This window comes from Salvelinus namaycush, chromosome 8, assembly GCF_016432855.1.
Source record: "Salvelinus namaycush isolate Seneca chromosome 8, SaNama_1.0, whole genome shotgun sequence".
NCBI lineage: Eukaryota > Metazoa > Chordata > Actinopteri > Salmoniformes > Salmonidae > Salvelinus > Salvelinus namaycush.
This window is the reverse complement of record NC_052314.1, coordinates 57,108,298-57,252,476: the sequence shown is the minus strand read 5'-3', so window position 1 is coordinate 57,252,476 and position 144,179 is coordinate 57,108,298. Positions and strand designations below refer to the sequence as shown.

The 144,179-nt window shown below is 44.0% G+C and overlaps 6 protein-coding genes across 10 annotated transcripts; 4 read left to right on the top strand and 2 right to left on the bottom strand.

The window, feature by feature from the left end:
• Nucleotides 1–9,678: 9,678 nt before the first annotated feature.
• Nucleotides 9,679–23,698, top strand: LOC120051983 (lectin-like). The gene is made up of 5 exons (XM_038998860.1): nt 9,679–9,754; nt 10,735–10,886; nt 21,391–21,531; nt 23,252–23,366; nt 23,625–23,698. Exons 1-5 carry the CDS (start codon nt 9,679–9,681, stop codon nt 23,696–23,698), a joined length of 558 nt encoding a protein of 185 aa, XP_038854788.1.
• An 858-nt stretch (nt 23,699–24,556) lies between these two features.
• On the bottom strand, nt 24,557–36,934 carry LOC120052214 (P2X purinoceptor 3-like). The gene is made up of 12 exons (XM_038999038.1): nt 36,813–36,934; nt 36,208–36,343; nt 35,687–35,758; nt 35,313–35,382; nt 35,003–35,096; nt 34,852–34,929; nt 34,329–34,470; nt 32,425–32,561; nt 25,867–25,960; nt 25,466–25,531; nt 25,088–25,165; nt 24,557–24,679 (listed from the first exon to the last, which is right to left on the bottom strand). Exons 1-12 carry the CDS (start codon nt 36,932–36,934, stop codon nt 24,557–24,559), a joined length of 1,212 nt encoding a protein of 403 aa, XP_038854966.1.
• A 13,905-nt stretch (nt 36,935–50,839) lies between these two features.
• LOC120052888 (FACT complex subunit SSRP1-like) lies at nt 50,840–73,555 on the bottom strand. Of its 5 annotated transcripts, none has more exons than XM_039000085.1 (19): nt 73,482–73,555; nt 69,939–70,022; nt 69,464–69,709; nt 68,997–69,102; nt 68,704–68,906; nt 67,684–67,784; nt 65,397–65,526; nt 65,117–65,220; nt 64,358–64,486; nt 63,780–63,897; nt 63,519–63,622; nt 63,270–63,342; nt 62,614–62,746; nt 61,740–61,785; nt 61,392–61,509; nt 61,014–61,181; nt 60,642–60,739; nt 51,459–51,639; nt 50,840–51,318 (listed from the first exon to the last, which is right to left on the bottom strand). In XM_039000085.1, exons 2-19 carry the CDS (start codon nt 69,990–69,992, stop codon nt 51,253–51,255), a joined length of 2,178 nt encoding a protein of 725 aa, XP_038856013.1. In that variant the 5' UTR covers nt 69,993–70,022; nt 73,482–73,555; the 3' UTR covers nt 50,840–51,252. The 5 variants fall into 5 exon arrangements, with proteins under 5 accessions (XP_038856013.1, XP_038856016.1, XP_038856017.1 ...); XM_039000088.1 differs by having other exon boundaries at nt 61,014–61,178; XM_039000089.1 differs by having other exon boundaries at nt 69,524–69,709.
• A 2,300-nt stretch (nt 73,556–75,855) lies between these two features.
• On the top strand, nt 75,856–94,793 carry LOC120052887 (sarcoplasmic/endoplasmic reticulum calcium ATPase 2-like). Its single transcript, XM_039000084.1, has 23 exons — nt 75,856–76,236; nt 77,010–77,129; nt 77,492–77,509; nt 77,593–77,675; nt 77,926–78,030; nt 78,165–78,303; nt 83,174–83,340; nt 84,150–84,305; nt 84,435–84,576; nt 85,052–85,218; nt 85,386–85,474; nt 86,270–86,372; nt 86,818–86,949; nt 87,077–87,202; nt 87,400–87,621; nt 87,811–87,922; nt 88,399–88,640; nt 88,891–89,111; nt 89,532–89,734; nt 89,984–90,069; nt 90,164–90,297; nt 90,732–90,849; nt 92,119–94,793. The coding sequence occupies exons 2-23, from the start codon at nt 77,012–77,014 to the stop codon at nt 92,425–92,427; spliced, it is 3,192 nt and encodes a 1,063-aa protein (XP_038856012.1). The 5' UTR covers nt 75,856–76,236; nt 77,010–77,011; the 3' UTR covers nt 92,428–94,793.
• Nucleotides 94,794–95,417: 624 nt separating this feature from the next.
• LOC120052885 (large neutral amino acids transporter small subunit 3-like) lies at nt 95,418–130,355 on the top strand. Its single transcript, XM_039000083.1, has 15 exons — nt 95,418–95,571; nt 104,934–105,094; nt 105,532–105,715; nt 106,002–106,057; nt 106,205–106,281; nt 118,287–118,379; nt 118,588–118,721; nt 118,982–119,136; nt 119,443–119,589; nt 119,924–119,959; nt 120,155–120,266; nt 120,844–120,973; nt 126,201–126,274; nt 126,616–126,739; nt 127,020–130,355. Exons 2-15 carry the CDS (start codon nt 104,941–104,943, stop codon nt 127,221–127,223), a joined length of 1,680 nt encoding a protein of 559 aa, XP_038856011.1. The 5' UTR covers nt 95,418–95,571; nt 104,934–104,940; the 3' UTR covers nt 127,224–130,355.
• A 6,410-nt stretch (nt 130,356–136,765) lies between these two features.
• Nucleotides 136,766–139,069, top strand: LOC120052884 (GTPase IMAP family member 7-like). Its single transcript, XM_039000082.1, has 2 exons — nt 136,766–136,876; nt 137,697–139,069. The coding sequence occupies exons 1-2, from the start codon at nt 136,867–136,869 to the stop codon at nt 138,536–138,538; spliced, it is 852 nt and encodes a 283-aa protein (XP_038856010.1). The 5' UTR covers nt 136,766–136,866; the 3' UTR covers nt 138,539–139,069.
• The last annotated feature ends 5,110 nt before the right edge of the window (nt 139,070–144,179 follow it).

The window sequence follows — 144,179 nt, the reverse complement described above, 5'->3', positions numbered from 1 at the left end:
TATCTTTACTCTTACTCAAGTATGACAATTTAGTAGTTTTTCCACCACTGCCTGCACCCTACCTCTAGGTCCTACCTGCACCCTACCTCTAGGTCCTAGCCACTACCTTTTTAGTGTTTACAGTTTTTGTCACGTTCTGACCATAGTTCTTTTGTGTTTTCTTTGTTTTAGTGTTGGTCAGGACGTGAGCTGAGTGGGCATTCTATGTTGTGTGTCTAGTTTTCCTATTTCTGTGTTTGGCCTGATATGGTTCTCAATCAGAGGCAGGTGTTTTGGGTTGTCTCTGATTGGGAACCATATTTAGGTAGCCTGTTTTGTGTTGGGTTTTGTGGGTGGTTGTCTTCTGTCTTTGTGTCGATGCACCAGATAGGACTGTTTCGGTTTTTCACATTTATTGTTTTGTAGTTTGTAGTGTTCACGTTTTTGTCATTATTAAAACATGATAAACACTAACCACGCTGCGCTTTGGTCCGATCCCTGCTACACCTCCTCTTCAGACGAAGAGGAGGAAATCTGCCGTTACAGAACCACCCACCAACCAAGGACCAAGCAGCGTGGTAAAGGACAGCAGCAGCAGCGGCAAAAGACACAGGATTCATGGACTTGAGAAGAGATTCTGGACGGTAAAGGACCCTGGACTCAGCCAGGGAAATATCGCCGTCCCAGGGCAGAGTTGGAGGCAGCGAAGGCAGAGAGGCGCTGGTATGAGGAAGCAGCATGGTGGCGCGGTTGGAAGCCCGAGAGTCAGCCCCAAAAATGTATTGGGGGGGGGCACACGGGGAGTGTGGCTAAGCCAGGTAGGAGACCTGAGCCAACTCCCCGTGCTTACCGTGGAGAGCGAGAGTACGGGCAGACACCGTGTTATGCGGAAGAGCGCACGGTGTCTCCTGTACGTGTGCATAGCCCGGTGCGGTACAGCCCAGCTCCTCGTATCGGCCGGGCTAGGTTGGGCATCGAGCCAGGTGCCATGAAGCCGGCTCAACGCATCTGGTCTCCAGTGCGTCTCCTCGGGCCGGCGTACATGGCACCAGCCTTACGCATGGTGTCCCCGGTTAGCCAGCACAGCCCAGTGCGGGCTATTCCACCTCGCCGCACTGGCCTGGCTACGGGGAGCATTCAACCAGGTAAGGTTGGGCAGGCTCGGTGCTCAAGAGCTCCTGTGCGCCTTCACGTTCCGGTCTATCCGGTGCCACCTCCTCGCACCAGCCCAGTACCACCAGTGCCACCACCATGCACCAGGCTTCCTGTGCGTCTTCAGAGCCCTGTACGTACTGTTCCTTCTCCCCGCACTCGCCCTGAGGTGCGTGCCCTCAGCCCGGTACCACCAGTGCCGGTACCACGCACCAGGCTTATACTGCGCCTCGAGAGTCCAGTCTGCCCTGTTCCTGCTCCCCGCACTCGCCCAGTGGTGCGTGTCTCCAGTCCGGTACCCCTCAGTCCCCCTCACCCCTCAGTCCTGAGCTACCCCTCAGCCCTGAGCTACCCCTCAGTCCTGAGCTACCCCTCAGTCATGAGCTACCTCTCAGTCATGAGCTACCTCTCAGTCATGAGCTACCCCTCAGTCAGGAGCTACCCCTCAGTCCTGAGCTACCCCTCAGTCCTGAGCTGCCCCTCAGTCCGGAGCTGCCCCTCAGTCCGGAGCTGCTTCTTCAGTCCAGAAGTGTCCCTCAGTCCTGTGGGCCCATTTAGTAGGGTTCCCAGGCCAGGGTCGGCGGCGAGGGTCGCCTCTCAAAGGAGGACACTAAAGCGGACAAAGACTATGGTGGAGTGGGGTCCACGTCCTGCGCCAGTTGCCCACCCACACCCTCCCCTATAGGTTCAGGTTTGCGGCCGGAGTCCGCACCTTGGGGTGGGGTGGGGGGGTACTGTCACGTTCTGACCATAGTTCTTTTGTGTTTTCTTTGTTTTCGTGTGGTCAGGACGTGAGCTGAGTGGGCGTTCTATGTTGTGTGTCTAGTTTTCCTATTTCTGTGTTTGGCCTGATATGGTTCTCAATCAGAGGCAGGTGTTTTGGGTTGTCTCTGATTGGGAACCATATTTAGGTAGCCTGTTTTGTGTTGGGTTTTGTGGGTGGTTGTCTTCTGTCTTTGTGTCGATGCACCAGATAGGACTGTTTCGGTTTTTCACATTTATTGTTTTGTAGTTTGTAGTATTCACGTTTTTGTCATTATTAAAACATGATAAACACTAACCACGCTGCGCTTTGGTCCGATCCCTGCTACACCTCCTCTTCGTCTGAAGAGAAATCTGCCGTTACAGTTTTAGGTGTGTAAGCAATAACACTGCAGTTGCAAACAGTAATGAAATAAGCAGACATATCTTTGATCAAATGATTCTCTTGCTATATTGAGTGTCTTACCAACACTTTTAATCACAAATACATTATTTCTCTAACTATGAATGAGATTCTGTAAGATCTGAATAAATTTATTAATTTAAGCATAAGTATATTGTGTTGTATGGTAAAATGATAGAGGGCCATAAGAAGTGAGAGATCTGACTACTATGAGGTGTTGGGGAGTTTTAACACTTTTCAGTAGCCAGCCTCTGAGACAGCTTTCATTTAACTGTAGTTCATTGTGCTAGCAAGTAAGCATTTCACTGTACTTGTGCATGTGACAATAAATACACCTTTATGTGCAGATATTGATATAATAACCATCATATCGAAGTAAACTTGGATTCAGGTGATATGTTGTGTGGTCCTCCCACTATGACTCGGGAAAACATGCGGTTTATTAGGTTACAGATTAAATAAATGATGAGGAACTTTACATGGTGGGGAAAGTGCACAGTGATGAGCTTGATCCTGGTTTGACAAAACAAAATAATCTCGTTCTTTTTGTCCATAATAATCTCATAATGAATGCTAAACCAGCACTGTATCTGTATCTAACAGTTGGCTAGAGAGCACGTGCCAAAACCAGAGTGGGCACATCCGTTATATAGCCTAATGCAAGAAATGTTTTGACAAACCCGTCAGTAGAGTTGAAAATGCGATGGAAACCCATTTAACTAGTATTTTCTTTCGGTACATGGGAATTTAACCACAAGTTATTTTTATGTGAACTATGTCATCACGCACAGCTTTTTATCCACAACAAGTCCATTTAAAGGAAACATCTCTGGTGGGAAAATGCTCAAATTGTTTTTATGCAGATTTTAGAATTTTTGAACAGATGAAAATCTGTCACCAATTGGATGGAAACCTAGCTATTGGCAGAGACCACTTCAAACCTACAAAGATTTCAAAATGGATCTCTCACTCTTCTCTCTCACTCAGACCACTGAAAGCAGCAGAAAGCCAGATTCAAGTCCCAAGCCACCTCTGTCCAAGTTCATGACAGCCCTGAGAGACAAAACCAAGAGGAAGTAACCCATAGCTCCTTCTACTAGCCCCTACCTGCACCCTACCTATAGGTACTACCTGCACCCTACCTCTAGGCCCTACCTGCACCCTACCTATAGGTCCTACCTGCACCCTACCTCTAGGCCCTACCTGCACCCTACCTCTAGATCCTACCTGCACCCTACCTCTAGGCCCTACCTGCACCCTACCTCTAGGTCCTACCTGCACCCTACCTTTATGCCCTACCTGCACCCTACCTCTTGGCCCTACCTTCACCCTACCTCTAGGCCCTACCTGCACCCTACCTATAGGTCCTACCTGCACCCTACCTCTTTGCCCTACCTGCACCCTACCTCTAGGCCCTACCTGCACACTACCTATAGGTCCTACCTGCACCCTACCTATAGGTCCTACCAGCACCCTACCTCTAGAACCTACCTGCACACTACCTCTAGCCCCTACCTGCACCCTACCTCTAGGCCCTACCTGCACCCTACCTCTAGCCCCTACCTGCACCCTACCTCTAGCCCCTACCTGCACCCTACCTCTATCCCCTACCTGCACCCTACCTCTAGGCCCTACCTGCACCCTACCTCTTGGCCCTACCTATACCCTACCTCTATCCCCTACCTGCACCCTACCTCTATCCCCTAACTGCACCCTACCTCTAGCCCCTACCTGCACCCTACCTCTAGATCCTACCTGCACCCTACCTCTAGGCCCTACCTGCACCCTACCTCTAGGCCTACCTGCACCCTACCTCTAGCCCCTACCTGCACCCTACCTCTATCCCCTACCTGCACACTACCTCTATCCCCTACCTGCACCCTACCTCTAGCCCCTACCTGCACCCTACCTCTAGGCCCTACCTGCACCCTACCTCTAGGCCCTACCTGCACCCTACCTATAGGTCCTACCTGCACACTACCTCTAGGCCCTACCTGCACACTACCTCTAGACCCTACCTGCACCTTACCTCTATCCCCTACCTGCACCCTACCTCTAGGCCCTACCTGCACCCTACCTCTTGGCCCTACCTGCACCCTACCTCTATCCCCTACCTGCACCCTACCTCTAGCCCCTACCTGCACCCTACCTCTAGCCCCTACCTGCACCCTACCTCTAGCCCCTACCTGCACCCTACCTCTAGGCCCTACCTGCACCCTACCTCTAGGCCCTACCTGCACCCTACCTCTAGCCCCTACCTGCACCCTACCTCTAGGCCCTACCTGCACCCTACCTCTAGCCCCTACCTGCACCCTACCTCTAGGCCTACCTGCACCCAGTGGTGTAAAAATACTTTAAAGTACTACATAAGTAGTTTTTTGGGGTATCTGTATAGTCATGGCCAAACATTTTGAGAATGACACAAATATTAATTTCCACAAAGTTCACTGCTTCAGTGTCTTTAGATATTTTTTTCAGATGTTACTATGGAATACTGAAGTATAATTACAAGCATTTCATAAGTGTCAAAGGCTTTTATTGACAATTATATGAAGTTGATGCAAAGAGTCAATATTTGCAGTGTTGACCCTTCTTTTTCAAGACCTCTGCAATCCGCCCTGGCATGCTGTCAATTAACTTCTGGGCCACATCCTGACTGATGGCAGCCCATTCTTGCGTAATCAATGCTTGGAGTTTGTCAGAATTTGTAGGTTTTTGTTTGTCCACCTGCCTCTTGAGGATTGACCACAAGTTCTCAATGGGATTAAGGTCTGGGGAGTTTCCTGGCCATGGACCCAAAATATCGATGTTTTGTTCCCCGAGCCACTTAGTTATCACTTTTGCCGTATGGCAAGGTGCTCCATTGTGCTGGAAAAGGCATTGTTCGTCACCAAACTGTTCCTGGATGGTTTGGAGAAATTGCTCTCGAGGGATGTGTTGGTACCATTCTTTTTTCATGGCTGTGTTCTTAGGAAAAATTGTGAGTGAGCCCACTCCCTTGGCTGAGAAGCAACCCCACACATGAATGGTCTCAGGATACTTTACTGTTGGCATGACACAGGACTGATGGTAGCGCTCACCTTGTCTTCTCAGAACAAGCTTTTTTCCGGATGCCCCAAACAATTGGAAAGGGGATTCATCAGAGAAAATTACTTTACCCCAGTCCTCAGCAGTCCAATCCCTGTACCTTTTGCAGAATATCAGTCTGTCCCTGATGTTTTTCCTGGAGAGAAGTGGCTTCTTTGCTGCCCTTCTTGACACCAGGCCATCCTCCAGAAGTCTTCGCCTCACTGTGCATGCAGATGCACTCACACCTGCCTGATGCAATTCCTGAGCAAGCTCTGTACTGGTGGTGCCCTGATCCCGCAGCTGAATCAACTTTAGGAGACGGCCCTGGCGCTTGCTGGACTTTCTTGGGCACCCTGAAGCTTTCTTCACAACAATTGAACCGCTCTCCTTGAAGTTCTTGATGATCCGATAAATGGTTGATTTAGGTGCAATCTTACTGGCAGCAATATCCTTGCCTGTGAAGCCCTTTTGTGCAAAGCAATGATGACAGCACGTGTTTCCTTGCAGGTAACCATGGCTGACAGAGGAAGAACAATGATTCTAAGCACCACCCTCCTTTTGAAGGTTCCAGTCTGTTATTCGAACTCAATCAGCATGACAGAGTGATCTCCAGCCTTGTCCTCGTCAACACTCACATCTGTGTTAACGAGAGAATTACTGACATGATGTCAGCTGGTCCTTTTGTGGCAGGGCTGAAATGCAGTGGCAATATTTTTAGAGATTCAGTTCATTTGCATGGCAAAGAGGGACTTTGCAATTAATTGCAATTCATCTGATCACTCTTCATAACTTTCTAGAGTATATGCAAATTGACATCATTTAAACTGAGGCAGCAGTCTTTGTGAAAATTAATATTCGTGTCATTCTCAAAAATTTTGGCCACAACTGTATTTTACTTTACTATTTATATTTTTGCCAACTTTTACTTTTACTTCACTACATTCCTAAAGAAAATAATGTACTTTTTACTCCATACATTTTCCCTGACACCCAAAAGTACTTGTTACATTTTGACAGGAAAATGGTCCAATTCACACACTTATCAAGAGAACATCCCTGGTCATCCCTACTGCCTCTGATCTGGCAGACTCACTAAACACAACTGCTTTGTTTGTAAATGATGTCTGAGTGTTAGAGTGTGTCCCTGGCTATCTGTCAATAAAAATACAAATATAATTGTGCTGTCTGGTTTGCTTAATACTGTAACGGGGTGAGTGACTGGTTGCCGGGAAGTCAGGCGCAGGAGAACAGAGATGAGTGATAACAGGATAATTTTAATATACACCCTCGCCCAAAGGCACAGGCGAGGCAGCACAACGCACAAACACGGTAACATGAATCGGATTCAACAAAACAAACACATCTAGGTTATAAACAAACCTAGCGCAAGCCAGCCTGTAGCGTAACACCCTACACAAAGAACAATTCCACACACAGACATGGGGGAAACAGAGGGTAATATACATTAGTCTGATGAGGGAATGTGAACCAGGTGTGCGGGAAAACAAGACAAAACAAATGGAAAATGAAAGGTGGAGAGGCGATGGCTAGAAGACCGGTGACGTCGACTGCTGAACGCCGCCCGAACAAGGAGAGGGACCGACTTCGGCGGAAGTCGTGACAAATTTACTTTTGATTCTTAAGTACATTTTAGCAATTCCATTTACTTTTGATACTTAAGTTTATTTAAAACCAAATACTTTTAGACTTTCACTCAAGTAGTATTTTACCGGGTGACTTTCACTTTTACTTGAGTAATATTCTATTAAAACCTGTTTGGGATAGGGGGCAGTATTTTCACATCCGGATGAAAAGCGTGCCCAAAGTAAACTGCCTGCTACTTAGGCCCAGAAGCTTGGATATGCATATATATGTAGATTTGGATAGAAAACACTCTAAGGTTTCTAAAACTGTTCAAATAATGTCTGTGAGTATAACATAACTTATTTGGCAGGCGAAACCCTGAGGATAAACCATCCAGGAATTTTATTTTGAGTTCACTGTGTTTTCAATTGGATTTCTATGGGAACCTAGATTTCTGTGGCACTTGGTTGCAGTTCCTATTGCTTCCACTAGATGTCAACAGTCTTTAGAAATTGGTTGATGTTTTTCTTTAGAGAAATTAATAAGTACGGCTATTCAGAACGAGGGTCCAGCCTAGTGTACTCTTTTGTTTGGGCGTGCGACCTGAAGCTCGCTCCACTTTCATTTTAGCCGCAATTGAACACAGTGTATTAAGTCTTAAATTTGATCGATTATTTACATTTTAAAATGCCTAAAGTTGGATTAGGAAAGATGTTTGAAATGTTTGGACCAAGATTACAGGTAACTTATTAGATAAATGGTAGTCATGTTGGAAGAGTTGGAACCGGTGTTTTTCTGAATCAAACGCGCCAAATAAATGGACATTTTGGGGATATAACGACGGAATTAATCGAACAAAAGGACCATTTGTGATGTTTATGGGACATATTGGAGTGCCAACATAAGAAGATCTTCAAAGGTAAGGCATGAATTATATAGTTATTTCTGAGTTTTGTGTCGCGCCTGGCGGGTTGAATTATGATTGTCATGTGTTTGATTGATGGGGGGCTGTCCTCAGATAATAGCATGGTTTGCTTTTGCCGTAAAGCCTTTTTGAAATCTGACACGGTGGCTGGATTAACAAGAAGTTAAACTGTATTTTGGTGTATTGCACTTGTGATTGTATGAAAGTTAAATATTTCTAATAATTTATTTTGAATTTCGCGCTCTGCAATTTCACCGGATGTTGTCGAAACGTTCCGCTAGCGGAACCCCTAGCCATAAAATTAAGGTATCTTTACTCTTACTCAAGTATGACAATTTAGTAGTTTTTCCACCACTGCCTGCACCCTACCTCTAGGTCCTACCTGCACCCTACCTCTAGGTCCTAGCCACTACCTTTTTAGTGTTTACAGTTTTAGGTGTGTAAGCGATAACACTGCAGTTGCAAACAGTAATGAAATAAGCAGACATATCTTTGATCAAATGATTCTCTTGCTATATTGAGTGTCTTACCAACACTTTTAATCACAAATACATTATTTCTCTAACTATGAATGAGATTCTGTAAGATCTGAATAAATGGATTCATTTAAGCACCCGTATATTGTGTTGTATGGTAAAATGATAGAGGGCCATAAGAAGTGAGAGATCTGACTACTATGAGGTGTTGGGGAGTTTTAACACTTTTCAGTAGCCAGCCTCTGAGACAGCTTTCATTTAAATGTAGTTCATTGTGCTAGCAAGTAAGCATTTCACTGTACTTGTGCATGTGACAATAAAACATGAAACTTGCTGGTGTCACCACACAACAACAGAATGTTAACAGGAAGTCTGCGTCCTGAATGGCACCGTAGTCCCTATATAGGGCTCTACTATGGACCAGAACCCACAGGAATAGGGTGCCATTTAGGACGCAGAAGTAGAGGGGTGGGGAGGGTATTTTGAGGACACAAAACATTTATGACAAACTGTACAAAAAAATATGCCACAATTCATTAATCAATCAATGAATCCATCCATCCATCAGTTTATCAAACAATTTATTAGACCTCGATAATGATGATAATGATAAAGACTTTATGGTATCTGTAAGGACGGGGTGAGAATTACAGGGAGGAGGTGAGATTACATTTGCTATAAAAAGAAGGGAGTACCAAATGAGAGAGAGAGAGTGGGAGAGAGAAAGAGGGAGAAGCAACCTAGTCCACATTCTGGTAAGGTTATTTTTCAGATTACATTGTGCAAATGTTTCTTTTATTTGTTTTGCATTCATTGTTTTAAAGGACCTATACGTATTATTGTTGCATTGTAATTTCAGAAAATGTCTTTAATACATCTACAGTAATAGTGGAATGATAGTGTTTCACAATATTTATTTATTGGGGCACACAAAATGGCATTCTAATGGTGCATCCTTCTTACTGGGCAACAAACGACAGACTCTTGTTGTCAAATTGACCGGGGCAAGCAAATCTTTTGTTGTCAAATGGGACTGCTGATTGTTCCAGAGGCTGTGACACTTACAATCGGTTAGCGCTCGGTGCCACTCAAATTAACAATCTGTCAGGGCTCGGTACTTATAAATCGCCAGCCACAGTCAATTTGAGAACAAGAGATTTGTTTTAATGTCATTCATAGCATAGTGCTATAGACTATGCTCTCAGCTAATTTACCTGGTGAAATAAAGGTTAATACAATTTATTTATTTATAAATAAATTTATTTAAAGGAAACTGTTACTGATTGAGTTGTTTGTTTTTAGGAAACGCAGAATCAGAGGAAGCCAAGATGAAGTTTGTCAGCCTGATTGTGATGATGTCACTACTTGGGACAAAAATGGCTTTGACATTCCACAGAAGGACTGGTAAGAGAGTTGCATTGATTACAGTATGTGTTTTGATCAGGGGCACAATTTTGATTTTAGAAGCGGGGAGACATTACTTGAAATTTTTTATTATTATATATATTTTTTAATCCAGTCAGATAAACAGTCCAAACAGCCAACCCGACAGCTCTGAGGCGTCCGCATGGTCCTAAAGCAAACCGTTGCCTCATTTTGTATCACATTCCAATTATAAAACTGGGGGACAAAAATGCAGTCCCCCCGTCCCCAGTGAAAGTTGCACCCCTGGTTTTGATGATAGTGCTGAAAGTTTTATTTACATTTTTCATGATGATTATCGACCACACATTCTAAAAAATAATCTGTTTTAAAGCTGAAAATGTGCTTTCCTCTTTCATGTCCAAATGAAAATGAGATGCATTCTTTACACAAACGTAGTCACTTAAAGTATTTTCTTTTGCAGTAGATGTTATTGGTTATTAGCAGTCATAGACTGAATTGCACACCCATTTGCAATGATAGATTATGATCACATGTCAAAACCCTAAACTAACACTAACAATACTGTTAATATAATACAATGTTAAAATATGCAATATATACTAAACAATAATAGTACAATGACAATATTGGGGCGGCAGGTAGCCTAGTGGTTAGAGAGTTGGGCCAGTAACCGAAAGGTTGCTAGAACGCATGCCTGAGCTGACAAGGTGAAAATCTGTTGATCTGCCCCTGAACAAGGCAGTTAACCACACTGTTCCAAGGCCGTCATTGTAAATGAGAATTTGTTCTTAACTGATTTGCCTGGTTAAATAAGAGGTCTTAGGTAGGCATTTCTTAGGCCCCTGGGCTATATGGTGTGCGTATTGATCAGTTTAGTGAATTATGGAATGGGGGAGTTCTGTTAGCGGCCTGTGAGTGCCATATTAATGTTCAGCTTGTGGCTGTTTTCTAAGTATATAAGGCCCCAGGAGAGTAGTTATTCCATCATTGTCCCCTAGGTGGCGATGATGCTCCAGTGTATCTCCAGGAGGAGACTGCAGCGTGTGACATGCCCAGAGCCTGTGACCTGAAGAATTATGAAGACTGGTACAGGCTGGGCTCCTACTGCATCAAGTACTACAAGGATGCACTCAACTTCACCGAAGCGGAGGTAAACAACATTCTATATGACAGGAGAACGACATTATAACATGATCAAAGGATGTTATTGCTCTACCTGGAGTCAGTCAGCCTGTCCATTCCAATACAATGGCAATACAGTGAAGTGAAGGTTAAATCCAATGTCTTAATTAGAGGTGTCTTCTAATGTATTCATCTTACTCCCACTGGCGGGCTTACCATTAGGCAGAAGAGGCAATTGCCTCAGGCCTCACATCATTTGTAGGACGTCATTGTAAATAAGAATTTGTTCTTAACTGACCTGCCTAGTTAAATAGAGGTTAAATAAAATAAAAATCAAGAAGCCTCATGACCTGGGCATAATTAAAATTAAAATATATAAATATTTCTCCGCTGAGGCCCCCCCCCATGCTTTGTTTGAGGCATAATAAATAAAAAAGTAAATAAAATAAATCCCCATCAAAATGTGTCTGAACTAGAGATTTCTGTGTTTTTGCATGGCCTTTGACTCAATCCACCTCCTCCGCTGATGTCGTTCTTCTGCACCGGCGGTGGAAGGTGGCTGAGGTAAAGCTACAGGAGACATCTCGAAAATCGGTCTTCGATTAAAAATGTCTGTAGCGTCCTAACGGTTTGAAAAATGTATATGACCCCTTATTGGAAACATAAAACAGTCACGAACACGATGGTGTTTCGGTTGCTCTACTGTACGTCCCGCCCACAAGTGTCACGGGACTCGGTAAACGGTAACACGGTAAAAATGATTAGCATTTTTTCCTTAGCTTTCTTAGTTCTATATCTCTCAGATCTTCCTTTTAATTTAATGTTGACTATCCGTTTTTCCATGTATGAATGTGTTATTCAATGCATTTCTATTGGCTAATAGCAGTAAGGCCAAATGCAATGTTTCATCAAATTATAACAGCCCTAAATTATACCTACAGGGGTCCTAAAATTCTAAATCAAATATCTAAATTATCCTTGGTATGACCATCTTAAAACAATTCCATATGTTAGTTTTGTAGTAATCTCGCGTTGTCATACGTCCAAATCACGTCGCTGTCACGACCTCCAGGGTAACAAAAAAACAGTAACTGTAATCTGTTACGTTACCAGCTAAAATATTGTAATCAGATTACAGATACTTTTGAAAAACTAGATGATTACTTCTAGGATTACTTTTTAAATTCAGAAAGGATGTTTGTGGGAAAAAAATGGACATTCAAATCAGCATTGAAAAAAGTTTACGTTTGTTTCCGCCTGAGCGAGTCTGACCACAAGTCAGAGACCCCTATGACGACACACCAAATGCGTTTGATGGATTGCGGGGAAAAGAGCAGGAATAGGCTTTTATAGGCTACTGTCCAAGCTATGTCTTCCAATGGTGTGACTGCTGTTTACACCCAAAGATGATCCAACTGGAATAAATGCTCGGAGGTAAGAAAGACAACTGCACTCTATACTCCTCTATGAACTGATTGTCTCTGTATACCTGTCGCAAGACCCACTGGTTGATGCTTATTCATAAACCCCTCTTAGGCCTCACTCCCCAGGGACGCCTGGTTCTCGACGAGGCCTTTTGACTCGAAGGGGATACAATACACATTTCTTCAGTAAAACGATAGGTGCTGCTGATAATACTGCCATCGTCGTCGAGGCAGAGGACATCTATGTGTAGCCCATTTCAGATGCTGGTATGACATGTCATACATGGGCTATTCTAGCAAGACAGTGGCGCTGTTTCGTTTGCTTGGATGCGTTCTCCGGTGAGATAGTTTCAGCCACTTGCGAATTGAAGGAAAGTTGGCGGGTGCACAGCTCAGATGCTGGAATTATTTTGGATAAACGTGCGAAGGTAACCTTCTTTTTGAAGTGATTTGTTTAACAATTGTAAGAAATTGTAATAGATACTGGTAACTTGTTTTACAACTTCTCAACACAAGCTATACTTGGCACAACATGCACCCATCCCCACTATACCCCCACTACTTTGTACCCTTATAAATAACCGCAGACACACACACACACTCCCCTCCCCCATGAATAGGGCCCTGTGAAAACAAACGCACATGCAGGATGCTTTTGGATGAGACTAAGACAAAGAACTGTGTGAAGAACCAATGGAACGTCGACATCCGGCCCGGACAGGACTACCCACGACCCAGATCGACCAATAGGAAGGCCAGACTACAAGATCAACCTACTTTGCTTGTTGCCTATATAATCTGTATGAACTGGTTAGAGCGCTCTCTTTTCCGACGATTCCATACGAATCAGACAGAAGGGGCCGTGCTGCACGATTTACTAAGATATTTTTACATGTGATTAAACGGCCTTATTATACAAATATCCACCTCGTCCTATGTCTCCACTTGATCTCCTGTCTCCAGTAAACGTTTTATCAACAAAACTTGGTAAGCAGAGGATGGTTTAGACACCTTTGAATTCGGTCCATAGAAAGTTGATCAGACAGGAGACGTGTTGGAGAAAGATTCCAGAAGGAAAGGTGACCTGTCCGAAGGAGATATCGCGATTCAACTCACCCAGGAAACTGATCAAAGAGCTCGAAACTATAAGGTAAGCAGAAGCCTGTTTAATCAAAATCTGTATATTGTATTATAGCCAATATCTAAATTGTGATCAGGAGTACTGGGGTGAGTGTGAATTGTTGTTAAATTTATGTGGAATTGTTTAGAATCTAAGGCATTGTGTAAAGATATCTAAGTATTAATAGGTCAAAGACTTGTTCACATAGTCTGGCACTAGTCGATATGTTGATCGACTAGATGTACAGTGAGGAATAAGCTTTATAAGGATTCATATAGACGGGCCATAGGTGAGAGTTGACCACCTAGGGGTTACCGTGAGGAGTCCACAAAATAAAAATAAAAAAGGGGATTCATATAGTCGGGCCATAGCTGACAGTCGACCAACTAGGGGTTACCGTGAAGAATCCATAATTAAAAGATGAGATCCAGATAGTCGGGCAATAGTTGGATTGGCAATCAACTAGGTGTTACCGTGAGGACCCATAAAAAAAATAAAAAATAAAAATACGATTCATACAGTCGGGCAATAGATTGATCAGCTAGGTGTTACCGTGAAGAATCTAATGTGATATTGTATGTTCAAGTTGTGTTGGCGCAATGTGGGTGATTGAACGTTCCACGAGACCGATTGCTACTAATTAGCCATATGCTAAGTTGAGGCTGTGTTCAAAGTGACCGCCGAGTCAAAATGTGTGGGCTGCTGTGAAGCAGCTATTTTGTGCTGATAAGTTGACTTGATTTTTTCCCTCTCGTGCTGCTGGGTTTGCCTTAAGGACTAGAAATCATTTGATAATTATTCTAGAAGCGCTAGGATACACTAATATATTGTCCCAAAAGGACACGTTTGAAATACTTTGGGAAAGTATTTAATTAATTAGTTGAATATTGTAATAATAATATTTTTTGAGAAAAATGAGTCCTAGAATTAATTAAATAATTATTTTAGAAGCGCTAGAATATACTAGTATATTGTCCCAAAAGGATATTTCTGAAATGTTTTGGCAAAGTATTTAATTAATCGAAAAAGTTAAAATTAATCGAAAAAGTAAAAATTAATAATAACTTTTGAATAAAAGTTCCTAAAATTGCCATTCCAATTATTATAGAAGCGCTTGAATTCACTAATATATTGTTCCAAAAGGATATTGCCGAAATACTTTGGCAAAGTATTTAATTAATCAAAAAAGTGAAAACCAATAATAACTTTTTGGAAATAGTTCCTAAAATCTATATTCCAATTATTTTAGGAGCGCTTGAATATACTAATATATGGTTCCAAAAGGATATAGCTGAAATATTGTTGGAAAACGGGAAAAAAAATAAAAATAGAATAGATCCAGATATAGCTTAATTACAAAATGGCCACGACCACCGTCCCCAAACACAAATTCAATGAATACTTAGATCAGAGAATGAAGGACAGAGCAGGGGGGAAAATACAATATAAAGCCATAAAAAAAGTATGGGAAGAAGTGAGGCTAAAATGGACGCAGGCAGGTTACCTTAGTGGGGCGGCCCCATCAAAAGGGCAACTCCTCACTATGGAGAAAGAATTAGAGGAAGTAGTGAAGGAAGGGATAGAAAGTGAAGTTGAAAGGAATAAGAACCACTTATTCACAAAGGAAGGTACAAAACATAGGGAGAAAGCAGAGGCAGAACTAAAAATAGGCATGTGGGCAATTGAAGAAATCAGAAGAGCACTCCCTTACAGGAAACCTGACATGATGGGGGTGGTCACTGGAGCCCTAACTGACACCAAAGAGGGCATGTCCAACAATAATGATGCCCCACCTACCACCACAGCAGCCCCATCGGCCCCAACCCATCTCAGGGGCACTGTGGGGTTAATGGCACTTCCCCAGGCTCAGTTCAACTCCCATGTGCATCACCACATCACCCAATACAACAAGGATAAGGGAGGGGCGGAAACACAAGTCCAGTCCCTACAGGTACAACTTTTGAAACTGCAACTGAAAGAGGCTCAGAAGGGGGAGAAACCCAAGAAACAGATGGTGGCTGAAGACCAACAAGAAATCTCACAAATTATTGAAAAAACTGTTTCCCGAATGATACAGCAACAACAACTACCCATCTTCACCCAGCAGGGACCACCTATACACCCACCCCAGGAGCAGCCATTCCAACTGCCGTATGCCTACCCGCTTCAGCCATACCCTTCGTCGGAACCACCACTACAACCCTACTACCCACTACCACAATCAAACTATTCACCCACATGGGGACAGCCCCAGAGGTACTCTGGATCTTATGGAAGCTGTCATAATTGTAAACAAGCTGGGCACATGGTGCGACAGTGTCCGCACCCAATAACCCCGGCCCAAAGCCAGTTTCTGGCCAATAGGGGACGAGGATACGCCCCTAGACCAAGAGGGGGAGTCAGGCCAATGATGTATCAACCACGTGCGGCCCTTCAACCCGCATACAACCACCCGAATCTAGACCCAAATCAGCAATCACCTCCCCCTTTCCAGGGCATGTCTGACGAATATGCCCCATGGCCCTGAAGCTGGCCACCACTAACCTACACTCATCATTGACCTGGACTACTGAAGCATCAAAGGCTTTTGCACTCTTGAAAACAGATCTCTAAGTGGCAGCAGCCTTAACAGCACCTGACTAAAAAAAAAACTAGTTCCATCTGGATGTTTCTGAAAGGGAAGGATTTACATCATCCATCCTTTTCCAGAACTAAGAGGGGGAGAGTAGAGTGTTGATGTATCACTCCTCCAAACTGGACCACATTGAACTAGGACAAACCACATGCTCCAGGTATGTGGCTGCAGTGGCAAAAGCTATTGGAAAAAACAGCTCATCTGGTAATGTGCCATCCATTGGAAATCCACACCCACCATGGAGTTGCAGCATATCTGATGTGCAAAGAATTCACGTTCAGCACTGTTTAAAAAAATAAATAATAATAATAATAATAATCAAAAAATCAAAAATAACCTTTTGGTAATGGTAGACAGGTTTTCCAAATGGGTCGAGGCAATACCAACAGCACGTGAGGATGCCAGGTCAGTCATTAAGTGGCTGCAGACTGAACTCATACCAAGGTATGGAGTTCCAAGGCAAATCCGATCCGACAAACGGGTCCCATTTCAGTAACCAACACCTGAGACAGGTGGAGGAAAGATTGGGTATTGTGCACAAGTTTGGGTTAGTGTACAGGCCACAATCTCAAAAGCCTCGTGAAACGCGCCAATCAAATGTATGTGTAGGTTTGAAGTTGATTTGGGTTGAAGCCCTGCCCCTGGCATTGATGGCCATGAGAGCCTCGCCAGGTGCAGGCACCCATCTCTCTCCTCATGAGATAATGACTGGTAGAGTCATGCTTGGTCCACCAAGGGAGGGAGGTCATATGCCCGCCCTTGATGTACAACAAATTGTAATGTCTGATAATTGACGGAACTTTCTGCAGCTCTCTCCACACAGATTCACAAGGTCCAAGAACGGGAGCTGACGGGAGATCCGCCACCACTGAAGGTAAAAAATTGGTGACTGGGTGGGGTTAAAGTCCACAAGAGAAAGTGGCTAGAACCCAGGTGGACTGGACCGTACGAAGTGAGGGAGGTTACTTCACACTCAGTCCAGGTCAAAGGTAAATCAGGCGCACCTTGGCACCACCTCACACATTGCACTCCAGCCCCAATCCCTTCTAGAACACTGACAGAAGTCAGAGCTGATTTAAACAGCTTAAATTCGATTCCAAATGAAGACATTCCTGACTCAGGTGATGCGGCATCAAACTCCGCCTCCCCTGAAAAAGGAACCTCGCCCAGTTAGAGGGACATTTCTCCCTCCCTGGGCAAGGCTAGGGATATCTGGCCCCTTATTTGTGATATTCCTACTGATATTTGGGGTGTCCCTGGGCACTTTCACATGGTTAATAGAATAACTATAACCGGATCCCCATGGATGTATGTCACGGACACTCTAGTCTAACTAGGTAATAACAGATTAAAAAAATCAAAAAATCAAAAATTAGAAAACAATAGTTAAAATAAGAAACTAATATGGCTCAAATTGAGAAGGTTGAATAAGAGCGGGTGGAGAGCTGTGCAGAGAATGGACAGAAGATGGCAGTATTGCAGCACTCAACGGTCTCCCAGCCGACGGGGAGCCTGGTTGAATGCTGGTGACATAATTTTGTTTTTTGGAGTAAACATTAAGGTTAAGGGTTTCCGTGTTCCCAGAGATAAGATATCTTAAAGGAGTACACTTATATATATATTAGGAGGATTATTTTCTGAGTTTTATTTAGACAAGGGATTTTTTAAGATAAAGGGTTCTTTTAGTATGTCTAGATATAGTATGGAACACGAATGTAAGGAGGTGATGTAACCTTTTGACCTATCTTCATTGCATTTTCATGTGGTTTGATCACCCACGGGGAAATGTAGTGAGGATAATGAAATTGTGGTCATTTGGAATACTAATTTTGAGGTAAATTGATTATAATAGAGTTTATAACTCTTGACCATAATTGCAATTAACCTCAGAGGAGTCAGGTTTCTGTTTTTAAACATTGGCTATGACGGTTTTGAATGGGCTGTTATTCCTTTTGCTAATCTTACCTAAGTCATTATTAAGAGTAGGTAAGGTTGATACCTGGCCAGAGCCAGGTATCAAACGGGAGAGGGGTACATTGTGGTCTAGGATAGGATTGGGGCCTATTGGAAAATAAACGAATTAAAAATTAAAAATTACAAATTACTAGCTAACAAATGGGTATAGAAGTTAAATATATAATCAGATAGAACAAATGAGAAACTGTTTGTTAGCCAAACCTGTATGTCCAGGATTCTATGCGTTGCAGGTGAATTAAAGGAGAAGGTGAATCACTCGACCTGGGGGCATATCGCACTTGGAGGGTGAGACACACTGACACTGCCGAATGATCACAGAGTTAAGGAGAAGAACCGTTGCTAATACAGCTCGGGGATCAACTCCTTAATGAAGAATCCCTGACCCCGACCTCTCAACACTGTGTACGTTCATAGAAGTGAAAGTGTTGTTTGATCTCTGGCTGATGATGTGTTCTCTGGGAGAGGGTGGGGTTTTTCAGGACTGCTTGTAGTCCTGAGCTGTCTGATTAGGATACGATGGGGATGTTACCATCACAGTGCTGCCAGAACCACCACCAGTTCCAACGGACCAGGGTTCAGCCGGCCTCCTCCACCACTTCAAGACCAAGTCCCACACCACCACCTAAGCTCTCCAATCCGGTACAGGTAATAAATATAAAAGACATCTCAGATAGTGAACAATTGGGGACTGAAACTGGTTATGAGGAAAGGGAGAATATGTGGTTGGCCTACAAAACACTTAATAGAAAGGACTGTGTCGTATGTGGACATGCCAGACCTATTCTGGCTGCTCACCCATTTGCCCTAAGTAATGGGGAAGGTTGGATGTGTATATCGGAAAGTTTAAGTCAAATTCAACCCTGTGTAAAACTCTTGAGTTTTGTGTTCCCAGAAGTCCCTCCCCAGAAGGTACCGTGGGGAGTTAAGGCATATGGGGGATATTACAGCTGTATCACTGGTACAGGTAGGGGTATAGACTATGGGAGGCTCCCTACTACTACCTGCATCACTAATGCCACTATTAACTAGAGGTGTTGCTGATGTATGGTGGATGTGTGGACCTGCCAGGCGGTTGACCCCATTTTGAAAGGAAATTGTCGTTGCACATGTGTTTTGGCCAGTCTGATACCACCATTGCCTATTATTGAGGTTATAGCTAACCAACTTCTGGGAGCTGCACATGACACAGAGACTCGGTACCAACTCAGGAGACGGCAGAACCGTGACGCTCCTTGGTCCGAGGGTACAGATAACATGCACACCAACCTGTTGGGGTCCCAATAGGGGTCCCCCACGAATACCAGACATCAAACAGGAATGATGGCCTGTGGCATTTATTGCCCATTTTTGGCCCAGCTATTGTTGATGCTAAGCAGAATGCCTGGATCAATTATATCTACTATAATCAACAATGATTTGTTAACTACACCCACACAGTACTTACGGGGATGGCTGAACGATTGGATGCTACCTCTCAAACCAGTAGACAAAATAGACTAGAACTGGACATGATTCTGGCCAACCAGGGAGGTGTATGTAAAATGATTGGAGAACAGTGTTGCACGTTTGATCCTAACAATACTAGTCCGGATGGGAGCATTTCAAAAGCTCTGAGTGGGTTGGCAAGGTTATCAGTGGAGATGAAGGGTCTTGCAGGTGTGGAGGAGAGTGGACTGTTCTCTGGCTGGGTGGTTGGTTTGGTAAGTACACTACAATGATGGTTACTGGATTTCTGACTCTAGTTGTTGTTTTTCTTATGCTCATGTGCTGTGCTGCCTGTATCATACCTTGTTTGAAGAAGTCTGTTACAGATGTGGCAAGGAGGCTGATACGGAATCAAGCTTTCGCAGGAGAGTGGGCCTGACAGAGGAGGACCCTTGGTTTGCTGTAGTGGAGGTTGTCGAATGAATAAAAAGTGATGTTTGTCCTCCCTGTTGTGAAGGTTTGAAGTTCCCGGGTGGCGACGAGCCCACCTGGTACAGGTTGTATAGAGGGATGGACCTGAGGGTTTAACATTTTCTCGTTTTTTGGTTAATAATGTGGGATTTTGGACTCAACAAGGCTTTGAGGCGGTCCATGGACAATTGGCAGCTACATCCCTGATGGCATTTCAAAATAGAATCACGGTTGATATGTTATTGGCAGAACGGGGGGGGGTCTGTGCCATGTTTGGTGAACAGTGTTGTACTTTCATTCCCAACAACACAGCTACGGATGGGAGTCTGACTGTAGCATTGGAGGGACTTCGTACCCTTAATGGCATTCTTGTACTTTGTGGATGCTGTTGCATTCCATGTGCGCGGACGCTTGCTAGCCGTGTTATCACTGCCGCCATAGACCCTAATCAGGAAAGGGCCCAAATGTTCCCATTGCTTGATGATGGGGAAGCTGGACTTGTCTATCTATTTGAGGACTAAGAAACTTTTATGTCACGTCTCTTGTGAGACGTGAAGAGGGGGAATCAAAAATTTGTCTTCTGACAAATTTTATCCCATAGCTTTGTCTTTTTTACTTTTATGTCACGTCTCGTGAGACGTGAAGAGGGGGAATCAAAAATTTGTCTTCTGACAAATTTTAACTAGTTTATTCACGTCTATAAGACGTGAAGAGGGGGATTTGTAAGAAATTGTAATAGATACTGGTAACTTGTTTTACAACTTCTCAACACAAGCTATACTTGGCACAACATGCACCCATCCCCACTATACCCCCACTACTTTGTACCCTTATAAATAACCGCAGACACACACACACACTCCCCTCCCCCATGAATAGGGCCCTGTGAAAACAAACGCACATGCAGGATGCTTTTGGATGAGACTAAGACAAAGAACTGTGTGAAGAACCAATGGAACGTCGACATCCGGCCCGGACAGGACTACCCACGACCCAGATCGACCAATAGGAAGGCCAGACTACAAGATCAACCTACTTTGCTTGTTGCCTATATAATCTGTATGAACTGGTTAGAGCGCTCTCTTTTCCGACGATTCCATACGAATCAGACAGAAGGGGCCGTGCTGCACGATTTACTAAGATATTTTTACATGTGATTAAACGGCCTTATTATACAAATATCCACCTCGTCCTATGTCTCCACTTGATCTCCTGTCTCCAGTAAACGTTTTATCAACACAATCAGATAAAACATCATGACTGGTTGTGTTCATGGCACATTAAAAGGTAATGCATTTTTATAGTTAATGACCCATGAAAAGAAAATGGTGCATGCGCATAAGAGTGGCCTCTGCCTTGGGCTCCAAATCACTACGTCAGCACCTGCTTACTCGCTCTCTCTCTCCTTCCTCCCACTCTCTCACTAATTCACTCTTTCTCTTCCCACCACCTTTCTCCTCTTCTCTCTCATCCCTCTCAGACACAGTGCAGGTCTGCTGCCCCCGGTGGCCACCTGGTGTCGGTGCATAACAGTCAAGCCAACGCCAACCTGCTTTGCGTGGTGATGAAGAACAACGCCAAAAGCCCTCGCATCTGGCTGGGAGGCTTCGAACTCTTCCAGGTAGGAGAGGAAGAGTGATGGATGGAAGGAGTGATTAAAACAGGGCGGATAGTGGGTGGAGGGAGGTAAATTCATGTGGGAGGAAAGAGTGACATGTTCGGTAGAAGGGGAAAGAGAGAAGCTTTGCAGCACAACATTTAACATTGAACATATGATTGTCGTAATATCTACATTTTACAGTATTCAGACCACTTGACTTTTTACACATTTTGTTACGTTACAGCAGTATTCAAAAGTGGATTCAATTGTTTTTCCCCCCTCATCAATCTACACACTACCCCATAATGACAAAAACAGGTTTTTAGACATTTTTGCAAAAAAAACGGAAATATGACATTTACATAAGTATTCAAACCCTTTATTTAGCACTTTGTTGAAGCACCTTTGGCAGCGATTACAGCCTCAAGTCTTCTTGAGTATGATGCTACAAGCTTGGCACACCTGTATTTGAGGAGTTTCTCCCATTCTTCTCTGGAGATCCTCTCAGGCTCTGTCAGGTTGGATGGGGAGCGTCGCTGTACAGCTATTTTCAGGTCTCTCCAAAGATGTTCGATCGAGTTCAAGTGCGGGCTCTGGGTGGGCCACTCAAGGACATTCAGAGACTGGTTTTCATCAAGGATCTCTCTGTACTTTGCTCCGTTCATATTTCCCTCGATCCTGACTAGTCTCCCAGTCCCTGCTGCTGAAAAACATCCCCACAGCATGATGCTGCCACCACCATGCTTCACCGTAAGGATGGTATTGGCCAGGTGATGAGTGGTGCCTGGTTTCCTCCAGATGTGACACTTTGCATTCAGGTCAAAGAGTTCAATCTTGGTTTCATCAGACCAGATAATCTTGTTTCTCTGGGAGTCCTTTAGGTGCCTTTTGGCAAACTCCAAGCGGGCAGTCATGTGCCTTTTACTAAGGAGTTGCTTCCGTCTGGCCACTCTACCATAAAGGTGCTGCAGAGATGGTTGTCCTTCTGGAATGTTCTCCCATCTCCACAGAGGAACTCTGGAGCTCTGTCAGAGTGACCATCAGGTTCTTGGTCACCTCCCTGACCAAGGCCCTTCTCCCCAGATTGCTCAGGTTGGCCGGGCGGACAGCTCTAGGAAGAGACTTGGTGTTTCCAAACTTCTTCCATTTAAGAATGTTGGAGGCCACTGTGTTCTTGTGGAACTTCAATGTTGCATACACTTTTTGGTACCCTTCACCAGATCTGTGCCTCGACACAATCCTGTCTCGGAGCTCTATGGACAATTCCTTCGACCTCATGTGGGAATTTATATAGATAGGTGTGTGCCTTTCCAAATCATGTCCAATCAATTGGTTTTACCACAGGTGGACTCCAATCAAGTTGTAGAAGCGTCTCAAGGATGATCAATGTAAACAGGATGCACCAGAGCTCAATTTCGAGTCTCCTAGGAAAGGGTCTGAATATTTATGTAAATAAGGTATTTCTGTTAAGGTTTTTATTTTTAATACATTTGCAAAAATGTACAAAAAACTGTTTTCGCTTTGTCATTATGGGGTAGTGTGTGTAGATTTATGAGGAAAATGTTTTTATTTAATCCATTTTAGAATAAGGCTGTAACGTAACAAAAAATTGAAAAAGTGAAGGAGTCTGAATACTTTCCAAATGCACTGTACATTTTTTTTTTTAAATCACCACCGGTCTTTCTATCACTCCCCTCTCTCTTGCTCTATCCACCTTTCTCTCTCTCCCTCCTTCTCTCAGTCTGGTAAGTTTGTGTGGACTGACGGCTCCAGCTGGAACTTTGAGGCGTGGACCCCCGGGGAGCCCATCTCCCGCTGGACGAGCCGCGAGGACTGTGTGGAGATGAACTGGAGCAGTAAGAGATGGATGGAGGGATGGAGGGAGGAGTGATGGGAAGGAGAGAGGGATGGATGGATGGTTTTTACTTGCAATGGCTGTGATATGTGTTTGTTTTCACCTACTTTAGTTGAATGCACTGGCTAACAGCTAAAATTGTAAAAACGTGAAAGAAACATTTCTTGGAAGGTGGTGGGAAGAGATGGTATTTTGAACTCACATTTGAACTGTCTCTCTGTCTCTCTGTCTCTCTGTATATGTGTTCTCTATCTCCAAGGAATTGGGAAATGGAACGACCACACGTGTTTCACCAAGAAGAGCTACGTGTGCTCCTTCAAGAACAGAGTTTGAGGACGAATATCCACGCTCACATACTTAGTATGAAGCAGCAAAATATTGGGCATGCTTTCTCAGTGGTATGTTAGTATAGACTGTGTATCTGTCTGTGTAACACCAACCCAGTCCCCTGCTCCTCTCTCTTGGGTTGTGATGGAAATGACACCCTATTCCCTATCGAGTGCACTACTTTTGACCAGAGCCCCATAGGTTCCCTGGTCAAAGTAGTGCACTATAAAGGATAGGGTGTCATTTTGGACTCAACCCTGCTCCTTTCCCCAACCATCCCAACCCACAGATCTCCCACAGTGAAACCAAACCACATAGAGATGTGCCTGCTTTTAGCAAACTGAAAAATGCATTAAAAAAAATATATAAGTAAAGAGTGTTAAGCAAGTAAACAACTAGAGTTTTTGTTTGTCTGTTCCTAGCAGGATTTGAGTTTCTGGCAGAATCAAACCAGAATCAAAATTTAAGTCACATACTTTTATTTAAGTAGTGGGTAGACTTTAATACTTTGTAGAGGTAGGAGTTCAAATACAATAGTCCATGCAAAGTTAAGGATTACACATACAACCTCCACTATGAAAATATTACAGGTAAATTACAGGTTCATGTGAAATATTAGGAATATTACAATGCTATATATACATGCATTCTCTATCCGGGGTGAAGTCTCCCCTAAGTACAGATCTAGGATCAGCTTCCCTATCCCCAATCCTAACCATAACCTTTAGTGGGGAAAATGTTAAACTGATCCAAGATTAGGGTCTATGGGCAATATCACCCTAAACCTACATTTGCAGCCAAACTTCCCAAATTGCCACCACCCACCCCTTTCCCCCTCAAACACTCCATTCCATTGGCTGTCTGTTAGCCGTATTGCCCAATGGAAAAGGCCCCTGAGTCGTTTGACTGCTTCTCTACTCCAATGAACTCCCTACTCCGATACAGCCCATTGCTGGATAAGGAGTTCTTGATCTGCGTGTCTGATACCTAATGGAGTAATGGTAGATTGGGGGGGAGAGAGGAAATTACTTTATTTAATTGTATACACTTGAAGAACATCAGGAGCACATTAGTCAGGCGACTCCTATTTTCCACTTAAGTAAACTTTTCAGTTCGTCTCTAGTTGATATCAATGCAGGATTTAAGTGGAAATTAGGATTTGACCCCAAGTTTCAACTATTCCTCTGGGCCGTATGTATCAACTTCTCAGAGTAGGCTTACTGATTTAGAATCAGTTTTGCCTTTTAGATCACAATGAATAAGATCATGGAACTGATCCTAGATCAGCACTCCTACTCTGAGATGCGGCCTCAGGCCTGCAAAGGCTGACACTGGTTATTAAGAGAAATATCTATATCACAGTAAGCAGGGTTGGCGCCTCGCCTCAAACGTTACCTCCTCAAACTTCTTGGCCTTGTATTGCTCTGCTCCCTTCAGGAAGTTCAAGAGTATAATGTCACAAAGCACGGTGCCCTGCGACCAATCCAAGGCAGAGAAAGAAAACAAGGTTGTAGAATAGAATGGAATTGAAGAAAAGAGGAGAAAAGAAAAGAAGAGAATAACTATTTTCCACAGAAATAACTTCAGTTGGGGAGACAGAGACACACATGGCACAAAGACATTTTCAAACTAGCCTATAGAGACTTGTGTGGATAATATTATCACAAAGTTAAGAGACTGAAGGTGGAACAGATATGTTTTCATTTAAAACTAGCCTACTGACGGTGTGGATACTTTGTGGATAGAAAGTAGCAACTGAAAAGAAGGGCTCACCACTCCAACTGACGTAAAGGCAGCTACCATGTTGATCAGAGTTGGGATCATGTTAAACTTCCCTGCCTGTAAGAAACAAGGCAAGTACTTTACAGAAGTAAACACACGCACACAACCAACCACACGCACGCACGCACGCACGCACACACACACACACACACACACAAGCAGACATACATCAGACCCCCCTCGTCCTCATCTAAATAACGCATACATGTAGAACAGTCATGGACCCACATAGGCAATTAGACTCATGCAAACCACAGACATACATGTTCTCACACAGACACACGTGTGCTCACACACACACATATACATACACATATGAACACACACTTCCTCCTACCCTCTAATCATCCCCCATCACACAGAAACACACAAACAGCATTACAAACACTCACATTTCCATTGACCAGCACATCAAACCTGATGGCATAGGCCTTGAGCAGAGTACGGTAATCTGTCCCGTTGTCCATCTTGTAGTACTTAGCATACCTATCAGCACAACATGGACAGAGAGTAAGGACATGGGCAATGCACATGGCTTGTACCAGGGGGACATGCCTCTACTCAAGGTCAAGGGCTCACCATAGAGATACACAGTGGTGGAAAAAGTACCCAATTGTCATACTTGAGTAACAGTAAAGATACCTTGATAGAAAATGACTAAAGTAAAAGTGAAAGTCACCCAGTAAAATCCTACTTGAGTAAAAGTATAAAAGTATTTGGTTTTAAATATACTCAAGTATCAAAAGTAAAAGTATAAATCATTTCAAATTCCTTATATTTAAGCAAACCAGACGGCACCATTTTCTTGTTTTTTGAATTTATGGATACCCAGGGGGACGCTCCAACACTCAGACATAATTTACAAACGAAGCATGTGTTTAGTGAGTCTGCCTGTCATGTTTTGTCTTTGATCATCATGTCTTGTCCCTGTGCTTCCCTCTGCTGGTCTTATTAGGTTCTTTCCCTCTTTCTATCCCTCTCTCTCCCCCTCCCTCTCTCCCTCTCTCGCTCTCTCTCTCTATCGTTCCGTTCCTGCTCCCAGCTGTTTCTCATTCTCCTAACGACCTCATTTACTCTTTCACACCTGTCCCCTATTTTGCCCTCTGATTAGAGTCCCTATTTCTTCCTCTGTTTTCCGCTTCTGTCCTTGTCGGATTCTTGTTTGATGTTTGCTGTTCTGTGTCCTTGTTCCGCCCTGTCGTGTTTTTGCCTTCTTCAGATGCTGCGTGTGAGCAGGTGTCTATGTCAGCTACGGCCTGTGCCTTCCTGAAGCGACCTGCAGTCTGTGGTCGCGTCTCCAGTCGTTCCTCTCTACTGACGAGAGGATTTCAGTTTCCTGTTTTGGATTTACCTTTGATAATATCCAGGAGAATCATTGTTTGTTTAATACTGGAATAAAGACTCTGTTTCTATTACGTCGCTTTTGGGTCCTCATTCACCAGCATAACAGAAGAATCCGACCAAGATGGACCCAGCGACTATGGATTCTCTCAACACTGCCGTCGAGTTCCAGGGAGCAATGCTCGGCAGACACGAGCAGGAATTGTTTGCTGCTCGTCATGCCGTTGAGACCCTGGCCGCTCAGGTTTCCGATCTCTCTGGACAGTTTCAGAGTCTTCGTCTCGTGCCACCAGCTACTTCCTGGTCTTCCGAGTCTCCGGAACCTAGGGTTAATAACCCACCATGTTACTCTGGGCAGCCCACTGAGTGTCGCTCCTTTCTCACCCAGTGTGATATTGTGTTCTCTCTCCAGCCCAACACGTACTCAAGAGAGAGAGCTCGGATCACTTACGTCATATCACTCCTTACTGGTCGGGCTCGGGAGTGGGGCACAGCTATCTGGGAGGCAAGGGCTGAGTGTTCTAACGATTATCAGAACTTTAAAGAGGAGATGATACGGGTTTTTGATCGTTCAGTTTTTGGGAAGGAGGCTTCCAGGGCCCTGGCTTCCCTATGTCAAGGTGATCGATCCATAACGGATTACTCTATAGAGTTTCGCACTCTTGCTGCCTCCAGTGACTGGAACGAGCCGGCGTTGCTCGCTCGTTTTCTGGAGGGACTTCACGCTGAGGTTAAGGATGAGATTCTCTCCCGGGAGGTTCCTTCCAGCGTGGACTCTTTGATTGCACTCGCCATCCGCATAGAACGACGGATAGATCTTCGTCACCGAGCTCGTGGAAGAGAGCTCGCGTTAACGGTGCTTCCCCTCTCCGCATCTCAACCATCTCCTCCCACCGGCTCAGAGACTGAGCCCATGCAGCTGGGAGGTATTCGCATCTCGACTAAGGAGAGGGAACGGAGAATCACCAACCGCCTTTGCCTCTATTGCGGTTCTGCTGGACATTTTGTCATGTCATGTCCAGTAAAAGCCAGAGCTCATCAGTAAGCGGAGGGCTACTGGTGAGCGCTACTACTCAAGTCTCTCCATCAAGATCCTGTACTACCTTGTCGGTCCATCTACGCTGGACCGGTTCGGCTGCTTCCTGCAGTGCTTTGATAGACTCTGGGGCTGAGGGTTGTTTTATGGACGAAGCATGGGCTCGGAAACATGACATTCCTCTCAGACAGTTAGGGAAGCCCACGCCCATGTTCGCCTTAGATGGTAGTCTTCTCCCCAGTATCAGATGTGAGACACTACCTTTAACCCTCACAGTATCTGGTAACCACAGTGAGACCATTTCCTTTTTGATTTTTCGTTCACCTTTTACACCTGTTGTTTTGGGTCATCCCTGGCTAGTATGTCATAATCCTTCTATTAATTGGTCTAGTAATTCTATCCTATCCTGGAACGTTTCTTGTCATGTGAAGTGTTTAATGTCTGCTATCCCTCCTGTTTCTTCTGTCCCCTCTACTCAGGAGGAACCTGGTGATTTGACAGGAGTGCCGGAGGAATATCATGATCTACGCACGGTCTTCAGTCGGTCCAGAGCCAACTCTCTTCCTCCTCACCGGTCGTATGATTGTTGTATTGATCTCCTTCCGGGGACCACTCCCCCTCGGGGTAGACTATACTCTCTGTCGGCTCCCGAACGTAAGGCTCTCGAGGATTATCTGTCTGTTTCTCTCGACGCCGGTACCGTGGTGCCTTCTTCCTCTCCCGCCGGAGCGGGGTTTTTCTTTGTTAAGAAGAAGGACGGTACTCTGCGCCCCTGCGTGGATTATCGAGGGCTGAATGACATAACGGTTAAGAATCGTTATCCGCTTCCCCTTATGTCGTCAGCCTTCGAGATTCTGCAGGGAGCCAGGTGCTTTACTAAGTTGGACCTTCGTAACGCTTACCATCTCGTACGCATCAGAGAGGGGGACGAGTGGAAAACGGCGTTTAACACTCCGTTAGGGCATTTTGAATACCGGGTTCTGCCGTTCGGTCTCGCTAATGCTCCAGCTGTCTTTCAGGCATTAGTTAATGATGTACTGAGAGACATGCTGAACATCTTTGTTTTCGTTTACCTTGACGATATCCTGATTTTTTCACCGTCACTCGAGATTCATGTTCAGCACGTTCGACGTGTACTCCAGCGCCTTTTAGAGAATTGTCTCTACGTGAAGGCTGAGAAGTGCGCCTTTCATGTCTCCTCTGTCACATTTCTCGGTTCTGTTATTTCCGCTGAAGGCATTCAGATGGATCCCGCTAAGGTCCAGGCTGTCAGCGATTGGCCCGTTCCTAAGTCACGTGTCGAGTTGCAGCGCTTTCTCGGTTTCGCTAATTTCTATCGGCGTTTCATTCGTAATTTCGGTCAAGTGGCTGCCCCTCTCACAGCTCTGACTTCTGTCAAGACTTGCTTTAAGTGGTCCGGTTCCGCCCAGGGAGCTTTTGATCTCCTCAAGAAGCGTTTTACATCCGCCCCTATCCTTGTTACTCCTGACGTCACTAAACAATTCATTGTAGAGGTTGACGCTTCAGAGGTGGGCGTGGGAGCCATTCTGTCCCAGCGCTTCCATTCTGACGATAAGGTCCATCCTTGCGCTTACTTTTCTCATCGCCTGTCGCCATCGGAACGCAACTATGATGTGGGTAACCGCGAACTGCTCGCCATCCGCTTAGCCATAGGCGAATGGCGACAGTGGTTGGAGGGGGCGACCGTCCCTTTTGTCGTTTGGACTGACCATAAGAACCTTGAGTACATCCGTTCTGCCAAACGACTTAATGCACGTCAAGCTCGTTGGGCGTTGTTTTTCGCTCGTTTCGAGTTCGTGATTTCCTATCGCCCGGGAAATAAGAACACCAAGCCTGATGCCTTATCTCGTCTCTTTAGTTCTTCTGTGGCTTCTACCGACCCCGAGGGGATTCTCCCTGAAGGGCGTGTTGTCGGGTTGACTGTCTGGGGAATTGAGAGACAGGTAAAGCAAGCACTCACTCACACTGCGTCGCCGCGCGCTTGTCCTAGTAACCTTCTGTTCGTTCCTGTCTCTACTCGTCTGGCTGTTCTTCAGTGGGCTCATTCTGCCAAGTTAGCTGGCCACCCCGGCGTTCGGGGTACGCTTGCTTCTATTCGCCAGCGGTTTTGGTGGCCTACTCAGGAGCGGGACACGCGCCGTTTCGTGGCTGCTTGTTCGGACTGCGCGCAGACTAAGTCAGGTAACTCTCCTCCTGCCGGTCGTCTCAGACCGCTTCCCATTCCTTCTCGACCATGGTCTCACATCGCCTTAGACTTTATTACCGGTCTGCCTTCGTCTGCGGGGAAGACAGTGATTCTTACGGTTATCGATAGGTTCTCTAAGGCGGCACATTTCATTCCCCTCGCTAAGCTTCCTTCCGCTAAGGAGACGGCACAAATCATCATTGAGAATGTGTTCAGAATTCATGGCCTCCCGTTAGACGCCGTTTCAGACAGAGGCCCGCAATTCACGTCACAGTTTTGGAGGGAGTTCTGTCGTTTGATTGGTGCTTCCGTCAGTCTCTCTTCCGGGTTTCATCCCCAGTCTAACGGTCAAGCAGAAAGGGCCAATCAGTCGATTGGTCGCATATTACGCAGCCTTTCGTTTCGAAACCCTGCGTCTTGGGCAGAACAGCTCCCCTGGGCTGAGTACGCTCACAACTCGCTTCCTTCGTCTGCTACCGGGCTATCTCCGTTTCAGAGTAGTCTTGGGTACCAGCCTCCTCTGTTCTCGTCCCAGCTCGCCGAGTCCAGCGTTCCCTCCGCTCAGGCTTTTGTCCAACGTTGTGAGCGCACCTGGAGGAGGGTCAGGTCTGCACTTTGCCGTTACAGGGCGCAGACTGTGAGAGCCGCCAATAAACGTAGGATTAAGAGTCCTAGGTATTGTCGCGGTCAGAGAGTGTGGCTTTCCACTCGTAACCTTCCCCTTACGACAGCTTCTCGCAAGTTGACTCCGCGGTTCATTGGTCCGTTCCGTGTCTCTCAGGTCGTCAATCCTGTCGCTGTGCGACTGCTTCTTCCGCGACATCTTCGTCGCGTCCACCCTGTCTTCCATGTCTCCTGTGTCAAGCCTTTTCTTCGCGCCCCCGTTCGTCTTCCCTCCCCCCCCCCCGTCCTTGTCGAGGGCGCACCTATTTACAAGGTACGGAGGATCATGGACATGCGTTCTCGGGGACGTGGTCACCAGTACTTAGTGGATTGGGAGGGTTACGGTCCTGAGGAGAGGAGTTGGGTTCCATCTCGGGACGTGCTGGACCGTTCGTTGATTGATGATTTCCTTCGTTGCCGCCAGGGTTCCTCCTCGAGTGCGCCAGGAGGCGCTCGGTGAGTGGGGGGGTACTGTCATGTTTTGTCTTTGATCATCATGTCTTGTCCCTGTGCTTCCCTCTGCTGGTCTTATTAGGTTCTTTCCCTCTTTCTATCCCTCTCTCTCCCCCTCCCTCTCTCCCTCTCTCGCTCTCTCTCTCTATCGTTCCGTTCCTGCTCCCAGCTGTTTCTCATTCTCCTAACGACCTCATTTACTCTTTCACACCTGTCCCCTATTTTGCCCTCTGATTAGAGTCCCTATTTCTTCCTCTGTTTTCCGCTTCTGTCCTTGTCGGATTCTTGTTTGATGTTTGCTGTTCTGTGTCCTTGTTCCGCCCTGTCGTGTTTTTGCCTTCTTCAGATGCTGCGTGTGAGCAGGTGTCTATGTCAGCTACGGCCTGTGCCTTCCTGAAGCGACCTGCAGTCTGTGGTCGCGTCTCCAGTCGTTCCTCTCTACTGACGAGAGGATTTCAGTTTCCTGTTTTGGATTTACCTTTGATAATATCCAGGAGAATCATTGTTTGTTTAATACTGGAATAAAGACTCTGTTTCTATTACGTCGCTTTTGGGTCCTCATTCACCAGCATAACACTGCCAGATCAGAGGCAGTAGGGATGACCAGGGATGTTCTCTTGATAAGTGTGTGAATTAGACCATTTTCCTGTCCTGCTAAGCATTCAAAATGCAATGAGTACTTTTGGTTGTCAGGGAAAATGTATGGAGTAAAAAGTACATAATTTTCTTTGGGAATGTACAGTGTAGTGCATTAAAAGTAAAAGTAGTCAAAAATAGGTAAGTAAAGTACAGATACCCCCAAAAACTTCTTAAGTAGTACTTAAAGGGGTATCAGAAAAATGTATCATCATGGATAAGGAACTATGAAAATAGTTCAAATAAACCCTATTCAATCTATAAAATCGTTTGTCACAGAAATAGATGATTTGCAGTTTGACACAGATAAGATGGAGGTCATTAACACTAAATCCATTAATAGGGATATTTTAGGTGTGTCACCTAATTATTCTTTTTTTTATACAACAAAAAGGTTGACAATCACAACCCAATTTGAAGAAGAAAACAATGCTCTGATCATTTACTAATCGCTCCCAACCCATAGGAATCCCCACCCATTTGACTACTTTAAAATGGTGGAAGTCCTCAAGTGTCCATGCAAAAAACGGATTAAATCCATCTAGAGATCTTTATGCATCTCTATGGGGCTCACTCTCTAAAGGCCAGAGGTTAGAGGTCAGAGGTCATGGCTACCTGAAGTTGTACCCGGGGGAGACGCTGTTCTTCTCCGACATGGCGTCCAGCCGGGTGAAGGAATAGGAGGGGTTACACTCATCCTCTGACTTGTCTAGGTCACACATCCAGCCGATCTTTATACCTATCACCCCTCCCTGTAGGAAGTGGTTGACATACATTTAAAAAAATCTCTTTGCTACTTTGTGAGAGTGGGAAAGAGACAGCCTAAAGGGGAAGGAGTGAATATAGCCGAAGGGGAGGAAAAAGGGTGAAAGAGAGCATAATATGTGAGTATATAAAAGACTAGTATGGATGGAAAGAACTGTGGATAGAAATGACAGGAGGCTGCTAATAATGGTCGGAACGGAGCAACTGAAATGGAATCAAACACCTGGAAACGTGTTTGATGTATTTGATACCATTACACTCATTCTGCAACAGTTATTAACACCAGCCTGTTCTCCCCAATTAAGGTGCCACCAACCTCCTATGATAGAAATATGACAAGTAAATATACCAGTATGAATAAACTTAGCAAAAAAAGAAACAGCCCTTTTTCAGGACCCTGTCTTTCAAAGACAATTAGTAAAAATCCAAATAACTTCACAGATCTTCATTGTAAAGGGTTTAAACACTGTTTCCCATGCTTGTTCAATGAAACATAACAATTAATGAACATGCACCTGTGGAACGGTTGTTAAGACACAAACAGCTTACAGACGATAGGCAATTAAGGTCACAGTTATGAAAACTTAGGACACTAAAAAGGCCTTTCTACTGACTCTGAAAAACACCAAAATAAGATGCCCAGGGTCCCTGGGAGGCATGAGGACTGCAGATGTGGTCAGGGCAATAAATTGCAATGTCTGTACTGTGAGACAGGGAGACAGGGAGACAGGACAGACAGCTGATCGTCCTCGCAGTGGCAGACCACGTGTAACAACACCTGCACAGGATTGGTACATCCGAACATCACACCTGCGGGACAGGTACAGGATGGCAACAAAAACTGCCCAAGTTACACCAGGAACGCACAATCCCTCCATCAGTGCTCAGACTGTCCACAATAGGCTGAGAGAGGCTGGACTGAGGGCTTGTAGGCCTGTTGTAAGGCAGGTCCTCACCAGACATCACCGGCAACAACGTCACCTATGGGTACAAACCCACCGTCGATGGACCAGACAGGACTGGCAAAAAGTGCTCTCCACTGACGAGTCGCGGTTTTGTCTCACTAGGGGTGATGGTCGGATTCGCGTTTATCGTCGAAGGAATGAACGTTACACCGAGGCCTGTACTGTAGGCCTGGTGCGGGATCGATTAGGAGGTGAAGAGTCTGTCATGGTCTGGGGCGGTGTGTCACAGCATCATCGGACTGAGCTTGTTGTCATTGCAGGCAATCTCAACGCTGTGCCACCAGCCATACTGCTCGTTCTGTGCGTGATTTCCTGCAAGACAGGAATGTCAGTGTTCTGCCATGACCAGCGAAAAGCCCAGATCTCAATCCCATTGAGCACGTCTGGGACCTGTTGGATCGGAGGGTGAGGGCTAGGGCCATTCCCCCCAGAAATTCCCAGGAACTTGCAGGTGCCTTGGTGGAAGAGTGGGGTAACATCTCACAGCAAGAACTGGCAAATCGGGTGAAGTCCATGAGGAGGAGATGCACTGCAGTCCTTAATGCAGCTGGTGGCCACACCAGATATTGACTGTTATTTTTGATTTTGACCCCCCCTTTGTTCAGGGACACATTATTCAATTTCTGTTAGTCACATGTCTATGGAACTTATTCAGTTCATGTCTCAGTTGTTGAATCTTGTTGTGTTCATACACATATTTACACATGTTAAGTTTGCTGAAAATAAAGGCAGTTGAAAGTGAGAGGATGTTGTTGCTGAGTTTTTATACCTGGGAGTGAACCACCGTACCTTCTGTGCCAGCGTGGTGAAGTTCTGGTGTGCATAGCGGATGACGTCTCCCACCCTGAAGATGGGGCAGTAGGTGTTGTTCTCATGGTCAAAGTTACACGCCTTGATGTACTGAGGGGTGATAGTGGGCAGGAAGTTACCCCTGAGACACACACACACACACACACACACACACACACACACACACACACACACACACACACACACACACACACACACACACACACGAGAGAGAGGAGACCAGTTAGAGTTACATTATCGTTATTGTCGTCATCACCAATGTCATCGTCATTGTCATCAGCATCTTCATCAACATTGCAATTATCAACATCATTATCGCCATCATCATCATCATCATCAACATCATTAACATGATCATTATTACCATCATCAACATCATTATCTTCATCATCAACATCATTATCTTCATCATCAACAACATCATCATCAACAACATCATCAACAACATCATTATCATCATCATCAACAACATCATTATCATCAACATCATAATCATCCTCACTTGGTGAAGTTGAAGAGGGGGAAACGAATGCTGTTCTTGATGAAGATGGTGAAGTTCTCCACCTCCATCATAGGATGCCTGAGGGAAGGTCAGAAAGAGAATCATGTTCCTTCCTCAACACACACACACACGCACGCACACGGTTACCCACGTCTTGATGTAATCGATCTCCGCCTGGCACCAGCCTCTGATCTCACAGGTGTTAAGGGTGTCGCTGAAACGTACACACCTGCCCGTCGGAAGACCTGAGGAAGAGCGCGAGGGAAAAGAGAGAGGAAGAAAGAGAGAGGATATATGACACAGAAAAGGGGAGGATGGATAGGGACAATAAATGACAAAGACCAAACCATTATTTTGGGAGAAACTGTTTGGCAAATTCTGTAACATCTTCTATCTTCTTCAGGAAATACAATAAGAAAAGGAAGAGAAAAAGTTGATCAGAAAAAGTGGAGAAACCTCACCATTTCCCCCAGGCTTGTTGAGGAACTTAGTGCAGTTGTTGTCGTGCGTACACTTGTATTTCATCTCACTCTGTGTATCACACATAGTACAGAGTTAGAGTAACATTCAGAGGCAGACAGATGGACGGACGGACGGAGGGAGGGAGACAGACGGACGGACGGACGGACGGAGACAGACAGACAGACAGACAGACAGACAGACAGACAGACAGACAGACAGACAGACAGACAGACAGACAGACAGACAGACAGACAGAGAGAGACACAGAGAGAGACACAGAGAGAGACACAGAGAGAGAGATAGAGCATGTGGGGGGGGGGGGGGGGGGGGGGGTACAGAGGGCCAATGGGAGAGTAAGTGTGAGGGGTCTCACTTCGGGACAGTATCCCTGCACCTGGTTCTCTGTGATGATGAGTTTGGTGATGATGCAGAACACAGAAGCCCCCTGTCAGACCACACACACACACACAAAAAAAAAAACTAATTTTCATTGACCAGCACATCAGACCTGATGTCATAATCCACACATACCTCAGTATCAATATTTGGTATCCATTTTTAAGTATTAAGTATTAAGTGACGTTCACAGGGCTTTTAACAAATCCATTACCCACAAAGTGCTTACAACAACCCAGATATAAACAAAGATTGAGCAAGCAGGGGAGACAGAGGCTATACAACAACTATACATGGCTCCTTAGGCTGTCTATCAATGCCAATTGCCAACATTAACATAAGGAATCCAAATATCTCAGACCATAGTTTGTGTGTGTGTGTGTCGCCTGTCGGTGTGTGTGTCCTGTGTGTGTGTGTGCGTGCTTTGGTACCTACGTGTGCACATGTGTGTGTGTCTGTATGCATGCGTACATATGTTTGCGTGTGTTCGTGTGTTACCTGAGAGGGGGTGACGTACTCAGCTACGTCCATGACTCGGTTGTTGTACAGTCCAAAGCCTTTGACTTTGGTCATGACAGACGACTCTATAGCTGTGTCTCTGATCTGGTACGCCTTCTCATACACAAACACCCACCTGAGAGAGGTGCAGGAGAGGAGAGGAAGAAGGAGATAGAAGAAGAGAGGGGGGGTTGGAGAGAGAGGGGTTGAGATAACATAATGGGAAAATCATTCAATCCCATTTTCCCGTCTCTTCCTGTCACGTATGGAGTACTAATGAATGATCTATGAGTCTTTAAAGACTAGCCTTTTGTTGGGCTAAAAGAGATCCTAATGAACAAACAATAGATTTATAAGATTCAGCTCCATAAGCGCAAGACTTTGAAAAGATGTTTGATTGAAAAGACGTTGAAAAGATGTTGAAAAGACGTTAAAAAGACATCTGTTTGGTTTAAAGTCTTTCTTATGAGAAATGTGCATCTGACTGGAACTGTGTGGAGACCTTTTTCCTGTTTCTCCAATGAAAAGACGTTGAAAAGACGTCTTTCAACCAATTTCTCTCACTGGAATATCCAAAATGTGAGTGATAGAGCGATACTACTGACCCGATGAAGTAGGTGATGATGAGGAGCTGTACGACACGGTTGATGATCCCGATGGTCCAGCTCTTCACCACCACCGACTTGGTGGTCTCGTAGGTGAAGAAGTCCGTGATACACGTCCACATCCTGACGTTGAGGCAACCTGGGACACCCAATAAATCCAACTTGTGTCTGTCGGTGACCCAAAGTCACAGCCAACAATCCACAGAATGCCTCTTCAGAGAGTATGTGTGACTTAGCTACCCCCCCAAAAAACTAAAGGCAAACCCCAAGATGTGTTGGTTTCCCTACATACTAAAACACAGTTATTTGTTCCAAAAAAGCAATCTGATCATTGTCTTTACTTCTTTCAAAAAGGTTCAAGTAACAGACCTTAATGTCACTGCTGAAATAGTGAAATGGTAAACATCCTTACTCTCTCCCTCGCCATCTCCATCTCTCTCTCCAGCTCTCTCTCTCTCTCTCTCTCTCTTTCTCCAGCTCGATCTCTCTCCCTCCTCCTTTCTCCATCTCTCTCTTTACCACCCTCTCTCCATCTCCCTCTTTACCCCCCTATCTCCATCTCTCTATTTACCCCCTCTCTCTTTCTCTCTCTGCTTTTTGTCTTTCCTCCACTTATCAGATTGACTCTCTCGCCAATGTCTCTCAACCCCTCTATCTTTCTTTCTCCTCTTCTGCTTCCCCTAATACACACACCCACACCCCCCACACTGTCACGCCCTGGCCTTAGTATTCTTTGTTTTCTTTATTATTTTAGTTAGGTCAGGGTGTGACATGGGTATTTATGTGGGTTTTTGTGTGTCCAGGGTGATTGTATGGTTTAGGGGGTTTATTTAGAGTAGTTGGGTTTATGTTTAGGATAGTTGTCTAGCTGTGTCTATGTTGGGTGTAGTTGTCTAGGAAAGTCTATGGTTGCCTGAATGGGTTCCCAATTAGAGACAGCTGGTTTCTGTTGTCTCTGATTGGGAGCCATATTTAGGGTAGCCATAGGCTTTAGTTTGTGGTGGGGAATTGTCTATGTTGAACGTTTGTAGCCTGTATGTGTGCACTACGTTTATTAGCTTCACGGTCGTTTATTGTTTTGGTAGTTTGTAAGTGTTTTGTTTCGTTTTGCCTTCTTCCATATTAAAAGAAGATGGCTTATTTTCCACATGCTGCGTCTTGGTCCGTCTCTCCTCCACACGATCGTGACAGAATTCCCCACCAACATCGGATCAAGCAGCGTGTACAACAACACCGGGACTCATGGACATGGGAGGACGAGCTGGATGGAAAAGGACCATGGGCTCAACCAGGAGAATATCGCCGCCCCAAAGCTGAGCTGGAGGCAGCGAAAGCAGAGAGGCGTCGATTTGAGGAGCAAGCAAGGAAACAGAAGGTGGAGAGGCATCTGGACTACACTACGTGGGAGGAGATCGACAGATGGGCGATCGACCCAAGGAGAGTGCCGGAGCCCGCCTGGGATTCAATGGAGCAATGTGCGGAGGGATACCGGAGAATGGAGGCAGCAAGGAGACGTGGCTGGAAGCCTGAAAAGCCCGTGAGTACTACCCAAAAATTTCTTGGGGGGGGGCTAAGAGGTAGTGGGCCAAGGGCAGGTAGGAGACCTGCGCCCACTTCCCAGGCTAACCGTGGAGAGCGGGAGTACGGGCAGACACCGTGTTACGCAGTAGAGCGCACGGTGTCTCCTGTACGAGTGCATAGCCCAGTGCGGGTTATTCCACCTCCCCGCACTGGTAGGGCTAGATTGGGCATTGAGCCAGGTGTCATGAGGCCGGCTCAACGCGTCTGGTCTCCAGTGCGTCTCCTCGGGCCGGCTTACATGGCACCAGCCTTACGCATGGTGTCCCCGGTTCGCCTACATAGCCCGGTGCGGGTTATTCCACCTCCCCGCACTGGTCGGGCGACGGGGAGCATTCAACCAGGTAAGGTTGGGCAGGCTCGGTGCTCAAGGGAGCCAGTACGCTTGCACGGTCCGGTATTTCCGGCACTACCTCCCCGCCCCAGCCCAGTACCACCAGTGCCTACACCACGCACCAGGCTTCCAGTGCGTTTCCAGAGCCCTGTTCCTCCTCCACGCACTCTCCCTATGGTGCGTGTCTCCAGCCCAGTGCCTCCAGTTCCGGCACCACGCACTAAGCCACCTGTGCGTCTCCTGAGTCCTGTACACAATGTTATTTCTCCCCGCACTCGTCCTGAGGTGCGTGCCATCAGTCCGGTACCACGCACCAGGCATATAGTGCGCTTTGAGAACTCAGTGTGCCCTGTTGTTGTTCCCCGCACTAGCCTGAAGGTGCGTGTCCTTAGCCCGGTACCTCCAGTTCCGGCACCACGCACCAGGCCTACAGTGCGTCTCAGCTGGCCAGAGTCTGCCGTCTGCCCAACGGCGCATGAACTGTCCGTCTGCCAAGCGCCGCATGAACTGCCCGTCTGCCATGAGCCTACAGAGCCTTCCGCCAGACAGGAGCAGCCAAAGCCTTCCGCCAGACAGGATCAGTCTGAGCCATCTGTCTCCGCAGCGCCATCTGAGCCATCCGTCTCCGCAGCGCCATCTGAGCCATCCGTCTCCGCAGCGCCATCTGAGCCATTCGTCTCCTCAGCGCCATCTGAGCCATCCGTCTCCCCAGCGCCATCTGAGCCATCCGTCTCCCCAGCGCCGTCTGAGCCATCCGTCTCCCCAGCGCCGTCTGAGCCATCCGTCTGTCCCGAGCCATTAGAGCCGCCCGTCTGTCCCGAGCCGTCAGAGCCGTTAGTCAGTCAGGAGCCGCTAGAGCCATTTGTCAGTCAGGATCTGCCAGAGCCGCCAACCAGACAGGATCTGCCAGAGCCGCCAACCAGACAGGATCTGCCAGGGCCGCCAACCAGACAGGATCTGCCAGGGCCGCCAACCAGACAGGATCTGCCAGAGCCGCCAACCAGACAGGATCTGCCAGAGCCGTCAGCCAGCCATGAGCGTCCTGAGCCGTCAGCCAGCCATGAGCGTCCTGAGCCGTCAGCCAGCCATGAGCGTCCTGAGCCGTCAGCCAGCCATGAGCGTCCAGAGCCGTCAGCCAGCCATGAGCGTCCAGAGCCGTCAGCCAGTCATGAGCTGTCCCTCAGCCCAGAGCGGCTATTTCTCCAGAACTGCCCCTCAGTCCAGAGCTGTCTCTCTGTCCGGAGCTGCCTTTCAGTCCGGAGTTGCCCCTCTATCCTGAGCTACCTCTCTATCCTGAGCTATCCCTCTGTCCTGAGCTATCCCTCTGTCCTGAGCTATCCCTCTGTCCTGAGCTATTCCTCTATCCCGGTGCTGCCCCTTGTGTCGATGTTACCCAAAAGATTAAGTGGGGGTAATATGAGGGTGGTCATTTGTAGGGGGAGATATAAGCTGGGATTGACTATGGTGGGGTGGGGACCTCGCCCTGAGCCTGAGCCACCACCGTGGTAAGATGCCCACCCAGACCCTCCCCTAGACTTTGTGCTGGTGCGCCCGGAGTTCGCACCTTAAGGGGGGGGCTATGTCACGCCCTGGCCTTAGTATTCTTTGTTTTCTTTATTATTTTAGTTAGGTCAGGGTGTGACATGGGTATTTATGTGGGTTTTTGTGTGTCCAGGGTGATTGTATGGTTTAGGGGGTTTATTTAGAGTAGTTGGGTTTATGTTTAGGATAGTTGTCTAGCTGTGTCTATGTTGGGTGTAGTTGTCTAGGAAAGTCTATGGTTGCCTGAATGGGTTCCCAATTAGAGACAGCTGGTTTCTGTTGTCTCTGATTGGGAGCCATATTTAGGGTAGCCATAGGCTTTAGTTTGTGGTGGGGAATTGTCTATGTTGAACGTTTGTAGCCTGTATGTGTGCACTACGTTTATTAGCTTCACGGTCGTTTATTGTTTTGGTAGTTTGTAAGTGTTTTGTTTCGTTTTGCCTTCTTCCATATTAAAAGAAGATGGCTTATTTTCCACATGCTGCGTCTTGGTCCGTCTCTCCTCCACACGATCGTGACAGAATTCCCCACCAACATCGGATCAAGCAGCGTGTACAACAACACCGGGACTCATGGACATGGGAGGACGAGCTGGATGGAAAAGGACCATGGGCTCAACCAGGAGAATATCGCCGCCCCAAAGCTGAGCTGGAGGCAGCGAAAGCAGAGAGGCGTCGATTTGAGGAGCAAGCAAGGAAACAGAAGGTGGAGAGGCATCTGGACTACACTACGTGGGAGGAGATCGACAGATGGGCGATCGACCCAAGGAGAGTGCCGGAGCCCGCCTGGGATTCAATGGAGCAATGTGCGGAGGGATACCGGAGAATGGAGGCAGCAAGGAGACGTGGCTGGAAGCCTGAAAAGCCCGTGAGTACTACCCAAAAATTTCTTGGGGGGGGGCTAAGAGGTAGTGGGCCAAGGGCAGGTAGGAGACCTGCGCCCACTTCCCAGGCTAACCGTGGAGAGCGGGAGTACGGGCAGACACCGTGTTACGCAGTAGAGCGCACGGTATCTCCTGTACGAGTGCATAGCCCAGTGCGGGTTATTCCACCTCCCCGCACTGGTAGGGCTAGATTGGGCATTGAGCCAGGTGTCATGAGGCCGGCTCAACGCGTCTGGTCTCCAGTGCGTCTCCTCGGGCCGGCTTACATGGCACCAGCCTTACGCATGGTGTCCCCGGTTCGCCTACATAGCCCGGTGCGGGTTATTCCACCTCCCCGCACTGGTCGGGCGACGGGGAGCATTCAACCAGGTAAGGTTGGGCAGGCTCGGTGCTCAAGGGAGCCAGTACGCTTGCACGGTCCGGTATTTCCGGCACTACCTCCCCGCCCCAGCCCAGTACCACCAGTGCCTACACCACGCACCAGGCTTCCAGTGCGTTTCCAGAGCCCTGTTCCTCCTCCACGCACTCTCCCTATGGTGCGTGTCTCCAGCCCAGTGCCTCCAGTTCCGGCACCACGCACTAAGCCACCTGTGCGTCTCCTGAGTCCTGTACACAATGTTATTTCTCCCCGCACTCGTCCTGAGGTGCGTGCCATCAGTCCGGTACCACGCACCAGGCATATAGTGCGCTTTGAGAACTCAGTGTGCCCTGTTGTTGTTCCCCGCACTAGCCTGAAGGTGCGTGTCCTTAGCCCGGTACCTCCAGTTCCGGCACCACGCACCAGGCCTACAGTGCGTCTCAGCTGGCCAGAGTCTGCCGTCTGCCCAACGGCGCATGAACTGTCCGTCTGCCAAGCGCCGCATGAACTGCCCGTCTGCCATGAGCCTACAGAGCCTTCCGCCAGACAGGAGCAGCCAAAGCCTTCCGCCAGACAGGATCAGTCTGAGCCATCCGTCTCCGCAGCGCCATCTGAGCCATCCGTCTCCGCAGCGCCATCTGAGCCATCCGTCTCCCCAGCGCCATCTGAGCCATCCGTCTCCCCAGCGCCGTCTGAGCCATCCGTCTCCCCAGCGCCGTCTGAGCCATCCGTCTGTCCCGAGCCATTAGAGCCGCCCGTCTGTCCCGAGCCGTCAGAGCCGTTAGTCAGTCAGGAGCCGCTAGAGCCATTTGTCAGTCAGGATCTGCCAGAGCCGCCAACCAGACAGGATCTGCCAGAGCCGCCAACCAGACAGGATCTGCCAGGGCCGCCAACCAGACAGGATCTGCCAGGGCCGCCAACCAGACAGGATCTGCCAGAGCCGCCAACCAGACAGGATCTGCCAGAGCCGTCAGCCAGCCATGAGCGTCCTGAGCCGTCAGCCAGCCATGAGCGTCCTGAGCCGTCAGCCAGCCATGAGCGTCCTGAGCCGTCAGCCAGCCATGAGCGTCCAGAGCCGTCAGCCAGCCATGAGCGTCCAGAGCCGTCAGCCAGTCATGAGCTGTCCCTCAGCCCAGAGCGGCTATTTCTCCAGAACTGCCCCTCAGTCCAGAGCTGTCTCTCTGTCCGGAGCTGCCTTTCAGTCCGGAGTTGCCCCTCTATCCTGAGCTACCTCTCTATCCTGAGCTATCCCTCTGTCCTGAGCTATCCCTCTGTCCTGAGCTATCCCTCTGTCCTGAGCTATTCCTCTATCCCGGTGCTGCCCCTTGTGTCGATGTTACCCAAAAGATTAAGTGGGGGTAATATGAGGGTGGTCATTTGTAGGGGGAGATATAAGCTGGGATTGACTATGGTGGGGTGGGGACCTCGCCCTGAGCCTGAGCCACCACCGTGGTAAGATGCCCACCCAGACCCTCCCCTAGACTTTGTGCTGGTGCGCCCGGAGTTCGCACCTTAAGGGGGGGGCTATGTCACGCCCTGGCCTTAGTATTCTTTGTTTTCTTTATTATTTTAGTTAGGTCAGGGTGTGACATGGGTATTTATGTGGGTTTTTGTGTGTCCAGGGTGATTGTATGGTTTAGGGGGTTTATTTAGAGTAGTTGGGTTTATGTTTAGGATAGTTGTCTAGCTGTGTCTATGTTGGGTGTAGTTGTCTAGGAAAGTCTATGGTTGCCTGAATGGGTTCCCAATTAGAGACAGCTGGTTTCTGTTGTCTCTGATTGGGAGCCATATTTAGGGTAGCCATAGGCTTTAGTTTGTGGTGGGGAATTGTCTATGTTGAACGTTTGTAGCCTGTATGTGTGCACTACGTTTATTAGCTTCACGGTCGTTTATTGTTTTGGTAGTTTGTAAGTGTTTTGTTTCGTTTTGCCTTCTTCCATATTAAAAGAAGATGGCTTATTTTCCACATGCTGCGTCTTGGTCCGTCTCTCCTCCACACGATCGTGACACACACACACACACATACACACTATTTGCCATCCATTACACCCCAAATCACATCAGATGAATGACATTTGACTTAAATCTAACGGAAGTTATCTATATCTAAGTATGGACATCTGCATTGAGCTGGTCACACAGAGATCCTTTTAAATTACTACATTCTATAAGTCATTTTATGGTCATTTATGACAAATGACCAGGGGGAATATTGGATCCTGATTGGCCAAGAAGGAGGAAGTGGTCAGACCCCCCCCCCCCCCCGTCACTCAACCTCTCCAATCTACAAAGCAGGGACACTTAGATTTTTTATTATTATTGACTAAATCCACTAACTCAATCTGTGATTACCCCTTACTGGAGGGAGGGAGGGAAGGAGAGAGATGGAGGGAGAGAGGAACAATGAGGGAGGAAGCGATTGAGGGAGGGGTGGGGGAATAGGTTTGACAGAGAGTTAGTACACACACACACACACATACACTTAAACACATACACACACTGGAACACACAGTAAAAGATGGAGAAAAATACTTGAGAGTTAAGGAGGAGGATATTCATTTCCTGAGTGATGCCAGTCAGTCTGTCAGCATCCCCAGTAAAAGTACAAAGTAAAATACAATCCCATTACAATCAATGACAGACCTAACGCACGCACACGCACACACTAACATTTAAAGAGCAGTAACCTTGATTGTTAATTTCCTCATCTGTTGTCTTTGACCTTTGACCTGAGGTCTAGAAGTCCATGACCATAGCTAGTGCATGCTACTGCATGTATGTTATATAGATCCATTTTTATATAAATCGATTTTACCCGATGTTTCAACTGTGCCTGCATCCAAAATGGCACCCTATTCCCTATATAAGGCCCTACTTTTGACCAGGGTCCATAGGTCAAAAGCAGTGCACTATGAAGGGAATAGGGTGCCATTTGGAATGCAAACCTGGTCTTTTACCATGCTCATCGAAAGATGAACATATAACCTAACGTACGGCTCCACCACTTTTCAGCCTTTATTTTCATTATATCTAGCACAATACCAGTGTCTACATATCTGAAAACGTTTTGTAAAAAAAATGTAAAGTTAAAAAGTTCTACATCATCAAAGGTTGAACTATTTAGTGATTTTCAAACGCTATGACATTCGTGGTGATGTGGGGAGTAAGAAAATACCCTCTCTCTGGCTAGAAACTCGTTGCAGGTTTTGGAAATGACCGTTTTTCTTCATTTTAATCCTATCCTGTGATGTCACAGAGAAGCATTTTCTAGAACCTTTCATCTTATCTTTTTTAACCACGCTCTGTTTTCACGTATGGAGACACTGGTTTGGTGCTGGAGATAGTGAATAAGGTTGAAAAGTTGCTGTCACACCCTGATCTGTTTCACCTGTCCTTGCGATTGTCTCCACCCCCTCCAGGTGTCGCTTGTTTACCCCAGTGTATTTATCACTGTGTTTCCTGTCTCTCTGTGCCAGTTTGTCTTGTATGTCCAAGTCAACGAGTGTGTTTTTCCTGTGCTCCTGCCTTTTCTATTCTCTTATTGCTAGTCCTCCCGGGTTTGACCCTTGCCTGTTTCTGGACTCTGTACCTGCCTGCCTGACCATTCTGCTTGCCTTGACCTCGAGCCTGCCTGCCACTCTGTACCTATTGGACTCTGAACTGGTTTTGACCTTTTGCCTGTCCACGACCATTCTCTTGCCTAACCATTTTTGGATCAATAAACATCTAAGACTCTGCCTTCTGTGTCTGCATCTGGGTCTCGCCTTGTGCCCTGGTAGTTGCCTTTTAATAATGAATTGGATATTTATAGTGCTTTTCCATAGACTGAAAGACAGTAGACTAGAGATTAAGGCAGTATCTCTGGATTTGAGATATGTGTTTGTATACAGTATAATAATGCAATTTAATTGTATAGCGCTTTTCATTCCGGAGTTGTCTCAAAGGTCTACGGAGGGGAAAATATAATATATATTTATATTCAATATAACAACATAAATTTAGAATTAAGGCAGGTAAAATAGCAATAGTGGGCTAGGTGCTAAGTATCGTCAGCGTATCAGTGGAAGTTGTTGTTATAATCTCTGAGGATTTGGCTGAGAGGGAGCATGTCAATTAAAAACAGGAGAAGCCCCAGCACTGACACCTGTGGGACGCCACATGTGACTGCAGACTCCTCTGAATCTGAGTTTCTCCCATTCTCTGTAGATCCTCTCAAGATCTGTCAGGTTGGATGGGGAGCATCACTGCCCAGCTGTTTTCAGGTCTCTCCAGAGATGTTCGATTGGGTTCAATTCCGGACTCTGGTTGGGCCACTCAAGGATATTCAGAGACTTGTCCCGAAGCCACTGCGTTGTCTTGGCTGTGTGCTTAGGGTCGTTGTCCTGTTGGAAGCTGAACCTTCACCCCAGTCTCAGGTCCTGATCACTGGAGCAACTTTTTATAAAGGTTTTCATTCATCTTTCCCTCAATCCTGACTAGTCTCCCAGTCCCTGCCACTGAAAAACATCCCCACAGCATGATGCTGCCACCACCATTCTTCACCATACACATGGTGCACTGTTTTTTTCCAGACTTGACAATTGGCATTCAGGCCAAAGAGTTCAATCTTGGTTTCATCAGGCCAGAGAATCTTGTTTCTCATGGTCTGAGAGTCCTTTAGGTACCTTTTGGCAAACTCCAAGCGGGCTGTCATGTGCCTTTTACTGAAGAGTGGCTTCCATTTGGCCACTACCACAAAGGCCTGATTGGTGGAGTGCTGCAGAGATGGTTGTCCTTCTGGAAGGTTCTCCCATCTCCACAGAGGAACTCTGGAGCTCTTTCAGAGTGACCATCGGGTTCTTGGTCACCTCCCTGACCAAGGCCCTTCTTCCCCGATAGCTCAGTTTGGCCCGGGTGTCCAGCTCTAGGAAGGGTCTTGGTTGTTCCAACTTCTTCCATTTAAGACTGGTGGAAGTCACTGTGTTCTTGGGGACCTTCAATGCTGCAGACATTTGTGGGTACCCAGCTCCACCAACACCCTTGCAAACATCCAAGAGCACTCGACGTCATTTCCAGTCACAACTTGTAGACTTGTTGTTTACGTGCTGCTGTGCGGTTTGTTGCTAACCTCACTCTGCTACCTACCAACTTTACGGTTTTTACTTTTTAATTACCGTTGACTATTTTTATTTTTTCCCTCGCTCAACTTTTTTCATTCAACTTTTTCATCCCGGACGCTTTATCTGGACGCGGTTCGTCAGGACCTCCACCAGCCGAAGCTAAGTAGTAACATTAACATTATGCCTTCTAATTGCAGTCGCTGTAATCATAATATACAGGAGAACGATCGCCTGTATATGGCGAGGATAGATGTGCTGCAAGCCCAGCTTCAGACGCAATCGTTAGGCAAGGGTAATTTAAGTGTAGGAAAGGATGAAACAGCGTCTGTGCCACCAGTAAGTACAGATAGCAGTAAAAATTCCCTCGCACAGTCCGGACAATTTTCTCATGACTTCTGGAAGGAAATGCTGTAGGAATGCTCAACCAGTGTCGCTCATTCAGCCGACAGAAACTTTGAACCGGTTCTCCCCATTGAGCAACGAGTCGAAGTCAGAGGCCGAGCCTTCTCTGGTCTCTCCTCCTCCCGTTACGGGGTCTGAGATGCCGAAGCCTCCCACCATTAGCTCTGACAAATTGAAAACCCTAGTCATTGACGACTCTATTACCCGCAGTATTAGACGTAAGACGAATCATCCAGCGATAATACACTGTTTAACAGGGGGCAGGGCTACCGGCGTTAAGGCTAATCTGAAGATGGTGCTGGCTAAGGCTAAAACTGGCGAGTGTAGAGAGTATTGGCACAGATAGATGAGAACATCTTTGGTATAGGGATATTGTTATCCACGTCGGCACCAATCATGTTAGGATGAAACAGTATATATACTATATATACAATATACTTCAGTTAGTGCTAAACACGGCTGCTAGAATCTTGACTAGAACCCCAAAATGTTATCATATTACCCCAGTGCTAGCCTCTCTACACTGGCTTCCTGTTAAGGCTAGGGCTGATTTGAAGGTTTTACTGCTAAACTACAAAGCATTACATGGGCTTGCTCCTACCTATCTTTCCGATTTGGTCCTGCCGTACATACCTACACGTACGCTACGGTCACAAGACGCAAGCCTTCTTACTGTCCCTAGAATTTCTAAGCAAACAGCTGGAGGCAGGGCCTTCTCCTATAGAGCTCCATTTTTATGGAATGGTTTGCCTATCCATGTGAGAGACGCAGACTCAGTCTCGACCATTACATCCTTACTGAAGACTCATCTCTTCAGTAGGTCCTATGATTGAGTGTAGTCAGGTCCTCGGGTTTGTGCCATGTGTGAGATCTTCGTGGGCTATACTCAGCTTTGTATCAGGATAGTAAGTTGGTGGTTGAAGCCATCCCTCTAGTGGTGTGGGGGCTGTGCTTTGGCAAAGTGAGTGAGGTTATATACTGCCTGTTTGGCCCTGTCCGGGGGTATCGTCAGACACAGTGTCTCCCTACCCCTCCTGTCTCAGCCTCCAGTATTCATGCTGCAGTAGTTTATGTGTCGGGGGGCTAGGGCCAGTCTGTTATATCTGGAGTATTTCTCCTGTCTTATCTGGTGTCCTGTGTGAATTTAAGTATGCTCTTTCTAACTCTCTCTCTCTCTATTTATTTATTTATTTATTTCTTTCTTTCTTTCTCTCAAAGGACCTCAGGACTACCTTGCTGTCCCCAGTCCACCTGGTCGTGCTGGTGCTCCAGTTTCAACTGTTCTGCCTGCGGCTATGGAACCCTGACCTGTTCACCGGACGTGCTACCTTGTCCCAGACCTGCTGTTTTCAACTCTCTAGAGACAGCAAGAGCGGTAGAGATACTCTGAATGATCAGCTATGAAAAGCCAACTGGCATTTACTCCTGAGGTGCTGACTTGTTGCACCCTCTACAACCACTGTGATTGTTATTATTTGACCCTGCTGGTCATCTTTGAACATTTGAACATCTTGGCCATGTTCTGTTATAATCTCCACCCGGCACAGCCAGAAGAGGACTGGCCACCCCTCATAGCCTGGATTCTCTCTAGGCTTCTTCCTAGGTTCCGGACTTTCTACGGAGTTTTTCCTAGCCACCGTGCTTCTACAGCTGCATTGCTTGCTGTTTGGGGTTTTTGGCTGGGTTTCTGTACAGCACTTTGTGACATCAGCTGATGTAAGAAGGGCTTTATAAACACATTTGATTGATTGGTACCCTTCCCCAGATCTGTGCCTCGACACAATCCTGTCTCGGCGCTCAGCCTGTCTCATGGCTTGGTTTTTGGTCTGACATGCACTGTCAACCATGGGACCTTATATAGACAGGTTTGTGCCTTTCCAAATCATGTCCAATCAATTGAATTTACCACAGGTGGACTCCAATCAAGTTGTAGAAACATCTCAAGGATGATCAATGGAATTTCGAGGCTCATAGCAAAGGTTCTGAATACTTATGTAAATAAGGTATTTATAATTTGTATTTATAATACACTTGCAAAGATTTCTAAAAACCTGTTTTCACCGTCATTATGGGGTATTGTGTGTAGATTGATGAGGGTTTAAAAAAAATATATATACGTAACAAAAAGTGGAAAAAGTCAAGGGGTATGAATACTTTCCGAATGCACTGTATTTCTTTGTTTTGAAAGTTATATATCTTGAAAACTTGATTGCTGACATGTAAAACATTTTGGCACTATATCAACAAATGCCAACATATTGTTTTGGGGTGTTTTTTCTTTACATTTCCTCAGGTTGAGGTGGCCTAGTCATTAAGAGTGTTGGGCCAGTAACTGAAAGGCCACTGGTTCAAATCCCTGAGCTGACTAGGGGAACAATCTCTCGATGTGCCATTGAGCAAAGCACTTAACCCTAATTTCTCCTGTAAGTCGCTTTGGATAAGAGCGTCTGCTAAACAACTAAAATGTTAAGGAATTCAATGGGCCTTTTTGGGCGTTAAAGCGGTCAGAGATAGTGTCCTAGTCCAAATTACAAGCACTGTACGACGGATTGTAAGTTTTTATGGCATGACCCTGTTAAGTGTACAGTACACCATAACCCTCTGGGCTAAGAGAGAGACAGATGCTAAGTCCCAAATTACACACTATAGGCCCTGGTCAAAAGTAGTGCACTATATAAGGAATAGGGCGCCATTTGGGACGCGCACAGAGAGTTATATTTGTCATAATGATGATTGTGGCGCCGTTAGAGAATACAGATACTAGGAAGTTCTTTCCAACTTGTTATTAGATTTCCTTAGAAATTGGAGAACGAGAGAGAGGGGGAGAAAAAGAAAGACAGCTGGGGGAGAGACTGAGAGAAAGAGATGGAGAGAGAAAGGAAATTGACTTAATAGATGATAAATAAAACTCATCCACACCTTCAATTAGATTACCTAGTAAGTGGTCTGAGAGGAAGGAGAGAGAGAGGGCTGGAGAGGACAGACAGAAGACGGAGGAGAAGGGGATGGAGAACAGACAATGATAAGGGGAGAGAGAAACAACAAAAAAGAACAAAGGACATGATGGAAAGGGCGGCAGATAGCCTAGCGGTTAGAACGTTGGACCAGTAACTGAAAGGTTGGTTCGAATACCCGAGCTGACAAGGTGAAAAATCTGTCGATGTGCAAGGCACGACACAAATTTTCTCCAGGGGCGCTGTACTACGGCTGACCCTGTAAAACAACACATTTCACTGCACCTATCCGGTGTATGTGACAATAAAAAATATATCTACTGTTTAAAGGTATATCAATCCAGGGCTAGTATGTAGAGAGAAGAGGGTAAGTGTTGTGGTAGATAAACAATGTAGCTGTCATATACAGAAGATGTTGTGGTTGGAGAGAGGGGTGTGCAGAGAAACTGAGAGAGGGGGAACAAAAGGGAGTGTGAGAGAGAGAAAGAACAAGAAAATAGATGTTGTGCTTGGCTGAGGAGAGGGGAGAGAGAATTGATATCCTTTAGAGCGCTTGTCATCAGTATCAGACTACGCACAGACACATAAAAGACAGGCCTCCTCCATCCATCCCTCTCTCCGGTCCTCCCCGTCATTCTCACTGCTCATAGTTGACCACACCATGGTATATTGAAACCACAGCCCCCCTCCTTCCTCTAATTCAGTCCAACACAACACATCCTTCTAAACCACGTGGAATAACCATAGAATGTTTATTGTGCTTCGCTAATAGCAAATGGTTGTTTATGTGTTTGTGTTTATGAACATGTGTAACGTTATATGAAAGACAGCATTTACGCCAGTCAGCACCAAAACACTCAAGACATGGAAAAGAGCATTTACTTATAATATTTAATTTAGTAATATTCTGGAAAACTACATTTCACAGCAGGCAAGGGTTTTTACCTGAGTTGTTCACAGCCTAAACCAACAGACAGTGTCATGCATGTGTAGCTGGGAAATGTAGTCATGACACTGGTCAGGTTATGGGATTTCTGCACTGGGCTAAAATCAGTATTTCGCTTCCTGAGATGAGGGGGATAGTTTTACAATTCCCGGACAGAATATTTTTGAATACATCGGTATGAATTATCTTCATACTTGATTCCTGTGCTTTAAAATAGAATAGAATGAGCGTATGAGAGAGAGGAACGGAGGGCGGTAGAGAGTTCACAACCCCTCTCCACACTTTTCCCTCTTTTCCCTCTCCATGTTTTTCCCTCTCTTTCTCTCTCTCCTCTCAGGCGCGCCTCAGTCTGATCCTGAGTCGGAACTGGGTGGGGTCGAGGCCACCTCCTCCTCTTTTTCATCTGAACCCTGAGAGAGAGATGGGGAGAGAGAGGGTAAAAGAAGAGGCGTGAACATGATTAAACAAAACAATTGTCTGAAATGTCATACTTGTAGCAAAATGTTTTATATGTGAAGTACATTGTGTGTGTGTGCATATGTGTCCTCACCTTGCGTTTGCGTTTGCCCTTGCCTCTGTCTGACTCTGAGGAGCTCTCTTCGCTGGAGATAAACTCCCTGCTCTTAAAGCTGTCGTTTCCTGTCGTCCTCTCCCTCTCTCGCTCCCTCCCTCCACCAGACGCCCCCTTCTTATTCTTCTCATCACTCTTCCCTCCCTTCTTTTTCCTCTCCCTGAACACATGAAAAAGAGGAAGTGATAGATTAAAGACATGCTAAATAAGTAAACACTCAGACAAAAATACTTCAAATATGATGCACCTTTTGCTGTTATGTTCAGCAAAACTCTTGATAAAACTCATGATAATCTATGATACTGTAAGGACCGACGCTGGAGACGAGAAGTAAGTACAGGGAGTGAACATTTAATGAAGCACGGACAGGAACAGAATACGGACAGCGTCTGGACAGGGGAAAACAAAACGACAATAATGCTGACGCGGGCAACAAACTGGGGAGCAGACAGATATAGAGGGGCAATCAACAAAGTAAAGGAGTCCAGGTGAGTCCAATGAGCGCTGATGCGTGTAATGATGGTGACAGGTGTACGTAATGACGGGAGCCCTCGAGCGCCAGAGAGGGGAAGCGGGAGCAGACGTGACAGAAACCTAGTCCTGGATCAAAAAGCATGCTCAATGGAGAATCTCAATTAGAAATTATTTCTAGTCTAGCAGTATGCTTAATCTGGGTCTGGGAAACCACCCCACGTTATATATACTGCAAATTATATACAAGTAGTGCATCAATTGTATCTACACTCTAAGAAAAAAAGGTTCTGGATAGAGCCAAAAAGGGTTCTAGTGCTTGCTTCATATTCATAGGTTGCACCTCCGTCACTCGGTGGTGCCATAGTGGTGCCCTAAAGTGGTGATAAGCCCAGTCATTCTGGACAGAGGCTAACTACTGTTGGGTTTGAATTACATTACAGCGCCTGGAAATACAATTACATTGCTAAAGTAGTCAAATATTTAGTAGGAAACAACTTTGCCAGCATTATCATGTCGTCAAATTTACTTTAGACAGATTGCAATGTTGTCATTAGCTGGCAAAGTTTGTCAAAAATAGCTAGCAATGCTAACATTAGCGAGCTCAAATCCGATGGCCTCTCCTCAATCTTAGCCAGCTAGCTAGCTGCATCTAAAGTCAATCTGGTGACATCGAAATGATGACAAAAGTTTTTCCTACTAATTATTTGTCTCCTTTTGAATGCCATTGTATTTCTAAGCCACTGTAATGCACTGAATGCTCAGTCGGGCATCAGTCCAAAATGAACGTTCAAAACAATATTGTGACGAAACATGCAATCCATGAATATGGTACCCGTAAAGGTTCAATATAAAACCCTTTGTAGGGTTCTTTGATCAGAACCCAAGGGCTTCTTCTCACTGAACCAAAATTGGTTCCATATAGAACCCTCGGGTTTCCTACAGGATTCTATATGGAACCAACTTTGGTTCTATATTGAATCTTCATCAATCAAATGGATTTATAAAGCCATTTTTTCATCAGCCAATGTTACAAAGCGCTATACAGAAACCCAGCTTAAAACCCCAAACAGCAAGAAATGCAGATGTATTTGTATTTATTATGGAGCCCCATCAGCTGCTGCCAAAGCAGCAGCTACTCTTCCTGGGGTCCAGCAAAATTAAGGCAGTTTAGACAGACAGCTCGGTGCATTCAACATGTCAATACCTCTCATAAATAAAAGTAGTGATGAAGTCAATGTCTCCTCCACTTATAGCCAGGAGAGATTGACATGCATTTTATTAATATTAGCTCTCTGTGTACATCCAAGGGCCAGCCGTGCGGCAATGTTCTGAGCCAATTGCAATTTTCCTAGGTCCTTTTTTGTGGCACTTGACCACACGACTGAACAGTAGTCAAGGTGCGACAAAACTAGGGCCTGTAGGACCTTCCTTGTTGATAGTGTTGTTAAGAAGGCAGAACACCGCATTATTATAGACAGACTTCTCCCCATCTTAGGTACTACTGCATCAATATCTTTTGACCATGACAGTTTACAATCTAGGGTTACTCCAAGCAGTTTAGTCATCTCAACTTGCTCAATTTCCACATTATTTATTACAAGATTTATTGAGGTTTAGGGTTTAGTGAGTGTTTTGTTCCAAATACAATGCTTTTAGTTTTAGAAATATTTAGGGCTAACTTATTCCTTGCCACCCACTCTGAAACTAACTGCAGCTCTTTGTTGAGTGTTGCAGTCATTTCAGTCGCTGTAATAGCTGACATGTATAGCGTTGAGTCATCCGCATACATAGACACTCTGGCTTTACTCAAAGTCAGTGGCATGTCGTTAGTAAAAATTGAAAAAAGCAAGGGGCCTAAACAGCTACCCTGGGGAATTCCTGATTCTAACTGGATTATATTTGAGAGGCTTCCATTAAAGAACATCCTCTGTGTTCTGTTAGACAAGTAACTCTTTATCCACATTATAGCAGGGGGTGTGAAGACATAACACATATGTTTTTCCAGCAGCAGACTATGATCGATATTGTCAAAAGCTGCACTGAAGTCTAACAAGACAGCCCCCACAATAATTTTATCATCAATTTCTCTCAGCCAATCATCAGTCATTTGTGTAAGTGTTATGGTTGTTGAGTGTCCTTCCCTATAAGCATTCTGAAATTCTGTTGTCAATTTGTTTACTGTGAAATAGCATTGTATCTGGTCAAACACATTTTTTTCCAGAAGTTTACTAAGGGTTGGTAACAGGCTGATTGGTCGGCTATTTGAGCCAGTAAAGGGGCTTTACTATTATTGGGTAGCGGAATGACTTTAGCTTCCCTCCAGGCCTGAGGGCACGCGCTCTCTAGTAGGCTTAAATTGAAGATGTGGCAAATAGGAGTGGCAATATCGTCTGCTAATATCCTCAGTAATTTTCCATCCAGATTGTCAGACCCTGGTGGCTAGACAACAATCATTTTTTCACCTCTTCCATACTGGCTTCACGGAATTCAAAAGTACAATTCTTGTCTTTCATAATTTGGTTCGATATACTTGGATGTGTAGTGCCTGCCTTTGTTGTTGGCATGTCATCCCTAAGTTTGCCTATCTTGCCAATGAAAAAGTCATTAAAGTAGTTTGCAATATCAGTGGGCTTTGTGATGAATGAGCCATCTGATTCAATGAATGATGGAGCGTTGGCTTTTCCCCCAAAATTTCATATAAGGTGCCCCAAAGCTTTTTACTATCATTCTTTATATAATTTTTCTTTGTTTCATAGTGTAGTTTATTTTTCTTTCGTTTAGTCACATGATTTCTTACTTTGCAGTACGTTTGCCAATTAGTTGGGTTGCCAGACTTTAATTGCCATACCTTTTGTCTCATCCCTCTCAACCATACAATTTTTCAATTCCTCATCAATCTAAGGGGATTTAACAGTTTTTACAGTCATTTTCTTAATGGATGCGTGCTTATTAGTAACTGGAATAAGTATTTTCATAAATGCGTCAAGTGCAGCGTCTGGTTGCTCCTCATTACACACCACAGACCAGTAAATATTCTTTACATCATCAACATATGAATCACTACAAAATGTCTTGTATGACCTCTTATACACTATATTAGGCCCAGCCTTTGGAACTTTGGTTTTCCTAGATATGGCTATTATATTGTGATCACTACATCCTATGTGTTTGGATACTGCTTTAAAGCAAATATCTGCAGCATTTGTAAAGATGTGATCAATACATGTTGATGATTTAATTCCTGTGCTGTTTGTAACTACCCTGGCAGGTTGACTTGCAACCTGGTTACAGTTTGATGTTTTTTCCTGAGTGGGCAGCTTGATGATAGCCAGTCAATATTTAAATCACCCAGAAAATATACGTCTCTGTTGATATCACATACATTATCAAGCATTTCACACATATTATCCAGATACTGACTGTTAGCACTTGGTGGTCTATAGCAGCTTCCCACAATAATGGGCTTTAGGTGAGGTAGACGAACCTGTAGCCATATTACCTCAACAGTATTTAACATTAGATCATCTCTAAGCTTTACAGGAATGTAGTTCTGAATATATACTGCAACACCACCTCCGTTGGCATTTCTGTCTTTTCGGTAGATGTGATAACCATGTGTTGCTACCACTGTATCATCAAAGGTATTATCTAAGTGTGTTCCAGAGATAGTCAGAATGTCACGGCTGTCGTCTTCCTCCTCGTCTGAGGAGGAGAAGTTTGCAGGATCGGAAGACCAATACGCAGCGTGGTAAGTGTTCGTCATTTTAATGGAAAAACTGAACACTACAAAATAACAAAGAAACAACCGTGAAGCTAAATACCAATTGTGCTGACACAAACACTACACATAGACAATCACCCACAACCCACAATGACAAAACAGGCTACCTAAATATGGTTCCCAATCAGAGACAACAACTAACACCTGCCTCTGATTGAGAACCATATCAGGCCAAACACAGAAACAGACAAACAACATAGAATGCCCACTCAGATCACACCCTGACCAAACAAAATATGTAAACATACAAAGCAAACTATGGTCAGGGCGTGACACAGAATATGAATGCCATCTGTTACAAGCAAGTTATTGACTTCATGGACCTTGTTTCTTAGGCTACATATGTTAATATGGTCTATTTTTAGCACTTTTATGGGTTGCTTGATTGTTTTTAATGCTTTACTGGGAAGCTTATCAGAGGTAGACTTACTCATGTTATTTACATTGGAGCTGATAGTGCAGGGTGAGCTGCATGAAGTGGTCTTCCTACTATTGTACACCGCCTCAGTGCTAACAGTGTAACTCTGGTTTATAGGCTCATGATTACTGCTTACAATAGCTGTAGGATAAACAGATGTATTCGGTGCAATTAGGGGTACATCAATTAAATTACAATGCCCCTAAAATCATGTACATTTGACGCAGCATTATGACGACTTATTGTCACAATGTTAGGGATTAACTGAGCTGGTCTTGGATCATTTACCAGTCATTGTTTCAACGCAGCCTTGAAATGCGTGGACAGAGTCCAGGAGCCAAGATGATTTGGATGGACTCCGTCATTCCTGTAGAGTATCTTCTGTTTCCAGAAGGTGTCAAAGTTATCAATAAAAGTGACTCCAGCAGAGCTACAGTAGTCTTTTAACCAGATGTGTAATGCCAGCAGTCTGCTGAATCTTTCACACCCGCGGCCCAACGATGGTATTGGACCTGAAATTATTTTAATGCTAAAATCAGTTCTTTAAAATCCATTTTCAAATGTTCCAAGCTAGCCCTCCTGATGTCGTTTGACCCCACATGGACTACGACAGTGTCAGCTCCCGCCATCTGTGGTAGAACAGTTGGAAGCAGCCTTGTTATGTTCTGTACTCGTGCTCCTGGGTAGCACAGGGTTTTTGCCTTGGGAACCGAGATGTTTCCCACCATAGAGCTGCCTATGATGACAGCTGGCGATGTCGAATGGGCCGGTCTCTCAGGCAGCCTCACAGTCTGATCCGAGGATCTGAACACGAGGTAGAAGCCACTGGAGAGGGAGACAGAACAGAGGACGAAGACGCAGCTACCTCCGGATAGGATCTTGATTGGGAACCCACCCAGGACGAAGGCGCCGGAACCTCTGGATCCAGGGCGGCAAATCTGTTTTTGGTCTGTGTCAGTTCCGGGCTCAACATCTCATGGAGACCCCCATTGCCAGAGGACACCTTCTTCGACTTCCAAGGCGAGTGACGTAACTCCATGGCTGGTTGGTTGGGTCGAGAACAGTTCCGTTCTCTAGGAAAGGGGGAGACCCCTTCGGGGATGTAACCCTGCCAAGCACCGGCCAGTCAGCTGTGGAGAGCCGCAACATGGCGGCGAAACTACCACCAGACCAGAGCGGCGTCCGGCTACTGGGGTGGAAGAAAAATAAAAAGTAGTTGGGCGTGGGTTCCCCAGTAGCTTATGTAGGCTTGCTACTTGCTTGCTAAGAGTAGCTGCTTTGCTCCTGTAGTCCTCCGCAAGCAGTTGCTACATTGAAAGTCAGCGTGGTCCACATTGTCCCGGAACAAAGCAAAGTAAACACAGTTCCTGCGTTAGATAGCGGCCTCCATTTGAGACCGCTGAGCCAGCTAGGCTAGCTGGGCTTTCTCGTCTCTCCCCCTATACGGAATCTGGCAGGATACCGGGATAGATAGTGGCGCTCACAGCAATTTAGCCCAACAGAGCCGCAGGATTCAAAATAAAATAAAAGTAAAAACACTGTCAACTTTTAAACCGAGGTCTATAGTTCAGGTTTCGGTGTACATGTAGAAGCCATGTACAGTGCATTCGGAAAGTATTCAGACCCATTCACTTTTTCCACATTTTGTTACGTTACAGCCTTATTGTCACGCCCTGGCCTTAGTATTCTTTGTTTTCTTTATGTTTTTTAGTTAGGTCAGGGTGTGACATGGGGAATGTATGTGTTTTGTAGTGTCTATGGGGTGTTGTATGTGTATGGGGCAAAGTAGAGTATAGTTGTCTAGTTATGTCTATGGCTGCCTAGATTGGTTCTCAATCAGAGACAGCTGTCATTCATTGTCTCTGATTGGGAGCCATATTTAAGGCAGCCATAGGCAGTAGGCTTTTGTGGGGTGTTGTCTATGTCTATGTTCTATGTTGCAGTTGTGCACTTAGTTCTGTTTAGCTTCACGATCGTTTGTTTTGTTCATTTTGTAAGTGGTTGTTTTTTCCCTTCATTAAAGAAGATGTATTTTTCACACGCTGCGCCTTGGTCCTCTCTCTCTCACGAAGACGATCGTGACACTTATTCTAAAATGGACTAAATAGTTTTCCCCCCTCATCAGTCTACACACAAAACCCCATAATGACAAAGCAAAAACAGGTTTTTAGAAAATGTTGCAAATGTATAATTTTTTAAAAACTGAAATATTACATTTACATAAGTATTCAGACCCTTTACTCAGTACTTTGTTGAAGCACCTTTGGCAGTGATTACAGCCTCGAGTCTTCTTGGGTATGACGCTACAAGCTTGGCACACCTGTATTTGGGGAGTTTCTCCATTCTTCTCTGCAGATCCTCTCAAGCTCTGTCAGGTTGGATGGCTGTCAGGTTGGACAGCTAGGTTGGACAGCTATTTTCAGGTCTCTCCAGAGATGTTCGATCGGGTACAAGGACATTCAGAGACTTGTCCTGAAGCCACTCCTGCATTGTCTTGGCTGTGTGCTTAAGGTCGTTGTCCTGTTGGAAGGTGAACCTTCGCCCCAGTCTGAGGTCCTGAGCACTGGAGCAGGTTTTCATCAAGGATCTCCCTGTAATTTGCTTCGTTCATCTTTCCCTTGATCCTGACTAGTTTCCCAGTCCCTGCCGCTGAAAAACATCCCCACAGCATGATGCTGCCACCACCATGCTTCACCGTAGGGATGGTGCCAGGTTTCCTCCAGACATGACGCTTGGCATTCAGGCGAAAGAGTTCAATCTTGGTTTCGTCAGACCAGAGAATCTTGTTTCTCATGGTCTGAGGGTCTTTTCGGTGCCTTTTGGTAAACTCCAAGCTGGCTGCCTTTTTTTTAGCCTACAACGTAACAAAATGTGGAAAAAGTGAAGGGGGTCTGAATACTTTCCGAATGCACTGTATGAAGCAAGCATAGAACCCTTTTTGATTCTATCCAGAACCTTTTTTTGTAAGAGCGTAGTATGTACAGTCGGAAGTTTACATACACTTAGGTTGGAGTCATTAAAACTCGTTTTTCAACCACTCCACAAATTTCTTGATAACAAATGATAGTTTTGGCAAGTCATGACACAATTAATTTTTCCAACAATTGTTTACAGACAGATTATTTCACTTATAACTCACTGTATCACAATTCCAGTGGGTCAGAAGTTTACATACACTAAGTTGACTGTGCCTTTAAACAGCTTGGAAAATTCCAGAAAATGATGTCATGGCTTTAGAAGCTTCTGATAGGCTAATTGACATAATTTGAGTCAATTGGAGGTGTACCTGTGGATTTATTTCAAGGCCGACCGTCAAACTCAATGCCTCTTTGCTTGACATCATTGGAATATATAGAGAAATCAGCCAAAATCAGCCAAAAATCAAGAAGGAGACGCGTTCTGTCTCCTAGAGATGAACGTACTTTGGTGCGAAAAGTGCAAATCAATCCCAGAACAACAGCAAAAGACCTTGTGAAGATGCTGGAGGACACAGGTACAAAAGTATCTATATCTACAGTAAAACGAGTCCTATATCGACATAACCTGAAAGGCCGCTCAGCAAGGAAGAAGCCACTGCTCCAAAACCGCCATAAAAAAGCCAGACTACGGTTTGCAACTACACATGGGGACAAAGATCGTACTTTTTGGAGAAATGTCCTCTGGTCTGATGAAACAAAATTAGAACTGTTTGGCCATAATGACCAACATTATGTTTGGAGGAAAAAGGGGGACGCTTGCAAGCCGAAGAACACCATCCCAAACGTGAAGCACGGGGGTGGCAGCATCATGTTGTGGGGGTGCTTTGCTGCAGGAGGGACTGGTGCACTTCACAAAATAGATGGCATCATGAGAAGGGAAATTATGTGGATATATTGAAGCAACATCTCAAGACATCAGTCAGGAAGTTAAAGCTTGGTTGCAAATGGGTCTTCCAAATGGACAATGACCCCAAGCATACTTCCAAAGTTGTGGCAAAATGGCTTAAGGACAACAAAGTCAATATATTGGAGTGGCCGACACAACGCCCTGACCTCAATCCTATAGAAAATGTGTGGGCAGAACTGAAAAAGCGTGTGCGAGCAAGGAGGCCTACAAACCTGACTCAGTTACAGCAGCTCTGTCAGGAGGAATGGGCCAAAATTCACCCAACTTATTGTGGGAAGGTTGTGGAAGGCTACCCTAAACATTTGACCCAAGTTAAACAATTTAAAGGCAGTGATACCAAATACTAACTGAGTTTATGTAAACTTCTGACCCACTGGGAATGTGATGAAAGAAATAAAAGCTGAAATAATCATTCTCTCTACTATTATTCTGACATTTCACATTCTTAAAATAAAGTGGTGATCCTAACTGACCTAAAACAGGGAATATTTACTAGGATTAAATGTCAGGAATTGTGAAAAACTGAGTTTAAATGTATTTGGCTAAGGTGTATGTAAACTTCCGACTTCAACTGTAGGTGTTTAACAGGGACATGATACTGTACTTTTTGGAGGGGGCAGAGGATCCTCCTCCACTCTCTCTGTACTCCCTCATCGCTACCTCATAGTCCTTCTTCGCCTCCTCCGCTTTCCCATCCCACTCCTGACAGACAGAGAGAGAAGGGTAGAGGGAGAGTGAAAGAAAGAGAAAGAGAGAGAGAGAGAGAGAGAGATGGGAATGGGGCGGAGAAAAAGAAAGACAGAGATAGTCAATAAGTCAACAAGATGTATTTTACAATGTACTACATTTTCACACACTAATGAAAGGGAGAGCAAAAGAAAGACAAGAGGGAAGGATGAGAGGAGGACAATTGCAGTACTGGTATCTCTCTCTCTCTCTCTCCCTCCCTCTCCCTCTCCCCCTCCCTCTCTCACACCACTTTTTGCTCCTTCCCCAGTTCCCTCCACATCTCCCCGGCCCTCTTGGAGATCTCTGTGATGGATATCCCAGGGTGCTCTGCTTTGATGCTCTCGCGGCTCGCGTTCAGCCACAGGAAATAGGCGCTCATCGGCCTCTTGGGGGCGCCACTGTCCTTCGGCTTCTTCTAGGGAGAGAGAGTAAAGGAGGGAGAGGGGAGAAAAGTGGGAGGGAGAGAGGAAGGGAAGAGGGAGAAAAACAGAGATGAAGGTAGAGAAAGAGAGGAAAGTGGAAAAATAAGGAGAGAGGTTGAGAGATAAAAAGGAAGGGAGGGTTCATTTCAGATGAGGTACTTAGTTTTACCTCTCCTCCCTCTCTCTTCTCCCCCCTCCTTTACCTTGCGTGGTTTCCTCTCCTTCACTACTTTGGCCTTCTTGGCTGGTCTCTTCTTCTTCTCTCTGTCACTGTCTCCCCCCTCTGCACTGCTGTCACTGGCTGATGCCTTACTGTCATACCTGAGAGAGAAGGAAAAAGAAAGAGAGAGAGAGACAGGGAGGGGGAGAGAGAGAGTGTGAAGGGGGAGAGAAAGAGAAAGTGTGAGAGTGAAAGAAAGGAGGCGAGAGAGAGAGAGAGAGGGAGTGAGAGAGAGGGAGGCAGGATGAGAAGAGAGAAGGGAATGTGAAAGAGATTGACTGATAAAAAGCGGTAAAGATAAGGGAGTGATGGATTGAAAACTAATACGTACTCTTCCGCTATGTCATCTTCCTCCTCTCCAGGGTCAAAAGACTCATCTGGAAGACAAGAGAAAGAACTGTGATTGGCCCTGACCTGTCACTCACCGCTCTCACCCTCTGAACTAATTGACTGACATCGGTTCAATTATTTGAGTTCCATTTCTTTCTGTTTTTTTCTGTGATCCCAATGTGCAGTTACTCTAGAGATAAATCAGGTCAAGCCCGAACTGTGTGATGTAGTAAAGAGTTGTAGTTTCCAACAGGCCAATATTCTACACTGTTTAGTGCAGTAAACATGGTAATTAACTATAATGACCATGATCCATTGCGCGCCTACTTGTCCGGTCAGGGCAGACACAGAATAATGCGTTATCGAGAGGGGTAGAGAGCAGTTGCTTGGCGAGGTATTTAAAAAAATACATAATATAAGTGATTGATAATGGGTTTTAAAAGTATGGTGGAAAAAGTATGGCTTATTTACATTGAAGAACTACTCAAATATGTCAGACCGCAAAGGCAGCAGCTCTATAGAGATGAGATGATGACTTGGAATGAAATAATAAACTAATCAAATAAAACAAATGTAATATACACAACAACTGAAATATTTTATTAAAGTGAAGTAATGTGAATAAATGATGGTTAATAAGTGATCAGCAGTAATGAACAGTCACTACCATCATGGGACTTTTATTCATTGTTTTATTCTGTGTTGTTACAGCATTCAACCCACATAATGCATATGTTTAAAAAAAATATCTAAACCAAAATCAAAAACCGTGATTATTTTTTAATAATCAAACTGAAACAACCTAAATAATCGCTCAGCAATACCTGTCACTCACTGTTCTCATCCTCTGATTGGCCAAGCCTCCTGTCACTCACCGCTCTCTCCATCGGAGTCATCGCTGTCATTGGCCTCCTCTCTGATCTTGCCCTCCTCTTTCATCCTCTCCAGGTAGGCATCGTGCTGGTCCTCGTCTGAGTCCTCCAACATGTCATCTTTACCCTTTAAACCCTGACAGGACGAAAACACACCGTAGTATTATAGTAAATACACAGTAGTATCATAGTAAATACACAGTAGTATCATAGTAAATACATAGTAGTACTGTAGTAATACACAGCAATATCATTAATTGTAAAACGCAGACAACCCATGTAAAGATGCTAACTAACTCTGGGGAATATACATATACACAGTGAACAAAATGTAAAATGCTGACTCACTTACCAAGTTAGGTGTTAATTTGCTACATCATCAGTAATAACACACACAGATTTAGACTCCTCCCTCCCACCTCAATTCCATAAGAGACAGGCAATGCAATTAATACCCCCAATCCTGATCATATCATTCTTCCAAATCACACACCATGCAGTTTAAAACCAAACCACCACCTCTGTACAGGACCAACCTTTTTCTACCGGACCACAACACAGAGAGACAGAGAGGACAGGTCAGTGGATGAAGGGATGAAAGCACATCTAATGAAAGAGTGAAATAGTGTAGTTTACAGGTGAACAGGTGAGATGTTTACCTCTTTGAATCCTCTGTTCTTGATGCTGAGCTTCTTGGCGGTCACAAAGTCAAAAAGCTTCCCATACTCCTCTCTGACGGAGAGATAAAACGAGCGAGAGAGAGATAGAGATAGAGAGAGAGGATGAAGTGAAAGGTGAGAGACATGACAAAGGTGTGTGCATGTATGTGTGTGTGAGTGTTTGTGTGAGAGTTTAGTGTGTGTGTGTGTGTGTGTGTGTGTGTGTGTGTGTGTGTGTGTATCCGTCACCTCTCAATGCTGCTGAAGGTGAACTGGGTGCCCTGCTTGGTTTCGATCTCAAAGTCGAAGGAGCGCGTGGTGGTGGTGCCTCTGGCGAAGTTCACACACGACACCTGGATGGATGGATGGATGAAGAAGAAGGAGGGGGAGTAGAAGAAGTAGAAGATGACTTTATCGTCCAATGTAGGCCTACGCATGAAGGAATGAAAGAACCTCCAAAAAAAGGGATACTTGAATGTCTCATAAGGAAAACTAAAAGGCATACAGCACCTCCTCGAAGCGCAGGTGTACGGGGGGCTTGTGTATGTAGACGAAACCCCTCTCCAGAGGGTAGAGCAGGCCTGACGACGCTTTGTAGGAACACGTTATACACTGGGTGCCCGAGTGACTGGAGGGGAGAGAGGTAGAGAGTTTTAAGAGAAAGTTCTATTTCAGAGTGTAATGAGAGTGTGATGGAGACGAAGCAGACCAATATAAACGTTGGCTGTGTGCAGCAGGTGGCTGTCCTATCGGCTCTGACCACAGAACTTACGTCCCTTACGTACGTCATGTTCCGTTCGTTTCCAGCTGATTTTACATGTGGATTCGGCACAGTTTGTCGACTACTGCGCGCAGCTGACATTCATGTTGTTTCGTCTTGTCTTAGAGGGGTGTGTATGAACGTGTGTTTACTCCTGGAAGTTTCTGTGTGTGTGTGTGCGTATGCATGTGCATGCATGCATACGTGTGTGTGTGTGTGTGTGTGTGTGTGTGTGTGTGTGTGTGTGTGTGTGTGTGTGTGTGTGTGTGTGTGTGTGTGTGTGTGTGTGTGTGTGTGTGTGTAAACGTGTGTGTGTGAGAGTGTTTACCCCAGGAAGTTTCCTGGCACGGTGATCTTCCTGTTGACCAGAGCCTTCATCACCCTGCCGACCATCTCGTAGAGAGAACCTGACATGTTCTTACTGAGCTTCCCCCCATAACGCTTCTCCACCTCCTCCCTAGAGAGAGGAGAGAGGAGAGAGGAGAGAGGAGAGAGGAGAGAGCGAGAGGAAGACAAACAATAGAAATAAATGAAACAAAAGGCATGAAATATGAACCTCGTTATCTAATCTGATCAATATCTTTTAACATTTACCATTCCTTCTCGTACACTTACAAATCAAATCAAATCCAATGTTATTTGTCACATGTGCCGGACACAGCAGGTGTAGACCTTACCGTGAAATGCTTACTTACAAGCCCTTAACCAACAATGCAGTTTTAAGAAAATAGAGTTAAGAAAATATTTACTAAATAAACTCAAGTAAAAAAAAAAAAAGACATAAAAAAAGAAACACAATAAAATAACGGTAATGAGGCTATATACAGGGGGTACCGGTATAGCATCTCTCTCTCTCTTCCTCTCTCATACTCTTATATTTCTATCTCCCCAATGTCTCTCATTCCCTCCGTTAACAGTCTCTCTCTCTCTCTCTCTCTCTCTCTCTCTCTCTCTCTCTCTCTCTCTCTCTCTCTCTCTCTCTCTCTCTCTCTCTCTCTCTCTCTCTCTCTCTCTCTCTCTCTCTCTCTCTCTCTCTCTCTCTCTCTCTCTCTCTCTCTCTCTCTCTCTCATTCTCTCTCTCTCTCACTCTGTCATGTTGAGGGAGAGGCTGAGGTCCTCCTCCTTGGAGAAGAGCAGGATGAGGAAGTGGTAACGTGTCTGCCCCTGTTTAATGGGCGGGTCTAGACTGATCTACAGAGAGAGAGAGGGAGGGGCGGAGTGAGGGAGAGACAGATAGAGAGAAAGCGAGAGAGAGAGAGAGAGAGAGAGGGAAGGTGAGAGGGAGACAGACAAACATTTGTATACAAATTGTATGCAATCTGGAGGTTTTTACGTATGATGACTATTCAAACACCAGTAGTACTCACCATGAAGAACATCTGTCTCTGGTCCTTGTGTGGTAGCAGGAAGAGACGTAGCACAGTGGTGTAGGGGATCTTGTAGTCAAATGTCTTACCATGGAGGTGGAGGAAGCTAGGGTAGATACGGATATCATACCTGAGAAAGAGTGAGTGTGTGTGAGAGAGAGAGAGAGAGAGAGAGAGAGAGAGAGGGGGGTGACAGTGCAAGAGGTTTATATTTCAAATCAAATGTTATTTGTCACATGCTCTGAATACAACAGGTATAGAGACCTTACTGTGAAATGCTTACTGACAAGCCCTTAACCAACAATGCAGTTCAAGAAATGTGTTAAGAAAATATTTACTAAATAAACTAATGTAAAAATAGAAACATTTAAATAAAAAGTAACACAATAAAAATAACAATAACAAGGCTATATACAGGGGGTACCGGTACAGAGTCAATGTGCAGGGGTGCAGGTTGGTCGAGTTATTTAGTACATGTAGGTAGGACGCTTGTCTGAACGCTTGTCTGTACGCTTGTCTGGGCAAAAAGTAGATTAGGTATAGAAAAGGGGTGGCAGAGTTTGGCGTAGGTGTCTACACAGCCAACCCTATGGCAGAGAATCATATCTCCTTTCCAGCACTTTCTGACCTGACCGTCAGCTTCTACTTATCCCCAGTTACATGTTCAGCTGTTTAATAAAGTCACAAATGAAAGGGATACATCTTGATACCGTCACCCCCAGCTGAAGGTGTAGTTTGGCATGGATAAGGATTGTGTGTGCCTACCTGCCCTTGCATACAGTACAGTGTGTGTGTGTGTATATGTGTGTAAAGGTGTGTATGTACAGTTGAAGTCGGAAGTTTACATACACTTAGGTTGGAGTCATTAAAACTCGTTTTTCAACCACTCCACAAATTTCTTGTTAACAAACTATAGTTTTGGCAACTCGGTTAGGACATTTGTGCATGACACAAGTAATTATTCCAATAATTGTTTACAGACAGATTATTTCACTTATAATTCACTGTATCACAATTCCAGTGGGTCAGAAGTTTACATACACTAAGTTGACTGTGCCTTTAAACAGCTTGAAAAATTCCAGAAAATTATGTCATGGCTTTAGAAGCTTCTGATAGGCTAATTGACATCTTTTGAGTCAATTGGAGGTGTACCTGTGGATGTATTTCAAGGCCTATCTTCAAACTCAGTGCCTCTTTGCTTGACATCATGGGAAAATCAAAAGAAATCAGCCAAGACCTCAGAAAACAAATTGTAGACCTCCACAAGTCTGGTTCATCCTTGGGAGCAATTTCCAAACGCCTGAAGGTACCACGTTCATCTGTACAATCAATAGTACGCAAGTATAAACACCATGGGACCACGCAGCCGTCATACCGCTTAGGAAGGAGACGCGTTCTGTCTCCTAGCGATGAACGTACTTTGGTGCGAAAAGTGCAAATCAATCCCAGAACAACAGCAAAGGACCTTGTGAAGATGCTGGAGGAAACGTGGGCTTAAGGACAACAAAGTCAAGGTATTGGAGTGGACATCACAAAGCCCTGACCTCAATCCTATAGAAAATTTGTGGGCAGAACTGAAAAAGCGTGTGCGAGCAAGAAGGCCTACAAACCTGACTCCGTTACACCAGCTCTGTCAGGAGGAATGGGCCAAAGTTCACCCAACTTATTGTGGGAAGCTTGTGGAAGGCTACCCGAAACATTTGACCCAAGTTAAACAATTTAAAGGCAATGCTACCAAATACTAATTGAGGGTATGTAAACTTCTGACCCACTGGGAATGTGATGAAAGAAATAAAAGCTGAAATAAATAATTATCTCTACTATTATTCTGACATTTCACATTCTTAAAATAAAGTGGTGATCCTAACTGACCTAAACAGGGAATTTTTACTAGGATTAAATGTCAGGAATTGTGAAACACTGAGTTTAAATGTATTTGGCTAAGGTGTATGTAAACTTCCGACTTCAACTATATATATGTGTAAAGGTGTGTGTGTGTATATGTATGCAAAGGTGTGTGTGTGTATATGTGTGTAAAGATGTGTGTGTATATGTGTATAAAGCTGTGTGTGTGTAAAGGTGTGTATGTATATGTGTGTAAAGGTGTGTGTATATGTGTGTAAAGATGTGTATGTATATGTGTGTAAAGGTGTGTGTGTGTGTGTAAAGGTGTGTGTGTATATGTGTGTGTTTAAAGGTATGTATGTATGTAAAGGTGTGTGTGTATATGTGTGTGTGTGTGTAATGTTCAGTGTGTATATGTGTGTAAAGGTGTGTGCATATGTACCTGCCCCTGGGCGTGAGACACTGTAGCTCTTTGAAGATACACACAGCATCTCCTGTAGCCTGGATCACATCTGCCTTGGACAGAACACTGTCTCTAAACACCTGAGAGGAGGACAAAACATGTTACATTCCATACAATATCAACATTTCATTTATTAATTTGAGGCATTGGCAGAGACTTTTGTTCAAATCTCCTGTAGATACTCATGTATTTCAGTTTTAACATGTAGAACTTTTATCCCAATAAAGTTGCACTTGACGGTTGGTGGCAGTTCAGTTGCACTGCCAGTCCAAGCCGTTTGAGTGTCTCACTACTCAGACAGAGATGTCTAGTCACTGAGTCCTGACACTGAAGTTTGTTGTGGGGAAGAGTTTGCTCTGCAGGACTGAAAAGGCCAAAACATCTATAATACAAGCTGACTTCGGTCGTCAGTTGGACAATGTTTCCTCCGACACATTGGTGCGGCTGGCTTCCGGGTTAAGCGAGCATTGTGTACAAAAAGCAGTGTGGCTTGGCAGATCATTTTTCGGAGGACGCTTGTCTCTCGACCTTCACCTCTCCCGAGTTTGTTGCGGAGTTGCAGCGATGAGACAAGATCGCAACTACCAATTAGATATCACGAAAAAGGGGAGAAAAAAAACAACAACAAAAAAACATCCATAAAACTGGAGGCTATGAGAGGCTATGCATTATCCTGACGACTTCATGTAAATATTCTGTCAATATCAGATGCTTCGTTCTGTTGTTGTGTTTTACATTTTAATATGTGATCTTGTCTGTATGTACTTTGACTGCTGCAAAATGAATTGCCTCTTAAGGACATTAACGTTTTCTGAATCTGATTCTGAATACGGGACTAATATGGAAGACTATAGCAGACGTTGACGAATGCTGCCATCACGTTTGTTCTGACCTCTGCTGCTAAAATGTTTCATTCAAACTTGAAGAATATTTCAGTGAGTGTGGGTTTTTCCTTTCTACAAGTCTATACCAGACACACACTCACACACAGCCTCCCACCTCCACGGGTTCTGGCCCCTCTTCCGTGGTGGCAGTGTCCCCGGGCGGGACGTAGAAGCGGACCTCCATCAGCGACACCTCTGCCTCATCGTTCTGGTGGAACTCCAGTGTCACCTCGTTCTTCCCCGTGGCGCACTGGGACACGCTGGCCAGGGGGATCTCAAACGCTGGGCTGTCGTTCACCTCGAATGACAGGAGAGGGCCTGGGGACAGAAACTAGACTGTGTTGGAGCTAAAATGTTACAACCAAAATTACCTCTGAAAACATGAATATGTGGTAGTTTTGTCCTAACCAGAGAATTTGGTGGTGCCCCAGTTCCAACCCTTCACACACAATTCCTTCTCTGACAGCTCCACTTTGTAGTGGGCTTTGAAGTACTCAGAGATTTTCTCAAAGTCCTGGAGAGAGAGGGTAGAGAGGAGAGGGGTGGAAAGAGAGAGAAGACAATGTTTATTTTCCATGCTGACTTTTCTGTTTCAAATGATTCTATTCTACACTCCTCTCTGATCTCGTTCCTACTCCAAACTCACTCTTTACTCTCTTTTCATTCCCATTCTTCCCTCTTTCCACCTCTCCATCTGTTTCCTCCCCTTTCTCCTTTTTTCTCTCTTCCATCATCCATACCCCCCTCCCCTTCATCCTTCCCTCCATCTCTCTGTCTCCCCTCAACGATATCTCCATCTCTCTCCTCTCTCCTCCTACCCTCCTTCACCTCCCTCCCTCCTATTTTCCTCTCCTCCACCCCTTTCCTCTCCTCACCTCTCCTCTACCCTCATCTCTCCCCTCATCCCTCTCTCTTCCTCCCATCCCTCTCGTCACCGTGTCTCTGAAGCCGTCATATTTGTAGATGTGCCCGGTGCTGGTGGTCAGCTTGATGCCCTGTCCCAGACACACACGTCTCCACTGGGCCTGAGACAGCTCCGCAGCTGGGATGCTGTCCACCTTCCCTGTCTTACTGCTCTTATACACCACACTCTGTCTACCGAACCGCAGGCGGCCGTCATTCTGGGGAAAACACAGTAAATAGTGTTGACATACATATACAGTATAGCAACACCTGAAGTTAACATAGACACACACTCACATTTAGAATAGTTTGCAATAGTTTTTAACTGTTGACTGCATTGTCAGATATGTGTTGCTGTGCAGAAACACACGTAGACAGCATCTCCTCGAGTCCTCTCTCTCTCTTTCGCTTACACACATACACGCACACGCATGCACACACACTCACCCATGACCCTTTGACCTCCTGGTAAATGTCACTGAACTCCAGTGTATCGCCCATGGCAGCTATTCCTCTGGTCCTCAGGAGCCACTGTTGAGTTTATTTATTTATTTATTTTTATTTTTACAGGGACAGTGCACATTAATCAACGTTTCAGTAAAAGTGCCGGTTTTAGCCAGCCGGCTAATTTTCAACCGCAGTCCCTGGGCAGGTTATTAAAAACAATTACAATATAGACAATAGCAACATAGAACAAGCAAGACATAGCAACATAGGACAAGCAAGACGTAGCATACAGACAGAGCAACATAGAACAAAAAGCAGCAAGACAAAATTCATAAAAGCAACAAAGTGTTTCCACACCTCACAAGTTACAGACAACAGACATGGAAAGCGGCAACACACAGCTAGGGACCATGTTCACAAATCTGATTGACCTTTAGCCATGTCTTCAAGCATTTTGTGAAAGTGTGATATGTGGTGCAGTTATGTGTGTCTGATGGCAGTGTATTCCAGACATGGGAAGCTCTCACAGAGAAAGCGGATTTACTAAAGGTGCTTTTCCTTAGGGGAACTATACAGTCACCTCTCATGGCAGACCTTGTGGATCTGCTGCCATATGTTTGGGTTTTCTGTTTAACAAAATACTGAGTGGAGGGGGAGCCAAGCCATTTAGGATCTTGAATACAAGACATGCATCGGTGTATTGCACAAGATTTTCCCAACTCAGGAGCTCATGCTTTCTGAGGATGTGACAGTGATGATGGCTATTGGGCTTCCTATCAAGCACTTTGAGAGCCTGTTTGTAGACAGACTGAATAGGTCTTACTGTTGTACAGCAAGCTTGGGCCCAACTAGTCAAGCAGTATGTTAAGTGGGGGAGTATCATAGATTTGAAATACAGTTTTGCTACCTCTGTAGTCAAACAATTTCGTATAAATCGGAAATTAGCTAGGTTGAATTTGGTTATTTGAATTACCTTTTTCACATGCTTTTTAAAAGAGAGGTTGGAATCAAGTATGATGCCAAGGTACTTAAAATCAGATACCACCTGGAGCTTCTCCCCTGACACACAGACATCTGGCTCAGTAGCATCTGTTGCCCTCTTTGTGAAGAACATGCAAACAGTTTTTTTCACATTGAGATGCAAACACGAGTCACTGAGCCACTTTGTAACCTGGACCATTACAGTAGTGAGTTCTTGTGCAGCTTGTTGTTTGCTCTTTCCATGCACATATATCACTGTATCAGCTGCATACATTTGAACTTCAGACCCAGTACAGACAGAAGGCAGATCATTAATGTACAGGCTGAACAGGAGGGGCCCCAGTATTGACCCTTGGGGCACGCCCACATCATAGCTAAGAGTGGGCGACAGCTCATTGCTCACTCTGACACTGAGTTCTGCCTTCAAGGTATGATTTCATCCATCTCAAGGCATCGGGGGAAAAGTTGAACTTGGACAATTTTGTGATGAGAATCTCATGGTTAACAGTATCAAAAGCCTTCCTTAGGTCCAGAAACACAGCCCCAACAACGCCCCCTTTGTCCATCTTGGACTTCACATTTTCCAGAAGAAAGCAGTTGGCCATTTCTGTGGAGTGTTTCGCTCTGAAGCCAAACTGCATGGAGTGTAATGTGAAGGGGCTGTTGTTGAGGTGGGCAATCAGTTGTTCTGCTACACACTTTTCAACAACCTTTGACACCACAGGTAGTATACTAATGGGCCTGTAGTTACTCACGTCAGCAGGGTCGCCTGATTTAAAGATGGCCGTTATTATGGCCGACTTCCATACCCTTGGAAACACCCCGAGACCAATAGATGTGTTGGTGACCTTAGTAATGGGGCCAATGAGTGACTCTTTGTAGTTTTTAAGAAAGGTAGAGTCCATCCCAAACACATATTTGGCTTTAGAGTTCTTTAGTGAGCTAATCACCTTGTCCACCTTTGACTCAGAAACCTCCCTTATGATGAAGACAGGTTGAGCATCATTTACTAGCACTGAGCCCAAGAAACCAGTGGAGGGGTTCTGTGTCAGTACCCTGACAGAGTCAATAAAGTAGGAATTGAAGGCTATTGCTATTTCGACTGCATCCTGTGTTAGATTGTTATTCACCATGATTTCTAGTCTTTTTGCAGTGTTACTATGGTCTTTCCCTGTTAACTTTTTTAGATTCTCCCAGATCAGTTTAGAATTTCCCTTTGCTTCACCAATTATGTTAATAAAAAAGTTTGCCTTGGCCTGTCTGATTTCTTTCATCACCTTATTTCTCAACATGGTAAACCTACGTCTGTCATGCTCTAATTTGGATCTTAAGGCTATTTTTAGATAATAATCTCGTTCTTTCATCAATTTCCAGATTTCTCCATTTAGCCAAGGAAGAGTGCTCTTTTGGCCAGGTTTGGATTTGATTTTCTTTAGGAAACCATTTAATGTAGTCTGGATTGTGGATAGAAAAACTTGACTATCAGCTTCCACGTCTGTATAGGACAAGAGATCATTCCAGTTAATTCCCTTAATTGCGTTTTCAAAATAGCTTAATTCACTCTTAGGTATTCTTAGTTGATCAGGCTTTCTAACAGTAGAGAGGTTAAACCTGCTCTTAGACAGCTTTCTGGCTATAAGTGTCAGATTATGATCAGATAGCCCAGTAACCATATTGAATGATTTAGTCACTCTCTCTGGTTTATTACTGAACACCAAATCAATCTGTGTTTTAGAGCAACAAGTCACCCTGGTTGGCCCTTTAACTAGCTGTGTAAGGTCAAAGGTATTAGTGATCCATTTGAGGGTTTTCCTACAACACTTGTCTTCATAATTAATGTTAAAATCTCCCATTAAGATGACCTCTTTCCCAAAATCACATTCCCTAAGCATGTTATTAAACTGATCAAAAAACACACTTTTGGTGGACTGTCCCTCTAATACCACACACAGAGAGTCTGCCTTCATTATACTAGTCCTATAGCTCAATTGATAAAGCATGGGGCTTGCAATGCCAGGACGGTGGGCACGATTTCCCGGGATCACTCCTAAATAAAGTGTATGCACAAAACTGTAATTTGCCTTAAAAAAAGCATCTGCTAAATGGCATATATAATTATTATAATATTATTACCGTATCTACCGTACTGAATTATCTATAGCATGAACTAACTACAAACTCATAGAAATATATATCTTTCTATCTCTTTATATACATTTGTAAAAAATATATATTGTTTCAATGATTTACATTTTATGTGCAGGAAGTGGCCTAAATCTTGAATTAAATACATCTAAATGATTTATATGGAAGCCTGTATGAACTGCATGTCTCAACAACTTAATACAGTAGGCCTGAAAATTATAACAACCAACCAAACTTGCTTGTTATGTGTTGCTGTCAGCTGTCAAGCAAATTGGGACTTAGACATGTAAATAACCCTTATGACATGTAAAAACTCTTACGCAATATAGTACAGCATGCTATAATGGTGCTATTATTATGTTAGTGTTTACCGATTATAGTTGATCTGTGGAATAACGTCATGTTTACATTACTAACCGTTGTGTTGTAGCTGTCAACTTGCAATGTTGTGCGTGGGGAGAAAGTCAAGTCTTTGCGTCGTGTGCATCGAAAGTGACGTAATCACGGTTTGTATGTGTTACGTTTGACGTTTTTTTTTGCGTTTCGATTGTTTTCTTCATGATAACTTACACATTGATCATCAGACCAAAACCGAAGGGGAAAGACATCGAACAGAATTGCAAACAAGTATGTTATAAAACTATATCAGTGGTTTGATAAAACGTTTTTGCACACAATGAATTGCACAAGTGCAAGAAACCTATGAAAACGCGCAGAATTGGTCATATGATAGCAATACATACGAAATGCTAACAACACTTTGCATTGGTGGCGAAATATCGCCTAAATTGCCTGTTATGCAGCTAATGTTTGCATTACGGCAGATAGCCTAGTGGTTAGAGCGTTGGACTAACAAGGCAGTTAACCCACATTGTAATGTTTTAGTGTTTCCTCTCCTGTTTCGTATTGCTTTGTGAATTGTTTTAATCCAATCCAATTGTTTTCCTTCCTGTATCTCATAGTGTTATATGATCTACAGTAGCATTCCTAATCCCACTGTACTCACACACTCTCTCTCTCTCTCATGTATCAGTCGTTTGCAGTGGTGTGAGAGAGCTGCACAGCATGGGTTAAACCCCCCTCAGGAGATCAGATATATGCTGTTTAGCGCAGACACAGACTACACACACACTATGATCAGAATAGTACACACACAACGCACAAGCAGATGCACACACACACACAAATGCATGTACATTCTTAGACAAAATGGTTCCAAAAAGGTTATTTGGCTGTCCCCATAGGATAATCCTTTTGGGTTCTAGGTAGAAGTCTTTTGGGTTCCATATAGAACCCTCTGTGGAAAGGGTTTTTACATGGAAACCAAAATAGTTCTACCTGGAACCAAAAAGGGTTCTTCAAAGGGTTCTCCTATGGGGACAGCCGAAGAACCCTTTTAGGTTCTAGATGGCACCTTTTTTTCTAAGACTGTACACACACCACACACACACAGTCAAAAACACACAAAAAACTCTCATAAACACACACACTTGATTCTGGACCATTAAAAATGTATTCCAGCCATACAGTATCATACGTAATGTTGTGCATAACAGTAATGAGAAATTATACATTTGTCATATTTTGTTGTTAAAATATTGTCTTCATACTGTTTTGTCTTTCAGCCTGTGGAGTGACTATCCATTGTGAGAAATGGAAAGAGGAGAGACAGAGAAGATAAAAGTAGAATGTCCAAAGTTCAGGTGGTTTTGCTTTTGTTCAGTTTGACTCCTAACCATCACACTACACGTTTTTATTAAAATACCCTTTTCTACCAAAATATCAGTTTTTGTTAGGTCTGTCACACACACAAACACACACCACTGCCTCTGTCACACATTGGGTACTCTTTTGAGACATTTACATAAATATTTGTATAGGTAACCTATTTCAAACTAATCAATTGAAATTGTATATGTACCAGAGTGAGGAAGAGAGAGAGAGGGACAGTCAGATGTTGCTATTACCTGCTTAGGTTGTGTAGAAAGTGACACATTCTATTTTTCTATTACTTATATGTTTTTCTCTGCATTGTTGGGAAGGGCCCGTAAGTGTTAGTCTATACCTGTTGTTTACGAAGCATGTGACAAATAAAATGTGATTTGAGTTAGAGCCTAGAATAAATGATGTAGGTTAATGTGTTGCATCAGACGAGCAATAGCCTACTGCTGTTAACGTGACGTCTAACAGAGCAGATAGGTGTGTGTGAGAGAAAGAGGGAGGGAAGGAGGAGGTGGGGTGCTGGGGAACATAATGTCTGACCACATATGTACCTTAAGCACATATGCGACCAGACAGGCCCCGTTCAAAACAACTGGGAACTCAAATCATGTCAGTCATCTTCAGGTCGGAAAGTCGGAACTCTAGTAAGAGTCCGATATTTCACGTCACTCATTAGCTGTTAGACGTATTCTGGTGACAGATGGGCGTTGGGGGGAGGAAGCTATCCGCTTTACCTTTAAATACACGTCCCGCCTATTTTGCTGGACGGACATTACTATTGGTCAGGGGGTAACGCGAATCGAGTGTCCTGCCGAACCCATTGAGTTGTTTAAAAGTCAATCATCCGAAAAACGACTGTCGCACAGCACGTCCATTGGTCAAGCGCTGAGCCAAGGGCAAGGTTGGGGTTCCGCCCTCCTGCAGCAAATCGCCGGTAGGCGGGTTTATAGAAGTTGCTGCAATGTGATTCGCTGTACAGCCATTTCAGTCTAAATCCCAGGTCTCTAATTGGCCTAACTTCGGCTCCTACGATTTCTGCGACTGAAGCACTACTGTATAATTCTGTGGCCTTGCATTAAATAAAGCGACGGCTATTTAGATAGCTAAGACATAGCGGGTGGATTAAAGCGCACGACATCGGTGCTGTAATCAAATATAAAAGTAGAGGAATACGCCTCCAACAAGCCTTAGTTGTACTTGAAGAAAAATTACTGTTATTCTATGACAATGCCTTCCTTATAATTTTTCAGGACGTAACGTTAGCTAGCTAGTGATCCAGTGGGAGAGAAATAGCCGAGCAGTTAATATAGATCGATTTCTCAATTCGTCGTAGGAATTAACGTTTTCTTTTTGTAGTTTTCTAATCCTATTTGTTTTGATATTGTGTTATGTACATAACGTTTCGGAATTAGTTGTTAGTCAACGGAATACCGGGATATTTATTGTACTGGTAAGTCTCCCTTCATTATTAGAGCGCAAACGTCCTGTACAAACAGGATTATTAGCTAGTTACCGTTTCTGAGTGCCATTTAGCTAGTTAGCAAATGTTAGCGTATTGAAGGCGTCGCAGCGGATCGGCCTAGAAGGGAACATTTACCTTCAATGCAGATATTTAAAAGCTCGTCAACGAGACTTTGTCTTTGTATATCAACAAACTTTGCTTTTATTTTATTTGTAAAATAATGTGAGTAGTTGACCTGCGTTGGATGCTGCGAAGATGATTCTTTCAAGAACATTCTGACATTGTATCTTCGAACCATCGATAAATGCATTTAGCACAATGAAACGGAGGATTCACGTTTATAGTACATTATGTGGTTGCTAAGTTTATTGCATCATGTCTTGTTGAATCCCCTAGCGAACAGGTGCTGTAAATCAACGTAATTTACATGCAACAGGTGCAATTGCTCACCTGATTCTCTAGGCTCCTTTTGTAATGTCCCCAGGCGTTATTTCGGTCTCAGACTCAACATTATCGTAGTTACAGAATCAAGTCGGTCCACATATTGTGGGAATGTTTCATTCAGTGCAGTGAGAGTATGAATTGAATGGAGAGTACGCTATTATTTTTTCTTAACATTTTAACTTAACTAGTGAAAATAAAATTATGTAAGCCTACTGATGTTGTGTATCCCCCTTCACTTTTTCTCCCCAATATCATCTCTCCCTCTCCCCCCTCTCTCCATTCCTGCCCCTCCCTTACACCATCACGTTCTCTTTCAGGGATGGACAATGCCCATACTAAGACAGTCGAGGAGGTGTTGGGGTATTTCTGTGTGAATGAGTCGACAGGCCTGGGCTGCGAACAGCTGAGGAAAAGCAAGGAGAGATGGGGCCCAAACGGTATGTCACAGTCCTAGTGCGTGACCTAAATGACACTGTTGCCTATGTAGTGCACTACTTTTGACCAGGGCCTCTTGGACTCTGGTCAAAAATAGTGAACTATGTAGGGAATAGGTGCCATTTGGGACGCAAACCTAACCCTTGACTCCTATTTCACACTTAAATAAAAAAAACGCCAGACTCTTACTCTCAAGTATTAAATTGTTTCAATGATTATTATAAAGTAATGACACCCAAGTTAGGCCTATGATTAGTAATGTGATGATGATATTGACAGTGATGTCTGATAATAGCAATGTTATTACCATGTTTATAACTCTCTCTCGCTCTCTCTCTCTCAATTTCTGAACTCCATGATGCAGAGTTACCGGCAGAAGAAGGTAAGATGTTCATTATCTCTCTCTGTTCGCTCTCTCTTTCTCTCTCCCCTGCATTTACATTCTTTCCATATCTGTGTTTCCAGGGAAGTCGCTATGGGAACTGATCCTGGAACAGTTTGAGGATCTGTTGGTTCGGATTCTTCTGCTGGCTGCCTGCATCTCCTTCGTAAGGACACACACACTAACACACACAGAAAGACAACCTAAACAAACACTATTGTAAATTCTGTAACTTTACAATAAATGGCTAAGTCTCAGCCTACCCAAAGCCATTCAGACATATTTATAGCTATTTCTATATTTTGCTCTGAGCATTCCTATTCACTCTTTATATCCTCACAATATTACCATCCCTGTCACATACTCTCTTGGCTCTTGAAAACAAGTTCCTCTTTAACCTCTCTCTTTTCTGACAGACTCTTGCCTGGTTCGAGGAAGGGGAGGGGACCATCACAGCCTTTGTGGAACCCTTCGTCATCCTCCTCATCCTCATCGCCAACGCTATCGTTGGGGTGTGGCAGGTAAAGTCACACAGTGTTTTGACATGTTGCATTAGTGTGTGTGTGTGTTCCTTCCTAAGTGTGTGTGTGTTCATGTACAAACAAGTTCATTAATGTGTGCGACGATGTGTGTTCATTCACGTGTGTTTTTCCAGGAGCGTAATGCTGAGAATGCGATTGAGGCGCTGAAGGAGTATGAGCCTGAGATGGGGAAGGTATACCGACAGGACAGGAAGAGTGTCCAGAGGGTCCGGGCTAAGGACCTCGTACCTGGGGACATAGTGGAGGTGGCAGGTAGGCAGAACAACTACAAATCACAGAGTCCATCGAGGGACCACAGTGTTCTACACTATGACTGGTAACATTGTTGAGGTACTATAGCAGGTAGGCAGACAACTACAAATCCCAGAGTCCTCTAGGGACCACAGTGTTCTACACTATAACTGATAACATTGTTGAAGTACTATAACAGTTAGGCAGAAAAATCCCACCATCCTCTAGTGTGGGCCAAGTGTTCTTTATATTAGAAGTCCTCCAATAATGGAAAGAAGAACAGCAACTCCAAAAAAACACATGTTATTGAGGTACTATAGCAGGTAAGGGAAAAAACTACAAATTCTGTAACTCCTCAAAGGTCCCTTGTGTTCTATACATTGTACCTGGGGAGTGGAGACACAGCGAAGGTGGCAGGCATGTAGGGGGAAACAAACTACAAATCCCAATTAACAAATCCCATTTAGCAAATCCCATACACAAAGTGTTGTATTATTGACTGAGTTAGTTGTTTAAACTTCCAAAAATAAGATGTTTAGTTAGCCTTGGAAATATTTGAATCTGTATGGGTTTGGTTTTTTCCCCCTCGCGGCATCATGGAAATCAAAGAAAGGTTTTATGGGAAATTAAGTTTTAATCAAGTTGCTGCCAGTTGATGTGATATTCGAAGAGGCCTACAATAACCAATATCACTGCATCTTGCTAAGCTCTGGGAATGTCGCCAGACGGGGTCAAATATTTTCTCAAGAAACTATTTACACATTTCTGACTGAAAAGGCAGTTTGCGGGTCAGTTTCAAATTTCTGTGTGACTTAGCGACAACACAGCTAGAAGGGTTAAGACCGCCCCAATTGTCGAATCCTCAAGGCGATCCGTTTCTATTCTTAGAGCTTCAAAGAAGTAACAGAGGAAATGGGGGTTGAGTGTGTTTTTTATTTGTGTGGCGATGTTTGGCTTAAAGAGCATGGGAACTTTGTGACACCAATCACAGTTTACACTGGGGGATGTGTCCCAAATTTACATTTACATTTTAGTCATTTAGCAGACGCTCTTATCCAGAGCGACTTACAGTAGAGTGCATACATTTTTATTACATTTTTTACATACTGAGACAAGGATATCCCTGCCGGCCAAACCCTCCCTAACCCGGACGACGCTATGCCAATTGTGCGTCGCCCCACGGACCTCCCGGTTGCGGCCGGCTGCGACAGAGCCTGGGCGCGAACCCAGCCCAGCCCAAATGGCACCCTATTCCCTTTTTAAAGTGCGCTAATATTGACCAGAGTTAGGGAATAGGGTGCTGTTTGGGATGCCGCCATGGAGGATTGTAAAAAAAACAACTACTGTTTGTTTATCTCATCATCACATCAATGCCTGTCTATCCCTTTGAGCCAATGATCTTGCAGGGTTTGAAATGTTTACCAATGCATTTGGTTGATTGACAGCTCATAAAAAAAAGCTTTTATGTGGAAATAAGATGATAGTCTATGTGATTTAGTTTCGCTGTTCTAAGGTATTTTGGGCTGTATTTGAACGAACTTAACACAATGGTCAATCTAAGCGCTAGCTATTTTCACAACTATAGCGCAGTTGCTGGCAAGGGCGCGAAAGGGCTGGGTTTTGATGAATAAACACATTTTGGGTGTTTTGAGGCTTGGCCCCTCACTGGCCAATCAGAACGTGCTCGATGGCTAAATATATTGTTGTGTATTTATGGTCTTTTATGTATTGCCTTGGAATCAACTCCAATTCCAATGTTAGTCCGTTATAGTTTGTTAAACAGCTTACAGAAACAAAATAACAAAATGTAGACCTGTCCCGTCTTTGCTAAATACAGTATGTTAACTTGAATCTCTTTGCAGTCCACATTGTTCTAAGTAATTGCATGTCTTCAATGTGAAAAGATATACACTGCTCAAAAAAATAAAGGGAACACTTAAACAACACAATGTAACTCCAAGTCAATCACACTTCTGTGAAATCAAACTGTCCACTTAGGAAGCAACACTGATTGACAATACATTTCACATGCTGTTGTGCAAATGGAATAGACAAAAGGTGGAAATTATAGGCAATTAGCAAGACACCCCCAAAAAAGGAGTGATTCTGCAGGTGGTGACCACAGACCACTTCTCAGTTCCTATGCTTCCTGGCTGATGTTTTGGTCACTTTTGAATGCTGGCGGTGCTCTCACTCTAGTGGTAGCATGAGACGGAGTCTACAACCCACACAAGTGGCTCAGGTAGTGCAGTTCATCCAGGATGGCACATCAATGCGAGCTGTGGCAAAAAGGTTTGCTGTGTCTGTCAGCGTAGTGTCCAGAGCATGGAGGCGCTACCAGGAGACAGGCCAGTACATCAGGAGACGTGGAGGAGGCCGTAGGATGGCAACAACCCAGCAGCAGGACCGCTACCTCCGCCTTTGTGCAAGGAGGTGCACTGCCAGAGCCCTGCAAAATGACCTCCAGCAGGCCACAAATGTGCATGTGTCAGCATATGGTCTCACAAGGGGTCTGAGGATCTCATCTGGGTACCTAATGGCAGTCAGGCTACCTCTGGCGAGCACATGGAGGGCTGTGCGGCCCCACAAAGAAATGCCACCCCACACCATGACTGACCCATCGCCAAACCGGTCATGCTGGAGGATGTTGCAGGCAGCAGAACGTTCTCCATAGCGTCTCCAGACTCTGTCACGTCTGTCACATGTGCTCATGTGCTCAGTGTGAACCTGCTTTCATCTGTGAAGAGCACAGGGCGCCAGTGGCGAATTTGCCAATCTTGGTGTTCTCTGGCAAATGCCAAACGTCCTGCACGGTGTTGGGCTGTAAGCACAACCCCCACCTGTGGACGTCGGGCCCTCATACCACCCTCATGGAGTCTGTTTCTGACCGTTTGAGCAGACACATGCACATTTGTGGCCTGCTGGAGGTCATTTTGCAGGGCGCTGGCAGTGCACCTCCTTGCACAAAGGCGGAGGTAGCGGTCCTGCTGCTGGGTTGTTGCCCTCCTACGGCCTCCTCCACGTCTCCTGATGTACTGGCCTGTCTCCTGGTAGCGCCTCCATGCTCTGGACACTACGCTGACAGACACAGCAAACCTTTTTGCCACAGCTCGCATTGATGTGCCATCCTGGATGAGCTGCACTACCTGAGCCACTTGTGTGGGTTGTAGACTCCGTCTCATGCTACCACTAGAGTGAAAGCACCGCCAGCATTCAAAAGTGACCAAAACATCAGCCAGGAAGCATAGGAACTGAGAAGTGGTTTGTGGTCACCACCTGCAGAACCACTCCTTTATTGGGGGTGTCTTGCTAATTGCATATAATTTCCACCTTTTGTCTATTCCATTTGCACAACAGCATGTGCAATTTATTGTCAATCAGTGTTGCTTCCTAAGTGGACAGTTTGATTTCACAGAAGTGTGATTGACTTGGAGTTACATTGTGTTGTTTAAGTGTTCCCTTTATTTTTTTGAGCAGTGTACATAGAATTCACACTGAAATAGGGGCTAGGTCTACTGTAAGTTGCATTATGGCTGAGCTTGGACATGCTAAATGTTGTCAATAAGCAAGATTACATTCATTATTGATAAGGCCTAAAAAGAGACTGAATAATTCTAAACAAAGCAAAACAACTTGTTTTTAAGTAGGCTATGTCTAAATACAGTAGCTGGACAACGGTCCAATATAAAGAGAAAGGGAGAATGTCCATATGTTTAATATACATATTGGAACCATCTTACAGATTGCATTCACACTTTTCCAGAAGTTGCATTGCACGCGCGCAGGACAGGACAGTGAATCGTTCTAATAAGTTTGCTTGTTTTTCGTAGAATTTTTATTAAAACCCATGTTTATTTTTTTTCAACAACAAATACACGACATGACCAAAAGTATGTGTACACCTGCTCGTCGAACATCTCATTCCAAAATCATTGGCATTAATATGGCGTTGGTCCCCCCCTTTTTGCTGCTCTAACCGCCTCCACCCGAGTTGATTTTATTTTTATAATCTTTTGGAACTTTTACCCCTTTTTCTCTCTAATTTTGTGATATCCAATTGGGTAGTTAGTCTTGTCCCATCGCTGCAACTCTCCTACGGACTTAGGAGAGGCGACGGTCAAGAGCCATGCGTTCTCCGAAACACGACCCTGCCAAGCCGCACTGCTTCTTGACACGCTGCTCGTTTAACCTGGAAACCAGCCGCACCAATGTGTCGGAGGAAACACCATACATCTGGCGACTGAAGTCATCTTGCAGGCTCCTGGCCGGCCACAAGGAGTCGCTAGAGCGTGATGGGACAAGGATATCCCGGCTGGCCAAAACCTCCCCTAACCCGGACGACGCTGGGCCAATTGTGCGCCGCCTCATGGGTTTCCTGATCACGGCCAGCTGTGACACAGCCTGGGATCCAACCCGGGGCTGTAGTGACGCCTCAAGCACAGCGATGCAGTGCCTTAGACCGCTGCGCCACTCGGGAGGCTCCGTTCTGTGAGATTGTGTGGCCTACCGCTTTGCGGCTGAGCCGTTTTTGCTCCTAGACGTTTCCACTTCACAATAACAGCATTTACAGTGGCCCGGGGCAGCTCTAGCAGAGCAGAAATTTGACAAACTGATTTGTTGGAAGGTGGCATCCTATGACTGTGCCATTTTGAAAGTCACTGAGCACTTCGGTACGGGTCAATCCACTGCCAATGTTTGTCTATAGAGATTGCATGGCAGTGTGCTGGATTTTATACACCTGTCAGCAATGGGTGAAGCTGAAATGACCGAATCCACTAATTTGAAGAGGTGTCCACATACTTCTGGCCATGTCATGTTTATCCTCAGCTATGTAAGACTTGAACTTGACTTGAAAAACCGTCACCATAACCTCCGCCCCGTTTTCCCCCAGTGGGTGATAAAGTCCCAGCAGACATCCGGCTGACCTCCATCCGCTCCACCACGCTGCGAGTGGACCAGTCCATCCTGACGGGGGAGTCAGTGTCTGTGATCAAACACACAGACCCAGTGCCTGACCCGCGAGCCGTCAACCAGGACAAGAAAAACATGCTGTTCTCTGTAAGTGTGTGTGTGGTGGAGGGTGGGTGGGTGTATTTTAGGGGGTCATTATCTGATTCAGAAATAGACCAGCACATTTGTTTGTTTGTGTGTGTGTGTGGTTTATTGATCTAATGGGAGATATGGTGTGAGAGAGGAACCAGAACACACGACTGTGTGTGTGTATGCATTGTAATGCTTTGATGTGAGTGTCGAAGGTGTGACTCAACCGTTTGTTGAATAAAACATCACTCGCATTGTTTGCACAGGACACACACACACACACACACACACACGTAATATACTGTGTGATATAATCTACTTAACAGTTCTAAAGAGTCAGGTGAACGAGCTACGAGGCCACTATTCCAGGTTAATATACTGATAGTGGAGCAATCCAACGGAGATCATCTGTATTGGTACTAGAGCTACACCATATACTGGAACTGAGACTGTTCTGTATATCACTAAGAGATACCGTATGTGTGGGATGCATGTCGTTGATCCCCACGCCACCTACATAGTCAAAAACACAATTCATGATTTCTAATATCTGCCCTATGTTTTAAACGTCTTTGACAAAATTTTGGAAATACAGTATGTATTTCTGGTTGAAAAGACGTCTTTCTGGTCTTGTGCTGAGTGGGTAATACATACATACATTATTTTCCCCTGAATCTTTTTTGATGTTATTGCCGTGTCTTTGATCTGAAATGAGCTGTGAGCACAATGCCAATGTATGCTGCTTTACAGATCAAACTCATGTTGTAGAGAGTACCAACACGGGGCTTTGTCAACCAACACAGGGCTTTGTATCATTGTTCTTCCAGGGCACAAACATTGCGGCGGGCAGGGCTATAGGTGTGGTGGTAGCTACTGGGGTGCAGACTGAGATCGGGAAGATTCGTGATGAGATGGCTGCTACAGACCCAGAGAGGACACCGCTGCAGCAGAAACTGGACCAGTTTGGGGAACAGCTGTCCAAGGTACAAGGACTTTCCTTCTCTTCCCTTTTCTCGTCTCTTGCTCTTTCTTTCCCTCATTCTTTTTATTTCATCTGTCAGCCTTATTGTGAGTGGCAGTGTTGTGATAACAGGCTCCCTCCCTCCCTCTAGGTGATCACAGTGATCTGCGTGGCAGTGTGGGGTATCAACGTAGGCCATTTCAATGACCCGGTCCACGGTGGCAGCTGGCTCAGAGGGGCCGTCTACTACTTCAAGATTGCTGTGGCACTGGCTGTAGCTGCCATCCCTGAGGGTACGTGGTGGGACCAACCACCTCTCTCATTTCCTTCTGTCTGTATCACACAAAGTAGAGCATGATTCCATTCTATTTTGAGCAATCTAAATTCCATATGAAACCAAAATTAATTATCTTTTGGGGCGGCAGGTAGCCTAGTGGTTAGAGCGTTGGGCCAGTAACCGAAAGGTTGCTGGATCAAATCCCTGAGCTGACAAGTTAAAATCTGCCGTTCTGCCCCTGAACAAGGCAGTTACCCCACTGTTCCCCGGTAGGCCGTCATTGTAAATAAGAATTTGTTCTTAACTGACTTGCCTAGTTAAATAAAACAGCTCCTCTCTGTGTCCATGTAGACTAACTCGATTAATACAGTAGATTGATCAGCCAGTGTACTTTTGTTACATGACTAGGAAGAACCATTATTGAACCATATATTTAACCGTCCCGTCACCCTATTCAATCTTGCGCCCCCCCCCCCCCCCCCCCCCTGCAGGCCTACCCGCTGTGATCACCACCTGCCTAGCTCTGGGGACCAGACGCATGGCCCGGAAGAACGCCATCGTTCGCAGTCTGCCCTCTGTGGAGACCTTGGGCTGCACCTCCGTCATCTGCTCCGATAAGACTGGCACCCTCACCACCAACCAGATGTCTGTCCACCGGGTGAGAGAGGGAGGGGGAAAATGGAGATAGGAGCTGACCTGAAAGTGGAATGGTTTGGCATGTTGATTGAAAGACTCAGCCTGATGCTGACCTAACCTTACTGATTGTGACATTGAGTGTATTTTCTAACCCTGTGTGTGTGTGTGTGTGTGTGTGTGTGTGTGTAGATATTTGTTGTGGACAGTGTGTCAGGGGAGCGATGCGCCCTGAGTGAGTTTTCGGTGACCGGATCTACTTACGCCCCGGAAGGGGAAGTGTGAGTGCCTTTAACCTTTAACCCTTAAACTGATGATTGCCACGTTCAAAACAACTGGGAACTTGGAAATATCCGACTTCAGTCTGTTCAAGAAAACTGGGAACTCAGGAACAAAACAAGCTCCGACTGGGAAAAATAGCTTTGAATGGTCGTCCGAAATGAAATTCCATGTCAAACTCGGGCATCTTTCTAGAGCTCCAACATTCCGACCTGAAGATCAGGGACATCATGATTTGACCTCGTTTTTTGGGCAGTTCCCAGTTGTCTTGAAAGCACTAGATGTCATGACGAATCACTCATCCCCAATTTTGCTATGACTGTCTGAGGGGGAAAATGAAAACTAGCTGTTATTGGCAGAGGGGTTTGGAACTCTTTCTTATTGGTGTATTAACTAATTTACTGCCTGGTGACGTCACCAAAACTCCATCCCACCAAAACAGGCTGACATTTCAGGCAGTCTTGTCAAACGGACATGATCATTTTTCATAAATTCACAGTAAAAAAAAAAAAATCCAACCTCAGTGTGGTTATATATATTTGTATATATAACACAGACAAATCACGTTTCTGACTGCACTGGACCTTTAAGATGCTGCGAAATGTTATCGGTTTAATATTTGGTTCCCTTCCTCCGCAACTTTCTTTCTCTGGTCTCGTTCTCCCCCTCTTCTGGCTTTCCACGATCCCTTACTTATTTCCCTTTCTCTCTTACCCTATCTTCCATATCCACCCTTCTGTCTCTTCCCTAATTTTCTCCCTCTATTTATTTCTCTTGTCCTTCTCTCTCTCCCCCAGGTATAAGGATGAGACGGTGGTGAAGTGTAGTCAGTATGAGGGCCTGGTGGAGATGGCCTCTATCTGTGCTCTGTGTAACGACTCCTCTCTGGACTACAACGAGGTGAGAACAGCTCCAGCCTGCTTTGCACACCATAACACACCAATTTAAATGGATCTTACTGTAGCCACTGCACTACACACGATAACACACTTAATTGTAACCTTTTATTTAACTAGGCAAGTCAGTTAAGAACAAATTCTTATTTACAATGACGGTCTACCGGTTAACTGCCTTGTTCAGGGGCAGATTGACAGATTTTTAACTTGTCAGCTCAGGGATTCGATCCAGCAACCTTTCGGTTACTGGCCCAACGCTCTAACCACTAGGCTATCTGCCGCACCAACCATAAGCACTGCACGACACACCACACCACTCCATGGACAGACACTTCTTAATTCTGGTCCTGGAGAGCTACTTTTGTTCCAGTCCAGTAGCATCTGTTTGAAATAATACATTCAAATAATGTAATTGTTGTTGACCCTTAACCTGTGGGTGTGTGTCCCAGTCTAAGGGTGTGTATGAGAAGGTAGGCGAGGCCACGGAGACGGCCCTGTGCTGTCTGGTGGAGAAGATGAACGTGTTCGACACAGACCTCAGAGGACTGTCCGCCGTCGAGAGAGCTACTGCCTGCTGCTCGGTGTGTGTGTCTAATATAAAAAAAAAAACGTGTGTGTGTACCATTGAGACGTGCTGACCTAATTTACTTCCTGGCAGAGTGATTGAATGATACATCTCCTCTCTCCCTCTATCCTTCTCTCCATCAGGTGATAAAACAGTTGATGAGGAAGGAGTTGACGTTGGAGTTCTCCCGTGACAGGAAGTCCATGTCAGTGTTCTGTTCTCCCAACAAACTCAGCCGCTCTGCCTCCGGGGCCAAGATGTTTGTCAAGGTCAGCTGTGTCTCTCTCTGTCTCTGTCTCTCACTCCTACTTATCCACTTCTCTGTCCACTTCTCTGTCCCCCCCCTTTCTCTCTCTGCTCTTTCTTGTCGTTTCTATTCCTTACGTGCTTCTTTCTTCTGAGCTCTTTCTCTTACTCTCTGTCCACCCTCTCCTCACTTTGTACCGACTTGTTTTCTCTCTCCCAGGGAGCTCCGGAGAGCGTGCTGGAGCGCTGCCGTTGGATCCGGGTGAACGGGGGCGCGCGGGTGCCCATGACGCCCGCGGGGCGGGAGCAGCTCCAGGGGACCGTCAGGGAGTGGGCCACGGGGCGGGACACCCTCCGATGCCTCGCCATGGCGACCCGGGACTCGCCCCCCGAGATACGCTCTCTCAACCTGGAGAACTCGGCCACCTTCGCTGACTACGAGGTGATTGTTAACTCATTTTATGTATCCTTTGTGTTATTATGCACTTTTATTAATCTCTGGTATTGCTTTTTGGTTGCCTATTTATCTCTTATTTTATAGCTTTTTGACTGTAAAGTGTTGCGATTTTTAAAGGCACTTCAAATACAGTTTTATTTGATTAGTGTTAAATAAACAACAATGCTCCCCCAGTCGGACCTGACCTTCGTGGGCTGCGTGGGGATGCTGGACCCCCCCAGGAAAGAAGTACTTGGTGCGGTCCGCATGTGTAGGCAGGCTGGCATCCGCGTCATCATGATCACAGGTAAGACACGCCTTGCCCTCACTCCCTCTGTTTGTTGTTGTGATACATGCTCGTTGGAGACCCAAGACACATTATCCAAGGGGATTCAACAAAGTTAACTGAACAGAATTTCTAGCCTCACACTCATCTACCTTTAAAATTATATTATAATGTGAAAGGCTTGGACGATGCCAGTATCGCAATTTTTTTTTCAATGGCAAAAATGAAAACACGATGCAGACAACTCTTTTGTCCTTTAAAAAACTGCTGTATTTCAAATATTGTGTGCTTTAGCTTGGAAAATTAAATAAATGTGACATTAGAGCTTTTTTTCCTCAAGAAGTTAAATCCACTTTGTGTTTTGTTTACTTGCCACGATACTAACGAGTATCCTGATACTGGTGTCGGCCCGGCCCTAATAACGTGATTTCAAACCGTTTTGCCTGCTGGGTGTCATCTCTCCATCTAACCTCTTACTTCACGCCCCCCCCCCCCAGGTGACAACAAGGGCACGGCCATGTCCATCTGTCGTCGTGTGGGCATCATCACGGAGGAGGAGGAGGAGGCGGGCAGGGATGACCCGTTCTCAGGGGGCCTGACGGGGAGGGAGTTTGACGAGCTGCCCCCCCACCTCCAGAGGCAGGCCTGTCGTACCGGACGCTGCTTCGCCCGTGTGGAACCCACACACAAGAGCCGCATCGTGGAGTACCTACAGAGCCTCGATGACATCACAGCCATGGTGAGGTGGTGTGAGTGTGTATCTCTCTCTGTTGGCAGCAGTGTCCCTGTCTAGAGCTCTACTCCGTGACCCTTAAAAAATAAAAAAGTACTGTTCAATTGAGCGACGGACCTGTTGTCACCGGTAACATTCTTCCTCTGCATTGGGAAGGCATGTTTGCATTGTGTGGGGCCTTTCATGCGTTTCTTCCCTGTTTTGACTCACTGCCTGTTCTTGCTCGCTCCCATCCCTTCATCCCTCTCTCCCCCAGACTGGTGATGGAGTGAATGATGCGCCAGCCCTGAAGAAGGCAGAGATCGGGATCGCCATGGGTTCAGGCACGGCTGTGGCCAAGTCCGCCTCAGAGATGATCTTAGCTGATGATAACTTCTCTACCATCGTAGCGGCTGTAGAAGAGGGCAGAGCCATCTACAACAACATGAAGCAGTTCATACGATACCTCATATCTTCCAACATAGGAGAGGTTGTCTGGTGAGGATAGGGGGACGAGAGGGATTGGAGGAGAGGAAGGGGAGAGCCATCTATAACAAAATGAAACAGTTTAAAGGATACTTCATAGGAGAGGGGGAGGGAGGGAGAGGGGAATGGAGTGGTACTGGAGGGATGGGTTGGAGGATGGAAATGGGGGAGGAAGAGAGCGTGGTGGGTTACTGTTTTAAATAAAGGGGAAGGATAACAGAACGGAGGTGCACATTTAGAAGAGGAGTACGCTTTAGGTCAGGTGACAATAGAGAGAAGGACAATTTAAAAAGGAGAGATGGCTGAAGGGATTAACTTGAAGGATAACAGTAGTCTGGGACAGTGAGAGTGGATTTCTGAATTATTATGTTGTATCCCTCCCTCACTCTCTCACCATCCCAACCCCTCTCCCCCTCCTTCTCTCCCCTCCAGTATTTTCATGACGGCTGCTCTGGGCATGCCCGAGGCCCTGATCCCGGTCCAGTTGCTGTGGGTCAACCTGGTGACAGACGGCTTCCCGGCCACCGCCCTGGGCTTCAATCCCCCTGACCTGGACATCATGTCCCGCCCCCCACGCTCCCCCAAGGAGCCTCTCATCTCCAGATGGCTCTTCTGCAGATACCTCATTGTCGGATGTGAGTATATCTGGTTTATCTGTTTCTATATCTATGGCAGATACCGCATCGTGAGGTTATAGATTATGAACAGACAGGTTTATTGTATTTTGAACTTGTATACTTTGCAGATGTAGCCTCATAAGCACTTTGTGACAAATGTATTTGTAAAAAGCTCTATACAAATAACATTTGTGGATGATTGATTTACATCACAATATCAGCTGGGATTCGAGAATATACACATCTAACCTTTGACCTTTCTCTCAGGCTACGTCGGAGCAGCTACAGTAGGAGCTGCAGCCTGGTGGTTCATGGCAGCACACGATGGACCCAAACTCTCCTTCTACCAACTGGTAAGAACACATCCCTCTCTTCTCTCACTTCTCTTACTTTACTGTGTCTAACCTCTCACTCCCTCCCCATCTCGCTCTTTCTCTCTCCTCTCAGTCCCACTATCTCCAGTGCGGTGAAGGTCACGGAGAGTTTGCGGGGGTGCAGTGCTCAGTGTTCGAGTCGCCCTACCCCATGACCATGGCCCTGTCCGTGCTCGTTACCATAGAGATGTGCAACGCCCTCAACAGGTACACTACTCAAACTACAACTCCCACAATCCCGTGCGGGACTTGGCGTCAGTCATAGAGATCACTATCTATGACGCGACACAGAACGGGTTTAGTTCTCGTACGATAACATTTCTATTTGTTAGTCACAGTACATTCGACTGTACATTTCGTTCAGTTCTATGGCATGTGTTGTCCACCTGTTGCTCTTTTCAATCATCAGACATAGATGTTTATAAGTCATATTAAACACTTTCTTTATGATCATGATATGCATGATTTTTCAGTAGAGTACAGATTTATATTAGAGATTATTTAGTAGAAGTATGGATATTTTACTGACTTTGTGTTGATATTCCAGAGTTCTGTTGTGTTTAGTATCAATATTTTATTATCATCTTTTGAGCTTGTTCTGGTCCATTTCTGAGCTCTGCTGTGTGTGTCCTCGTCCTCAGTCTGTCAGAAAACCAGTCCCTGCTGAAGATGCCTCCTTGGTCCAACCCCTGGCTGGTGGGAGCTATCTGTCTCTCCATGGCGCTCCACTTCCTCATCCTCTACGTTGACCCCCTGCCTGTAAGTATGTGTGTGTGAGCGCATCTGGCATAATTTTGTCAACAACAATAAAATATTAGTCAAACACCTATTTTTCAGTGGCAATTGACGAGACTATAACTGCCTAAATAGACTCAGAAAAAAACAAACTAAATGAAAATGATTTTTCATTTCAGTTGACTAAAACGAGAGAAATTATCGCAGTGACTAAAATCTGACTACTAAATGGACTGGACAATAATTTTGGGAGAGATTGAGAGCTTTTCAGTGATGTGCACAAGTAATATTAGCAGCACAGATGCGCAGCGGAGTTCTGTTCAGTAGTGGGAACGATGCCTCACACAGCCTACATCAGCTGGTGAGCTGCGGGGGAGCAAGCGATGAGTGTGGGCAGACGGGCTCTGCTCCCCCTCCGATTATACACATCGCGCTGACGACTCTTGCTTCCTCGTAGCTAACCAGTCACCACTAGCCTTCTAGTTAGTTACCCTTTGCCTGGTTAAGAAACACAAGCTCCTTTTACGAAATTAAAAACAATAACAGCATTGACTTTAAACAGCCTAGCTATGTTTTTCACTTCCTTGAGTAGGCTATAGAAAAGTATGTTTTTTGTAGTCTCGCTCAACATTCCCACTTTTCCCACTGAATTTAATATATAGGTTCTGCAACCAACGTAGCCAAGCCTCCCTCTTTTCCACAGAGAATGGCTTGATTTTCTATCCCTTATGCTACCGTTCAAAAGACATGACCCATAATATATATTTTTTCTTTCCGTCATGCATAGGCAGGCCGCGTTTTACATTCATAAAGCATATCGCGGGCCGTTCTAAAACTAGTTGGGTAGCCCAGCCCTAGTAGTGCTACCCAGTCAGATATAGCTGACTCGACTTCAGCCATAGGGACTCGTGAATCGAACTCGAGCACAAGGGACTTGGGAATCGATTCTTATTTTTGGAAGAATAGGATCTGATGCAGAACAATATGTTGGTAAGACAAGGCTATGCATGTTTGTGCACATGGAAGTAAGTGATTTATGTTTACTATAGGTTGTGGCGATACAAATGTGATGTGACTAAAATGAAAGGGCATTTAGTTGACTAAAATGGCCCGTTTTCATTATTTTGACAAACTAAACTAAATCATTATTCAAATGTAAAAAATGGGACCTAGACTAAATCTAAAAAAGTGGCAAAATTACCACTGCTGCACAGGGAATTGTGTGTGTGTTACATTATATTGTGCTCTCTATCTCATTGTCTAACCACCCCCCTCCCCTTCTCTCCCATCCAGGTGGTGTTCCAGATCCGCCCCCTGTCGTGGCCACAGTGGGTTGTGGTCCTCAAGATGTCGCTTCCAGTCATCTTCATGGACGAGGCCCTCAAGTTCCTGGCCCGGAACTGGATCGAGCCGGGTACCGACGTGGAGCGCCAGGAGGAGGAGCGGGAGCGCCGGCGGAGGGGTCAAGGGTCAGGGGGCATGACTGCCGCTGTGAGCAGGGTGTTCAAGGGCGTGTCCTGGTCGTTCGTTTTAATGTCGTTCCCCCTATTGATCTGGATCTACAGCCTGGACTCTGATATTACTAACATGTTCTATGAGTGAAGGGGGGGGGAAGGGGGAGGGAGGGGGTTGGGTTATGAATGAAAGCGAAGGAACTATAACATAAATAGGGGAGCAAGTTGAGGTGAAGATGGAGTGCAGGGAAAGAAAAATAACATTTTGTTTTTTAGTGGGATAAAGCCAGGGATGGAGGCATGAAAGGTGAACAATCTGAGACGGTGAGAGAAAGAGAGGGATAGTGAAGAGGAGAGCACTGATCCATCCTAGCTCGGCACTCTGACTTTTTGAATATGGGCCCTGACCGTAAGTGAGGGATTTTCCAAAACTCAAGGTCCTATTCAATCAAGCCTGGTTTAGCAAGTTACCTGAATAAGTCTTGAAAATACCACTCCTCTTGTGCAGAAATAATGCACGTTTAGGTTCACGTAGCCCCTTGACAACATCATTTTTTACAAAGTGAGACAAACCAGAAAAGAAACGCAACTTTGTAGTTGATTCAAACAAGCTTTCTGACCGCTCAGAATTAGTATTTATTTTCTTCTCCAATTTATCTTCTCCCCTGAAAGCTGGTTAGCGGATTTGGTTGACTATGGCTGTTGCTTGTGTCTTGAACTCTCCTGGGTATGTATTCCATTTGAAAGGGAAAATACTGTCTATAGATGATTTATAACAGAGTACTTTATACATTTTGTTCCAGTTTCCCTACCTGTAAGGTGACCGGTTGGAAGGTAAGAGAGAAAGTGAGGGAGAAAGAAGCTTCTTCAGTCCAGTCTAGGGAATGGAGGGATGACTGGATGAAAAGGGAGAGATCTTTCAGCATCAGTCAGACTGGCCACACCGACACTCCAGCCAGCTTCAGAAATCAATCAATTAATATTTGATTTAATTTGGATGTCATCAAACTGTCTAGGGAAGAGGACAGCAGAATATTTCTTCTTTAATGTGTAATTCTTAGGGTTATGGGCTGGCAGAGCTGAATTTTGAAAAGTTAAAGATTTTACGTTAGTTTTCACTGCATTATTCATATTTATTAATACATCACGACACTGAATTATGTGTTTTCTTTTCTTTCTGTTGGATATTTTTCTATGCCTAACTTCTTTGCTGCAGAATGGATGTTGCCTCCATGTATGGTTCTGATAAAGGTTGGCTACTCTTTATGACATCATACCCTTTGTCTCCTTATCATCATGCATGTTTGAGATGGACTACTGGTGCACTGCAGTTGGACTGCTCAGAATCACTGATCTCCAAATCACCTTGCTTTCTAAATAACTACTCATTATGTGATCAAGATTAGCGATTCTGCGCTGTGCCTTGCTCAAACTCATCCTTCTCAAACACACTGACTGTTGGTCTATACTAGAACTGTCCAGGTTAGGTGCAGGCTTGGCATCTTTTTGCGTGACCAGATTCGTTCTGATGTCCTACACATGATTTCAGCTTGGACCTGCATCCTTAAAGTTACGACGTCACAATCCTCACGTAGGCCTAGAAGCAGTAGACTTGCCTCTCCGGAGGGCTCCAGCATCTCTGACATTGAATTGTGTAATCGTGACGACTCATTGTTGTCAGGCTGAGAAATTGCATCATATTTTAGCTAGGCTACTCTACCGTTCTACTAGTTGGCTGTGTGTTTTGATGGTCTAACAGCCACTGTGACATCACACCATGAACTAAAGGTACAAAGTTGTGTAGTCTGCTCATGTGGATACCACTTCCTCTGTAGTAGTGGGTTTGTTAGGGTTGGGAACACTAATTATTTGTCTTTTATTTACAACAGACCAAATTTGCTAACTTTCTAACCCTCCCCCCTGACATGCAACATTGTTTTTTGTTATTATTATGATTGATATAACTATTACGGTAATTCTGATTTAATTGTCCTTGTGGTGTCTGTAGTACCCCTACTGTGCCTGTAAAGAATTAGGGGGTGCCATTTTATTTTCTGAATGTAGTAAAGGGTGGGGGGGAAAGTTTGGAGTTATTAAAATCATTAATAGATGTAAGAGTTAGAGGAGTGGAAATGGGGGGATTGGGGAGGAGCAGAGGGGCCGTCTGACAGGGTGGCTTTACAAAAGAAAGAGGGATGAGGGAGAGATGCTGAGCGGTCTTTTCTTTCCATCTCTCCGTTTCTCTACTGGCGCTCTGACAGAGTGCTCTCTGTCTTCATCTGAAATCAGTAAGCAAAATAATTATACAAAATTTAACGACTTCAAAGAAATGAACATTCAGTGGAGTTATTTGAAAAACTAAAAATATCTTTTTTGAGGCTAAATTAAGGTGGGAATGTATTTAGTTTATTGTAAATCGTACCATTTGCTGTCTGTCACACTACTGTTATTTCATTTATGGAAGATGGGAAATGCTTTATGGGATGAAAACAACAATAAAATGGTTAATTTAAATGTATGTTTCTGTTGTTTCTAATTTGACAGATGGGATCAGAGCCATGTATTTAAATCTATTGCTCTGGTTAGTGTATTCTTCACATTGTAAAGCCATGGTGTGTCTCAATATGGCCCCTCACCATGTAGGCCAGGGTTTCCCAAACCCGGTCCTGGGCTCCCCTCCCCTGCATGCACCTTTTGTTTTTTTTCCCTAGCACTACACAGCTGATTCAAATAATCAATGCTTGATGAGAATCAGCTGTGTAGTGATGGGGCAAAAACCAAAACGTGCACCCAGGGGAGGTGCGGGGCAGTACCGCGTTTGGGAAGCCCTGATGTCAGCTAATCTCACCAGGAACAACTCTGGTTCCTGGTTATAGCCTGGGCCCTGATCAAGAAAAATTCGTCTCCGTATTATGCTGTTTGTGTATTTGTATTTAAATATTCGCCGCAAGGTGGCGCAGTGGAACAAGGTTTCTATTTGACAGCTGTAAAGTGCCACTGACAACTGAGCGTGCAGCGTTTATACGTAAATGGAAACTCGTGCGTGTGTGGTGTGTGTGGGTGGGGGTCCATTTATATAGACTTTAGGAGGGAGAGAGGAGGGGTTTAAAGCCATACAAATGTAAAGAAGTTGTGACGAACTAACTGAATGTAGTGAAGTTTCACAAGACCCACAGTAATTGACTAACGTGTTCGCAGCAGACAAACAGTTTAAATCCCGCTTTTTTTCACTAAAGAAGGGAAATAAACCATTTACCATAGATATAAATTATTTCAGGGATTAGCGTCTGAAGTAAGTAATTTCAATTTTTTTGTTGTGCATGTTCAGATATGTTGCTGATCTTTTGTGTGGTAAGAGGAATTTGACTTTACGCACATGGCACAATACTTCTCTTGTATATTAGTTTTTTTTCCCCCCATTCTTTTTTATTTTTCATAATCTTTCATTTGTTATCCTATTAATGTGCATTACTTTTTTGTAGACCGAGTGACACGGATGATTTTATATGTTAAAGTTAAAGCACAATGTTAAAGTTAATATGTTGACACTATTGTGTTTGGCGCTAATTATATACATAAAAAAATGCCCTTCCCACGTTTTAGGTGTCGTTTGGCCATAAAAAAATGGTATAATGGAGGGTGACCAGTAGTTTGTTTATAATCAACTTTGTATACTTAGAAACACCACTGGGCAATCCATGCGTAATCTATGCGCTGTGCACGTAAAAGGTGGCACCACCGGTGACACCTGGACGCAGCTGTCAGTGCGCACACAGGGGAGCACGAGGAGGGGTCACGCGCGTCCACCACCCACGGACAGGCCGCACGAGTGGAAATAGCTGAAAGAGAGGGAGAGTGACAGACAGAGAGAGATCGAGAGAGAGGTGGGGCGGTTTTTACCACCCCTGGTTTTATATATTGTGTGTTTACTCAGTGTATGTACTGTGCCTAAATCAGGAATAGGAAAATCAGCAACTCTTGGAGGGTAGTGGAAGTTGATAAAAGTGCTTGTTTATGATTACATTTTGACTTCCACTGTCCTCCAAAAGTTGCTGAATTTCTTAGAATGATGCTTTCCAACTCTCTTGTAAATCAAATCCAATTTTATTGGTTGAATAAAATGCAGGTGTAGTGAAATGCTTGTGTTCCTAGCTTCAGCAGTGCAGTAATATCTAACAATTCACAACAAAACACACAGATCTAAAAGTAAAAGAATGGAATTCAGAAATATATAAATATTAGGAATATATATATATATGTATAGACATACTAAATATTCTATCCACATACTGTACATATCTAGAATAGTATATATACAGCAATAGGTGAATAGGATGGCATTGATTAGAATACAGTATGTAACCATAACTAAAGTGACCAGTGTTCCATTATTAAAGTGACCAATGATTCCATGTCTATGTACATAGATCAGCAGTCTCTAAGATGCAGGGTTGAGTAACTGGGTGGTAGCCAGTTAGTGACTAAGTTTAGGGCAGGGTACTGGGTGGAGGACACACAGCCAACAAAAATACTGAAGTTGTGTAGGAGCTAGAAGCAGAGCTGCCATTTCTGTCGGTGCCATCTTCCTGTGAAAGAGAAAGATACTTCTTTGACAAACTATTTCCCCCTTTTTTCCTTTGGTTCTACCAGCACACTAAACAAAAAATGACTTATGATCAGTGCCTGAATCTGGCCAGTACACACCGGTACTATGTACAGGCTCCTCACATTTTCTTGAGTTCCAGCACTTCTTATAGAATATTGGCTTAAGAATTGCAAATCAAATCAAATTGTATTAGTCACATGCGCCGAATACAACAGGTGTAGCCCTGTTGAGACATAAAAGTAATAAGTAATTAAAGAGGAGCAGTAAAAAATAACAATATGTACAATGTGCGGGTGCACCAGTTAGTTGAGGTAGTATGTACGTGTAGGTAGAGATAATTGAAGTGACTATGCACAAATGACAACAGAGCGTGGCAGTGGTGAGGGGAGGGGGGCAATGTGAATAGTCTGGGTAGCCATTTGACTAGATGTTCAGGAGTATTATGGCTTAGGGGTAGAAGCTGTTTAGAAGCCTCTTGGACCTAGACTTGGCACTCCGGTACCGCTTGTCGTGTGGTAGCAGAGAGAACAGTCTATGAATAGGGTGGCTGGAGTCTTTGACAATTTTTAGGGCCTTCCTCTGACACCGCCTGGTATAGAGGTCCTGGATGGCAGGAAGCTTGGCTCCAGTGATGTACTGGGCCGTTCGCACTACCCTTAGTAGTGCCTTGCGGTCAGAGGCCAAGCAGTTGCCATACCAGGCAGTGATGCAACCAGTCAGGATACTCTCGATGGTGCAGCTGTAGCACTTTTGAGGATCTGAGGACCCATGCCAAATCTTTTCAATCCCCTGAGGGGGAATAGGTTTTGTCGTGCCCACTTAACGACTGTCTTGGTGTGCTTGGACCATGTTAGTTTGTTGGTGATGTGGACACCAAGGAACTTGAAGCTCTCAACCTGCTCCACTGCAGCCCCGCCGATGAGAATGAGGGCATGCTCGGTCCTCTTTTTCCTGTAGTCCACAATCATCTCTTTTGTCTTGGACACGTTGAGGGAGAGGTTGTTGTCCTGGCATCACACGGCCAGGTCTCTGACCTCCTCCCTATAGGCTGTCTCGTTGTTGTTGGTGATTAGGCCTTCCACTGTTGTGTCATCTGCAAATGTAATGATGGTGTTGGAGTCGTGCCTGGCCGTGCAGTCATGAGTGAACAGGGAGTACAGGAGGGGGATGAGCACGCACCCCTGGGGGGGCCCTGTGTTGAGGATCAGCGTGGCGGATGTGTTGTTACCTACCCTTACCACCTGGGGGCGGCCTGTCAGGAAGTCCAGGATCCAGTTGCAGAGGGAGGTGTTTAGTCCCAGGGTCCTTAGCTTATTGATGAGCTTTGAGGGTACTATGATGTTGAACGCTGAGCTGTAGTCAATGAATAGCAATCTCTCATAGGTTTTGTCCAGGTGGGAAAGGGCAGTGTGGAGTGCAATAGAGACTGCATTATCTGTGGATCTGTTGGGGCAGTATGCAAATTAGAGTGGGTCCCGGGTTTCTGGGATGATGGTGTTGATGTGAGCCATGACCAGCCTTTCCAAGCACTTCATGGCTACAGACGTGAGTCCTACGGGTCAGTAGTCATTTAGGCAGGTTGCCTTAGTGTTCTTGGGTACAGGCACTATGGTGGTCTGCTTAAAACATGTTGGTATTACAGACTCGGACAGGGAGAGGTTGAACATGTCAGTGAAGACACTTGCGAGTTGGTCAGCGCATGCTCGCAGTACATGTCCTGTTAATCCGTCTGGCCCTGCGACCTTGTGAATGTTGACCTATCTAAAGGTCTTACCCACATCGGCTGCGGAGAGCGTGATCACACAGTCTTCAGGTACAGCTGGTGCTCTCATGCATGTTTCAGTGTTGCTTGCCTCGAAGCGAGCATAGAAGTAGTTTAGCTCGTCTGGTAGGCTCGTGTCACTGGGCAGCTCTCGACTGTGCTTCCCTTTGTAGTCTGTAATAGTTTGCAGGCCCTGCTACATCCGACGAGCGTCAGAGCCGGTGTATTGACGCTTTGCCTGTTTGATGGTTTGTCGGAGGGCATAGCTGGATTTCTTATAAGCTTCCGGGTTAGAGTCCCGCTCCTTGAAAGCGGCAGCTCTAGCCTTTAAAGTCCCCGGCTACTAGGAGCGCCGCCTCTGGGTGAGCGTTTTCTTGTTTGCTCATTCAATGCTATCTTAGTGCTAATCTCTGACTGTGGTGGTATGTAAACAACTACAAAGAATATAGATGAGAACTCTCTCGGTAGGTAATGTGGTCTGCAGTTTATCATGAGAAACTCTACCTCTGGCGAGCAATGGCTCGAGACTTCCTTAGATATCTCTGAATCAGAGAGATCGAGACAAAAGAGATGGAGAGAGAGATGTTAAGGGGAGAGAGATCAACCAAAATGGACAGAGGGGGATTCTTCAGAGGGGGTCATCACTTCAGACCCGGCACCAGGATAAAATGACTAAGGGGGTAGTTGAAATCAGTGAGGGGGTACAATTTTGGTGGGTTCTTGCATTGGAATTATATTGAATTCAATAAACATAAAGTTCAAATGCCGAGACTCCAAGACCATTGAGAGCTTTTAAAATAGCCGATCTCCACTGCGCAGTATCAGCACTGAAGCAGGGCCATTTTGGTAATGAATATAGGCTACAAGATAGATAGGCTGTTTGTAATAGGTGCATAACACTATGTGAATGCAGCCGTACACACTGCTGTCTTACCAAAATAAGGCCAACTAAATGCTGAAAGTAGTAGCCTAGTTATTCATGTGTGCAAACTAAAATACTGAAAAGCAAGCAGTTTGGCTTAGAATACCGACACAACTGCGAATAAGAATGAATGACTGAGAACTGAACAAAACAACTGTAGCAAGGAAGCATAGTAAACAAAATATCAGATTGATCAAGGGATGACACAATCTGTATTTAGGCTAGTTACATTAACAGTAAACAAACGCAGTATTCAAAAGGCGAATGGAGATCCAAATAGCCAAAACATATCATACTACAGCGAGATGCAGCCATGCACAACTGTCTTGCCAAACAAATAGGCCCATGGGCCCATAGGCCCACTTCAAACATGGAAAACCATGCCGCTCATGAGTACAGCAACACGTTGTGATATGGCACAATACACTTCTGTGGGTCATATTCGACCCACGTAATCAATTAAGTAATGCCGGCCTACAATAAACATGTTTCCAATACGTACAGTTCCATTTACAAGCACGACAACCAATAGGCTACTAAGAAAACCATAATAGAATGTATCTATTTCTATGAAGAAACATACCGATATGTAGCTATACAGAGAGGTGTCATTTGGGTTCTTGCATTGGAATTATATTGAGTATTCCAGCCACTCTTTCTATGAACCAGTTAAAATAAAGTTTTTGGACAGAAATCCTGCGGTTAGGGTAGGATTCTAGGCTAACCTGGCCGGCTCCTCTGTTCCAAGATCGTCAGGAACAGTTGGAGGTGGAGAGAGCTATGGAGACATTATCCTGGCGGCGCTTGTGGACACAGCGCAGGGGAGATACAGATTTTGCGCCAACCTGTCACTCAATCATTTGAACTTTTTTGGTATTTTTATATAGGAACATGTAACTAAAACTGAGGGAGCACGCGTCTCAACTGAGGTGGGCTAAGCCCTCTTTTGCCCCCTCGTGGAACCGAGCCCGGTCTGCTTAATACTCGCCTAAATTAAATTGGAGGGTTCAGATAGGTCATCTTCAATACTCCATCATACATTTCTGCGTCATAAGGAGCAGAGAGGTCAGGGGTTGGAGGTCAAAGTCTAACACTCTCCAATGTTTGGGTTCAGTATGAACACGTTCCAGGTACAAGATCCTTATGTCATGTACATGTGGTAGTAAGTAACCTAATAGTTGGTTAAAATCACATGATTCACACCCGATGATGTCATCAGTGTCTCCGGATGATGTCATCGGAAAAAACGTATATCTTTCTGACTACAAACATAGAAGCCCGCCGTTTTCATATGTTGATGTTGGGGTGGTGCTAGAGATGACCAATTTGATGTTGAAAAAGAGTTTTCCCATTAAACATTTCTCCAGCCATTGCAATAACCAGGTATTCTGTGCAACATAGATGTGTGCCCATGTAGTGTACTAGTGTAGTTAAGTGTCACTAGGTCTGTGACCACTGCAGCTATTTTTGTCCCCAGCTGGCAGGAGTCCCAGTCTGGCTGCAGGCACGTGTACAAGAGAGGTAATAGACCCTCAGTCAAACCTGCTTTACCTACACACACAGTCACAGATAGACTGGAATGTATTCACACTTACAGTACCAGTCAAAAGTTTGGACATACTTACTCATTCAAGGGTTTCTCTTTATTTTTATTTTTTTTGTTTTTTTGTTTGTATACCACCCCTACCTTGTCACAATGCAACTGATTGGCACAAACACATTAAGGAAAGAAATTCCACAAATTAACTTTGAACAAGGCACACCTGTTAATTGAAATACTTTCCAGGTGCCTACCTCATGAAGCTGGTTGAGAGAATACCAAGAGTGTGCAAAACTGTCATCAAGGCAAAGGGTGGCTACTTTGTAGAATCTCAAATATAACATATTTGTCTAACACTTTTTTGGTGACTACATGATTCGATATGTGTTATTTCATAGTTTTGATGTCTTCATTATTATTCTACAATGTAGAAAATAGTAAAAATAAAGATAAACCCTGGAATGAGTAGGTGTGTCCAAACTTTTGACTGGTACTGTACGTCTGACAACCACTTTCTAATGCATACAGACTTCATGCCTATTGGCCACAGGCAAACATGCATATTTGTGAGTTATACCAGGAAGAAAATCTCCTCACTAGAATTTCAAATTTTTTACAAGGCACATTTTACGAATCTAAACCCTCCCTCACTAGGTCAGGCCGTGTGCATATGTGTGTGCCAAAGGCACGTGCAAATAACAGGGTGTGTGTTCGTGTCAGTCCCTGCTGTCTGATACCTGATAGGTCCACAGCGTGAAGTCAGACACAGCAATAAGGTCAATTCAGGGGTCACTACTCTACTCACCATTCAGCTCTTTTGTCTTCTTTATCCCTCTTTACACCAATCCCTTATTCCTCTCTCCCTCCTCATGGCAGTTAGATCTTTCCACCTACACTAACAGGGAAACTGTCCCTGTTTTTTCCCCAAGCAGTTATTGTACGGTCAGAATTAGGTACTAACTAGAGGTCGACCGATTATGATTTTAACGCCCATACCGATTATTGGAGGACCAAAAAAAGCCGATACCGATACCGATTAATCGGACGATTTATTTATTTATTTGTAATAATGATAGTTACAACAATACTGAATGAACACTTATTTGAACTTAATATAATACATCAATAAAATCAATTTAGCCTCAAATAAATAATGAAACATGTTCAATTTGGTTTAGATAATGCAAAAACAAAGTGTTGGAGAAGAAAGTAAAAGTGCAATATGTGTCTGTCACGCTCGTGAAAATGGACGGACCAAGGCGCAGCGTGATTAGAGTTCCACATCTTTTATTTAAGTGAAACTTTCAAACAAAAACAATAAACGAAACGGAACAAGCACATACACAAACAATATCCCACAAACACAGGTGGGAAATGGCTACCTAAATATGATCCCCAATTAGAGGCAACGATTACCAGCTGCCTCTAATTGGGAACCATATAAACACCAACATAGAAATAATGAACTAGAACACACCCTAGTCACACCCTGACCTACAACTCCATAGAGAACCAAGGGCTCTCAGCCTACTCAGCCTCAGAGCCTACTAAACAAGTAATATCATCAACCATGTGTAGTTAATTAACTAGTGATTATGTTAAGGTTGATTGTTTTTTATAAGATAAGTTTAATGCTAGCTAGCAACTTACCTTGGCTTCTTGCTGCACTCGCGTAACAGGTAATCAGCCTGCCATGCAGGCTCCTCGTGGAGTGCAATGTAAGGCAGGTGGTTAGAGCGTTGGACTAGTAACCGGAAGGTTGCAAGATCGAATCCCCGAGCTGACAAGGTAAAAATCTGTCGCTCTGCCCCTGAGCAAGGCAGTAACCCACCGTTCCTAGGCCGTCATTGAAAATAAGAATGTGTTCTTAACTGACTTGCCTAATTAAATAAAGTTTAAAAAACATTTTTTTTTTTTTAAATCGGCCACAATCGGTGTCCAAAAATGCCTATTACCGATTGTTATGAAAACTTGAAATCGGTCCTAATTAATTGGCCATTCCGATTAATCGGTCGACCTCTAGTACTAACAGATTACATGTAACCGGGATTACGTAATCAGATTACAAAACTGAAGTAACTGTAATCAACCCCAAAAATATGTAAACACAAGTAATCTGATTACAGTTACATTCTTAAAAACAGCTGATTACGTTTTGGATTACTTCATCTAATATCAAGATGTGGGCTTCAAGTTATTGCCTCAAACACACTGAGATGGCAAGTTTTTGAAAGCTGTGCTGAGCCACACAGCTTTGAAGTCACCTTTCAGTGGGAATGGAAGCCTTTCCCTTTTTTTCTAATCTATTTGAAATCTCCAAAACTGCAACATTTGCTCTCCCTGGTTGCTTTCCACAGGAAATTTTTTTTAAACCAAAAAACATCAGACCCCCACTTACTGAGAATTGAATCAGCCCACATTTTAATTGGATTTTGAAATTAGTCAACACAGCCACATCCTGTTCATTTCCCAAGCACAAATCAGCTGCTCACTCGGCTAAACCTCTAGTTACAGTGGAAATGAGTACTCTCAAATCTACCATTCTGTCTTTGCAGCAGTGCTGAGCGATTTAGTGCTTTTTGGGGTCAGTTCGATTGTTCAAAAAAATAATCACGGTTTTCGATTTTGGTTTAGATACAAAAAAAACCAACATTAAATACACTATGCATTATGTGGGTTGAATGCTGTAACAACACAGAATAAAACAATGAATACAATTTTTAGACTGCCCATTACTGCTTATCACTTATTAACCATCATCTAGTTACATTATTTGAATAAAATATTTCAGTTGTGTATATAATAAAACATTTATTTGATGACTTTATTGTTTCATTCCACGTCATCTCATCTCTAGCTGCTGCCTATGCTGTCTGACAAAATCACTATTTTGTAGTTCTTCAAGGTAAATAAGGCATACTTCTATGACTGCTGAATAACAATTATCAATCACTTAGATAATGTATTTTCAGGTAGAGTTCCTCACAAAGCAACTGCTCTCGATCACGCATTCTAACATAGCAGGCGTAAAAGAAACACACAGACCGGACACGTAGGCGCACAATGGACTATGGTCATTGTAGGTAATTACCAGGTTTTCTGCGCTAAACTATGTAGAATATTCGCCTGTTGGAAACTAAAACTCCCTAATTCGGGCTTGATCTGATTTATCCAAAAAACAATGGAATTCAAATATTTGAAACTGACAAAAACGATAAATAACCAACATTTCGGTTAATCTCTCAGCACTAATTCACAGACAGATCTATGTGTTTTTGCAAACTTAGAATAGTCTACATTCAGAGTATTTGCACAATTGATCATCCAACTCAAAAAACAATTTATCTTGGATCTGTTACATCTGTCTATTGAAGTATTTATCGTTCAAATGACCTTAACCTCACTCTCAGTAGTGGTATCCCACAGAGAATTTGTATTGCTGTTCCTCTCTTTTTGTTGCTCTCTGAGCTCAGATGAAAGTGAGGAGGAAAGTAGCTGCATACTTTAAGAAAAAACATCCTTTCTTGCTTTGAAATGTATTTTTAGTTTTTGTGGACCTTTGAAGTTGTTGATGCAACATTGAAGTTCTGTACGGACAGTGTGTGTGGTACTTAATTCTGTAAGAAAGGATTGTTAAATGTTAAACTCTCTATCTTCCTCTTGTCTTTTTCTTTTCACCACCTTCTCCCTCTATCTCTCTCTTCCTCCCTTTCCCTCTCTCTCCCTTTCTTTCTCGCTATCTCTCTCTCGCTCTTGCTCTCGCTCTTGCTCTCGCTCTCTCTCTCCCTCTCGCTCTCTCTCTCCCTCTCTCTCTCTCCCCCCAGAGCAGCTATGGCTCCTTCTCTGGCCCAGGCCTATCGTAGGCGCTGGTGGATGGCGGTGACTGCGGTCATAGAGAACCTGCTGTTCTCTGCTGTGCTGCTGGGCTGGGGATCGCTACTCATCATGCTCAAGAATGAGGGCTTCTACTCACACCTCTGCATAAGTACGTCCCCATCCATGGTAACACTCACACAGGGATATGGTATACTTCAGGGTTGGGGTCCATTCCATTTCAATTCCAGTCAATTCAGAAAGAAGACCAAATGCCAATTCAAAATGTTCCTCATTGAAAAGCATTTAAGAGAATTTCAGTGTACTTCCTGAATTGTCTGGAATTGAAATAGAATTGACCCCAGGTATACATAGAAATGTCCATAGATACTGTGGGGTGAATCCTAACTACCACTGATATCAATGCTTGACTAAGTGACAATTCAACTCCTGTGGAACTTGGGATTCGCCCCTGTATACGTCCATAGATAATATATGTCTATAGCACATGTGGTTTCCTGTGTCTTGTATACTCACCTCTCTCTCTCCACCTCCTTACCCTTCTCCTTCTCCCCCCTCTCTCCTCCATCTCTCCCCACCCCCTCCCAGACAATGAGACAGTGTTCAGTAACATCAGTTCGTGGGACAGTGGTATCTGGCATAGCTGCGTGGACCAGGAAGAGATGTTGAATCTGGGCTTTACCATTGGCTCCTTCCTGCTGAGTGCAGCCACTCTGCCGCTAGGTATCCTGATGGACAAGTACGGGCCCCGCCCACTCCGCCTCCTCGGCAGGTAAAAGACGGGAAACATTGTCGTCATCATCATTATAATAATAGTATAATAATAGTATATCATCATCATCTACACTGGGATTGTCATCTTCACCATCGTCATCATCGTCATTATTATCACAATCATCATCATCATCGCAATTATCATTGAGTATTGTCATCATTAGTAGTATTTAAACAATTATCATGTTCATCATCTTCGTGACCATAATCATTATCTTCACAACCATTGTCATCATCATTGTCTACACCAGTCAGCGTCATCGTCAACTCTCTCTCTCTTGCAGTGCGTGTTTTGCTTTCTCTTGTGCCATGATAGCTGGAGCTGCCTATAACCCTGAAGGTAAGAATCCTAAGCCACTGGAAACCACATGTAAATGAACACTAAATGTACAGGAAATTACATTAAACACAACTTCGGCTTATTACATTACACTGCACACGTAGATCTCACTCACTCTGTCCTCTTGTCTCCTCTTTCCTCCTCCAGTACTCTCGGCCCTCATTTTCATTGCGGTCTCCTTCAACGGCTTTGGAGGAATCTGCCTGACCTTCACCTCCCTCACGGTAAGAGAGGCACACACACACACACACGCACACGCACGCGCACGCACCCATCATCCTTCTCCTCTACATGGACACAACAATGACAATATCCAAAGATTCCAAGTTCCCAGAACGAACCAGCGGCTGGTGGGAGGAGCTATAGGAGGACGGGCTCATTGTAATGGCTGGAATGGAATTAATGTAACTGTATCAAACTTTTTTTTTCTTTTTCCCCCCCCACCTTTATTTAACCAGGTAGGCAAGTTGAGAACAAGTTCTCATTTACAATTGCGACCTGGCCAAGATAAAGCAAAGCAGTTCGACACATACAACAACACAGAGTTACACATGGAGTAAAACAAACATACAGTCAATAATACAGTAGAAAAATAAGTCTATATACAATGTGAGCAAATGAGGTGAGATAAGGGAGGTAAAGGCAAAAAAAGGCCATGGTGGCGAAGTAAATACAATACAGCAAGTAAAACACTGGAATGGTAGATTTGCAGTGGAAGAATGTACAAAGTAGAAATAAAAATAATGGGGTGCAAAGGAGCAAAATAAATAAATAAATACAGTAGGGGAAGAGGTAGTTGTTTGGGCTAAATTATAGATGGGCTATGTACAGGTGCAGTAATCTGTGAGCTGCTCTGACAGCTGGTGCTTAAAGCTAGTGAGGGAGATGAGTGTCTCCAGGTTCAGAGATTTTTGTAGTTCGTTCCAGTCATTGGCAGCAGGGAACTGGAAGGACATATGGAAACCACGTTTGACTCCGTTCCATTTATTCTATTCCAGCCATTACAATGAGCCCCTCCTCCTGTAGCTCCTCCCACCACTCATGACCAAAACCTCCCGGCACCTGAAAGGTTTCTTACCCCGTGCTGTGGCCTATAGAGACTAAAGGACTGCACTCCATGCTGCCATCTCTGAACTGTACACAAAATAACTGCACTGTACTGCATTTGCACTCTATTCATCTCTCTGCATGTAGATAAATTCATACTGATACTGTAAATGTGTACATCCACTGTATATAAACCGTATACCCACTGTATGTCAACCGTATATCAACCGCATACCCACTGTATGTCAACCGCACACCCACTGTATGTCAACCGTATATCAACCGCATACCCTCTGTATGTCAACCGCATACCCACTGTATGTCAACCGTATATCAACCGCATACCCTCTGTATGTCAACCGCATACCCACTGTATGTCAACCGTATATCAACCGCATACCCACTGTATGTCAACCGCACACCCACTGTATGTCAACCGTATACCCACTGTATGTCAACCGTATACCCACTGTATGTCAACCGTATATCAACCGTATATCAACCGCATACCCACTGTATGTCAACCGTATACCCACTGTATGTCAACCGTATACCCACTGTATATCAACCGTATATCAACCGTATATCAACCGCATACCCACTGTATGTCAACCGTATACCCACTGTATGTCAACCGTATACCCACTGTATGTCAACCGTATACCCACTGTATATCAACCGTATATCAACCGTATATCAACCGCATACCCACTGTATGTCAACCGCATACCCACTGTATATCAACCGCACACCCACTGTATGTCAACCGCATACCCACTGTATATCAACCGCACACCCACTGTATGTCAACCGCATACCCACTGTATATCAACCGCACACCCACTGTATGTCAACCGCATACCCACTGTATGTCAACCGCACACCCACTGTATATCAACCGTATACCCACTGTATGTCAACCGCATACCCACTGTATGTCAACCGCATACCCACTGTATATCAACCGCATACCCACTGTATGTCAACCGTATACCCACTGTATGTCAACCGTATATCAACCGCATACCCACTGTATGTCAACCGCATACCCACTGTATGTCAACCGCATACCCACTGTATATCAACCGCATACCCACTGTATGTCAACCGCATACCCACTGTATATCAACCGCACACCCACTGTATGTCAACCGTATACCCACTGTATGTCAACCGCATACCCACTGTATGTCAACCGCATACCCACTGTATATCAACCGCATACCCACTGTATGTCAACCGTATACCCACTGTATGTCAACCGTATATCAACCGCATACCCACTGTATGTCAACCGTATACCCACTGTATGTCAACCGTATATCAACCGCACACCCACTGTATATCAACCGTATATCAACCGCACACCCACTGTATGTCAACCGTATACCCACTGTATATCAACCGTATATCAACCGCATACATACCCACTGTATGTCAACCGTATACCCACTGTATGTCGACCGTATGTTAATCGTATACCCACTGTATGTTAACCGTATACCCACTGTATGTTAACCGTATATCCACTGTATGTCAACCATATATCAACCCACTGTATATCAACCACATACCCACTGTATATCAACCGTATACCCATTGTGTGTTAACCGTATACCCACTGTATGTCAACACTATATCAACTGCATACCCACTGTATATCAACTGCATACCCACTGTATATCAACCGCATACTCACTGTATATCAACCGCATATCAACTGTATATCAACCACATACCCACTGTATGTCAACCGTATATTTGTATATCTGCTCATTCTCTTATAGCTCTATACTCACTCTACCTAGTTGTATATAATGTATGTAAACTTTGTTTAAGCTCCGCCGTCTGTATTCTCTCTTAATGTTGTCTATCACTAGCGACACCATATCACCAAGTACAATCCTGAGTATGTGTAAATGTACTTGGTGAATAAAGGTGATCTGATTTTGACCAGTCTATTTTGGTTATTATAACCATAGAAATAGATTCCATGGATATAACTAACTATACAGTGAGTGTACAAAACATTACCGAACACCTGCTGTTTCCATGACATAGACTGACCAGGTGAATCCAGCTGAAAGCTATGATCCCTTATTGATGTGACTTGTTAAACCCACTGCAGTCAGTGTAGATAAAGGGGAGGAGACGGGTTAAAGAATGATTTGTAAGCCTCGAGACAATTGAGACGTGGATTGTGTGTGTGCCATTCCCGAGGGTGAATGGGTAAGACAAAATAAAGTGCCTTTGAACGGTGTATGGTAGTAGGTGCCAGGCACACCGGTTTGTGTCAAGAACTGCAACACTGCTGGGTTTTTTACGCTCAACAGTTTCCTGTGAGTATCAAGAATGGTCCACCACCCAAACAACATCCAGCCAACTTTACATAACTGTGGGAAGCATTGGAGTCAACATGGGCCAGCATCCCTGTGGAACGCTTTCGACACCTTGTAGAGTCCATGCCCCGACAAATTGAGGCTGTTTTGAGGGAAAAGGTGGGGTGAAACTCAATGTTAGGAAGATGTTCCTAATGTTTGGTATACTCAGTGTACAGTCATGGCCAAAAGTTTTGAGAATGACAGAAATATTAATTTCCACAAAGTTTGCTGCTTCAGTGTCTTTAGATATTTTTGTCAGATGTTACTATGGAATACTGAAGTATAATTACAAGCATTTCATAAGTGTCAAAGGCTTTTATTGACAATTACATGAAGTTTATGCAAAGAGTCAATATTTTGACCCTTCTTTTTCAAGACCTCTGCAATCCGCCCTGGCATGCTGTCAATTAACTTCTGGGCCACATCCTGACTGATGGCAGCCCATTCTTGCATAATCAATGCTTGGAGTTTGTCAGAATTTGTCCACCCGCCTCTTGAGGATTGACCACAAGTTCTCAATGGGATTAAGGTCTGGGGAGTTTCCTGGCCATGGACCCAAAATATCGATGTTTTGTTCCCCGAGCCACTTAGTTATCACTTTTGCGTTATGGCAAGGTGCTCCATCATGCTGGAAAAGGCATTGTTTGTCACCAAACTGTTCCTGGATGGTTGGGAGAAGTTGCTCTCGGAGGATGTATTGGTACCATTCTTTATTCATGGCTGTATTCTTAAGAACATTTTTGAGTGAGCCCACTCCCTTGGCTGAGAAGCAACCCCACACATGAATGGTCTCAGGATGCTTTACTGTTGGCATGACACAGGACTGATGGTAGCGCTCATCTTGTCTTCTCCGGACAAGCGTTTTTCCGGATGCCCCAAACAATCGGAAAGGGGATTCATCAGAGAAAATGACTTTACCCCAGTCCTCAGCAGTCCAATCCCTGTACCTTTTGCAGTATATCAGTCTGTCCCTGATGTTTTTCCTGGAGAGAAGTGGCTTCTTTGCTGCCCTTCTTGACACCATGTCATCCTCCAAAAGTCTTCGCCTCACTGTGCGTGCAGATGCACTCCTGAGCAAGCTCTGTACTGGTGGTGCCCCTCTCCCGCAGCTGAATCAACTTTAGGATACGGTCCTGGCGCTTGCTGGACTTTCTTGGGTGCCCTGAAGCCTTCTTGACAACAATTGAACCGCTCTCCTTGATGTTCTTGATGATCCGACAAATGGTTGATTTAGGTGTAATCTTACTTGCAGCAATATCCTTGCCTGTGAAGCCCTTTTTGTACAAAGCAATGATGACGGCATGTGTTTCCTTGCAGGTAACCATGGTTGACAGAGGAAGAACAATGATTCTAAGCATCATCCTCCTTTTGAAGCTTCCAGTCTGTTATTCGAACTCAATCAGCATGACAGAGTGATCTTCAGCCTTGTCCTCGTCAACACTCACACCTGTGTTAACGAGAGTATCACTGACATGTCAGCTTCGTCTGATCACTCTTCATAACATTCTGGAGTATATGCAAATTGCCATCATACAAACTGAGGCAGCAGACTTTGTGAAAATTAATATTTGTGTCATTCTCAACATTTGGCCACGACTGTACACACGCCGCACCACTGTGACTCATAAAGGCTTCTGATTGTGTCGCCATCTACACCGAACGGGTATTGTATGTAGATTGATGAGAATTGTTTTATTTAATCCATTTTTGATGAAGGTTGTAAAGTAACAAAATGCGTAAAAAGGGAAGGGGTCTGAATACTTTCCGAATGCACTGCATTTATATACAGTGCCTTTGGAAAGTATTTAGACCCCATGACTTTTTCCACATTTTGTTACTTTACAGCCTTATTCTTGGAGTCCAAGAATGGCCACTCTACCATAAAGGCCTGATTGGTGGGGGGCTGCAGAGATGGTTGTCCTTCTGGAAGGTTCTCCCATCTCCACAGAGGAACTCTGGAGCTCTGTCAGAGTGACCATCAGGTTCTTGGTCACCTCCCCTCATGGCTTGGTTTTTGCTCTGACATGCACTATCAACTGTGGGACCTTAAATAGACATTTGTGTGCCTTTCTAAATCATGTCCAATCAATTTAATTTACCACAGGTGGACTCCAAACATCTCAAGGATGATCAATGGAAACAGGATGCAACTGAGCTCAATTTCGAGTCTCATAGCAAAGTGTCTGAATACTTATGTAAATAAGGTATTTCTGTTTTTTATTTTTAATACATTTAAAACCTGTTTTTGCTTTGTCATTATGGTGTGTAGATTGATAAGCAAAAAAAGTAATTTAATCAATTTCAGAATAAGGCTGTAACGTAACAAAATTTGGAAAAGTCAAGGGGTCTGAATACTTTCCGAATGCACTGTATAAGGCATACTTTAGCTATTGCTATTATACACTATATTACTGTATATGGTTGGCAGTTGGTGTTTTGGGAGGATTAATACTTTTTTCTGTATAGTATGTGTGTATTTTTGTTTTTCTTTGCGTATAAATGTGATTAATAGTGGGTGTGTGTGTTGGCCGTTCAGGGTCTCCACAGCACATGCTGTTCTGCTCCTGGCTCTAAATTCTGGCACACGTCCGTCAGCCAATCAGATCACTGGGCTGTCGACACGCCTCGTCCCTGCCTCCCACACCTTCCCAAAACACACAAGGACACGCGTCTCTCCCTCTCTCCCCCTCTCTTTCTCTCCACCCTCTCTCTATCTCCCTCTACCCCTCTCTCTACCCCCCCCCCCCCTCTCTCTCTATCTCTATTTTCCTCTTTCTCTATATATACACACACTGTAAACCCCCTGGTCTGTGGCAGTCTTTCCAGGTGGTAAAGGCCCTTTCGTTCCATTGACCTAAATCACACGTCCGTCCGTCAATCCGTCAGTCAATATGAGGTACCTGAGCTATATGACCTTACATTCTACAGGGCAATCGAGACATATCCCATTCCTCTTTTTGTTGTTGTAGAATCTTGTTCCGATTCTGTTTTTAAAGCTCCCTGCTTTTTCTCGAGTTCACCCATCTTTAGTCACCCATCTTCCTACCCTCTCTCTGTCTCTCGACCCCTCTCTCTGTCTCTCTACCCCTCTCTCTGTCTCTCTACCCCTCTCTCTGCAAAGCCCTGCATGACATGGCAAACGTCTCACACGTTTCCCTCCTAGTCATTGACTCTTTCGTTCCATCCATCTAAATAATGTCAACCTTTGGTTCTGTTTGCCTGTCTCTGTCTGTTAGTCCATGGTAGTGTGTGTGGGGGCACGTAGCTGAGGCCCCTGAATACCTCAGATAGGTCATTAAGAACGAGCTGGAGCTCTGCCCTGACCCATACACTGACCTACAGGACCTGGAGAGAGAATGGCCATGGGGCGACTTTATCTGTACCTCTGCCAAGACCTGACCAGGGAAAACTGCAGGCCCTAGTTATTGGCTAAAACTACACTCTTAGAAAAAGGTTTCTATATAGTACCAAAAATGGTTCTATAACTTCATATAGCAGCCCTTAAGGTTCTATATAGAACCATTTTGTAGGGTTCTTTAGTCAGTACCCAAAGGGTTCTATATAGTGAGTACAGGGCACAGGGTTTTTCCTGGCCGAGTCACTTGGTCCGGAAAACTGTGGTACAGGCTAGTATGTCACTATCAGCAGGGTTAAATTGGGAGGGGGGAGAGGGAGTGATGTGGAAAACAGGAAATATCTTGAAGTAGGGTATCAAAGTGTGTGTGTGTGTTTTGCTTCTTCCTGTTTAAAAAAAAATAGAATGTTGCATTTAATTGTTAGAGACAACTGCCCAAGCATCTGAAGAATCTATTTCTTTTAAAGGAGTGGTAACTCCCACCCTTTTCCTATTTTCTGATTTTTATTGAACAGATAGTGAAGGGATGACAGAGGGGAAAGGTATACAGAGTTATTGTTGATATAAAGGATTCATATAACTTGTTTACATAGATGCAGTCTTTATATATTCCGGTTGTTATGCACATCTTTAAATAGAGGTTAACACAATGCTGTTTGATAAATCTCTTTAAGCTCAGCTTGGCACAGTGTGAGTTGACACAGTTTGCATCTGAAATGGCACCCTATTCCTTACATAGTGGTCAAAAGTAGTGCACTATATGGCAAATAGGGTGCTACTTAAAATCGTAATACATGTCTATATAGAGAAGTGCAAACAGTGTGTAGAGTCTGTACTTTTATACAATGTATAAAAAAGAAAGCTAATCACAAAGATTTGATTGAAGCCTCCATAGAGAAATCTCGTCACAATTCTGGTAGGTATTTAAGCTCAGTGTGCTAATGCAGTATGTGTTGTCACTATATTTAACTTGCGTTTATACCAGCAAAGTAGCCTGACTAATTACCGCTCCGTGGCAGCAAACATTCATGTGAGCTCGCGAGATCAGGCGGCTTGCGAGGCTACCAGGAAAGTCCGCTGTGATAAACAGGAACTTTCCCAAAGGGAGAGTGGTGTTGACATAGCCTGATGTGATGTATGTTATTATCGGTGTGCCCTTTTTATCTGCATAGGCTGGCACTGGCACAGAGTTGTTGGCACGACGTAGGGGGAAATATTCACAACTGTTGTGTGTGTGTGTGTCTGTGTGTTGGGCATTACTTCAGCAGCTTCTACTGTGCCACCTGCACAATTTCTCTCACACACACACACATTCATAGCAACAAATGCATTTTTGGCACGCAGACACTCAGTACTTGCACATAGTCCTCCAACAGAGAAAAGAGGAGGGAGAGAATGAGTGAGGAAAAAAAGAAGGCATCTACAAGACGACTTGTATGGTATTTGTTTATTCATAACCCCATATGTCCATATTTTCTACCTTTTCCAAGTCAAACTGTTAGTTTTGCAAAAGTGCCAGGAACCAAAAAACCTCTAAAATCAGCACTGTGATATTATATGCCGAGTCAGAGGCTGTGAATACAAAGCAAGGCTATTCCCCCTGCCTCAGGCTAGCATGTGTCTCCTAAAACAGCAGAGTAACTGACCTAACACGTGTTGCAATGCTGCGTGTCAGGACCCTCTCCATAAAGATGAACAGCTCATATCGCCCCCTGGTGTTACTTTCGTAGAATTGCATCTTGAGCACTTCCAGTGCCTTCGGGAAGTATTCACACTCCTTTACTTTCCCCACATTTAATTGTGTTAGAGCCTGAATTTAAAATGGATTACATTTAGATTTTGTGTCACTGATCTACACACAATACCCCATAATGTCAAAGTGGAATTTTGTTTGTAGAATCTTTATTTTAATTTTATAAAAAATGTAAAGCTAAAATGTCTTGAGTCAATAAGTATTCAACCCATTGTTATGGCAAACCTAAGTAAGTTCAGGAGTAAAAATGTGCTTAACAAATCACATAAATTGCATGTTCAATAATAGTGATTAATATGATTTTGAATGACTACCCCCATCTCTGTACCTCGCACATACAATTATCTGTAAGGTCCCTAAATCGAGTAGTGAATTTCAAGCACAGATTCAACCACAAATACCAGGGAGGTTTTTCAATGCCTCGCAAAGAACGGCACCGATTGGTAGAATTGTAATAATAAAATAAAAAAGCAGACACTGAATATCCCTTTGAGCATGGTGAAGTTATTAGTTACACTTTGGATGATGTATCAATACACCCAGTCACTACAACGATACAGGTGTCCATCGTAACAGTTACCGGAGAGGAAGGAAACTGCTCATTCACCATGAGGCCAATGGAGATTTTAAAACAGTTACGGAGTTTAATAGTTGTGATAGGAGAAAACTGAGGATGGATCCACAACATTGTAGTTACTCCACAATACACTAACCTAAATTACAGAGTGAAAAGAAGGAAGCATGAACAGAATGCAAATATTCCAAAACATGCATCCTGTTTGCAACAAGGAAATGAAGTAAACATGCAAAAAATGTGGCAAAGAAATTAACTTTTTGTCCTGAATACAAAGTGTTCTGTTTGGCGAAAATCCAACACATCACTGAGTACCACTCTTCATATTTTCAAGCATAGTGGTGGCTGCATCATGTTATGGGTATGCTTGTCATCGACAAGGACTAGGGAGTTTTTTGTTGTTGCATAAAAAGATACGGAATACAGCTATAAGCGCATGCAAAATCTTAAAGGAAAACCTGGTTCAGTCTGCTTTCCAACAGACACTGGGAGATTATTTCACCCTTAAGCAGGATAGTAACCTAAAACACAAGGCCAAATCTACACTGGAGTTGCTTACCAAGACAACGTTGAATGTTCCTGAGTGGCCTAGTTACAGTTTTGACTGAAATCGGCATGGAAATCTATGGAAAGACATGAAAATGGCTGTCTGGCTATGATCAACAATGCAATCAAACAAGCTAAGCATCAGTATAGAGTCACAGTAGAGTCACAATTCAACGGCTCAGACACGAGAGGTATGTGGCAGGGTCTACAGTCAATCACGGACTACAGTCTATCACGGACTACAAAAAGAAAACCAGCCCCGTTGCGGACCCCGATGTCTTGCTCCCAGACAAACTAAACAACTTCTTTGCTCGCTTTGAGGACAATACAGTGCCACCGACACGGCCCCCTACCAAAACCTGCAGCCTCTCCTTCACCGCAGCCAACGTGAGTAAAACATTTAAACGTGTTAACCCTCGCAAGGCTGACGGCCCAGACGGCATCCCTAGCCGCATCCTCAGAGCATGCGCAGACCAGCTGGCTGGTGTGTTTATGGACATATTCAATCAATCTCTATCCCAGTCTGCTGTTCCCACATACTTCAAGAGGGCCACCATTGTTCCTGTTCCCAAGAAAGCTAAGGTAACTGAGCTAAACAACTATCGCCCCGTAGCACTCACTTCCGTCACCATGAAGTGCTTTGAGAGACTAGTCAAGGATCAGATCACCTCCACCCTACCTGACACCCTAGACACACTCCAATTTTCTTACCGCCCCAATAGGTAAACAGACGACGGAATCGCAATCACACTGCACACTGCCCTAACCCATCTGGACAAGAGGAATACCTATGTAAGAATGCTGTTCATCGAATATGATGAAGACAGCTTGGCTGTCGAAAAGTTGGATATAACATTTTTGCATCTGAGCTCCTAGAGTGTGCGGCTCTCCATTATTTTCAAATCGACTAAAGTTCAACATTTAACACCATAGTACCCTCCAAACTCGTCAGTAAGCTCGACCCCGACCTGTGCAACTGGGTCCTGGACTTTCTGACGGGCCGCCCCCCAGGTGGTGAGGGTAGGAAACAACACTTCTACCCCGCTGATCCTCAACACTGGGGCCCCACAAGGGTGCGTTCTCAGCCCTCTACTGTACTCCCTGTTCACCCATGACTGCACGCCTCCAACTCAATAATCAAGTTTGCAGACGACACTACAGTGGTAGGCTTGATTACCATCAACGACGAGACGGCCTACAGGGAGGAGGTGAGGGCCCTCGAAGTGTGGTGTCAGGAAAATAACCTCACACTCAAAGTCAACAAAACAAAGGAGATGATCGTGGACTTCAGGAAACAGCAGAGGGAGCACCCCCCTATCCACATCGACGGGACAGTAGTGGAGAAGGTGGGAAGTTTTAGGTTTAGGGGCAAACTACCTGCCCTCCAGGACACCTACACCACCCGATGTCACAGGAAGGCCAAAAAGATCATCAAGGACAACAACCTCCCGAGCCACTGCCTGTTCACCCCGCTATCATCCAGAAGGCGAGGTCAGTACAGGTGCATCAAAGCTGGGACCGAGAAGCTGTTTTTCAGTCTCTATCTCAAGGCCATCAGACTGTTAAACAGCCATCACTAACATTGAGTGGCTGCTGCCAACATACTGACTCAAATCTCTAGCCACTTTAACAATTAAATATTGGATGTAATAAATGTATCACTAGTCACTTTTAAACAATGCCACTTTATATAATGTTTACATACCCTACATTACTCATGTCATATGTATATACTGTACTCTATAACATCTACTGCATCTTGCCTATGCCGTTTGGCCATCGCTCACCCATTTATTTATTTGTACATATTCTTATTCATTCATTTACACTTGTGTGTATAAGGTAATTGTTAGATTACTTGTTACACTCGCATTAACATCTGCTAACCATGTGTATGTGACCAATACAATTTGATTTGATTTGAACAATCAACTTGACAGAGCTTGAATAATTACAAAAATAATAATAATGGGCAAATATTGTACAATCCAGGTGTGCAAAGCTCTTAGAGACTTACCCAAATAGCCTCACAGCTGTAATCACTGCCAAAGGTACTTCTACAAAGTATTGACTCAGGGTTGTGAATAGATATGTACATTTGATATTTCTGTTTCATTTTCAATCAGTTTGCAAAAAGTTCTAAAAACATGTTTTCACTTTGTCATTATGGGGAATTGTGTGTAGATGGGTGAGGAAAAAAAACATCTATTTAATCCATTTTGAATTCAGGCTGTAACACAACAAAATGTGGAATAAGTCGAGGGTTATGAATATTGTCTGAAGGCACTGTACATGGACTCAATTAATACAGTCACTGTGCTCACCTGTGATCTTTCTGTTTCTCTCTCTCTCTTATCTCTCCCTCTCTTATCTCTTCCCCTCTCCTCTCTCTCTCTCTCTCTCCCCTCTCTTATCTCTTATCTCTCCTTCCCTTCTCTCTCTCTACCTCTCTTATCTCTCCCTCTCTTCTCTCTCTCTGTCTCTCTCTCCATCTCTCTGTCTCTCTTGCTGTCACCCCTTTTGCTCCCTCTCTGTCCCCCCCCTCTCTGTCTCTCCTTCTCTCTGTCTCCTAGTTACCCAACATGTTTGGGAACGTGCGCTCCACCATCCTGTCTCTAATGATTGGCTCCTACGCCTCTTCAGCCGTCACGTTCCCTGGAGTAAAGGTAGGAGAGTTACTCCTCAGTTCCCTCTGGGTGTTTAGGTCAGTGTTTGTTACGGTAAGCACCTTGTGACAAATGATGATTGATTGATTGAGGATTCACAGAAAGGCATTTCTTTATGGCTTTTTTGACATTGTGATATATTATAGTTGAATTTGCTAACCTCTTTCCCATACGTCTCTCTCTCCCTCCCTTTGTTTTTTCTCTCCAGTTGATCTATGATCTAGGTGTGTCCTTCAGGGTGATCATGTGGGTGTGGTCGGGGCTAGCCGGTCTCGTCTTCCTCAACTGCTTCCTTAATTGGCCGATGGAGGCTTTCCCCGCACCCGAGGAGATCAGCTACACGTCAGTATCCATGACAACGTTACTATCATAACACAACATTACATGACGTAACTCTAATGTTATAGACTGTTACAGTAACCCAAAACATTGAATTACAGAGGGAGTTTTTCTTTCTCCATTGCTCCAATTACTCACTCACTCACTCACTCACTCACTCACTCACTCACTCACTCACTCACTCACTCACTCACTCACTCACTCACTCACTCACTCACTCACTCACTTCACTTCCTTCCCCTTCTCCCTCCTTGCTCCCTCAGCAAGGAGGTGAAGCTGAGTGGCATGGTGATGGATGACAAGGTGACGGGGGACAGATTCTACAGTCATGTGACCAAGGTGGGAGAGAAGATGGCTCCGAAGCAGCAGGAGCCAGATCCCTCGTCAGAGCAGCTCCCACCTGGAGAACAGACACAGGGTGAGGAATAGCATAGGATCACAATAAAAATTGTTAGAACCAGATAGAGCTAGTTAGAGAACCAGTCAGAACTAGACATAACTGCTTAGAACCGGATACAGTTAAATGGAACTGGTCAGAGCTGGTCTTCCAGGGCTTCACTCACCAACCAGAATCAATGGACGATATTGAGCTCAACCCTACTATAAAATCTACTATCTGTTCAACTTTTTTATAAAAATGTGTTAACAAATTGACAAAGTAACTTACCCAAGTATCATTATCTCATGTTTAATTCTTACCCCCGCCCCTTCATTCCCCTGACAGGTGGCCCTCCGTTCCGTAGTTCAGTCTGCTCGCCCATCTTCCTGTGGAGTCTCATCACCATGGCGATGACCCAGCTGCGCATCATCTTCTTTATGGGCGCCATGAACAGGATGCTGGAGTTCCTGGTTACCCACGGAGACCCACACCGTAAGGACCAATCACTTGTAACGGTTTTAAGTTGTGGGCACTGTCAAATTAGCCTGGTGAAACAAGACTGATTTCGTAATGGCTCACGTTTTGTTTCCCATATTAAGTGACGTGAAACAAAATGTGAGCGCAGCAGTCAGTCTGCCACATATCTTAATCTTAATTTTTTGTAAAGTATATTGAGACGTGAAATGCGCTGTAAATAACATTTGACTTGAATATCTGTTGCACCGAATGGTCACAGTTGTAGGAGAATGGCATCTGTGATTTGTTATGATGTTAGTGGGTGGGAATTTGGGACTTCTATGACTTTCTGTGTGTTTTCTGTTTTCAGCCTCTAAGGATCTATTGATGGAGGCAGAGCAACAAGGTGAGAGAATGAGACATTCCATTGGACATTGCATTGTGTGTGTGGAGAGAGTTGTGTGTTTGTGAATGTGTGCGTGCGTTAAGGGTTTGTGAGAGAGAGCGAGAGGGCCTGTGTGGGTTGTAATGTTTAGTGACTGTGTATGTGCGCACGTACGTACGTGTGTGTGTTTTCTGACCGTGGGTCTCCTCTCCTCAGTGGGTTTCTACTCGTCAGTGTTTGGCTCCCTGCAGCTGCTCTGCCTCCTCACCTGTCCTCTGATTGGCTACATCATGGACTGGAGGATGAAGGAGTGCGACGTAGACCAGAGGTGTGCGTGTGTGCATGCACGTGTGTGTGACAGAGAGGGAGTGAGAGCGAAACAGAGAGTGACCGGAACCAAGAGAGAGAGAGAGAGAACATAGGAGCTTCGGTTATAAACCACTCATCTCATCCATCATGCTGATTGGACAGTGTTTACACTTACAGTCCACTAAGAAAATCTCTGGGCCCGAAGTATTTTAAACACATTCATCTAGTCATTCCTGCCCCCCCTAGTAAACTGCATGTCCTTGTATGTGCCTATTGGTGCCTGGGATGCATTAATACAAAATCACCACTAGCTGGCGACATAAGCTCCCTATGGAGAGATGGACAGCATTTGACTAATATTGGTACCTCAGCTTTCTTTAAGGGAGAAATAATTCAGAGGAGACCAAGCATGACATAATGAGAGAGAGCAGGGTTGTGTTCATTAGACATTAACTAAAGAAAACGGAGTCATTTTCCCCCCCCCCCATTGCAAGCATTTTGAAAAATGTTTTCCGTGGCGTTCCCTAATAAACACAACCCTTGGTATTTTTCCTGATGCTTTTTTATTTTATTTATCCCTGACCTCTTCTCTCCAGCCAACTTGAACCCCCGAAGAGAGACAGGAAGATCCAGAAACTGACCAATGCCATCCGCGCTTTCATCATCACCAACGTTCTACTGGTCATCTTCGGAGTCATCCAGATGCTAGACAACCTGCCTGTACAGGTAAGAAGACAGCCACATGACCATACCCCTACCTCACCTGGGGTGCGTTCAGCAGGACACAGCGTTGTGGAACGTTTCGATATCAATATATTATATAGACAAACATGCATCTCTCTGAAATGTAAAAAACCGAATCACGTCAGCTCTATTTGTAATATTTTGTTCTGCAACGTTCCACAACATTTCCCTACTGAACGTGGCCCAATACAGGCAGGAACACAGTCACATGACCATGCCTCCCTACCAACCCCTGTACAGATAAATAAACATACAATGCTGATAACTCACCTTGTAACAAGAACCCTGGCTACATGTCAGTGTTCATTTTGGCACTCTTATTTAGATTTAGTCTAGTCTTAGTCAATTTTACAAAAATGTATTTTAGTCTTAATCACATTTGTCAGTTGAATAATGATTTTGTCTAGTTATAGTCAAAATGATGAAAACGGTGCATCATTTTAGTCAACTAAATGCCCTTTCATTTTAGTCACATCACATTTGTATCGCCTCATTAACCTATTGTAAACAGAGATCACTTACTTCCATGTGCACAAACATACATAGCCTTGTCCTATTGATTATTTTGGTTTCTGAGCTTGAACTATTATTAATCATTAGTTATAAAAGAGACAGCAAATCGAATCACATTTTATTGGTCACATACACATGGTTAGCAGATGTTAATGCGAGTGTAGCGAAATGCTTGTGTTTCCAGGTCCGACTATGCAGTAATATCTAACAAATTCACAACAACTACCTTATACACACAAATGTAAAGGGATGAATAGAATATGTACATATAAATATATGGATGAGCGATGGCGTGCGGCATAGGCAAGATGCAGTAGATGGTATAGAATACAGTATATACATATGAGATGAGTAATGTAGGATATGTAAACATTATTAAAGTGGCGTTATTTAAAGTGACTAGTGATACCTTTATTAAGTCTATTTATTTGTGACCAGTGATTTGAGTCTGTATGTTGGCAGCAGCCTCTCTATGTTAGTGATAGCTGTTTAACAGTCTGATGGCCTTGAAATAGAAGCTGTTTTTCAGTCTCTCGGTCCCAGCTTTGATGTACCTGTACTGACCTCGCCTTCTGGATCGTAGCGGGATGAACAGGCAGTGGCTCGGGTGGTTGTTGTCCTTGATGATCTTTTTGGCCTTCCTGTGACATCGGGTGCTGTAGGTGTCCTAGAGGGCAGGTAGTTTGCCCCCGGTGATGCGTTGTGCAGACCTCACTACCCTCTGGAGAGCCTTGCAGGTTGAGAGCGGTGCAGTTGCCGTACCAGGCGGTGATACAGCCCGACAGGATGCTCTCGATTGTGCGTCTGTAAAAGTTTGTGAAGGTTTTTGGTGACAAGCCAAATTTCTTCAGCCTCCTGAGGTTGAAGAGGCGCTGTTGGGCCTTCTTCACCACGCTGTCTGTGTGGGTGGACCATTTCAGTTTATCCCCAATGTGTACGCCGAGGAACTTAAATCTTTCCACCTTCTCCACTACAACACCTACTCATTCAAGGGTTTTTCTGATACATTTTTTTACTATTTTCTACATTGTAAAATAATAGTGAAGACATCAAAGCTATGAAATAACACATATGGAATCATGTAGTAACCAAAAAAGTGTTAAACAAATTAAAATATATTTTATATTTGAGAAAATCTTCAAATAACCACCCTTTGCCTTGATGACAGCTTTGCACACTCTTGGTCGCAAATGTAAAAAAAAAAATAAGAAAATGGTACTGTCTTGTTTGCATATATAAGGAGTTTGAAATTATTCCTACTTCTACTTTTGATATTTATGTAACTTTTAGCAATTACATTTACTTTTGATATTTAAGTATATTTATTAAAACCAAATACAAATACTTTTACTCAAGTAGTATTTTACTGGGTGACTTTCACTTTTACCTTAATAGAAAGTGACTCAAGTATCTTTACTATTACTCAAGTATGCCAATTGGGTACTTTTTCCACCACTGAACGGGGGCTAATGACGGTTTCACCTAGTGATGTAGTTGAGTCACTAAACCTTGAGTCCGAAATGAGATGCAAATAGTCTGGGTAGCCATTTGATTAGATGTTGAGGAGTTTCATGGCTTGGGGGTAGAAGCTGTTTAGAAGCCTCTTGCACCTAGACTTGGCACTCCGCTATCGCTTGCCGTGCGGTAGCAGAGAGAAAAATGTATGACTAGGGTGGCTGGAGTCTTTGACAATTTTTAGGGCCTTCCTCTGACACCTCCTGGTATAGAGGTCCTGGATGGCTTGCGGTCAGAGGTTGAGCAGTGATGCAACCAGTCAGGATGCTCTCATTGGTGCAGCTGTAGAACCTTTTGAGCATCTGAGGACCTATGCCAAATCTTTGCAGTCTCTTTGCAGTCTCCTGTCTTGGTGTGCTTGGACCATGTTAGTTTGTTGGTGATGTGGACACCAAGGAACTTGAAGCTCTCAACCTGCTCCACTACAGCCCTGTCAATGAGCATGGGGGCGTGATCGGTCCTCCTTTTCCTGTAGTCCACAATCATCTCCATTGTCTTGATCACGTTGAGGGAGAGGTTGTTGGCCTGGCACCACATGGCCAGGTCTCTGACCTCCTCCCTATAGGCTGTCTCGTCTGTGATCAGGCCTACATCTGTTGTGTCATCAGCAAAACGTAATGATGGTGTTGGAGTGCCTGGCCACGCAGTCGTGGGTGAACAGGGAGTACAGGAGGGGACTGAGCACGCACCCCTGAGGGGCCCTGTGTTGAGGATCAGTGTGGCAGGTGTGTTGTTACCTACCCTTACCACCTGGGAGAGGTCCATCAGGAAGTCCAGGAATCAGTTGCAGAGGGAGGTGTTTAGTCCCAGGGTCCTTAGCTTAGTGATGAGCTTCGTGGGCGCTATGGTGTTGAATGCTGAGTTGAAGTCAATGAATAGCATTCTATCATAGGTGTTCCTTTTGTCCAGGTGGGAAAGGGCAGTGTGGAGTGCAATAGAGATTGCATCATCTGTGGATCTGTTAGGGCGGTATGAAAATAGGAGTGGGTCTAGGGTTTCTGGGATAATGGTGTTGATGTGAGGCATGACCAGCCTTTTGAAGCACTTCATGCCTACAGACGTGAGTGCTACGGGTCGGTAGTCATTTAGGTGGGTTTCCTTAGTGTTCTTGGGCACAGGGACTATGGTGGTCTGCTTGAAACACGTTGATATTACAGACTCAATCAGGGACTGGTTGAAAATGTCAGTGAAGACACTTGCCAGTTGGTCAGCGCATGTTCGGTGTACACGTCCTGGTAATCCGTCTGGCCCTGCGGCCTTGTGAATGTTGACTTGTTTAAAGATCTTATTCACATTGGCTGCGAAGAGCACAGTGTTCCGGAACAGCTGATGCTGTCTTGCATGTTTCAGTGTTACTTGCCTCGAAGCGAGCATAGAAGTAATTTAGCTACTCTGGCAGGCTTGTGTCACTGGTCAGCTCTCGGCTGTGCTCCCCTTTGTAGTCTGTAATAGTTTTCAAGCCTTGCCACATCTGACGAGCGTCAGACGCCTCACAAGTCCTCAAGTGGCAGCTTCATTAAATAGTACCCGTCTCAACATCAACAGTGAAGAGGCGACTCCGCGATGCTGGCCTTCTAGGCAGAGTTCCTGTGTCCAGTGTCTGTTCTTTTGCCCATCTTAATATTTTATTTTTATTGGCCAGTCTGAGATATGGCTTTTTCTTTGCAACTCTGTCTGGAAGGCCAGCATACCGGAGTCACCTCTTCACAGTTGATGTTGAGATTGGTGTTTTGCGGGTACTATTTAATGAAGCTGCCAGTTGAGGACTTGTGAGGTGCCTGTTTCTCAAACTAGACACACTAATGTACTTGTTCTCTTGCTCAGTTGTGCACCAGGGCCTCCCACTCTTTCTATTCTGGTTAGAGCCAGTTTGCATGGTTCTGTGAAGGGAGTAGTACACAGCATTGTACGAGATCTTCAGATTCTTGGCAATTTCTCGCACGGAATAGCCTTAATTTCTCTGTTTCTGGCCATTTTGAGCCTGTAATCGAACCCACAAATGCTGATGCTCCAGATACACAACTAGTCTAAAAAAGGTCAGTTTTATTGCTTCTTTAATCAGGACAACAGTTTTCAGCTGTGCTAATATAATTGCAAAAGGGTTTTCTAATGATCAATTAGCCTTTTAAAATTATAAACTTGGATTAGCTAACACAACGTGTCATTGGAACACAGGAGTGATGGTTGCTGATAATGGGCCTCTGTACGCCTATGTAGATATTCGGTTTAAAAAATCTGCTGTTTCCAGCTACAATAGTAATTTACAACATTAACAATGTCTACACTGTATTTCTGATCAATTTGATGTTATTTTAATGGACAAAAAAATTGCTTTTCTTTCTAAAACAAGGACATTTCTAAGTGACACCAAACTTTTGAATGGTGGTGTATAATCGGAGGCGGAGCCTGAGTGGAGGCTGTGTTTGCTGTGATTTGATGTGTCCTTCACACTGCTTAACAGAACCGCGCTTAACATCTGTGCTGCTAATATTAATTGTCATTATCACTGAAAAGCTCTCAATCTCTCCAAAATCTATTGTCCAGTCCACTTAGAAGTCAGATTTTAATCAAAGATAATTTAATCTTGTCTCGTTTTATTCAACTGAAATAAAAAATCCTTTTTGTTTACTTATAGTTTTTTTCTGAGTCTATTTAGTCAGTTATAGTGTCACTGAAAAATAGGTGTTTTATAATTTATTTTAATCATTATTTCTGTTGACGAAATGAACACTGCTACAGGTTCTTAAACAATCTCTCTTTGGTTTGCTGTAACCAAATAAAACCCATCCCTGCACTTTGGAGTTTTAAGGCAAACCTTAAGAAAATGTTAATGCTTTAAGACAGAACAGGCTAAGAGAAACTATAATAGTATTAATGAATGTTATTGGTCTATTTGATTCCTTTTACTGATTTCTCTCGATTGATGAGATTATGTATTTTTTTGTGTATATATTTAGTATATATTTAGTGTTTTCAAGAGGACCACAATGGAACTTGTTTGTGTTATCCTTGATGATTTTGAAATGCAGCAGTATCCACGTGTGGTTGTATTGTGTTTTTAAATGGCCAAATAAAATCAACTATTTCTCTCCCTCTCCATCCCCCTATCCTTTTATTTTCCCACTACCCCGCTTTCTCTATCTCTTTCTCTCTCCTTTTTCTCTCTTTCCCTCCCTCCCAGATAATTTCCTTCATCGTCCACACCATGGTCAGAGGTTTCGTCCACTCCTGTGCTGGAGGACTCTATGCTGCTGTGTAAGTACATTACAACACATTGTTGGACTTTTGCTTTCCAGCATATTACACCCGCGCTATGATCGTCTCAGTAAGATTCGTAGGTGTGTGTGTCAGAGTTTTGAGAATTGTTTGTTACACAATTTGGAAAACACTATATTACATATCAATAGCAGTGAAAAGCTAAATTATTTGATACAATTCACAAATGTCACAAATTGGCACAAACACAAAAAATACAACTTTAAAAGATGCATTATCTTAACAAAATATTGGTGCTACAGGTAAGGTGTCTGTTTTGGTCAGGTATGGTACAGTCAGTTTTGATTGGAGAGGTAACCATTACATCCCGCCCCTTCCAGATATCCGTCCAATCACTTTGGGACATTGACGGGGATGCAGTCTATGATCAGCGCGCTGTTCGCTCTCCTCCAGCAGCCTCTCTTCATCATCATGGTGGGACACCTGGGAGGAGACCCCTACTGGGTGAGGCCACACACACACACACACACACACACACACACACACACACACACACGCACACGCACACACACACAGATCACATACATGCATGCAGACACACATGGCACACACCCACACGATGACACTAGTACTTTGCCATTGTACTACTGAGATTGTAAGGCAAATGAATTAAAACTGATTCATGTGAATGGACAGAAACAGAAAATTGAGGCAATAAGATTTATTAGAACAGTATGTCTCAAACACGTTCTTTCTCTGACTAACTCTATCCTCCAATCAACAGATCAACCTGAGCCTGCTCATTGCCTCATTGGCTGGATTCCTGTTGCCTGGATACCTGATCTATCACCGCAGGAACCTGATGCGAGAGGAGGTGGAGAAGCGTGACAGGGAGGCCGCTAACCAATCAGAAAGAGAGAGAGAAACCTTACGGCAATCAGAAAATGGCCATACCAAAAACCATGCTAATGGACATCTCAGCAATTAAGCCTAAGAATCTTGACCAAACTAACAGTCAAATATCATAGTCGTTAATTGTAAAATATCATTATAGACCATCGTCATGATGATGACATTGATGGTTGTCATTTTCAACAAGGACAGTGATGACGATGTTGTGCACTGGAGTTTGGACTTGGGTCCATGTCGCCCTTTAGCCCTTTTTAATTTGACATCAAAATACACACTCAATATACTTATTAGTGTTTTAGGTATGACATGCCAAAGAAATCCTAAAATATACATTTAACTCATTTATTTTATTTATAAACATGGAAATCTCAATGGAAATCGAGGTTTGGCAATTCAATAACTAAGCAATAATATTTACGATGACCAAAAATTCAATGAAGGTTATTAGTGCCATTTCAGGTCACCCTTCAACCAACCGGAAGCACAGCTCTCAGTATTCTGTAGTAGACAGGAACTGGATCACTTTCGCCATCAGATTGGCTGGTGTAACGTTGAACTACCTCCCCCACCCAACTCTCACCACACCACAGTCACTTCATTCATTTAGGCCTAGCAGCCAGTCTGGTAGTAATATTTTATCAGTCAGTGTTTGTTTGTCCTTCCCGGTTCCCTCCCTGTATCTATACTTGTCTTTATTTTGTCTGTACATCCAGCGGAGAATACAGATTAGGAGGAGACAAAGTGGGAATGGTGGAGAAAGGGAACCTCAGTTTCCAAATCCATGTGCCTAGACCACCAGCCCAGGGGGCCTGCACATCCCTATTATTTTGACTATCAATCTGCACCTGCAATCTTTCCCCGTGTCCCCTTCTTTATGTCCATGTCAGACCTGTCATTGTAAGTCCACTAAGTACTATGCCCAGTTGGTCAAGTGTGCGGCTGTGTCTGAAATGGCACCCTATATAGTGCACTACTTTTAACCAGGGCCCATAGGGTAAAAGTTTGGACACACCCTGGGTCACTTCCGCTATGTCCCTGTGTTCATCCCAGAGTTAGTATTTGAAAGTCTCCGTGCATCACAATGTGTCCACCCGAAATGTGGGATGAGTCCCAAATGGCACCCTATTCCCTATATAGTGCACTACTTTTGACCAGAACCATATGGGCCCTGTTCAAAGGCAGTATACTACATAGGAAATCGGGTGCCATGTGGGACACAACCTAGGTTTTGAGATGACATCATCATCCATTGTCGTTTCAGCCAATCATAGCTAAGTTCAGGACAGTGGTACGGTGTATGAGGTGTTGTGCAGGCACAGCCTAGTTTGTAACAATATTGATGGAATTTTGTTTTTAGAGAATCATGTTATTGAACTTGTTGCATATCATGAAATTGGAACGTGAAATGTCTGTGTAGTTATATAGAAATGCCAAATCAGTACCCGAAACCTTTAAGGTCAGCTATTACACTTGCGCTTTTACGGAGAGCTGTAGATTAGTTTTACAAAAAAGTATTTATTTGTATAAACGTGGGAAAGAAAGAGCACTTGACGAAAGCTGATTCAATCTGGAGAACCAACCAACCAAACATCTTGAAATTTTAAACAGTATTTACAGTTAACAGTACCGTATGAGAGAAAATCATATACAGATGTGTTGGCTCAAATCAACTCCAAAAGCTTGAATCTGGTCAACCAACCGTCTTCAGTGTTTAAAAACAAAACATTATTTACAGTTAACAGTACTGTATGAGGTCAAATAAAACAGTATTTACAGTTAACAGTACGGTATGAGGTCAAATATAACAAACTGTATTACTAGTTAACAGTACTGTATGAAGTAAGATGGATGCACCTGAACCCCAATATCACTGTCCCCATGACAACGACAGTAGAACCACCTCATTGGAGCAGGGCTTCATTTAGCAGGTACATTGTGGCTGCTAGGCTATTTATTTAGGGTACAGAACATCCCAAATGGCACCCTATTCCTTATATAGTGCACGACTTTTGACCAGAGCCCTATGGGGTCTATGGTCAAAAGTAATGCACTATATACACTATATAGGGTATGGGGTGCCATTTATAATGGAGACATAGTGTGTATGATGTAGTAGCGCTTGAATCTAAAAGATAATACTGTCATGTAATAATGAATTGAATTATTCATAAATGAAATGTGTGTGCTTTATTGTAAGTGCCTGGGAAGCAAGTATTTTTTTGTGCTAGCCTGGTCCCAGATCTGTTTGTGCTCTTGCCAACTCCATTGCTCATTGTCAAGCCAAACATGGCATGACAATGAGTGAAAAGAAGTTGACATGATAGCACGAACAGACTGGCACTCGGGCTACTTTTGTGCCCATTCCCACAAAGAACAATGTAGCGGTATGTGTAGTACCTATAGAAGCCTGAAATGCACTATGAGAATGTAAAGCCATAGTTTTGCTGCATATGCTTGTTGGAAGTTTTCTCATCTTTTTAAGACTTGAGAGTTGCTTTGCTATTTATTTAATTTGCGCATCCGATAAAGAACAGTTGGTTCATCCACATCACAGTTGCTCTCCAACTATGCCTCTCAGAGTAGGAGTGGTGATCTAGGATCAGTTTTGCCTTTTAGATCATAATGAATTAGATAACATGGATAGGGGGCGACCTGATCCTAGATCAGTACTGCTACTCTGAGATGCTTTATGAATACAGCAACTTTCACATATTTCCACCGCTGTGTGTGAGAACATCCATTATTATCACTGATCTTATAACATTTGTAATAATAAGATCATATTATGCGGGCAATGTGGTGAAGAGAATCTAAGAGGATCCAAAACAATGTATTATAAATAGGCCATGAATAGAAAATGTCATATTTAAAGACATGCTCCGGAACTTTGACAAAGAAGTATTTTTTTTCAACCTCCCGCTTTGGGTTGGATGTGTCAATGTGTAGTTCATACATGCATAATTACTGTCTTACCTCAATTAGCCACGAAATCCAAAGTTTGAAAGCGACTGTTTTCTGGAAGCTGTGTGGCGCCATTTTCCATACTTTTTCACCCACGTGGGAAAGCCCCCTAGCAATTCGAGGTTCAGCCAATGAGCTTTTAGCCCCTCGCCATTTGAGTGACAGTTAGCAAGATGCACAAACAGCAGAGCGAGAGAGAGAGCGAGCGAGCAATGACGTGGTGCACATATCTGCACATATGTGATGTAGTACGCAATTTCCGGGGACCACTTTTGGCTCGTGAGCATTACTTTCAGAACTACTGGCTAAAAAGTATACACAAGTACCGGAGAATCTCTTTAAGTGATTTCACTGATGTTTTTGGGGTGCTTCTCTTTGTGAAGTAATAAATGAACAGATTTCAACTTGCGAGCCTGTATTTTATTGGTTTTATAGTCAACATGACCCAGGTGTGGGTCATTAGGTAATTCCTTGGCTGAGGGATTACAGAACTGTGGACTTACAGACCGACTCTACAGAGCCCAAACATGGCTGGTGAGTAACCTTCTCAAACTGTAATAAGACAGTTCTACCTGTAAAGATAAGGGTGTAACTGAAGCCTACATCAACAGGGCAAGGTGAATAGTGTCTTTTAGTTCATATGAAGTGGCAAGGACATAAGGAGGCTTGCAGTAGAAGTTGACCTAAGATCCGTTGTTTTTTAGGTAGGGATTGGTGTTGAGTAAACTGATCCTAGATCTGTGTCGAAGGGCAACTTGTAGCCTACCTGGAGTGGGACGCAAACTGCACGTACCTTTTCTTTGCAATCGTGACTTACACTGAAAGAGAAGGACGCATTAGATCAGGGGTTGTAAATCAGCCCATTCTTTCTTAACCTTGTTCCCAGTCTCAATTGCTACCGCATAAAGAGCCGACTTGTAGATAAGATGAATTATTATTTTTTATATTTTATTTAGTGAGCGTCCAAAGTTGAGAGAGTCTAAAGTTGTCAGAGAGTTGAAATGCAAAGACACATTTCCTGTGAAATCACGTGACGGTCATAGAGATGGGTTACAGCGTTAGTCATAACAGTAACATTGTTTACGATCTTCAGATATGTTCTTTAATATTTGATACAGGCTTTGCTATCTCCACCTCTGCCCATAAACCCTCCTGAAGGCTGAGGCCTCCCTGTGGAGTCTGGCGCATAACCCTCTACTCCGAATCTTATTCCGTCAGTTTATTGAATAAACTGGCAAATTCCATGCGTGAATTGTGGCTAACAAGGACTTTTGTCTTGTTGTGTAACGTAATAAAGTGTCCACTAATACATGGCAACAACGACCAAGAATGTAACATTTACATTATCATAAGAAGTAAGAGCTACAACAATTAAAATTGGGCTCGGAAGAGTAGATTCACATCTACTGAAATTTTTTGAAAATGGGACCTTCAGTAGTACTTTTGCTGCAGCAAGGGACATTGATAACGTAGCAAACTCTCTCACAGGGTGACTCCAAGCGCAAAAGTCATTAGCAAGCATCTAAGATATAATATAATATATAGTGCATTCGGAAAGTATTCAGAACCTCTGACTTTTTCCACATTTTGTTATGTTACAGCCTTATTCTAAAATGGATTAAATGCATTTTTTATTCGTCAATCTACACACAATACCCCATAATGACAAAGTGAAAAAATTGGTTTTAGTAATTTTTGCAAATGTATAAAAAAAACAAAAAAACAGATACCTTATTTACATTAGTATTCAGACCCTTTGCTATGAGACTCGGAATTTAGCTCAGGTGCATCCTGTTTCCATTGCTCATCATTGAGATGTTTCTATAAATTGATTGGAGTCCACCTGTGGTATATTCAATTGATTGCACATGATTTGGAAAGGCACACACCTGTCTACAGTATATAAGGTCCCACAGTTGACAGTGAATGTCAGAGCAAAAACCAAGCCATGAGGTCGAAGGAATTGTCCGTAGAGCTCCGAGACAGGATTGTGTCGAGGCACAGATCTGGGGAAGCGTACCAAAACATTTCTGAAGCATTGAAAGGTCCCAAGAACACAGTGGCCTCCATCATTCTTAAATGGAAGAAGTTTGGAACCACCAAGACTCTTAGAGCTGGCAGCCCAGCCAAACTGAGCAATTGGGGTGAAGGGTCTTGATCTTGGAGGTGACCAAGAACCCGATGGTCACTCTGACGGAGCTCCAGAGTTCCTCTTTGGAGATAGGAGAATCTTCCAGAAGGACAACCATCTCTGCAGCACTCCACCAATCCGGCCTTTATGATAGAGTGGCCAGACGGAAACTACTCCTCAGTAAAAGGCACCTAAAGACACCTCAGACCATGAGAAACAAGATTCTCTGGTCTGATGAAACCAAGATTGAACTCTTTGGCCTGAATGCCAAGTGTCACGTCTGGAGGAAACCTGGCACCATCTTTACCTTTGAAGCCTGGTGGTGGCAGCATGCTGTGGGGATGTTTTTCAGCGGCAGGGACTGAGAGACTAGTCAGGATCGACAAAAAGATGAACAGAGCAAAGTACAGTGAGATCCTGGATGAAAACCTCCAGAGCGCTCAGGGCAATGACCCTAAGCCCACAGTCAAGACAATGCAGGAGTGGCTTTGGGACAAGTCTTTGAATGTCCTTGAGTGGCCCAGCCAGAGTCCGGACTTGAACCCGATCGAACATCTCTAGAGTGACCTGAAAATAGCTGTGCAGCGACGCTCCCCATCCAACCTGACAGAGCTTGAGAGGATCTGCAGAGAAGAATGGGAGAAACCCCTTAAATACAGGTGTGCCAAGCTTGTAGCGTCATACCCAAGAAGACTTGAGGATGTAATCACTGCCAAATTGTGCTTTAACAAAGTACTGAGTAGAGGGTTTGAAATCTTATGTAAATGTAATATTTCAGTTTGTATTTTTTATATAACTTTGCAAACATTGCTAAAAACCTGTTTTTGCTTGTCATTATGGGGTATTGTGTGTAGATTGATGAGGGAAAAATCAATTTAATCAATTTTAGAACAAGGCTGTAACGTAACAAAATGTGAAAAAAGTCAAGGGGTCTGAATACTTTCCGAATGCACTGTATGCAATTGAGGAGACACTTTTATCCAAAGTAACTTAGTCATGCTTGCATGATAAAAAAAATAAAATGTATGTGTCGTTTGGGAATCGAACCCACTATCATGGCATTGCAAGCTGAGCTATGAAATTGTCCATTTGAAAAAGTTTTGCTGAAAAGTACAGTAAATAATTGTGTGTGTGTGCAAAATATATCCGATAACGAGGGCCAGCCCTGGTCGCCTGGATGCACTGGTGACAACAAATAAAATAAAATAAAATGTTATTGTCATGTATGCTACCGGTCAAAAGTTTGGACACACCAACTCATTCAAGGGATTTCTTTATTTTGAATATTTTCTACATTGTAGAACAATAGTGAAGACATCAAAACTATGAAATAACACAAATGGAATCATGTGGTAACCAAAAGTGTTAGACAAATCAAAAATATTTGAGATTCTTCAAATAGCCACACTTTGCCAAGAGTGTTCAAAGCTGTCATCAAGGCATTCTCTCAACCAGCTTTTCCAACAGTCTTGAAGGAGTTTCCACATATACTGAGCACTTGTTGGCCACTTTTCCTTCACTCTGTGGTCCGACTCATCCCAAACCATCTCAATTTGGTTGAGGTCGGGTGATTGTGGAGGCCAGGTCATCTGATGCAGCAGTCCATCACTCTCCTTCTTGGTAAAATAGCCCTTACACAGCCTGGAGGTGTGTTGGGTCATTGTCTTGTTGAAAACAAAATGTTAGTCCCACTAAGCCCAAACCAGATGGGATGGTGTATCGCTGAAGAATGCTGTGGTAGCCATGCTGGTTAAGTGTGCCTTGAATTCTAAATAAATCAGACTGTGTCACCAGCAAAGCACCCCCACACCATAACACCTCCTCCTCCATGCTTTACGGTGGGAAATACACATGCGGATATCATCCATTCATCCACACCGCGTCTCACAAAGACACGGCGGTTGGAACCAAAAATCTCCAATTTGGACTCCAGACCAAAGGTCAAATTTCTGTCTAATGTCCATTGCTCGTGTTTCTTGGTCCAAGCAAGTCTCTTCTTATTATTGGTGTCCTTTAGTAGTGGTTTCTTTGCAGAAATTTGACCATGAAGGCCTGATTCACACAGTCTCCTCTGAACAGTTGATGTTGAGATGTGTCTGTTACTTGAACTCTGTGAAGCATTTATTTGGGCTGCAATTTCTGAGGCTGGTAACTCTAATGAACTTATTCTCTGCAGCAGAGGTAACTCTGGGTCTTCCATTTCTGTGGCGGTCCTCATGATGGCCAGTTTCCTCACAGCGCTTGATGGTTTTTGCGACTGCACTTGAAGAAACTGTCAAAGTTCTTGAAATGTTCCTTATTGACTGACCTTCATGGCTTAAAGTATTGATGGACTGTCGTTTCTCTTTGCTTATTTGAGCTGTTCTTGCCATAATATGAACTTGGTCTTACCATATAGGGATATCTTCTGTATGCCCCCTCTACCTTGCCACAACACAACTGATTGGCTCAAATGCATTAAGAAGGAAAGACATTCCACAAATTAACTTTGAAGGCACACCTGTTAATTTAAATGCATTCCAGGTGACTACCTCATGAAGCTGGTTGAGAGAATGCCAAGAGCGTGCAAAGCTGTCATCAAGGCAAAGGGTGGCTACTTTGAATAATCTAAAATATAAAACAGTTTCTGGTTACTACATGATTACATATGTGTTATTTCATAGTTTTGATGTCTTCACTATTATTCTACAATGTAGAAAATAGTAAAAATAAAGAAAAACCCTTGAATGAGTAGGTGTTCTAAAACTTTTGACCGATAGTGTACTTGCAGGCTTCTCACACAGTGCAATGGTGACAAAAGTGACATACTGTAGTAAACAAATAAGTAACAAAGGAAGGCAATTCAGAATTGGCCTGCCTGTGTAAAAGCAGCCTTAGTCAATTAAAAATGTGCTTAGAGTTTGAAACAGCCTTTTTGATGATCTGTTTTGAGATTTGTATTAAGCATTGTGAAAATGTACCACATAGGCTACTTGTGAAAATTGCACCAAAGCGATTGACAAAACAAAGATCAAGCAGTAACGGGTCTTATGGTTTGTAGCTGAAGTTCCCTGTCCATCCACACAGAGGCACTACTCTCTTTAGGCAGAAGTCACTTACACAGATCAGCTTACCCAGCCCCAACCCCAGAAATGAATGTAAACCAGCTCCATTTTGTTGAAAGAAGAGGAACGAGGACAAGGCAACTTATTTCTTGAATATACATTGAATTTTCTAAAGAATATCAAAAGTCCAGTTGGATTCAGAAATAGTTCTGGTTGGCTTGTACTGAACTTCAAATGTATTTTCGTAGTCTATTCCAACACTCTAAATATAAGCATCACTGTTTGCCAGCCTACGTGCATTGATTTTCTAACTTTACATTTTTACATTTTTTAAATACATGTTTATGTTGTGAGTAGTAGAACTGTATTTAGATCAAATCAATATATTTATAACGAATATAAGTCTAAAATGATACGTTCATGTTTCCTGTGCACTGGTGAAATTGGAGAACCATTTTTTTTGTATCATGTGATTTCTTGTAAATCAGTTTGCACTTGTTTTGGGTAGCCACCTTCCTTAACTGTGCACTTGGGGAGGAAGTGTCTGGTGGTGCTAGAGGCTACATTGTTGAGCCACACCTTTTATTTTAAACATCTGGGTTAACCCCCTCTAGGATTTCTTAACATTTAATTTATTCCCACATCCAGCTTCACTATGTTTCATGAGTCTAAAGATGATTTTAGTGCTGTTTATTTTATTTATTTCACCTTTATTTAACCAGGTAGGCCAGTTGAGAACAAATTCTCATTTACAACTGTGACCTGGCCAAGATCAAGCAAAGCTGTGCGACAAAAAACAACACAGTTACACGTGGGATAAACAAACATAGTCATTAACACAATAGAAAGATCTATATACAGTGTGTGCAAATGGAGTAAGGAGGTAAGGCAATAAATAGGCCATAGTAGCGAAGTAATTACAATTGAGCAAATTAACACTGGAGTGATAAATGTGCAGATGATGATGTGAAAGTAAAAAATACTCGTGTGCAAAAGAGCAAAAACAGTTAATAAAAACAATATGATGGATGAGGTAGGGAGTTGGATGGGTTATTTACAGATTGGCTGTGTACAGCTGCAGAGATCGGTAAGCTGCTCTGATAGCTGATGCTTAAAGTTAGTGAGGGAGATATGTCTCCAACTTCAGCTATTGGTAGGTGTTTGTTGCGTTGGCCTGAAGTATAATTTTTATTATGATTGTATTAGTCGATATGTTTACCATATATGGTGCCGCTTGTTGGGTATAAATAATTATAAACATGTTTTGTGAATAAATAGAAAAGATATCTGTACCTAAGACAAAACTCAAACGTCAAAGAGACACCCTTACAAAAAAAGAAAATCGTTTTTAAACTGCAGTAATTTGAGGGCTGAGGGGATTGGGTGTGTCCTTTAAGTGTTTGGACCGCCACCGTTGTGGAAACATCTTTCGAAAATGAGCAGTTGCCAAGAGAATAACGTTACTGTGGGTGTGTCTATGGGGCGGACCGCATGAGTGATACTATAAGAGCAGTTGTTCTGTTATCTGGACAGATCCATTCTCTCTCACAGGACCTGACGGATCGACTCTACAACACCCAAATATGGCTGGTGGTGAGTAACCTACCTACATGGTAATACGACATATGGAAACTCATGTCTAGTATTTGTTTTTCATGTTCTTCAAAAATCAACTACGCATGTAATGCTGTCATTGCTTTGCTTTTTAATAACAATCTTTTTGATTCAACCATAACTGTAATATCCCATGGAACTCTTTATGCCTTGGAAGAAGTGAGGGAGTAGCTCTTTATAAACAGATTGCTTTATTACTAAACTGGAGCATGGTGTAACAGACATGCAGTAGCAGCCAGTGTTGCCAACTATTTTTCAGCGAGAATCACGGGTTAGGGCCTTGATTTGTTGCTACTGTAGATTATGCTTTGTCGATGCCACGACACAGATGCGGTCCTTGATGTAGCGTTTCGCCCCCTCTCCCGCCGCACACCCCCTCCCCTTGTGCTTCTCTGCCTGTGTGCGCGCCGTTGCTGTGAATTCTGTTGTACAGACAGCTTCTTTCACTCTCGTTTGAGGCAGAATTGATATCTGCGGTCGGGTGCGGGGTAGACAAACAGCACCACTAACTCATATTCAGTACTGCACCACCTGTTGGTGTGTATGTGTAATGACGTGTTAATACCGCATACCACAATAACGCTTAGTCAGTTTTGATAGATTAATTGTTTGTGATATTTTATATTTCATTGCAGAATGCACAGGATTATTGTCATTTCGTGTTGCAGTTGCATTTACACAGTTCAATTGATAGAAAGCCATTGCTAATTTGTGCACAGTTTAGGTTCTACAGACCAAACATGTTTGACTCGGATGTCAAGAAGAAAAGTAACAACAATGTCTCTCTGTCATCCAACAGTGCAGAAAAACCAAAATGAGGCACTGAGGATTGTTCTGGTTGGGAAGACTGGAGTTGGGAAGAGTGCAACAGCAAACACCATCATGGGGAAAAAGGTTTTTGAGTCTAAACCTTCCCCTGTTTCTCTGACAAAAGAGTGTGACAAGGCTAGAGGGGAGGTGAATGGGAGAGAAGTTGCTATTATTGACACTCCAGGCTTGTTTGACACTAACTTATCACAAGAGAAGACCCTGAAGAAGATTGCTAAGTGCATCTCCTTCTCTGCTCCTGGGCCCCATGTGTTCCTTGTAGTGATTGCTTTGGTTAGATTCACACAGGAAGAGAAAGACGCAGTGGAGATGATTCAGAAATTCTTTGGAAAAGATGCAGCAAGATACATCATGGTCCTCTTCACAAATGCAGACCAGCTTGAAGAAGAACAAACAATTGAAGACTTTTTACGTGCCTCTTCAGATCTTCAGGATGTCATTGCCAACTGCGGTGGGCGGTATCATGACTTCAACAACAGAGATAAGAAGAACCGCTCCCAGGTCACTGAGCTGCTTGAGAAGATAAACAAGATGGTCACGATGAATGGAGGAAGCCACTACACCACTGAGATGTTCCAAAAGGCTGAGAAGGCGATTGAAGAGGAGACGAAGAGGATCTTGAGAGAGAAGGCAGAGGAGACACTCAGAGCGGAGGAGGAACTAAAGGCAAAATATGAAGGAGAGTTCCTAAAGAAACAACAAGCCATCCTAAGTACAACCACCAGCGCATTAGCCAGATCTGTAGCTGAAGGACAAAACGACTTCACAAAAAATTATTGGCGCTATTTGAGCTCTTCGTGTAGTATCCTCTGAGGTGGTGTCATCAGAAAAAAAACAATGAACCTTGGGATGGCATTAGGCATGTGACAATAGAACAAGACATGAAGTACTGAAGAATAGGGGAAAGAGCACCACAATACTATACTGCAAATCACATGACTTTTCATTAATGATAAAGTGGCATGGCAAATAATATTAGGATAGGACTTGATTTGCCCTTGATGGCAAGTGATGGCCCGGATGCCAAGTGAACTCATACAATTTGCTTACAATCATACCATTGAGTGACCTGCTTTAAATGCTGAACCTAACGGAATCTGCTAACCCAACTTAAAATATCTGAAGTATATCATTGTTTTCCATCATCCTGTGTAACAGGTAACACAGACGACTGTAATATCAGAGAGAAAGAACCTGAATAATCATGAGTGTAATGATACATGCATACTTTGAGGTGTATTTTATATATTGATCTTGAGATTGGGACTTACTCCTGCATCTGGCATTTTTGAATGTGACTGCATGTACCTAGAATTCGGTATTAAAGCTATTGCTTCAACTCCACCTCAGACTCAAGTCTTTCACACGTTTGTGTTTATAGAATAATTGTACTACTGCATTCACCGATACAATCCCTATTAGATCAGTGATTACTACAAGGAAGGAATGCATTTTATTGTTTAGAAGGAAGAACCCAGGTCTACTTGTGGAGTTTAACTCCAACCCAAAATTAGCACTAACATCCCATCACTAGAGGGCCATAACTTGGTTTACCCGGGGCGTACTGACGAATTAAAAACGTCCTTCAGTGATTTTTTATCTTTAATTGGTGATAATCAATATCCCAAGTATAAATACAGTAAAGTACTAACAAAACGTTTTTATTAGACACAACTTCAAGGAGTTGGTCTGATGGGAATCCGTGATGTCATCGGCCACCCTTACTTGAGGAACAATAGAGAACAAAATAGGATTGCCCCCCCACTTGTGCAATGTCATGACATACCTCAACCACCTATTGAGATGTGCCTTTTAAGTAAATCAGGTGTTAGAGGTGAAAAGGAGACTGGAGTACCACTTTAAGATCAGGAAATGAGGCAAACAGGTGTGGGTCATTAGGCAATCACCAGACAGGAAATTTAGGACTTCATGACAGAGATCAAAGATGGTTTTGGTTAGAGCAGGGATGGGTAACTTCAGTCCTCGCTGGGCAGAGTGGTGTCGCACTTTCCCCCCCATCCCTAGCAAACACAGCTGACTCAACTAATTGCGTTCTAAACTGAAGATAATGTTTAGTGAATTATTGGAGTCAGGTGTGTTAGCTGGGGTGAAAGTGTCATACTTTTCAGGACCCAGAGGACTGGAGTTGCCCATCCCTGGACTAGAGGGAGTACAGCAACAACCAGAAGTGACTTTTTTGTAGCAGGTGAGGACAATTTATGCAGAAGGTTAGGATAATTAATGGGACAGGTTAGGAGACTTAGATTAAGGTTAGGAATGGGGCTAGGGTTAGCTAAAATGCTCTCCTAACCTGCTACGAAAAGTCACTTCTGGTCGTAGCTGTACTGCTTCTAGTCACAACCATCAAAGATTGGCATCCTAGAGAGGAGAATGCACAGAGATCCTATATATATTTATATGTTCTAGATGTGATAATGGCTGACGTGGTCTGTGGTTTTGGGAGATAGAGATGACGGCTGAGGTCAAACCATCACCTTTTACATCAAACCTGAACGATGCAACTCTAGCAGTGGACTGGCCAACTGGAGGAGTTATACTTGGACTCATTAACAAGGTTTCCATCCAACCTTTTTATGTGAGTAAAGTACATGTTAGATAAAAAATGTCATGACAGGCCTGATGGAAACAACGAATATGTTGATAAAATTTCCAAATATCGACAAAACAATATTATGCTAGACAAGGTGGGATCTTTTTGTGTCTGCAAAATTTCTTATGTGAGAAATGGCAGTGGAAATGTCTATGCCCGAATATTTGTATAATAACCATGATATCGAAGTAAACTCGGAGTCACGCAATGATATGTTGTCTGGTCCTCCAACTACGACTTGGGAAAGCATGCAGTTTATTAGGCTACAATTTAAATATATTATGAACTTCACAGGGTGGTGAAAGTGCATTGTGATGAGCTTGATTCTCCTTTCCAATAAATATAGAGGGTCTTATTCTGGTAATGTGATGATGAATGCTTGGCTGTTTGACAATTTTTTAATTTATTTTTTAGCTCATATCAATAATAATCTCATGTAGGCTATACCTGCACTGTACGATGTGGGCTAGAGTGCACATGCCACGACCAGAGTGGTCACATTCGCTATATAATGTAACATTTGTTTTGTCAAAACCATCAGTAAAGTTGAAAATGCAATGGAAACCAGTTTTACTTGTACAGAACAAAAATATGAACACAACATGTAAAGTGTTGGTCCCATGTTTCATGAGCTGAAATAAAAGATCCCAGAAATGTTCCATACTCACAAAAAGCTTATTTCTCTAAAATGTTGGTTTCATCCCGGGATGACATTTTAGAGAAATAAGCTTTTTGTGAGTATGGAACATTTCTGGGATCTTTTATTTCAGCTCATGAAACATGGGACCAACACTTTACATGTTGTGTTCATATTTTTGTTCTGTTTTGTCCTTTGCCAAGATAATCCTGACAGGGGTGGCATATCAAGAAGTTGATTATCCAGCATGATTATTACACAGGTGCACCTTATGCTTGAGACAATAAAAGGCCACTGTCACGCCCTGACCATAGATTTCTTTGTATGTTTCTATGTTTTGTTTGGTCAGGGTGTGATGTGGGTGGGCATTCTATGTTGTATGTCTAGGTTGTCTGTTTCCATGTGTTTGGCCTAGTATGGTTCTCAATCAGAGGCAGGTGTCAGTCGTTGTCTCTGATTGGGAGCCATATTAAGGTAGCCTGTTTTTCATTGTGTTTTGTGGGTGATTATTTTCTGTTCAGTATTTTTTTGTATTTCACCGTTCAGGACTGTTTCGTTTCGTTCTCGTTATTTTGTTTTGTGTTCATGATAATAAATTATCAATATGGACACTTACCACGCTGCGCATTGGTCCTCCTCTTCTCATTCCAACGACGAGCGTTACAGCCACTCTAAAATGTGCGGTTTTGTCACACAACGTCATCGATGTCTCAAGTTTTGTGTAATTTAATTGCTGACTGCAGGAATTTCCAGAGTCAGCCATCCCTGAGACTGGGTGTGGTAAAGATGTTAGATACAGTGGGACTTTTTGTAAAGAGCTTTATAAATGAAAACCTAGCAATTTATCAACTTATGTGACATCAAAGAGGGCCAAACAACTTTCTGGTAGAGAATGCAATGATGAATACTAAAACTGTCACGTGCAATAAAGCACAGTGCGCTATGATAAACTGCATTTAACGCCTTTAATGAAGTTGCAACTGTGTTCATATAGATGATGTCGCCTGAACATGGATAGTGAGTAACCTTCTGTATCAAAACTTCTTATGGCTGCAATCCCGTTAACGGGATCGATATGACAACAGCCAGTGAAAGTGCAGGGCGCCAAATTCAAACAACAGAAATCTCATAATTAAAATTCCTCAAACATACAAGTATCTTATACCATTTTAAAGGTAATCTTGTTGTTAATCCCACCAAATTGTCCGATTTTCAAATAGGCTTTACAGCGAAAGCACCACAAACGATTATGTTAGGTCACCGCCAAGTCACAGAAATTCTGCCATTTTTCCAGCCAAAGAGAGGAGCCACAAAAAGCACAAAGAGATAAAATGAATCACTAACCTTTGATCTTCATCAGATGACACTCAAAGGACTTCATGTTCCACAATACATGTATGTTTTGTTTGATAAAGTTCATATTTATATAAAAAAAATCTGAGTTTACATTGGCGCGTTATGTTCACTAGTTCCAAAAACATTCAGTGATTTTGCATAGCCACATCAATTTTACAGAAATACTAATCATAAATGTTGATAAATACAAGTTATACACATGGAATTATAGATATACCTCTCCTTAATGCAACCGCTGTGTCAGATTTCAAAAAAACTTTACGGAAAAAGCAAACCATGCAATAATCTGAGAACGGCACTCAGGAAAAAAATAATAATAATTCCGCCATGTTGGAGTCAACAGAAATCAGAAATAACATTATAAATATTCCTTTACCTTTGATGATCTTCATCAGAATGCACTCCCAGGAATCCTAGTTCCACAATAAATGTTTGATTTGTTCGATAATGTCCATTATTTATGTCCAAGTAGCTACTTTTGTTAGGGAGTTTAGTACAGAAATCCAAACGCTCGTACAGGTCCAGCCGAACGTCGGACGAAAAGTTCAAAAAGTTATTACAGGTCGTAGAAACATTTCAAACTAAGTATAGAATCAATCTTGATCAATCAATCTAGGATGTTTTTATCATAAGTCTTCAATAACGTTCCAACCGGAGAATTCCATTGTCTGTAGAAAAGCCATGGAACGCAGGTCGCTCTCATGTGAAATGGACGTGACCAGGACCTGGCTCTCTGCCAGACCACTGACTCAAAGAGCTCTCATCCAGCCCCACATCACAGTAGAAGCCTCATTCAAGTTTCTAAAGACGGTTGACATCTAGTGGAAGCCCTAGGAAGTGCAACATAATCAATATCCCACTGTGTATTCAATAGGGGCTGGGTTGAAAATCGACCAACCTCAGATTTCCCACTTCCTGTTTGGATTTCTTCTCAGGTTAATGCCTGCCATATGAGTTCTGTTATACTCAGACATAATTCAAACAGTTTTAGAAACTTCAGAGTGTTTTCTATCCAATACTAATAATAATATGCATATATTAGCAACTGGCACTGAGGAGCAGGCCATATACTCTGGGCACCTTTCATCCAAGCTACTCAATACTGCCCCTGCAGCCATAAGACGTTTTAAGACAGAAATGGGAACTTAATTTTTCTACCTGCAAAGATAAGGGTGTAACATAAGGCTACAACAACAGGGCAAAGTAAAGTGTCTTTTAGTTAATAAGAAGTCACGTGGTGGCAAGGACATAAGGAGTCTTGCAGTAGAAACTTACCTAAGATCAGTTGTGTTTCCTCCCCAAATGGTTTGTAGGTAGGTATTGGTGTTGTGTAAACAGACACAGATCTAGGCTCAAAGGGCAACTTGTAGTCTGCCTGGAGTGGGACGCAAACTGTAGAAACCTTTTTTTTGCAATCATGTGACTGACACGGTGTTAGCCTTTCAGTCAGCCACGTGGGTAGAACCAATGAGGAGATGGTATGGGAGTATCTGCTTCTATAAACCAGTGAGGAGATGGGAGAGGCAGGACTTAACACACATTTTCTATGAAATCACGTGACTTACACTCAGAGAGGTGGGATAAGGAGTTGGTCATGAACAGTAACACTGGGGGGTTTTATTTAACTGTTTACCATCTTCAGAGATGCTCTTTAATATTTGATACAGGCTTTGCTATCTCCACCTCTGCCTATAAACTCTCCTGAAGGCTAATGCCTCGCTGTGTGTTCTGGCCCCTCACCCTCCAAATCTTATTCTGTCAATTTATTGAATAAACTACCAAATTCCATACATGAATTGACCCTAGCAATTACTTTAGTCTTGTTTGTTGTGTAATGTAATAGTGTCCTC

Bases quoted from the DNA above. Each gene is read 5' to 3' on its own strand.
- LOC120051983 (XM_038998860.1), top strand. From the start codon at position 9,679: ATGAAGTTTGTCAGCCTGATTGTGATGATGTCACTACTTGGGACAAAA. The intron at 9,755-10,734 runs GTAAGAGAGTTG...ATTGTCCCCTAG, and splicing joins GACATTCCACAGAAGGACTG to GTGGCGATGATGCTCCAGTG. The intron at 23,367-23,624 runs GTAAGAGATGGA...TCTATCTCCAAG, and splicing joins TGTGGAGATGAACTGGAGCA to GAATTGGGAAATGGAACGAC.
- LOC120052214 (XM_038999038.1), bottom strand. From the start codon at position 36,934: ATGTGGACGTGTATCACGGACTTCTTCACCTACGAGACCACCAAGTCG. The intron at 35,383-35,686 runs GTGAGACCCCTC...TGTGATACACAG, and splicing joins TGCAGGGATACTGTCCCGAA to AGTGAGATGAAATACAAGTG. The intron at 34,471-34,851 runs GTGAGGATGATT...TGTGTGTCTCAG, and splicing joins CCCCTCTTCAACTTCACCAA to GGGTAACTTCCTGCCCACTA.
- LOC120052888 (XM_039000085.1), bottom strand. From the start codon at position 69,992: ATGGGCGATACACTGGAGTTCAGTGACATTTACCAGGAGGTCAAAGGG. The intron at 65,527-67,683 runs GTACATATGCAC...ACTCTTTCTCAG, and splicing joins TGTCTCACGCCCAGGGGCAG to GTATGATATCCGTATCTACC. The intron at 51,640-60,641 runs GTACAGTATCAT...TCATGTGTTCAG, and splicing joins TCCTCTGCCCCCTCCAAAAA to GGAGAGGAAAAAGAAGGGAG.
- LOC120052887 (XM_039000084.1), top strand. From the start codon at position 77,012: ATGGACAATGCCCATACTAAGACAGTCGAGGAGGTGTTGGGGTATTTC. The intron at 86,373-86,817 runs GTGAGAACAGCT...TGTGTGTCCCAG, and splicing joins CCTCTCTGGACTACAACGAG to TCTAAGGGTGTGTATGAGAA. The intron at 90,298-90,731 runs GTACACTACTCA...CCTCGTCCTCAG, and splicing joins ATGTGCAACGCCCTCAACAG to TCTGTCAGAAAACCAGTCCC.
- LOC120052885 (XM_039000083.1), top strand. From the start codon at position 104,941: ATGGCTCCTTCTCTGGCCCAGGCCTATCGTAGGCGCTGGTGGATGGCG. The intron at 106,282-118,286 runs GTAAGAGAGGCA...TCTGTCTCCTAG, and splicing joins TGACCTTCACCTCCCTCACG to TTACCCAACATGTTTGGGAA. The intron at 120,974-126,200 runs GTAAGAAGACAG...CCTCCCTCCCAG, and splicing joins TAGACAACCTGCCTGTACAG to ATAATTTCCTTCATCGTCCA.